The sequence below is a fragment of the Fulvia fulva genome, chromosome 2 (genome assembly GCF_020509005.1).
Source record: "Fulvia fulva chromosome 2, complete sequence".
In the NCBI taxonomy this organism is placed as follows: Eukaryota; Fungi; Ascomycota; class Dothideomycetes; order Mycosphaerellales; family Mycosphaerellaceae; genus Fulvia; species Fulvia fulva.
Window position 1 is genome coordinate 4,941,337 of NC_063013.1, and position 141,167 is coordinate 5,082,503.

The 141,167-nt window shown below is 47.4% G+C and overlaps 23 protein-coding genes across 23 annotated transcripts; 9 read left to right on the top strand and 14 right to left on the bottom strand.

The window, feature by feature from the left end:
• Window positions 1-35,113: 35,113 nt before the first annotated feature.
• CLAFUR5_03367 (Carboxypeptidase S1 B) lies at window positions 35,114-37,119 on the top strand (the record flags this gene model as incomplete). The annotated part of the gene is made up of 3 exons (XM_047902515.1): window positions 35,114-35,499; window positions 35,555-36,663; window positions 36,725-37,119. The coding sequence occupies 3 exons, from the start codon at window positions 35,114-35,116 to the stop codon at window positions 37,117-37,119; spliced, it is 1,890 nt and encodes a 629-aa protein (XP_047757457.1).
• A 276-nt stretch (window positions 37,120-37,395) lies between these two features.
• Window positions 37,396-38,668, bottom strand: CLAFUR5_03368 (Glyceraldehyde-3-phosphate dehydrogenase; the record flags this gene model as incomplete). The annotated part of the gene is made up of 5 exons (XM_047902516.1): window positions 37,396-37,601; window positions 37,657-38,341; window positions 38,428-38,491; window positions 38,547-38,596; window positions 38,657-38,668. The coding sequence occupies 5 exons, from the start codon at window positions 38,666-38,668 to the stop codon at window positions 37,396-37,398; spliced, it is 1,017 nt and encodes a 338-aa protein (XP_047758738.1).
• An 882-nt stretch (window positions 38,669-39,550) lies between these two features.
• CLAFUR5_03369 (uncharacterized protein) lies at window positions 39,551-40,887 on the bottom strand (the record flags this gene model as incomplete). Its single annotated transcript, XM_047902517.1, has 3 exons — window positions 39,551-39,820; window positions 39,869-40,566; window positions 40,617-40,887. The coding sequence occupies 3 exons, from the start codon at window positions 40,885-40,887 to the stop codon at window positions 39,551-39,553; spliced, it is 1,239 nt and encodes a 412-aa protein (XP_047758739.1).
• Window positions 40,888-41,282: 395 nt separating this feature from the next.
• Window positions 41,283-41,924, bottom strand: CLAFUR5_03370 (uncharacterized protein; the record flags this gene model as incomplete). Its single annotated transcript, XM_047902518.1, has 2 exons — window positions 41,283-41,429; window positions 41,523-41,924. 2 exons carry the CDS (start codon window positions 41,922-41,924, stop codon window positions 41,283-41,285), a joined length of 549 nt encoding a protein of 182 aa, XP_047758546.1.
• Window positions 41,925-42,355: 431 nt separating this feature from the next.
• CLAFUR5_03371 (uncharacterized protein) lies at window positions 42,356-43,993 on the bottom strand (the record flags this gene model as incomplete). The annotated part of the gene is made up of 2 exons (XM_047902519.1): window positions 42,356-43,497; window positions 43,549-43,993. The coding sequence occupies 2 exons, from the start codon at window positions 43,991-43,993 to the stop codon at window positions 42,356-42,358; spliced, it is 1,587 nt and encodes a 528-aa protein (XP_047758919.1).
• Window positions 43,994-45,084: 1,091 nt separating this feature from the next.
• On the bottom strand, window positions 45,085-47,211 carry CLAFUR5_03372 (Allophanate hydrolase; the record flags this gene model as incomplete). The annotated part of the gene is made up of 1 exon (XM_047902520.1): window positions 45,085-47,211. One exon carries the CDS (start codon window positions 47,209-47,211, stop codon window positions 45,085-45,087), a length of 2,127 nt encoding a protein of 708 aa, XP_047758920.1.
• Window positions 47,212-47,697: 486 nt separating this feature from the next.
• Window positions 47,698-48,799, bottom strand: CLAFUR5_03373 (2-oxoglutarate-Fe(II) type oxidoreductase ppzC; the record flags this gene model as incomplete). Its single annotated transcript, XM_047902521.1, has 2 exons — window positions 47,698-48,582; window positions 48,638-48,799. 2 exons carry the CDS (start codon window positions 48,797-48,799, stop codon window positions 47,698-47,700), a joined length of 1,047 nt encoding a protein of 348 aa, XP_047758547.1.
• A 506-nt stretch (window positions 48,800-49,305) lies between these two features.
• On the top strand, window positions 49,306-51,108 carry CLAFUR5_03374 (uncharacterized protein; the record flags this gene model as incomplete). Its single annotated transcript, XM_047902522.1, has 3 exons — window positions 49,306-49,532; window positions 49,587-50,537; window positions 50,592-51,108. 3 exons carry the CDS (start codon window positions 49,306-49,308, stop codon window positions 51,106-51,108), a joined length of 1,695 nt encoding a protein of 564 aa, XP_047758922.1.
• A 117-nt stretch (window positions 51,109-51,225) lies between these two features.
• On the bottom strand, window positions 51,226-53,355 carry CLAFUR5_03375 (Transcriptional activator protein DAL81; the record flags this gene model as incomplete). Its single annotated transcript, XM_047902523.1, has 2 exons — window positions 51,226-53,158; window positions 53,255-53,355. 2 exons carry the CDS (start codon window positions 53,353-53,355, stop codon window positions 51,226-51,228), a joined length of 2,034 nt encoding a protein of 677 aa, XP_047758921.1.
• Window positions 53,356-54,273: 918 nt separating this feature from the next.
• On the top strand, window positions 54,274-57,195 carry CLAFUR5_03376 (uncharacterized protein; the record flags this gene model as incomplete). The annotated part of the gene is made up of 1 exon (XM_047902524.1): window positions 54,274-57,195. One exon carries the CDS (start codon window positions 54,274-54,276, stop codon window positions 57,193-57,195), a length of 2,922 nt encoding a protein of 973 aa, XP_047758549.1.
• A 632-nt stretch (window positions 57,196-57,827) lies between these two features.
• Window positions 57,828-58,100, bottom strand: CLAFUR5_03377 (uncharacterized protein; the record flags this gene model as incomplete). Its single annotated transcript, XM_047902525.1, has 1 exon — window positions 57,828-58,100. One exon carries the CDS (start codon window positions 58,098-58,100, stop codon window positions 57,828-57,830), a length of 273 nt encoding a protein of 90 aa, XP_047758548.1.
• A 773-nt stretch (window positions 58,101-58,873) lies between these two features.
• On the top strand, window positions 58,874-61,423 carry CLAFUR5_03378 (uncharacterized protein; the record flags this gene model as incomplete). The annotated part of the gene is made up of 1 exon (XM_047902526.1): window positions 58,874-61,423. One exon carries the CDS (start codon window positions 58,874-58,876, stop codon window positions 61,421-61,423), a length of 2,550 nt encoding a protein of 849 aa, XP_047758924.1.
• A 1,695-nt stretch (window positions 61,424-63,118) lies between these two features.
• CLAFUR5_03379 (uncharacterized protein) lies at window positions 63,119-64,079 on the top strand (the record flags this gene model as incomplete). The annotated part of the gene is made up of 3 exons (XM_047902527.1): window positions 63,119-63,288; window positions 63,347-63,444; window positions 63,493-64,079. The coding sequence occupies 3 exons, from the start codon at window positions 63,119-63,121 to the stop codon at window positions 64,077-64,079; spliced, it is 855 nt and encodes a 284-aa protein (XP_047758923.1).
• A 528-nt stretch (window positions 64,080-64,607) lies between these two features.
• Window positions 64,608-65,267, bottom strand: CLAFUR5_03380 (Terpene cyclase ascF; the record flags this gene model as incomplete). Its single annotated transcript, XM_047902528.1, has 2 exons — window positions 64,608-64,644; window positions 64,699-65,267. 2 exons carry the CDS (start codon window positions 65,265-65,267, stop codon window positions 64,608-64,610), a joined length of 606 nt encoding a protein of 201 aa, XP_047758339.1.
• A 624-nt stretch (window positions 65,268-65,891) lies between these two features.
• Window positions 65,892-66,578, bottom strand: CLAFUR5_03381 (uncharacterized protein; the record flags this gene model as incomplete). The annotated part of the gene is made up of 1 exon (XM_047902529.1): window positions 65,892-66,578. The coding sequence occupies one exon, from the start codon at window positions 66,576-66,578 to the stop codon at window positions 65,892-65,894; it is 687 nt and encodes a 228-aa protein (XP_047758340.1).
• A 239-nt stretch (window positions 66,579-66,817) lies between these two features.
• Window positions 66,818-67,600, bottom strand: CLAFUR5_03382 (uncharacterized protein; the record flags this gene model as incomplete). Its single annotated transcript, XM_047902530.1, has 1 exon — window positions 66,818-67,600. One exon carries the CDS (start codon window positions 67,598-67,600, stop codon window positions 66,818-66,820), a length of 783 nt encoding a protein of 260 aa, XP_047758341.1.
• A 1,935-nt stretch (window positions 67,601-69,535) lies between these two features.
• CLAFUR5_03383 (Ribonuclease H2 subunit A) lies at window positions 69,536-70,546 on the top strand (the record flags this gene model as incomplete). Its single annotated transcript, XM_047902531.1, has 1 exon — window positions 69,536-70,546. One exon carries the CDS (start codon window positions 69,536-69,538, stop codon window positions 70,544-70,546), a length of 1,011 nt encoding a protein of 336 aa, XP_047758342.1.
• Window positions 70,547-70,701: 155 nt separating this feature from the next.
• CLAFUR5_03384 (uncharacterized protein) lies at window positions 70,702-71,299 on the bottom strand (the record flags this gene model as incomplete). The annotated part of the gene is made up of 3 exons (XM_047902532.1): window positions 70,702-70,919; window positions 70,966-71,038; window positions 71,093-71,299. 3 exons carry the CDS (start codon window positions 71,297-71,299, stop codon window positions 70,702-70,704), a joined length of 498 nt encoding a protein of 165 aa, XP_047758335.1.
• A 242-nt stretch (window positions 71,300-71,541) lies between these two features.
• CLAFUR5_03385 (uncharacterized protein) lies at window positions 71,542-73,815 on the top strand (the record flags this gene model as incomplete). The annotated part of the gene is made up of 1 exon (XM_047902533.1): window positions 71,542-73,815. The coding sequence occupies one exon, from the start codon at window positions 71,542-71,544 to the stop codon at window positions 73,813-73,815; it is 2,274 nt and encodes a 757-aa protein (XP_047758336.1).
• A 354-nt stretch (window positions 73,816-74,169) lies between these two features.
• Window positions 74,170-79,463, bottom strand: CLAFUR5_03386 (Cytokinesis protein sepA; the record flags this gene model as incomplete). The annotated part of the gene is made up of 2 exons (XM_047902534.1): window positions 74,170-74,895; window positions 74,955-79,463. 2 exons carry the CDS (start codon window positions 79,461-79,463, stop codon window positions 74,170-74,172), a joined length of 5,235 nt encoding a protein of 1,744 aa, XP_047758337.1.
• Window positions 79,464-80,299: 836 nt separating this feature from the next.
• Window positions 80,300-81,391, bottom strand: CLAFUR5_03387 (Checkpoint protein hus1; the record flags this gene model as incomplete). The annotated part of the gene is made up of 1 exon (XM_047902535.1): window positions 80,300-81,391. The coding sequence occupies one exon, from the start codon at window positions 81,389-81,391 to the stop codon at window positions 80,300-80,302; it is 1,092 nt and encodes a 363-aa protein (XP_047758338.1).
• A 477-nt stretch (window positions 81,392-81,868) lies between these two features.
• On the top strand, window positions 81,869-83,968 carry CLAFUR5_03388 (uncharacterized protein; the record flags this gene model as incomplete). Its single annotated transcript, XM_047902536.1, has 1 exon — window positions 81,869-83,968. One exon carries the CDS (start codon window positions 81,869-81,871, stop codon window positions 83,966-83,968), a length of 2,100 nt encoding a protein of 699 aa, XP_047758333.1.
• Window positions 83,969-84,499: 531 nt separating this feature from the next.
• Window positions 84,500-84,664, top strand: CLAFUR5_03389 (uncharacterized protein; the record flags this gene model as incomplete). The annotated part of the gene is made up of 1 exon (XM_047902537.1): window positions 84,500-84,664. One exon carries the CDS (start codon window positions 84,500-84,502, stop codon window positions 84,662-84,664), a length of 165 nt encoding a protein of 54 aa, XP_047758334.1.
• Between the last annotated feature and the right edge of the window lie 56,503 nt (window positions 84,665-141,167).

Here is a 141,167-nt window from a genome sequence, read left to right on the forward strand (position 1 = left end):
GGCCTAGTAGGCCTTTCCCTAGTTTAGCTTAGGGGTTCTCGCTAGTATACGTTATATCTATGTCGTAATAGAGGTCCTGACTAGTATATAGTCTAACGACGCCTCGAGTCTATATTCGATCCTATAGTAGGTTACTTTATAGTAGTAGCTATCTAAGATCTAGGAGAGGTCGATCGTACCTTAGAGTCCCCCTCTCTTCTAGGTGCCTAGGTCCTTCGGGTAAGGAAGGAATCGTATTTAGTAAGCTAGCTACGAGATAAGGTAACAAGTCTTAACTATGCTTTCCTACTTATCTAGTACTACCGTATAGCCTCGTTTCGAGAGGTTAGCCCGGAGTAAAAGCTTCCCTCTACGCCCTCCCTCCCTATTTACTCCTTAAGCTAATATCCACCTCTATAGGCCTAAGCCCTTTAGTGCTCTCTATTAACCGATATACGTATCCGTCCTCTCGGGCTATATAGATAGTATTAGCCGTCGCTACTAGTATATACTACGCCCTAGGTTTTAACGCCCTTCGCGTTACCGTAGCCTATCTCTAGAAAGCGGCCGTCTATACCTCGTAGGTTTACTCGGAGTATACACTACGCCGGGTAGCGTACTTCTTACGTTTCTACCTACTAACTAATATAAAGTTCCTTATTACCCTACCCTCGATCCTCCCTAATTATAGAACTAAAAATACTCGTATTATACATCTTTTCCCCGTCCTAATAGCCGTCTTTTTCTTACTTAGGCTATTGTCTTTTCCTCGTCGTAATCTACTATATTAGACTAGGTGCGTTATATAGCGGGATAGGTAGTGCCTTAGGCAAAACCCTCGTTCCCTTACCGGGTATTTAATAGGCCCTTATAGGCTTCGTCGCGTGTCTACCTACCTACCGTATTACCCGCTAGTAAATACTAGATTGTTTCGTCGTCCGCTTAACGCCGTCGTATAGTCCGCTTAGTTATTGTTCTATAGTCCGCTCGTCTAATATTCGTCGCTTAGCCCGCTCGGTCTACGGTCTCCGGAGGTGAAAATTCTGTACTTATACTAGAGGTGTCCTATCGAGCGTATAGGCTACGGTTCCGCGCCCTTCTTATACGTAGAAAGAAGAGGGACTCGCTCACCGATACGAGTACACGCTCGTCGGATAGTTTTTATACACGTTTTACTAGTAGTCCTCTATTCGCCGCGGCTTCGCCTACGTTATACGCCCGTCGCGCCTACGACGCTCTAGCGTAAGAATACTTAGCTCTCTCGTAGTAAGACGAGAGGTTCGTAGCCGACACTACGTATAGGTAATTCTCGTCATCGACTATTAGTAAATAATAGGTAACTAAGGTAGTATAACTACCTTAAAGAAAGGGATTATACTAGTAGAGCGGTATAGGCTTATTAATTTAGTATCGTTATACTATATTAAATTACTACGTGCGTACTACTAGAGTCCGGCTATCTCTATACGTATATACGAGATAAAGTTTTTATAAAAGCCTAGGTAGTAAGCTATATCTAGTAAAGTGAATTAACAGCCCCTAATTAATATATAAATACGTCCTAACGCTATAATTAGAAAGGTAGTTATTCTAGCCTAGATCTCTAAGGTAGTAAGTCGTTTAGTATTAAACTCTACGCCCTCCTAGTTATAATAATTAATTATATAAGTGTCTAAATAGTTGTTTTATACCTCGTAATCCCTAAAGTTAACGCTTAACTTACTAATTAAGCTAGAAAAAATAGTAAGCCTAATAAAGCCTTTATTGCTTAGTAATACCTTCCTTATATTAATAATAGCTTTATTATATACCTAGTCCTTACGATTGTTACGATTTAATACTAAAGCGCGGATAGCGGTATATATTCAAGGCTACCTCTAGCCGGCTTTAGCTAGGGGGCTATAAAAAGCTTAAACTTTATTTCTTAGTATAGAAGAAGGGAGCGGTAGTAAAGGGAGGGGTATCTAATAAGGATAATACGGATTACTACTACCGCTATAACAATAAGATAGTAACTACCTACACGAGTACTTACGTTTTATACATACTTTACGCTGTCTTTACCCTTCTCTTAGAATATCGTATTCCGCTAAACGACTATCCGCCGGTATATACCTACGTAGAGTACCTTATTATATAAGCCCGCTATTAATAGCCCTATAACCGACTATACTTATCTACCTACGATTTCAGTATTAGTTAGAGAGGGTACTAGTCTATAATACGCTAAGGAGCCGCTCGCCGTTATCGCTTAAGTAGTAGTTAATAAAGTTTTCTAGTACTTCTTCTACTACTCTACGCGCTAATCCTTTACTAGGCGCTTATCGGGGTTAATTATATCGTATAAGAATAGGTCCTTATGATAGGTATCCTTAGGCTTACCGGTAATATTTTAGTAGCCGCTTAGTCTATTATTATCCTTGTTCTTATTCTTATTAAATAGGTACGGATTACGTAGCCGTAGAAGATAGGAATTATAGATTATGTGAATGAAGAAGGACCTAATAGGATAGCGTGTATCTATATATAGTATCGCCAGTGGATGGTATAGGTGTTTCAGGAGGGACAGCTATACTCAGGACTTGAATGTAAGCCCTGATTACTAATCCCCCTAAGCACCTAATGTTGACCCTATGACCTGCATATTCTCAACACTCCTACTCAGGTCAGAAGGTCTCAAACAATTCCTTATACAAGCTAGAGCTGCCTTACAAAGTTTTGAAACTGCTGGCCAACTATGTCCTTTGTGTGGCAGTAATCTACTGCAATCTTCCTTTGCCACTAGAGATTCCTGACATAGTGGTATACCACATCAATATGCTTTGACCTGTCATGGACATAGGCATCTTTGATAAAGGTCAAAGCTGCTTGGTTGTCACCCATAAGCTTCACGGGTCTCAGCTCATCAACAGTACTTTTGCTTGCCTTGATCCTAGGTTGGAATGAACACTCTCCAACCAGGTCAGGACACCTCATCTCTCTAAGGACTGCAGCAAGAAACTGTGACTGCTTGGCTGCTGCATTCATGGCCATGAACTCAGCCTCTATTGTTGATGTAGCAACAGACTTCTGCTTCCTACTCATCCAGGACACAGGTGATCCACAAAGGAACCACATATGTCCAAGGATTGAGACTCTGTCTGCCTTGTCTATAGCATAATCAGAATCTGAGTATCCCTGGAGAATACCTCCTCCTCTTCTGTACATCAAGCCCAGGTCTGGGTATGATCTCAGATATCTGGAGAGTTTCTTCAAAGCTCTAAGATGTTGCTTTGAAGGGTCAGCAACATATGAGCTGATTCTTCTAAGGGGGAAAGCAAGGTCTGGCCTTGTCATTGTCATTGGCCACATCTAGGTACCATTGCAACTCTGGTACTCCTGTTTGTTGCACCTCTCATCCATGGTAGCTGAAGGTCTCAGATCCTTATAGCTGTCTATAGGTGAGAGTGTGGGTGTGGCCTTCTCTGGAGAGATGCCCATCTTGGCAAGGTTAGTTTGGATGTAGTGTCCTTGATCAAGCTTTATAGTACCTTGGGACCTGTTTCTTGTAATCCTCATTCCAAGGATCTTCTTAGGTTCCCTAAGATCTTTGATCTTGAACACTCTTCTAAATTCAGCCTTGAACCACTGAACATCTGACAGCTTTAGAGCTGCAATAGGGATGTCATCCACATAGGTGAGGACCATAATGTCTCTTTCTCTGTGGATGAGTAGGCATGGATCCACCTAGGACTAGGTGGATCCAATCTGTTCTAGCTTGGCAACACAGAGCTCGTTCTAATCTCTAGCTGCTTGCTTCAGTCTATCTAGGCTTCTAAGGACCTTGAAGACTATATTTGGTGGAATTTCAACACCTGGGGGTGGGATCATGTAGATGTCTTCAAGAAGGCTGCTTTCGGTGAAAGCATTGTTCACATCCACCTGGTGCATCTCAAGATCTCTCTCACATACTACAGCCATGAAGACCCTCAGGGTGCTATGCCTAACAGTAGGTGCAAAGGTCTCTTCAAAGTCAACACCATATTTCTGTGAAACCCCTCTTGCAACCAGTCTTGCCTTGAACTTTTCAATGGCTCCACTGATCATTCTTTTCACATCAAAAACCTACTTAGATGTAACCAGGTTTGCACCCCTTGGTGGTACAACTGGATCCAAGGTGTTGTTGCTTCCTAAGGCAATAAGTTCTTTCTGGATTGCCTCTTTCCACATATGTCCCCAATTAGGGTCTCCCACTGCCTCCTTATAGGACTTTAGGATTGGCACTTCCTGCTAGTAGGCTATGGCCTGCCCAACAGCAGCAAATGCATATCCCTCCACATTATTCAGGATTTCCTCAACCCAGCTTATAGTTGGATCAAGATGAAACATCTGAGCAATCAATGCCCTATAATGCTTGGCTTCATGCTTAGCAGAGCCATCATCTTCATCCCCCCTTGACCTCTTGTTGCCTATAAGCCGAGGTGGCTGTTGAGGTTGATCCTCCTGAACAAGTTCCTCTTCCTTTTCTTTTCTTGGAGTCCCCTCTACTCCAATCTTCTAGTACTCTCTAATGTCTTTTGGAGGTTGGGGAAGTTGCATAAACAGAGGCTTTGCCTAGAGCTGCTATGGCTGCATTGATGAACTGGAGACCTGAGCAGGAGGTCTTCTAACGGGGTTTCTCTTTAGGGCTCTGCTTGACTGGTTTGTGAAGGTGATGCTAAGATCTATATCACCCCCCTTCTCATTCTCAAACCAGTCAACTTGCCCGTGTGTTCTGATGGCTTTTATGTTAGGCTCCCAGAAGAGCCATTGCTTTGTGGTGTTCTCTATATAGCCAACAAAGACAACTTCTTTACCCCTATTCATGAGCTTGTCACTTCTCAAGCCTTGAGGTTAGGATCTCGGGTCTACATAGACCACTGCTTTACATCCCTAGACTCTCAAATGGTCAACTGATAGTACCTGGCCAGTGAAGGCTTCTTCTGGTGAAAGAGTAGTACTATCTATCATTGGTCCATTTGGAAGTCTGTTTCTGACCACAGTTTAAGCAATAAGGGCCTCTAGCCAGAATTCAACTGGCATATTTGAGTCCTTAAGCATAGCTCTCACTGTATTCTTAGAGGCCTAGATTGACTTTTCCACAGGTCCATTCTGAAGTGAGTTGTAGGCATCAGTTGTGTCTATCTGAATGCCAAACTCCTTCTCCCACTGTTTTAGTAAGGAAAGAATTTCCCTTGCACCATTACTACGGATTGCAGATAGAAAACACCTTGAGCTGTTCTCTACCTGAACCTTCTATTCCTTTAGAGCTGTAGGAGCATCACTCCTAGCCTTCAAAGGGATTACCCACTTCTTCCTTAAGAACTTGTCTACAATCTCAAGCCAGTACTTGAAGCCAAGTCTTGAGACTGCACCTTGAAAAGGCCCATAGATGTCAATAGAGATGAGGGCCAGCCTCTCTCCTTTCCTCTCTGTGGCAGGTCCTTTAAACTTCCTCATGTTTACAAGGGAGCAGACCTTGCAGTTCTGGTGTTCAGAAGGAATAGGAATAGGATCTTTCTTGTCAGTGACTCTATGCAGGTTTCTTAGCAGTCCCTTACTAAGGTGTGCACATCTTCTATGCTATAGCTCCTACTAGTCCTGGGACTCAGTGGCAGTTATAGCCTGTTCTAATTCACACTCAAAATGTGTACCTAACTTAGACAGATCCAAGTCATGCTCCTGTAGAGAGCACATGCTTAAGGCATAGCTTCAAGCTGCTCTAAAACACTTTGAATGAATAGAACACCCCCTCTCAGCTTTGTCTGGACAACAGGTTTTCTAGATAGGGATTGGAGGGTGAAACTGGGTGGTTGGACAGCAAACTGTTGGCTGAACTGATTCCAAGAAACAAGGCTAACTCTAAGGCTAGGAACAAACAAAACATTCTTCAAGACAATCTGCTTCCCAGAAGGACCACCCATCACTGCACTCCCCTTATGTGTGGTATGTAGGTAGCCACCCCCAACCTTGATCCACTTCCTCTTCTGAAGAGGTTTCAGGGTCCTGAAAAGTGAATCCTGGTCAGTCATATGGAATGAAGCACAAGAGTCAAGCAACCACTCTGAGGAGGGGTACTTGCTTTTGGCTTCCACAGTTGAATGGGCAACCTCATCAACTTCATCATCCTCTGATGGTGTCTCAGGGTCTGATGAGTCTTCCTGGGTTGCAGAGGCTCTTCCTTGTAAGGTCCTTCATCACCACTAGGATGTCCCTCAGGCTTGGGGATGGGGACCTCCTTCTTGGTGGTGATGATTGTCTCTTTGCAACAGAGGTGTTTCCTCTGTGGAGCTTGTCCTTCCTGACAGCATGCTTGGCTCTAGAGAGGTGTGGGCAATCCTTGATCACATGATCACCATCACAGAGATGGCAGGTGATCTTGCCCTAGAAACCTCTTCCTACAAACATTGCTGTTTCCTTGGATGCAACTTCCAGCCTGGATTTATGTGACTCAAGCAGTTGTAGACAATCTTCATATGACAGTCCTGGCTAGGCCAGGATAGTGTTCTTGGTCTCAAGATACACCTTAGGCAGGGCTTGAAGCAGATGCTTCAGCTTCCTTATAGGCTCTCTATAGTGAGCCTCTGCTGGGTCAACTTCAGCAATCCTTCTTACAAGATTGCCAAGGTGGACCTAGGCCTGTCTGATGGTCATGCCATCTATTATTCTGAAGTTGATCAATTCTTGTACAACTGTCATTGTATATACAGCATAAACCTTGCTGTACTTTGCCCTTATCTTGAGCCACATCTCTCCAGCTTGGCTCATCTCTAACACCTCATCTTGGTCATCTTGTGAAAGGCAGATGAAGATCTCATATCTTGCCTTTACATTTGCTTTCCTCCTAACTGGACTGTATCTTGACTCTTCAAGTCCAGGTAAGGGATCTGATGACTCAGATGGTGTTGAGGAGCTGGGTGTGCTTGATAATAGATGGCTTCTATCTACAACCTAAAGCACATCTTGAGCTTCAAGATGGTCTTGCATCAATGAGAACCATGTCCTCTAGTTGTCCTTAGTCAGGATAGGTGCTGCTCTCCTCCTACTAAGGGTGCTATGTCTAGTTTCCTCTATGCTTTTATATGTAGGACAGGATGGCTGCCTACAGAAGAAAGGTATTCGTTCGTACGCGATCGGATCGATAGGAGGTGAACCGAACGCGAGGTTGATGGTAGAGAGAATGGCTGTCCACTAGAAAGCGAGGAAAGTCGGTCGTAAGGATCGTGTTTCTGAGACACTGTCTGTAGCTCTCTTAGGGGAGGGTGTTCTGAGACACTACGGCTCTCTCAGACGGAACAGTTAGTTAGTGAGGACAACGCGATGTCCTGAGAGCAACTCTTCCTAGTAGGCTCGCTCACCTTTCTAAGGTATTAGCACAGGCTTCTCTTCCAACCCTCTAAGTTGGTCAAAGTCTAACAGTGCCTCACTAGGCTCTTTCACGACTAACATACACCTACAGCGAGCTGTAGCTTCCTGTGTAATGCGGAGGCGGCCTCCAGTCTGCCCTTCCTTTTGGTATTATAGAGGAATAACTACTACGACTTCAATCTATAAGACCTAAAGGCTAACCCGGGCTCATAACCTGTTAAACAGGTACGGATTACGTAGCCGTGGAAGATAGGAATTACAGATTATGTGAATGAAGAAGGACCTAATAGGATAGCGTATATCTATATACAGTATCGCTAGTTAATAGTGTAGGTGTTTTAGGAGGAACAGCTGTACTCAGGACTTGACTAGCAAGCCCTGATTACTAATACCCCTAAGCACCTAATGTTGACCCTATGACCTGTATATTCTCAACAATTCTTATCCTTATCGCCGCGGCTATTACTACGGCCCTTATTACCGCGGCTACTACTACGGTTATTATTACCTTCCTTTTAACTAGTACCCCCTGCTATAGGTACCGTTTCCTCCTCTACTAAGGGTTCTCCGTAAAAGGTTACGAAGACTAATCGACCGTGAGTTATTACTAGTACGGTATCGCGTATCTATTCGAGGTAACGCTTAGTAAGCTTTTATAGTAACATTTTATTACGCTTCTACTCGTTATATAAAGAGGCGCCGTAGGCTAGAGCCTACTTCTAAATAGATAGATAGATGATTCATTTACCCGTTATAGTGCCCTCCGGCCTATACGGGTTTATGTCTATATATATTACTATATAAGGTAGGAAACCTGTTCCTAGGTAAAACCCTCCTCTCCTTCTCTAATAGCTTCCTTGCTATGAGTTCTCAGTTTTCCTTCTATTAGGGTACACTAGTGTCATAGTGGTTAGCCCCTAACTACCTTGTCTACAACCCTAGAGTTGTCCCCCTCTTCCTGCTCTCCTTATCCTTCTTTCTCTCCTCAATCTATCTCTCTGTTTCCCTAGTAAGAGAGAACTGCTCCAAAAATCCTTAGTGGATAATCCACCTTGTAATTCTCTAGAGGTCTCCCTTATTGCTGATTATAGCTTAGAAGTTTCTGTTCCTTGCCCTTGCCCTCTATTCACCTCTCCCTGTACTCCATTCTTTGCAAACTAGAAGTCTATGTTCGACATTCTAGGACAGGTAGCCGTATAGGCAACTCTTGTCTTCGATACCTAGGACTTTTCTCTAATATAGGTATGCTCTGACTCCGATGTGTTTAGAGCGGATTTGTATTACTATACTTGCTTCTGACCTAGTCAGGTCTGAGTACAGTAGGTAGTTGTGGCTACTAAACTATTAGAGTGCCTTTAGGGTTCCTAGCCTCTGTGGGGTTCTTGTCTATTTAGTCTTCTAGAGGAGTCCTGCTATCTTTTCAGCTAGAGACTATTGCTTCTTCCCTTATCTGGCTACTGATCCTCTCCCTTAAGCCCTTCTGTCCTGTTCCTACTAGGCTAGGTGCAGCTGTTCTATTAGTTCTTTGAACTTCTGTAGGTCCTGCTGCTTCTATAGGGCTAGATTAGGTCTTGCTTGTCTGTGCCTTCTTGTGTACTAGCTCCTAATTTTGTTGACTGCCTTCTGGATTACTAGCTAGGCTAGGTATGTAGACGTCTTTCCTATATACTGGTATCTTAACCCTTGAAGGTAGAGCTTGGCTAGTAGGGAGCCAGACTCCATTTCGACCACCCTTGTTGGAGTTGACTTGTATGCTCTAAGCACCTTTTTTAGACAGGAGGCTTGGGCTCTGCTGATAGGATCTACAATTCTCTTTAGGATCTTGTCTTAGGCTGACCAGATCTAGGCTCTATATAGCATAGCTGGCTTCACAATGGCCTTGTACATAACCTTTGCTTTCGTAAATATAGCTCCCTATATAGAGGCTGTAAGCCTGTTAATTGATTGCCTGTTGTTGTCTGCTCTTGCCTATGCTTTCTTGACCTATAGTCCCTAGCTAAGCTTTGGATCCAGCTATATTCCTAGCACCCTTAATTCACTTAAGGGTTCTGTTGTGTGTCCCTGAATAGTGATTAGGGCTTGCATATTGTGTCTGTTTCTGGCTCTACTGAAGTGGATGAGTTGATACTTCTCTAGGGCAAATCTGGCTCTATGTTTCCTAGCCCATTCCTCACATTCCTTGTGTTTCTTCTACAAGATTCTGCAGTTCTCTTCTATGCTGTCTAACTAGGCTAGGATGTTTGTGTCATCCACAAACCCTAAGGCTGATGTGTTTCTAGAGTTTAGCTTTGCTAGCAGGTCTGCTATAAAGAGGAGAAACAGGATTGGAGACATTGTTGATCCCTGTAGGATTCCTGTCTCTGTAGGTATGCTGTCAGATTTGTATCTGCCCAGTCTTAGTCTTGTGGTTCTGCCTCTAAGGAAGGACTGGATGAACTGGACTGTCTAGTTAGGGATAGCCTTCTGTTTCAGGATGTGGATCAGCCTCTAGTATGAGACATTGTTAAAGGCTCCTAATATGTCCAGTAAGAGGAGTGTGGCTGCTTTGTTGTTCCTAAAGTGCTATAGGGTCTTGATCTGCTCTATGATAAGTTCCACAGCTGTTAGTGTTGATCTTTGTTTCCTGCCTCCTATCTGTTCTTCAGGAAGGATTCTATGTTCTTCAGCTAGGTTTGTCAGCCTTTCTGCTATGATCTTTTCTAGGAGTTTGCCTAGTGTGTTGAGCAGGGCAATAGGTCTATATGCCTTTAGCTTTGTGTAGTCCTCTTTCTGTGGTTTTCTCAAGACTATAGTCAGTGACTCCTTGAAGTGTTTAGGGCAGTGTCCTTGGGCTATGCACTATGAAAAGATGTTTGACAGTGCAGGGGAGATCTGGTCCTTGCATGTCTTGATGAACAAGTTTGGAATCCTATCTAGTCCTAGGGCCTTGTTTCCTGAGAGTCTCTTAATGATGCTCTTGATCTCTCCCTCTCCCACTATGCAGGATTGCTCTAGTGGTGTTGGATACACACTGCCCTCCAGATCCTGCAGGTCAGCTTCTACCTATGTGCCAAAGAAATGTTTCCCTAATGCCTATGCCTTTCCTAGGAGAGTGTGTTGGATTACTCCTTCCTGGTCTTCAATATTTAGAAACTAGGGCAGCATGTTTCTGTCCTATGTAGGTTGTCTTGCCCACTTTGCTAGTTTCCACATCTTCTCAGGATTCTGGGTAATGGATCCAACTGTTGACCTCCACTCCAGCATCTTGTCCCTCTTGATCTAGGCCTTCTTGTCTCTGGTTGCCTGGTTGTATCTGTCCCATACTTCCTGGGAGTGACTCTAGGTAAGGGCTCTCCTGGCCTGCCTGGCTGCCTTGACCTTCTCTGAGCATTCCTTTGTCCAGAATGGCTTCTAGTACAGTGACTGTTTCTTTTCTCTAGTGTGGGCTGCTGTAGTTTCCTGCATTGTTCTAACCAGTTCTGCCACTGCTTGGTCTATGTCTAAGGCTGTTTCTAGTCTCCTAGTCTCTAGTCTAGCTAGCTTCTGTTCCAGGTCTTGTCTGATCTGTTCCCAGTTAGCTGCCTTCCAGGCCAGCTGAGGTTCTAGGTCTCCTTCCTGCTGTGTCTGTGTTTCAAACTCCACCTGAATTAGGAGGTGATCTGATGAGGACTCCAAGTCCTGGTTAACCCAGCATCTAGTGACCTTCTGCTGTAGGTCATGTGATGTAAAGCACAGGTCAATGGTGCTTGAGCTTGCTCTCTGTGACCAGGTAGTTAGGCCCTTTAGGGTAACTAGGTGCATGTTGTTGCTTTAGGTAGTGGAGAGGAGTCTGTTAGCTAGGAAGTGATGGGCAGGTGCAAAGTCTGATCCCTATATAGGATGGTGCAAGTTGAAGTCTCCCAGCACGATGTGTTAGGAGTCACTCTGCAAGATGTCTGGCAGCTGTTGTAGTGTGCCTAGCTGGGTGCTGCCTCTAGAGCTGGGGGGTGGGTTGTATACACTGTGGATGTGGATGCTGCCTTAGTTGGTGTTGAGTCTGACTGAGGTGATGTCTCCCCCTTCCTGTTGGATTTGTTCCTAGCTGTCTGTTGCCATCTCTTTGCTGATGTATATGCATGTTCTAGGGGTGCCTTGTTCAGCTAGGAGTGTGTGATACCTTAGGTCGTTAGTAGTGGATGGTCTGTTAGATTTGCTGTTGATCCAAGGTTCCTAGACTACAATGACTAGGTGTTTCTTTAGGTCCAGTGCTTAGAGAAAGCTTCTCTAGACCTTGTGCTGGCTTTTGTTAACATTGTACTGGATAGTAGTAAGATTGGGTGTCTTAATCATAACTCATCTATGCTGGTCTCCTGCTGGTCTTCTCGTGCTTCCTACTGCTAGCTGCTATTTGGGATTGTGGTAAGGTTGAGCCTGCTTTGTGACGGGTCTCTTCCTGCAACCACAATTGATTTTGGTCTACCTATGGCAGGGTGGCCTTGGGCCTGTGTGGTCTCTTCTGTTCTGCCTCTTTTTAGAGGGTTGTAGACAGTCATTAGGGGTTCTTAGGTGATTGTCCCTGTCTGGAATCTGATAGGGGTGTTGATCCTGGCTTCTCTTGCCCTCCTCTTTGCCTCAATCCTAGCTATGCAGTCTTGGGACCAGGAAGGGTGTTTCTTTCTACAGCATGCACATCTGGCTTCACTCTTTAGGGCTGTGCAATTCTGTACTTTGTGGCTACCAGCACAGTGGGAACAAGTGTCCTTTTGGCTTAGGCATCTAGTAGAGATATGACCATACTGTTGGCACTTGAAACATTGCAGTAGTCTGTAGGTGCTTCTATAGATTTCTGTGTCCATTCTTTCACATTCCCAGAAGATGCCCTTGTCAAGCACGGTGTTTGCCTGTTCTATAGTGCCTATCTAGAGCACTAGAGAAGACTCTCTCTTTGTGTCCTTTGTCTTTCTATTGACCCATGCTGCTTTCGTGATCTATAGCCCTAGGTATACAGCCTGGTTCTGGTCCTGCAGCCTCTTAAGGTCTCCTTTAATGTCAAACTTTGTGGTCATCCTATAGGCAATAACCATATTTTGTTAGTGTGAGACCTTAGCCGTCTTGCCTAGTTTGACTGTCCACTCCTTCTATGTCTCTAGCATCTTCCTGTCTTGCTCCTGTACTGTGAACAGCTTAAGGACACCTCCCTTCTCTTTCCTAGCTCTAATGATGCCTTGTATCCCAATCTTCTGTATGATCTCTTTGCCTAATAGGCCCTCAATCTCTTTCTGCTCTTGCTGGTCGGAAATGTAGACCTTAATAGCTGTTTTCTAGGGGGGAGGGTTTTGGGATACAACTGCTACCCAGGTTAGTTAGCTTAGTTTCTGGCCTTCCTATGTCCTCTTCTTTACTGCTGCTGCTACTGTCCTGTTAATGATCTGTCCTGTTTGGCTCCTTAGTGCCTTTAGCCCTCTAAGGAGCTCCAAAATCATCCCCTTAAGTGCTCTTTCTAGGTGCTCGCCATCTCCTGCCATTACTATTGTTTCTGCCTTCCTATAGACCTCCTTCCACTCGTTACTCTCCTGCTCCTAGTCGTTTCCTACGATCGCTATTATCGTGTCTTCCGAGCCTTATATATAGTCTAGGCCTTTATAAAGGTCGCCCCCTAGGTTAACGTAGTCCCTACTTCTAATTAGTAAGTAGGAAGTATCTACTAAGGTCGTCGTCCTCGGCGTAGAAGTATTTAAGTATCTTAGTCTATAAAACTAACTAGTCTAAGTACTAGTTATCAATTCTACGTACGCTAGCCTTTTATAGCCTAGATAGCTTAAGTATAAGCTACCGCTTATATAGTATATTATCTAGGCTATACTAATCCTTAAGAGCCTAGTATTTCGCTCTTAGGGTATTCTAGCTATATATTAGCTCTTACCCTAGCTCGGTCGTTATTCGGATAAGGTAGGTAATAAGCTTTAATCGCGTAGTGGTAAAGATATCGTATATCCGTTACCTTTAGTCTACGTCTATCTACCGTAGCTTAATAAGGTCTCTCGCTATAGCGTCTTCCGCCGTATACGCTTATTAGATTTCCTTAAATATTAAGTAAGTAGGCTCTATTAGCTCGTTACTTAGTTAGTAAGGATCTTATTATAAGTAGGTATAAGTATGTAGTAGGGTAAGGTATAAGTCGAATAGATATTCTATCTAAGGGAGGCGCGGAGGGCGCGAGGTTTATATACAGGCGCTAAGCCGCTAGTCGGATTAGTTAGCGGGCACGAGGTCTAGGTACGTACCCGCGGATTTAAGTAAATATACGCCGGTACGGTAACACTGCCCCCCCTTATAGAGTACGCTCCGGAGTACTCTCCTCTCCTCTTATATCTATCGTATCTGTTATATCTCTTATTACCTTCGTAAACACCTTATTATCTATAAGACTATACGTATCGCTCTCTTTCTTATAAGCCCGGAGGCCTCGTTCTACTAGTATTAGAGCTATCGCTACTTATACTAGTTAGCGCGCTATACGTATACCTATAGTATTCTTATTCGGTATCTAGTCTATAGGTAGTTAAAAACTAGGTAGCCTAGTCACTCTCGGGTAGTTATAGTAAAAGTCGGCTACGGAGGCGGCGGTAGTCTTAATAACCTAGTCCGTAGCTTTATAGGATAGCTTATTATATCTAATATATTTCACTAAGTATTAATACGGACAAGGCGTAAGATAGGGCGTAAACGTATTAATACCTTAGAATCAAATAAGTTCTACGAAGAAGAGAAGATTAGAAAGTCGCGAAGCCGCGATAAAGTAAACGTCTAGGTCAAGGTCTAGGGTCCGGGCGCGCTAGTATACTAGGCTACGTGACACTAAGTATAGCCTTACGAGGTGAACCGTAACACTACCCCCCTACTCTTAAACCGCCGTACGCCCTCGTACGCGGAAACATATTGCCGTAGGGTATATCCGTAAGGAAGAACCGTACTATTAGGAAGCGCTAGCTTACGTCGGGTTAACCGTAGAGAGACTATATATCTTGCCGTAGTAAGCCTTAAGTCGAGTCTATATTATACCGTAGTATACCTTAGATAAGCTAACTATATATTAAGTCTTAGCTTACCTTAAGTTATATCTATATTACGCGGGCGTCGTAGGGTCGACTATTAGTAACGATATCTAGGTCGTCTAATATCTAACCTTTAGGCTTACGCTATCTAGGTAGTAGACCGGCCGCTAACGGGTTCTTAGTAACCGAGCGAGAAAGCTCCTCGGCTATAGCGATCTAGAACTCGGTAGGGTTGTACCGTAGCCTATATTCTACCTCTTCGCCCTTCTAGGTAAAGTTAATCGGTATCGTATAGTAGTAGCTAAGATGTTCCTCCTTTCGCGTACGTATACCCTATTATAAGGTCTTATCCTCTCTACCTATACGGAGTCGAGTTTCCTTCTTAGACTAACGTCGGTTATACTTATTATATAGTAGCTCTTAGTACTTCTAGCGCCGATGTTCTTCCTCTTACTAACGAGCCTACTTAGTGTCTCCGCGACCCTAAGTCTCGTTCTATGTCTCTTACGCTATATTACGTAGTCGTTCTATACCTATAGTATTGTCGAAATCCGGATCCTACTACGACTCGTCTTCTACCTCTTACTACGCTACGCTAAGTACGCCGTTCCGCTTTTATCGGGCTTCTCGGAGGAACGCCTTCGTAAGAGGGTTTAGGTTAAGTCTTAGGATAAAGGATGATTCGTCTAGTCTAATAGTCGTATTAGTACCGATAGCTATTCGAGTCTCGGTCGTACGCGGTCGTAGTAGCGATACGTAGTCTATAATCGTACGGCTCGGCGATCTAAGGGCGGTAGAACTTAATAATACGGACAAGGCGTAAGATAGGGCGCAAACGTATTAATACCTTAGAATCGAATAAGTTCTATAAAGAAGAGAAGATTAGAAAGTCGCGAAGCCGCGATAAAGTAAACGTCGAGGTCAAGGTCTAGGGTCCGGGCGCGCTAGCGTACTAGGTTACGTAATACTAAGTATAGCCTTACGAGGTGAACCGTAATAAGTATTCCTAATATAGCTACTTATCTCCTACCGGTATTAGTCCTCGCGGCTATCTCTTCTTATAGTCTAGAATTTACTTAACTTCCTATTAATCGGGCTCGGCGGGATCGGCTTCGTATTATTCGTCGTCGATAATTCGGATCGGTAGTAGTACGGGTTATGTCTGTCCTAAAACCGGCGGATAAACTAGTATAAGAAGTTGTAAGTAGAAGTGATTATCGATATTTAAAGTAGGTAGGAGCTCTACTTTATAAGTATTGCCCGGTAGTACCTCCGTAATTACGTACGGTCTAGACTACTTTACGTCTATCTTACGAGAAGGTCTCTCTATCGTCTAGTTCTTAGTACTTACCTATACTTCGTCGCCTTCGGCGTACCGTAGTATAGATATACGCGTCTAGTTTACGTACTTAGCTTAAACTACTTATACTAAGGCTATCTACTATCGTAAGTATTAGTATATCTCTTATATCTTAGCGGTAAACTTATCCGCGGACTCGGCGTCTAGTCGCTATTTATATAGTATTAGTAGTATATATAAGTCTAAGTCGAACTTAGAGAACCTTATATTACGCCTAGTATTAGTATAGAACGGCGAGACGCCTATTATTATAGACACTATATTGTTTGTAATAAACTTAGCTAATAGAGTCTAATCTAGCTAGTCGTCCTAGGTATAGTTAATAGATAGATAGATAGATAGATTTGTTATTCCTCTGTTCTAGGACCCTATCCGGCCTATATAGGTATATATCTATTGTTATGTATAAAGGGAAACCCGAATAGGTGAAAACCCTTCCCGCCCCCGACTACTCCTTATCTAGATTAGCTTTCCCTCTAAACGTACGTAGTCTATGTCACTACCCCGTTAGCCCCCGCTCCTAGCCGGTCTCGTCGCGCTACGTCGTGTCCTCTCTTCCTATACTACTCCTACTAGGCGGTACTGTTCTAGCTAGCCCTTCTCTAGTATCTAGTTCGTAATACGCCGTAGGTTCTTAGCGTTATTAAGAAGTGCCCTAATCGTCCGGTTCCTCGCCTTTACTATCTACTCCCCCCTTCCTAGCGACCACCTCGGACAGACGAGGAGTACGTGCCGTACGTTCTAGGAGCGATAGCCGTAGGGGTAGCTAGTATTCGTGTATCCTAGAACCTTCCTCTATAATAGGTACCCCTAGAGGCCGATGTGTTCGCTTCGTAGTTAGGTTACTATACTACTCTATACCCTCGTAAGGCGGTAGTAGATAAGCTTCGGGGGGTGCTTGACCGCGGATTTTGTAGCTGACTATTCCTTAGGTTATCCCGCTAGCTAAGGGCGTCTACTATACCCTATAACCTAGTTGTTCCACCTCTCTTTCTATAGTTGCTCTACAAACGATTTCTTACCTTCCTATTATATTACTAGCTATTCGTCTCTTACCCGGTAGTTCGGCTCGTTTCCGGGTCGAATGCCCTTATACGCTAGTACTAATTCGCGGGCCCTTACGACTATACTAGCGATGACCTTCTATACTAGGTCCTGTACCGACTTGCCTAAGTAGGAGGTCCGTAGTCCCTAGATATATAGGTCGATCGGCGGTATAGCGGTCTCGTACTTAAGTATCCTCGTTAGTATCGACTTATATACCCCGGTAACCTTCCTTAGGCATTGGTTTTAGATCTTCGCTAGCGGCGCGACGAGTCCCTTCGATAGGTAGGCCCTCTCGCCTAAGGACTATACTTGGCTACTATAGGTAAGGACTAGCCGTATAATAGCCGTATATAGAAGTCGTGACTACCGGAAGTCCGCCCCCTATATAGACGTAGTGAGCCTCTAGTATAATGCTATATTCTGTTTAGCTTTCCGTAATATTGCCTATACGTACTTCCTCTACCGTAGCGCCGGGTCTACCTATAGTCCGAGGATCCTAAGCTGATTTGCCGGGTTAGTCGTGTGCCCCTATATCTAGATAGAAGCTTGTATATTGTAGAACCGTAGCCGGCGCGTAAAGTGTATCAGATTGTACTTTTCTAGGGCAAACCGAGCCCCGTGCCTCCTAGCCTAGTCCTCGCAGATCTTGTGCTTCTCTTCTAGTAGCCTATAGTTCTCCTTAGTCGAGGAAGATCACCCTAGGATGTTTATGTCGTCTACGAAGCCGCTCGTAGCGGTGTTCTAGGACTCTAGGGCTAGGAGTAGCGTCGCTATAAAGAAGAGGAACAGAATAGGTACTAGCGTTAAGCCTTACGGGATTCTAGTATAGACTGCTTGAAATGGGCTTCTGTACTAGCCGACTAGGATCGACGTACTACGGTTTTGGAGGTAGGACCGTACGAAGTTAATAAGCCACTTAGGGAGTCCTTTCGACCTTAGGATATAGAGTAGCCGCGGGAGGTATAGTTAATAAAGATACGTAGGTATTACTCTATCACTTTGTTCGTATTCTCCGACTGTCTATCTATTTCTAGATAGAACGACGAAGATAGCTTTCGATTAATACTAAGTAGCGCGTATATCCTACGCTAGAATATAGAAACCTATTACGTACTACGATCCGAGATAATAGACTTCGGGAGTCTATGTCTACTAAATACGTACTTCAGGAATACTAGTACGTAATACTCTACTATTATCGAGGTAATAGGAATAATATGTCGCTGCTTAGTTAAGTAGTATATAACGGTTATAATGTTTCCGTACATTTATCCGTCGACTATACTTATTCCCTTCGGTAGTTTAACTACGAAGTTAATAGAGATATCCTCCTAAGCGCTAAATAGTACTAGTAGCGGTCTTAATAGCCCTAGGTACTAGATATTAGTGTTCTTATTTGTACGGTAAGCGCGGTAGGTATATATATAGCTCTTAATAAATCGTACGATACCTAGCTAGGTATAGTTACGAGCTACTAATTTATACGTCTTCTCGTCCCCTAAGTAACTAGCTACTATATAGTCGTAGAAAGCCTATACGATACGAGTACGTACCGGGATTTCACCTTTATCTAGATTGTCTTCTAACTCCGGAGGAACGAATAGGCTATAACTACTATATATATTCTTAATATATATTATACCTCCGACTAGGACTCTATAATAGTTATTAATACGGTACTTCCTTAGTAAGGTGTATAGATCATCTCGTTCTAGCTATTAAACGGCTTCCTTAGCCTCTAGTTACGTATAAAGTCCTCGAATAGCGGTTATAAGCAGGGTTATAACGTTATTATTATATACTATTAAATAGGTACGAGTTACGTAGTAGTAGAAGACGGCGGATTATACGAAAGACGAAGAAGGACCTAATAGGATAGCGTATATCTATATATAGTATCGTAAGTATTAGTATAGGTAGATGCTAGGTGTCCGGATGTTTACTAGCCTATAGGCTAGTAAACCCTAGTCACGTGACCTAGTCACATAACACACCTATACCTATATACTTGTCCTACGGCCTATATGTTCTCAATACTCTTACTTAGGCTATATAGTCTCCTATAATCCCTTTACGTAAGCTAGAGCTACCTTATAAAGTTTTAGAACTACTAGCTATTAAGGGGCTTTATTAACCTATTAGTAGCTATGTCCTTTATATAGTAGTAGTCTACTATAATCTTCTTCTACTACTAGAGATGTCTAATATAGTTATATATAACATTAATATGCTTTGACCTTTTATATATATAGGCATCTTTAACAAGTGTTAAAGCGGCTTAGTTGTTACCTATAAGCTTGACTAGCCTTAGCTCGTTAATAGTGCCCTTACTTGCCCTTATACTTAGCTAGAAAGAGCTCTTTCCTACTAGTTCTAGGCACCCCATTTCCCTAAGGACAGTAGCAAGAAATTGTGACTACTTTACGGCTACATTTATAGCTATAAACTTAGCTTCTATTATTAATGTTATAATAGACTTCTACTTCCTACTTATCTAGGACATAGGTAATCTATAAAGGAACTACACGTATCCTAGAATTAAGACTCTATCTACTTTGTCTATAGCGTAGTTAGAGTCCGAGTATCCCTAGAGATTGCCCCCTCCCTTTCTATATATAAGACCTAGGTCTAGGTACGACCGTAGGTATCGGGAGAGCTTCTTTAAAGCCTTTATTTACTACTACGAGGGATTAGTAATATATAAGCTAATTCTTCTAAGGGGGAATGCTAAGTCTGGCCTTGTTATTATCATTAGCTACATCTAGGTACTATTATGACTCTAGTAATCCTATTTGTTATACCTCTTATCTATAGGTACCGTAGGCATTAAATGCTTGTAGCTCTCTATAGGTAAGTAGGTTAGCGTAGCCTTCTCTCTAGCTATGTTCATCTTAGCTAAGTTAGCGTAGACATAGTGTCCTTAATTAAGCTTTAAAGTACCTTAGAACCTGTCTCTTATAATCCGAATTCTAAGGATCTTCGTAGGTTTACTAAGATCTTTAATCTTAAACACTTTTCTAAGCTTAGCCTTAAACTACTGAACATCTGATAGCTTCGGAGCTATAATAGGTATGTTATATATATAGGTAAGGACTATAAGGTCTCTATCCGTATAGATAAGTAGGTATAGATCTACCTAGGACTAGGTAAATCTAATCTTCTCTAGCTTCGTAATATAGAGCTTGTTCCAGTCTCTAGCTGCTTACTTAAGCCTATAAAGGCTTCGTAGGACCTTAAACACTATATTTAGAGGTGCTTCAACTCCTAGGGGTAGGATTATATATATGTCTTCAAGAAGGCTACTTTAGGTAAAAGTATTATTCATATCTACTAGGTGCATCTCGAGATCTCTCTTATACACTACTACTATAAATACTCGGAGAGTATTATGTCTAATAGTAGGTATAAAGGTCTCTTCGAAGTCAACCCTATATTTCTATAAAAACTCTCTTATAACTAGTCTTGCCTTAAACTTCTTAATAGCTCTACTAATCATTCTTTTTCTATTAAAGACCTACCTAGAAGTGATTAGATTCGTACCTATTGGCGGTATAACTACTTCCTAGGTGTTATTGCTTACTAAGGTAATAAGTTCGTTCTCGATTGCCTCTCTCTATATATATCCCTATTCGGGGTCTCCTACGGCTACCTTATAGGACTTTAGGATTAGCACTTCCTACTAATAGGCTATAGCCTACCTAATAGTAGTAAATGTATGTTCTTCTACGTCGTTTAGAATCTCCTCTACCTAGCTTGTTATAGGGTCTAGATAGAATATCTAGGCGATAAGAGCCTTATAGTATTTAGCCTTATACTCTTTAGAGTTATTATCTCCGTCCCCCCTTAACCTCTTATTGCCTATAACCTAAGGTAGCGCTAGGTGTTCGGATAGGTCGAACTGAACGGCATCTTCTTTTTCTCTTATTAGAGTACCCTAATCTCTAAACTTCTAGTATTCCCTAATGTCCTTTAGGGGAGGGGGAAGTTGTATAAATAGCGGTTACTATAGTGTTAATGACTTAGGTAGGTTCTGTATAGATCCACCGTTATCGGCCTTCGATAGTGTTAAAACCGCCTTAATATTTTCTCCTAGCCTTCGTAACGGTGTTTCTAATAATCTCCTATCGGAAAATTTCGCCCTAAAGGGCTTCCTCCTAATAGGATTACGCTATAGCGCTCGACTCGGCTAGTTAGTAAAGGTGATATCAAGATCTATATCTAAAATCCTTGTTAAGATGTAGCATCTCAAAGGGAGTTAACAATCAGGAAGTGATCTAGTAGCCTAAGGCATCTATAATGACTCAGCTTATAGGGAGATACCTTCTCTCCCCTTTAGCTTAGATAGACATCTAACACAATCAACATATTGGTTCCTGATATATTGCTATATGCTCGTGCTATTAGTTAGTTAAAGATTGATCTCTTACTCCACTCCGCTACTATCTACCCGTACCTGTTTAACAATCCTTAATAAACCTACGGTAGAAGTTAGTAAACCCTATAAATAACAAGATGTCGGTGATATTCGCGGGTATAGGCCAATTCTTAACGCATTTAATCTTAACTAGATCTATCTTAATGCCCTTATTTGTAATAATAACACCTAGATAAGTAGTCTCGTGTCTAAAGAACTCGTATCTATTAATATCTAACTAGAGCCCGGCGGTATCTAGCTTTCGTAGAACCTTTAGGATATATTAGATATACTCTTCTCTTGTCTTACTAAAGACAAGTACGTTATTAAGGTAATATAACACAAAGTCATCTAGAAACTCCCTTAGTATATCGTTTATAAATAACTAAAACGTTCCTAGTACATTATATAGTCTAAAAGGTATAACTACGTACTTAAACTGCCTATATCTAGTAGTAAAGGCCGTTTTCTACTCGTCTCCTACTATACTACGGATACAATTAAACGTAGCGATAACATCTAGCTTAGTAAACTATTACGCGCTAGTAATACGATCTAAGGTCTCTTAAAATAGTAGAATCGGGTAGCGACTCTTTGTCGTAAGCGTATTTAGAGCTCTATAGTCTACGTATACTTATAGCCCTCTACCCGGCTTTTTAACTATTAGAATAGGTACTACTACTAGTAATACGCTTCTCTAAATAAAACCTTTCTTAAGTTAGTCGTCGATCTACTTCTTAATCACCTCGTTCTCTCGTATAGAGAAGGAGTATAGTCTTCGAAATAGCGGTATCTAACTATACTTTAGCTTAGTCTTATAGTCTACGCTAGGCCGTCGCGGTAGGACCTTATCTACTTCCTTACGGCTAAATAGCCTAGCTATTTCCCTAAACTCTACTAGTAACAAAGGGATAGGATCCTAGTCTTTGTCCTTACCGTTCATAAAACGTTAATAGTCGTTAGCTAATATAGTAGAGGCGTTAAGTTCCCGCTAGGTATAGTTACCTCGGGACTCCTCCTATCTGTCTATGTTTTCTTGAGTATTAGTATCTACTAATATCGCCGCGCTACCTCCTAGTACTAGCTTCGCTCTTATACCGAAAGCCTTTATTATATACGCGGATAACGGGTCTCGCGCGACTTACTTATTAAGATTTTCTTTTAGGTTAAACATCTATATTATATATTCTTTATAGCCCTTCCTCCGGCTTATACGCCGAAGTGCTTCTATATTAATAGGCTTAATGTCGATCTCCGGCTCAGTCTCGACCTTTAGTTCTTTCTTCGTTCGACGCGCTAGGCGCTTAAGTGTTTTAACCCTATCGGCGGGTAGTAGCTAGCGGACGTAATAAGACGGTTCCGGTTTATCCTAGGTATCGACGGTATGTCGTATTACTACCTTCGTCGTATACGTCTCCTATACTACTATAGGTTCGTCTTTATCCTCTACGTAAGGTTTAACGTAATTAGATAGAGCTTGAGGTCGCGAACTCTCTAGTACTAGTATCTCGGTCTAAAGAACGCCTCTTAGTATAATACCCTTATCGTTAATAGACTATACGTATACTAGTTCAGTTCCGAGTATATAGTTCTATCGATAATATAGTAAGAGCAGAGTTATAGTTCCTAACGTATAGTAGAACGTAGGTTAATACTCGTCGTACTAGGGACGGCCGAGGACTATATCGTATTCTAGTAATACGTAGTAGCTAGACCTAGTCTCTACGTAGTTACCGATCTAAATCTATACCGTTGTTCTATAAGTAATAAGGTCACTAGTAGGTCGGCTATCTACTAATATTAGCCCTAACGGATTAGGTAGCTATATTATATTAAGGTTGTTCTTATAACGTGCTTTACTACTAAGCGGGCTATACTACCGAGCGGGCTACTTTTACTAAGAACTATACTACTTCTACTTTAATTACGACGGTATCTTAATACGACGACATCCTATAGAGTCGTTACTAGGAGGACAATTCCTCTTTAGATTCTTCGCTATCTAGCGAGTCTACTTGATAGGTACGTACGTTATGCCCCGACTCGCTATATCGCTTATAGCGTCGTAGCCTTAGTACTAGCCGAACACTATCTAGCGACTCTCTACTCACTTCCTACCTCCTAGTATCCTCTAGAGGTATTAATTGCGACGCCTTATCGAAGGTTAGAGACCCTCTAGACTGAATATACTTACGCATTCGTACTTTCCGCTATATAAGGGCCTCGTTAGACTTACGTAGCTTACTAATCTTACTTTATATAAGAGCTATCTAATACGCTATCTCTCTACTCCCTCTCTATTGCCCTATTAAACGACCTTCCTCTTTCTACTACGCCTTTCTAAACCCGTAACGACGCTCTAAGACGTAATAATACCTATTATAAACCCTGTCTCGTCGAAGTTATAGGTGTCCTAGTTAAGGATACTATACTTCTCCTTTATATTACGTATAAGTAAGAACTACTTCTCGATAACGTCGAGATCTTCTATTAGGGCTCGCTAACGATCGTATCTACGTGTTATACGAACCTTTAGCTCACAATACCGCCTAATAAACCTGTCTATCTAATTAAGACTAGCGGGCTTAAGACCCTTCTCTTATAGTAATAAATCGGCTATTACTCGTATACTAGCCTTTAATAGCGGAAAGCCTCTAAGATCTAGCTCGAGTATATACTTAAGTATCACCCTCTCTCCTAGCTCTATAAGCTTCTTCGAATTAGGCTCGTAGTTACCCCGAGGAGGTCGTCTATTCAATCGATACCCTAGTATAGTTCGAGACGCGTCGTATACCTTTATAGTAAGTCGATTCGTTATTATCGCGTCGCGTTTCGTAGCCTAGACAGCTAAGGTTAGTTTGGCCTCGTTTAAGGATAATACACGCTATAATAGTGGTTATATAGCTATATCTATAGAAGTAGTACAGTTCTTAGTAAAAGTAGCCGGCTCGGTAGTATAGCCCGCTCGGTAGTAAAGTACGTTACGTAAAGTCGATATTAAAGTACGTAGAGTTAGTACTATTATTATAAAGAGTTTTAGTAGGGATCTTTCTATTTACTATATATAGTATAACTAGATAGGAAGCTTTTACCGGATTGTGTTTATCTATAGAGTAGTTTAAGCTAGTAAGGAGTATACCGATATACTTAAAACCTTGCCTCTCTTAGGAGGCCTATGTTTATATTTATCCTTTCTCTCGTTTTCTCGTAACTCTAACTCGTACGGTCTACTACGTATTACGCTTACGAAGTAGACTAGGCGTTTCCTACGCCGCCGGTATTATTAGCGTTACTACTATTACTACCGTTACGGCGGTTATTACTTAGGTTATAGCCTAGCGTAAAGAGGCGGCGGGCGACATCTCGAAGGGGGTACTAATCGGTATCGACACGGCGGTAGCCTTCTTGTTCGCATTTTAAGCACCGATTCTAATCGATATATTCCTAGGCGCGAGTAGTATCTAAAGGTTAGATATACTAAAATGCCTAAGGTCGATTAGCCTACTTAGTCTTAGCGTTCGGGTTAGTATTATTGCCGCTACTACCCGAAGCCGTATCCTTCTTATCGTCGTTACCCTTAGTAGTCTTCTTATTACCTTAGGTCTTATTACTATTACCGGTCTTACCGTACTTAAGGTCGAGCGCCTTAAACTTGTCCTCGTAGTTATATAGCGTAGACACGACTTGCTTAAGGGTTATATTAACTATATCCTCGTTTATAATACGGTTATCGTAGCGCGAGTTTAACTTATAGAGTAGGAAGTCCTTCTCGAGTTTCTTTTCCTTTACGCCGTTATTAAGGTTAACGATGTCGGCGTTCTTACGGAAGGATAGCTAGAAGTCACTAAACTTCTCCTTATCACCCTACTACAGACTATTAAGCTTAGTTATAGTATTAGTATAGGCATTACGGGTACCGTAGCGCCGGGCTAGATCTTCTATTATCTTATCTATAGAAGCGTACTAAGTAGTCGTACCTTCCGTAGACTTAGTAAGACTAGGGATCTTTAAGTCGATATAGGTCTATACACCGTTCTTTAACTAGCTCTAGACGTTCTAAAGGGAGTCCTTTATAGTACGGTACTTCGAGGCTTAGAGCTTAGCTTCGGTAGTACGCTACTACTCTTAGAACTTAATATTGTCGCTCTTTAGATCGAACTTAGTAGGGGCCTTTAGCTTGTTAGAGGACTTGATACTAGTAGTTATATCGGCGTCGTAAGTCGTGTATACGTAGATAGAGTTACTATCTTAGTCGGTACTCGGGCGATTCTTCCTACCCTTACGACTACCGTCCTTACGGCTATTCTTACGGCCCTTATTACCGTCGTCCTCGTCTAATAAGTCCGATAAATCCGGGTCCGACTTCTTCTTATTAGGCTTGCCTCTATTTTACCGACGCTCTAGTAACTCTTTAGACTCGGTTCGCTAAGGTAGTAGGTCTTACTTTTCCTTAGACCGGCTACGGTCCTTCTCTTACTTCTTAAGCTTAGTAATACGCTTCTCGGCTACTACGAGCTTAGTCTCGGTCTCTACTAGCTTACTCTCCGCTACCTTATACTACGTACGATATACCTTCTTTATATCTTTAGCCCTCGTAAGCTCGTCTAGGTCAATAATAATAGTATTATCGCGCTAAGCGATCTCCTCCTTTAGTCGCGTAACCTCCTTATCTAGGGACTATCTAGTCGCCTATTCCGTATCGATTATATCCTCGAGTCGGTCTATCTAGTCCTTAGTATCTTACGCCTTACGGAGGTTAATACGGTTAGCTATATCGAGCGTAGTATTAAGTTTATACGTACGTCGGTAATTAGACTCGATATTATTATTACGAGGCTATAGTACGAGAGTATAGGGGTGTAGTATTAACAAAGTCGATAGCTAAAGAGAGAAGTAGGTTCTAAGGTCGAGGCCTATACTTAAGGGCCGAGGTATTACGGGTCGGCTTCGGGCCGAGCGTCACGTGATCTGAGGTCACGTGCCCCTTTACTAATCTTTTACTTACGGAGCGGCCGTAATACTGACCCCCCCCTTAAAACACCTTCGTCTCGAAGCGTATGTCCTTAAATCTTCCTTAGTATATATATAAAGGCTTCGTTATCCTCTATACTACCCGTCTTATCGAGTAGCTCTATCTAGGCCGTTTTAATTATAGCCTCTACCGTTATATCCCTCGTTATATCTATTAGCTTACCGTAAGCCTTTATATCGCTTACGCCCTCCTACTATACCGGCGGGTAGTTAACTTGGCCTATATAAGCGTATAAAGGTATAGTCGAGCTAGTACTCTCGCTTAATAACTTACTAGAAGTAGGTACCGAAACCCCTTTAATATTACCTATAGTAATATTAGAAGGCGTATAGTTACTAATAGGAAGAGCTATAGTACCGGTACCGTTAAAGGGAGGTCGTACGACTATAGTTACCTAAGGTACTAGATCTATACTATATATATCTACTTTAGGTCTTATATCGCGTAACGTTTTATTCGGGATCTAACTAGGTAGCGGATAAAAGTTGACCGGTATAGACTTTGCTAGGTTGTTATACTAGAAGTCTATAACTACCTTTAGCATATCTTTATATACTACGCCCGCGGGCTCCTAAGTAGACTTACTATCTAAATATCCCTACTACTTTACTAGTATAGTAATGCCTCTACCCTTCGGCTTTAAATCTAGAATACGCTCAATCTCCCACGTTTTTAACGTATTGCCTATATTATCTATAACCTTAATTAGCGGGGGACGTATATTATCCTCGGGATCCGCCGGTCGTAGAAGGTTCGCGTAGAACGAGTTATATACTCGTATACGGGTCTCGTCGAGTTTGACTCTATATACGTTCTATCCTAGTATAGCGGTAATAGTGACCGGTCCGTACTACTTTACGTCGAGCTTCTTAGATAGTCGCGATGACTTCTAGTTCTTAGTATTAATATAGACGCGGTCGCCTTCCTAGTATCTAGACGGTACGGTACGGCATATATTTGTATTCTTAGCTTATAGGGCTTAATTATAACGGAGGTACTTGTATAGGTGCTCGTAGAAGTCCTTTATCTACTATACGAAGCGCTCCGCTTTCTTAGTACTAATACGTTACTTAGTAGGTATAAGGCGCCTCGGTAAGTTACTATTAAAGTTACTAGTACGCGGATTACGGCTACGCTCGGCGAAGAATAGCGAAATACCTATAGCTTCGGTAATATAGTTATTCTTTACGAATTTAGTAAGTAGTAGCTAATCTACCTAATTGTTCTAAGCGTAGTTAGTAAAGGCACGGAGGTACTTCTCTATCTCCTTATTTATATTCTTAGATTAGCCGTACGTTTTAGGATAGAAGGCGGTAGATAGTTTATAATCTACGCCGACGAGCTCGTAGAGCCTACGCTAGAAAGTAGAAAGCTATTAGCTGCCCCTATTAGTTATAATCGACAGAGATAGGCCGTAGAGACGGTAGTAGTTCCGTACGAAGATATACGTAATATATTCTACAATTATCTCCTTTACTAGGATTATATAAGAGCCCTTACCCGTACGGTTAGTAATAGTCAAAACATCCGTATATATTATACCGTCGTAGCTGCCCGTACTTTCTAGTAAGCTAACTATAAAGTCTATTACGATCTTATCCTAGAGCTTAAAGGGAATTAGTAGTAGTTTTAGTAGCCTAGGGTATTACATCTACGAGAGTTTCGATAAGCGGTATTTATAGTACTTAAAGATCTTATTACGGACGTATTACGATAGACTAGGCTAGACGAAGTCTCTATTAATAAGCTCGTAGGTCTTCGCTCGTCCCGGGTAGCTAGCGGAAGGTATACTATAGTAAGCCTAGAATACCTTAAAGCGTAGATTAGGTACATCCGGAACAAAAACGTTATAGCCGCCGTATCTATTCTTAATATATATCAATCCGCCTATAGCTACGGCCTTAGTATCGTCTATACGGTGTCGCCTTAGGAGCTAATATAGTTCTCCGGTACCTAGCTATCGTAACGCTTACTATATCTCTAGTTTACCGTAGGCTATACGTACTTCTATTATTAGGTCATTGTCTTATCGCCCGGGGCGAATTTCTATAGGTAAGATATTAAGGAAGCGATATTTAGGTAGTAGCGTTTGTTCTTAGTACTATCGCCGTAGGTCGTTATTACTAGCTAGAATGTCTTACGGACGACGAGTAAGCGTATCGGGCTTAATATTGCTTTTACTAGGGATATATACGATCTTGAAGTAGAACTATAACAAGAATTTAGACTAGCGTACCTACCGGCGGTTTAGTACCTTCGTACTTATAAACTATTCTAGGTTCTTATAATTAGAGTATATAAGGATAGGCTTACTACTCTCGTCGGTAAGGTGCTCGAAGTCGGTCTTATCGCCGTCGATATCCCTAGACATAAGCTCCGGTTTCTACTCCTCGAACGCCTTAACGATAGCGAGTAACTCCTTATTATAGATGTTATAGTTATATTCCTATAGTAACATCTTCTTTAACATAAATATAACCGGGCGCTAAATACTATTATTACCCTTTTGCGATATAATAGTAGCCGTAACGAAATCCGATACGTCCGTCTTAAGTTTAGTTTCTCTACTAGCTACGAAATACGCGAGTACGATATCATCTTCTATAAAGGCTTACTTTATACGGTCGAAGGCTTACTAATAGGTGTTATCCTATAGCTAAGGTACGTCCTTCTTAGTAAGTTATGTTATAGGATACGCGATGCCTAAGTAGTTATGAATAGACCTATAATAGAAGTTATAGAATCCTAGGAATAACAAGATGTCCGTTAGGTTACGAGGGGTCTCCTATTCCTAAATCGTAGCGATCTTTTCCTTATCTATCTTGATCCTATTAGTACTAATAATAAGGCCTAGGTACTTAGTCTCCTAGATATAGAACTCGCACTTGTCGATATTAAGCTAGAAGCCGGCCTCCTAAAGCTTAGCTATTACCTTGTCTATATACTCGATGTGCTCCTCGAGAGTGTCGCTAAAGATTAGAGCGTTATTAAGGTACGCGGAGGTAAAGTTATCGAGGTACTCTCGTAGGGCATCGTTAATATATAACTAGAACGTACTAGGGGCATTATATAATCTAAATGGTATAACTAAGCATTCGAACTACCTATACCGTGTTATAAAGGCAGTCTTCTATTTATCGCCTTCTATAATACGTAGGCGATTAAATACAGCAATAACGTCGAGCTTAGTAAAGTACTTCTTCCTACTAATCCGGTTTAGGGTGTCTTAGATAAGCGGAATAGGGTACCTAGACTTGACTCTAATAGTATTTAAAGCTCGGTAGTTAATATATACTCGTAGACCGCCGCCCGGTTTACGTATAATAATAACTAGCGAAGCGGCCGGTAAATTACTACGCTAGATATTGCCTTTCTCGAGCTAGTCGTCGACCTAAGCTTTTACTACCTTAGACTCTCTATTAGATATTAGATATAGGCGTTTGAAAGGTGGTCTAGCATCCTACTTCAGCTTAGTCTCGTGATCTAAGCCTAGCCGATACGGAGGTAGCTTACTTAATTCTACTTTCAAGAAGAGGTCCTTTCTATACTAGTAGTAGGCTAGTAACTTCGCTATATCGGCTTCCTTCTCCTTCCTATATAACTTCTCTATAAAGACATCGTAATCTGCTACGCTTATAGCGTATACTTCCGCCTAGTACTCTTAGCGGTGTCGTAGTATACGGTAATAGGAATCTTCGACGTATATAGCGTAGGCGAAGGCAGCTTTACTACCTATAACTTTTCGTGCTATTATAGTATATAGGCCTAATGCTTATGTAGTTACGGGGTTAGCTACGCTCTTACTAGCGTAAGTCTCGCGCGGGTTGATCTACATCGTATAGACTTTAGCCCTCTTTATACGAGATAGCTTACGGAGTTCGTAGAGGCTAATTTGCTTAATATCGCCTTTACTTATATAGTACCTAACACGCTCTACGCTAACTCCTTCGATAGGTTAAGAGACCGGTATAGCGGAGATATCTAGTCGTTCAAGGCTATTATAGTCTAGTAGAGGGGTTGCTAGTGTTTCGGTAGGAGGTAAGACTATAGGTAGTATAATATCCTAGTAAAGGGAGTAGCTACGGCAGCTAGTATCATTAAATATAATTCTGTGTCGCTTCTAGTCCTTATAAGGGCTATGTTTTACGTACTAATCTAAGCCTAATACGATATCGTAGTAAGTGTCGGTAACTAGACACTTTACGATTTCGGTATAGCCCTATAGGTGAAGCTCGATATTTGTTACTTTTGAAATAATAGTAGGGGCTTACGAGCCGTCCCCTAGTCCGAGAGTAAAAGGTTCAATATTATATAAATAGAAGTTGTGTTTTTGCGCGTAGGAAGTGTTTACGAGTTTAGAGTTAGTACCGTTATTAGGAAAGGTATATATATAATGTCTATTTGCCCTACCCTCTACTATAAAGTAATACGAGACTTCGGGTCCTTTATCTACTTCTATAGAGGGCGTGTTCGGACGGGCTTATAAGGAAAATGCCTATACTGTTCTTATACCGTAATGTTTATATTCGTGTTCGTATTTATAAGGTAAGTAATAGTGCTTATACTAATATAATACTTTCTATATCGGACTATTATCTATTACGCTTAGATAATAGTCTAGGCGTTTTCCGCCGGTAGTACTACTACTATAGCGGTCAGACTATTATTAGCGGTCTTTCGCTTAGGGCGCTCGTAGGGGTCGAGTAGATAGCTAGCTACTCCTAAGGCGTGTCCGGTACCGCGGTACCGTAGGTAGCTACCGCTTATAATAATCTAGGTATACTAATCCTAGGTAAGTAGTACGAGGTTCTTATATTGCTTAGACCGGTCCTTCTATAGAAGTAAGGCCTAGTTAGTATACGGTAAGCGACTAAGCGGTATACTAGTATTAGTAGGAATCGCTAGCGGTATTACCTAGCCGATAGTAGGCGTAGTTATATCTAGCGTCGCGCCCGGAGGCTTACCGCTAGATAGCTTCTTATTGTCCTTATTATCGTTAACCTTTCGAGGTAGGTCAATGTCGAGCTAAGCTATCTCGCTCTCTAGGCGATAGTATTACGAAGCTAGGCCCTCGACTATCTTAAATTCCGTAAGTCCTATAAGACGGGTACGGTACTTAAAGCTAAGCTTCTTCTTTAGCTTAAGAGCTTCCTACCTACGGCTTAAAGCTAGCGGTAGGCGAGCGCGTTCCTTCTAGTACTTAGCGTAGAATAGAGAGGACTTGTCTAATTCTCCTATCTTTAGAGCGTCTATATTATTACGTACCGTGCCTTCGGGATTATAGTCGCCGAAGTTACGGTTAAGGAACTTAAGCGCTTTCTATACGGACTTGAAGGGCTTACTAACTATATACTTTCCGATAAGGATCTTCTATAGAATATAGTTTCGAAGTATCTACTATACTAATCCGGTAGTATATTCTTAAACGAAGCGGAGGGCGGATAGTACGTCCTTAAAAGTCGAGACGGCGAACTTATTACTAAGTTATATAGTCTACTCGTCGAGGCTTAGAGAGTCCTTACTATAGTTCTTACTAGAGAACTTAAGCTTCGGTATGTCGACGCGGCTACTAGTCTTAAAGTCCTTAGATATAGTAGGATTATAGCGGACCACGTCGACGCTAGTATCTACTATCTCGTAGTCCTCCTTAATAATGACTAGTTCCTTACTCTTCTTCTTATCCTTCTTCTTACCCTTACTCTTACGCGGAGGTAGATCGATGTCGGAATCGGAGTCGGAGGATAAGTCGGATAAATCTAGATTAAATAAGTCGTAGACGCGCTACTTACGGTACTTACGGGCGGTAGGCTGCTTCTTAGTCCCCTTATTAATAGGCTTATCGGTGGGCGTATTAGTAGGCTTATCGGCGGGCGTATTAGTAGGCTTATCGGCGAGCGTATTAGTAGGCTTATCGGCGGGCTTATTACCGCGGCGGCGTCGTAACTTAGAGAGGGAACGAGCACTACGTTCCTTTAGTTTCTCGGTAGTACGGCTACGCTTAGCCTCCTCGAGTTCCTACTAGAGCGTCTAAATCTTCTATTATAGCCCTACTACGTCTATAGTAGTAGGTACGGTCTTATTAGGTACGAGGCTATCGAGTTCGGCTACCTTAGCCTTAAGTATACTAACTTCCTTCTTAGTAGACTTAGTATAATTATACTATTCGTTAGCCTACATCCTATACTTAGTCACGTCCTGCTTTGCCTTACTTAAGTCCTCGTTTACTTGTTCGAGGTCTTACTTATATTCCTACTTATACTTCGTAGTATATTATAACTCGGTATATATATCCTTAAACTTCTTCTTATTTAGCTCGTTAGCCTTATATAACGCCGCCCTATCTAGGATAGCTTGGCGATGATCGGCTTCGAGCTTACGAAGTGCGTATAAGATAGCTTCTAGTTAATTCTTAACGTAATCGTAAAGCTAGGTCGAGTCGAGTATACGTAGCTACTCGAGTAGGATACGCTAGGTACTACCGCGACCCTAGGCGTCTATAAAGTCAACGGCGAAGTCTTTTCGAGTATTATCGTAGGACCTATCGTCGTTCTTATGCTTAATAATGTCGCCCCCGTATAATAACGTAGTAAGGTTAAGAGTATCGGGGATTTCGAGCTATATCTCGTTACCTTCCTCCTCTTCTAGAAGCTAGTCGAGAATCGCGCGCTCCGTATTAGCGTACTTAGTATAGGGATCTAGTAGGACGGAGTCATCGGACTAGGTGTACTAATTGGCTCGCGTAAAGAGTTCTAAGTTTCGAGTTAGTCGCGTATAGCGTACGATACGTTAAGTATTCGCGCCGCCGCTAGGGCCGCTACCCTACGGTCTCGCTATACTATAAGTATAGTACGCCCTTCTAGCGTCTTTACTAGGAGGGAGAGAGAGAGAGTACTACGCTACTTTCTACGCTAGTACGAGTCGGGGATTTCGAGGAGTCGCGTTATCGCGATTTTTTAAGCTAAGCGGCGCTAAATATAGTAGCGTCCTTATAAATAAGCTATCGAAGTGTTACGAGGATATAGTACGAGAGTATAGGGGTGTAGTATTAATAAAGTCGATAGCTAAAGAGAGAAGTAGGTTCTAAGGTCGAGGCCTATACTTAAGGGCCGAGGTGTTACGGGTCGGCTTCGGGCCGAGCGTTACGTAATCTGAGGTCACGTGCCCCTTTGCCAATTTATCACTTACGGAGCGGCCGTGACAATTATAGAGGATCTTATAGATCTACTAGAGATAGTTATTGACCGTCTTCTTAAACTTATCTATCTTTAACCCGTTTAACGAGTCGAAGGCTTTCTAGAAGTTATCGATAGTAACCCTCCTCTTCCTTAGTACCTTAGTACCCTTATCTTCTATCTTATCCTTAATAAACTCCGCCCTATATAGGTTAGCTAAGTTTAGCTCTATCTCGACCTCCTCTTCCTTAATCGCCTTAACTTAGTCGAATACCTTCTTATACTACTTACGGTACTAGTTATTCTCGTCGAGGAGCCTATTTATAATATCCTCTTTACGTCCTTAAGTCTACGTCGCCGGGTTCGCGCTATCGTTATTAGGTAGATCGGGTAGTAGGGTAAAGAAGGATAATCTATTAAGGGACGCGCGATAAACGCGTCTATTAGTATTCTCTATACTTACGCCTAGTACGCCGGTACCGGTCTATCTCGCTATTATTACTATATTAGCTATAATCTACTTTAAGGTACGACTTAGCGAGTATAAAACCTAATCTTAGTACTTCCTCGTATACTATCGCGGTTTCTCTTTAATCTCCTAAATATAGCTTGTCGTGTCTCTCTATACGTTAGTAATAATCTATTCGAAGTATTATAAGTAGGTATAAGTACGTAGTCGGGTAAGGTATAAGTCGAATAGATATTCTATCTTAGGGATACGCGGAGGGCGCGAGAGTTATATACGGGCGCCAAGCCGCTAGTCGGATTAGTTAGTAGGCGCGAGGTCTAGGTACGTACCCGCGGGTTTAAGTAAATATACGCCGGTACGGTAATAGATCTATATACTTCTAGATATTTAAAGACTCTACGTAGAGCTCTAGCTAACGGTCGAATTTATCCTATTAGTTATAGCTCTTTAGAACTACTATATCCTACAGTAGGATACTAGTTACTCCGTTTTTAGTAGTTACTATAACTATAAATAGAGAGGCTAGTAAAAGTTCTATATAGGTTTACTAGGCCTAGGGGTACTACTATACCGGTTATAGTAGTATTTTTGACGATATAAGATCTACTTTAGGGCTTCCTTCTCGTAGCAAATATTAGTAAGCGCTAGCCGGGCTTATAACTATTATGTTATTAATATAACTTATAGGAAGTTATTATACGGGCTTATAAAGAGTATTTTCAAAGTAGGTTATATTATATATATATAGAATAGACGACTATCACTCTTAGAGAGGCTGTAGGTGACTAATTAGTTACCTGATTCTTGGCGTACGTGGCCTCAAGTTTTGATGATGGGCTGTTGCCTATGTGCACGCTTAGATCGCGAAAGGTGCCCCTAGAGACTGGGCGGGCAAGGTAGTATGGACCTGCGCCTATGTGCCAACTCAAAACAAGCGTCGGGTAACATCTACTAGGGCACGATCATTTTGGATCCTCACAGAATCTCGGAAGCGTGTCGGGATATACGCCGCTTCGACAGCCAAAATATCCTTGTCGTGAGAGGATGTACCCGCGCGCTACCGAGATGCTGAGGATCCGAAATGACCGTGGTAGATGTTAGTGCGATGGCCGATGCATTGCCGGTATCTGCTACGCCGATAACAGTAGCGATGACAGCGATAGATCGCGACCCAGAGACGAGTACGGTAGGTCTTTAAAGCCCTGGGGCTGCTTCTCTTTCCCTCGTCTCAGAACAGCACAATGGCATCAATCCTAAGAGCTTCGGCTCTCTACATGTACTTAGCGCTCGCAGCGCCTACCTTCGCCCAATTCGTAAAGGCACCGACAGATTTGACGACGACCAAGGGCAATTTGGATTTACCCGTTCGATGGAAAGAGGTGCCAGAGGGCACATGCGAACTCACGCCAGGAGTCAAGAGCTATAGCGGATATGTGGACATTGAGAATAACCAGCACATCTTCTTCTGGTTCTTCGAGGCACGCGATCAGAAGCCAGAAGATGCTGAGCTCACAGTTTGGATCAATGGCGGCCCGGGTTCATCATCAATGATCGGACTCTTCGAGGAATTGGGGCCATGTCGAGTTGATATGGATGGTAATGTATACCACAATCCATATGCTTGGAAGTGAGTAGTCCACAACTTCGGTCTAAGCAGAATTGATGTACTGATGAACTTGGAGCAACGTCTCCAACATGCTCTTCATTGATCACCCAGCTCAAGTTGGCTTCTCCTACTCGACACCGATCCCATCTTACATCTCCAGCGCAGGTTCCGTCGTTCAGCTGCCGAATGCGACCTGTCCAGAGTATGCAGCGGATGTGGATTGCGCCACACGCTCCCAGCCAAAGCAAACCGATACTGCCAACTCCACCTCGAACGCTGCTCCATCGATGTGGAAGACAATTCAAGGTTTCATGGGCGCGTTCCCTCAATACTCTCGCACGGAGTTCAACTTTGCAACTGAAAGCTACGGTATGTACTCATCGACTGACGAGATCGAGCGAGCAACGGCCCATCCGCGAGAACCACACATCAGCCTAGTACCTAACTTCTTCTTCTTCAAAGGCGGTCACTATGGACCAATCTTCAACGCCTACATCGAATCTCAAAACAAGCTCATTGACGACGGCAGCCTTCCGGGCGCAAAGCACATCAACCTCCGCACAGTCCTGATCGGCAACGGCTGGTACGACCCTCTAATTCAGTACCAAGCCTACTACAACTTCACGGTCTATCCAGGCAATACATATGACTACCGACCATACAACAGCAGCGTCGAGGAGCAAATCTACAACGCTCTGTACGGCCCCGGAAACTGCTACGACCAAACCGTTGCATGCAACACCGGCGGTCTCAATGAAATCTGCATGGCAGCGGACAGCTTCTGTGCCAACGAGATCGAAGTTCCACTGGGTAACGAGGGCCGCGACGAGTACGACATCAGAGAGCTCACTCCCGATCCCTTTCCGTACTCCTTCTACTCGAAATACCTCAACAGCCCGAAACTGCAACAGGCCATCGGCGCATACGTCAACTTCACCAGCAGCAACGGCGCAGTCGGCGATGCCTTCAGCTCAACAGGCGATGACGACCGCGAAGACGGCACAATCGAAGCTACCCGCAGCCTCGTGGAACAGGGTATCTACGTAGTCCAATTCGCCGGAGACGCAGACTACAATTGCAACTGGCTAGGCGGCGAAGTCATCGCTCACGAAGTTGACGCTCCCGGTTTCGGTACGGCGGGATACACCAATATTACCACTTCCGACAACATCGTGCATGGTCAAGGCAAGTCTTCTCTTTCCCTCCGCTTCGTCTCCAATCTCCTTTACTAACACGACAACCACAGTCAAACAATCCTCCAACTTCGCCTTCGCACGAATCTACGAGTCCGGCCACGAAGTACCCTTCTACCAACCCCTAATCGCCCTCGAAATGTTCAATCGCTCCATACACGGTCTAGACATCGCAACTGGAGAAAAGGAGATCACGTTAGGATGTGGGTATAAGAGCGTGGGAACGGCGAAGAGCGAGTATAGAGAGGGCAACGGGACTGTGCAGTTCAAAGTGTTGCCAGCGAATGCCACGTACAACACCACGTTGAATGGGCCGAACCCTATCAATGGAACAAGCAGCGCGGGTGGAGATGCGGCGTCGAAGAAGCGCGGGATGATGACAAGGGCGAAGCAAAGCTTGAAGAGTAAGAGGACTTTTAAGCCGAGTTTTGGGAGGAAGATGAAGTAGATCTGTCGCCGGAAAGAGTGGAGCGAGCATATCCGACTAGACTTGAAAGAGCCACTCGTGGAAGAGCGGGATGGTGAACCAGGAGCTGCATATCCAGACATGCACATAATCATGAGTATCAGCTATCTACTTAGTAGCTCGCACATTCTGGATGATGTGATTATATCTCAATCCATGCTCCGATAGGACCCGAATCTCGACCCGGTCGGCAATGCTCATCTGTGTGGATGTTTACTTTTTTGTCGTTATCATCAGGACAGAAGAAATTGTAGTCGTCTAAGCTGAGCCAGCATCGACCTTGGCGATGTAGGCCAGGAGGTCGAGGACACGGCGGGAGTAGCCCCACTCGTTGTCGTACCAGGAAACGAGCTTGACGAAGTTCTTGTTGAGCGAGATACCGGCCTTGACGTCGACGATGGAGCTGTGCTGGTTGCCGTTCATGTCGGAGGAGACGATCTCATCGTCGGTGACGTCGAGAATGCCTGTAAATAGATTAGCCTACTGTCTTGCGCCTCATTCTGTGTGACTCTTTCTTACCCTTGAGCTCGCCCTGGGAGGCCTCCTTGAGGGCGGCAATGATCTCGTCGTAGCTGGCACCCTTCTCGATGCGGCAAGTCAAGTCAACAACAGAGACGTTGGCAGTTGGCACACGCATGGACATGCCGGTAAGCTTGCCGTTGAGGTCTGGAATGACCTTGCCGACGGCCTTGGCAGCACCAGTCGAAGATGGGATAATGTTCTGGGCCGCGGTACGGCCACCACGCCAGTCCTTGCCGGATGGCCCATCGACGGTCTTCTGGGTGGCGGTGTAAGAGTGGATGGTGGTCATGAGACCCTCAACAAGAGTGAACTTGTCGTGGATGACCTTGGCGAGAGGAGCCAAGCAGTTGGTTGTGCAGGAGGCGTTCGAGATGACTGGGATATCGGACTTGTACTCCTTGTTGTTGACGCCCATGACGAACATTGGTGCATCGGCGGAAGGCGCGGAGATGACGACCTTCTTTGCGCCGCCCTTCAAGTGTGCCTGGGCCTTCTCGGTGGTGGTGAAGACACCGGTCGACTCGACAACGTAGTCTGCGCCAGTCTCGCCCCATGGAATGCTGGCTGGGTCACGCTCAGTGTAGAAGCGAACCTTCTTGCCGTTGACAGTCAAGTCCTTGCCGTCGACCTCGATCGTGCCCTTGAAGAGACCGTGGGTGGTGTCATACTTGAGCATGTATGCCTGGGGAGTGGTCAGCATGGTGCCTGAAGCTCCAGGAAGCTGGCAATGCGGCATATGATGCAAATGAGCTGGCGTTTGCGACTTACGGCGTAGTGTGGCTCAATGAAAGGGTCGTTGACGGCCACAACGTGGACATCGTCGTGCTCGACGCTGTTTGTAGTCAGTCTCTTGCTCTTTCTGGCTGTCAGTCTAGGCGTCGACTCACGCGTTACGGAAGACAATGCGACCAATGCGGCCGAAACCGTTGATGCCGACCTATCGATGTGCATGAGTATGTTTCCAGCTCTTTCAGGCAATCTTTGCTCTGTGACCGACCTTGGTGACCATTTTGGATTGTAGACTGTGTTGTGAAGCTGGTGAGCAGTCAGTCAGTGCCGGTCGAGGTATATGTAGAGGTAGAGGCCGTACGGGTGGGTTCTGTTCGGTGGTGAGTGTGATGTTTTGGGTTTGTTTGGGAAAGAAAAGAAGAGCAAGCGAAGAGCGAGGGGTGGTGGCGGGGTATAGTATCTACCTTTAGTTTCTGATGTCAGTGCTGTCAACGCGATGATAGCTGTTTCTTTGAGCAATTGGTACTACAGTCACAGTCACAGTCACGCAGAAGCGCGTGCCCAGAACCATTATATACCGCCGGCCCATATGGTCTTTGCCGGCCATCGACAGCCGTGGCCATCTCACATGTTTGACATCCCACCGACCCCTCCGAGGGCTCCAGCGCCAGACTCCGATTCTGCCCGCATCGTTACCTAGACGCAGCACTCTGTCCCGAACCCATCCGTTATGTATATCATTCTAGCCGCGGATCTGCTCTTGGCTCTATCCTGACCTCACTTCCTCAAAGATGTGCTGTTTGAGTGCTTCAGCGCATCTTTTACTTCATCGCCGTCGTTGTGCTCAACGAGCTCGCTCAGATCGGTCCTTTTGCGGTGGACCTGCGTGGCTCCCGAGACCGGTGAGATTAGTCTACAAAGACCGCTGTCAGAAACTCGGCCAAGCCTCAACGAAAATGCGTTCGATCGATGACTGCCATACATAACGTACACCGTGTCGCATAGTGCGATAAGCAATGCCTAGAAGAGACCTTGATGAAGGTGATGTCGCACTGCAAACAGCCGTTCGCTCCCAGCCACTGTTGGATCCAATTCTGCCCCTTAAAGTTCCCCAGAATGGCATAGCCATGTTCCGTGTAGTCATACTTGCACTTTCTGAACACTACTCATCATTCTCATACTTCAGCAAACCACGTGGGAAATCGCTTTCCGGTCTAGCAGCGGGTACGCCACCGCCATCATTGTTGCTATTGCCATTCTCGACTTTTGGGAAAGCGAAGAATGCCTTGTTGACTGGCTCGGCGGCATAGTTCTGGAAGGGGGTGGTGAATCGATTCTGGGCCGTCATGGGAGCCATCGGTCCAGTGAAGGCTGGTTGGAAGGCTCGGTCGGTCGTGGTCGAGACGTTGCCAGAACTCCACGCCCACGGCGGCTGTAAGATGGTCAGTCCACTGAAGCACAACATCTAGTAGTGTCGCACCTGTCTTGGCGCTGTCCACGAGCGTCTGCCATACAGGCCTTCGTTCTTTGGACGCGGCTTGGGAGCTGGAGGCATTGGACGCGGTCCAGGCGCCTGTCCACCCGGTGGCGCAAGATGGGATGTCTTGAGCTGCCACACTGGCCGATCATTCTTATGCCACTGGTCAGGGTGCATGAAATGGCACAGTGGATCAGAGCAGCCCATGTCACGAGCACAGGCAACGTAAACACAGTTTACGCCACCCCGGGACTTGCAGTTATTACACCGGGCTGTGTGATCGCAGGTCTCGGCCAGACCTGCGCTAAAACACTCTCTGCATACCGGCCGTCGTCCAGGTGGAGCTGCACCGAAGCCATTGTGCTGGCGCTTTGGTTCGGATACATTTGCATCCTCGAATGGATAGGACCGCTTCGTGCCTGGCGCCGGGATGCTTCGCTGGCCAAAGTCGAGTTGCAGACCAGACTGCGGACCCGGATATCCTGGAGCCGAACGAGCGCCAGCAGGTGGCTCAAAGCTGGTATGCTGAAACTGCGTTGATGGCAGTGCACCTGTTGCTTGTGAGTGTGCGTTATTGTATAGGTGTGCGTGGAGCATACTTGATGGCATTGCAGCCGAAGGTTCGTCTCGCAGAACGAGAGCCGTGGACTTGGCATCATCACTGCCCGAGCCATCGCGGGAGCCTGGCGCTATGCTGGTCCCTGGTTGGTGTCAGCTCTCCTTCTGGGAAGCCATGTGGTTGAGTTGGTACCATCTGTAAGCATGCCAAGAGATGGCACGCTGTTGCTGCGGCTGGACGACCGCTCGTCCTTCACGCCCACAGAGGAAGAGCTATCGTTGGACGCAGTGGTGGCGCACGACAAGGTCATTGCGATGTCCTTGAGCTCACTGGCAACAGGCTCAGATGTTTGGCTTGCGGCAATCAGGAGTCTAACAACAAGCATCTGCATGCTGTCGCCGCCTCCACCGTGCTGTTCAGCGCCGTGTGGCTCTGGCTGCGATTGTTCTTGCTCTTGTGCCATGGTGTTGACGTCGAAGCAAGGAGTGAAGTACTTGAGAAGCCTGAGGCATGGGCAGTGAAGATGTGGGAACGAAAGTTGGAGGATGAACGTCGCGTCTGAGTTGTTGTTTACGTGAAGTGCAGACTGACAGAGTACTTGCCGTTCGAAACGGCGCTAGCAACTGCGCAGTCAATGGTCCCGAGACAAGCAGGAACGCGCCCGCACTAACCTGCCATTTATTAAAAAGGATATTTGTCGAAACAGAAGCCTCCATCAAGGCCACCTGGGCACTGTCTTGCCTCCCCGCCCACGAAAAGGAGAGCCTCGAAATTGGACTGCATGTCGAGCCAACACAGCCAGGATGAAGCACAAGTATTCACAGCTCGATCCCTTGATCATCGACCATCCTCGACGACTCAAACATCCAACACAGGCCCTTCGTCCCCATCAACCGGATCCCTTTCAAACCACGGCAACCCTTTGATCTTCTCAACTTTCGACTCCTCCCCTTTCTTTCCATAGCACATATCCCAATTGCATCCCCTCGGATAGCTCTCGTCCATCTGTGGAAAACCCCTCGGTCAGTTACCAAACCCTCTCCAAGCATAACTTGACCACCTTTGCCCCTTCATCTCAGACCCCCATCGACAACTCACCTCAAACCCCCCACCCCCCTCCGTAAGATCCTCAAGCAACCTATGCCCCACCCCCGCCGGCACAACAATAACATCGCCCCTTTCTACCACCGTCTTAACCCTCCCCTCATTCTCCTCGTGCCCGAAGCAAAGCTTTGCTTTGCCCCTGCTCACAGCCAGAAGTTCGCGCGAAGTGCTGTGGAAACGCGTGGTGCTGTACATCGTATAGCGCCATTGTGGGGTGACAACACCGACCGTTGATAGGTGAGATTCGGTTTGGGAAGCGGATGTTGAGGTGAGAAAGGCGGATTTGTAGATCAGCAAGGGTTTGCGAGCCAAAGAGGTGTTGGGGGTTAGGTCGTGAGCTGGGATTTGGTGCCGGAGGACTTTGAGGTCTTTGAGAGGGGTGAGCTTCGCGGCCATTTTTGTGGTGGTTAGTAGTTCTCGTTATGTTCTTCTGTCGTTGAAGATCCAGTCCAATGCTTCATGATCTACAGCTTACGTCATCGTCGCCACCCAAAATGCAGTTACGGGAGATGCGCACGTGCGCGAAGGTCAGGATAGAAGCCGTGATATGGTTGCACTGGAGTCTATTGCTCAATCAACATACGTGACATATTCATAACGTTCATACCAGAAGTGTCGGTGACCCCTTTCCAGTAATGCTACACGCAACAGGGTATACCATTCATCCTCTCATGCCTCTCAAGCTTCTGGTACTCGCTTCATTTCATCCCATCCACTCCCCCAGATGCCATGCCGTGATTTGTGCAAAACGCCTGCCGTCTTTGCGCCTGCGTAGGTACGCTGAAATCCTTCAGTAAAAGAGAGATCCAAAACATAATAAACAAGGATCATGATTCGCTGCGTGGCCGTGTTCGGGTAGAGCTCCGTCCTCGTCCGGCTTCGACATCGCTCATTGCGGCTTCGTAGGTAGGTATAGGTGGACTGTTACTGCGTAGTAGGCGTTGCTGTTCTTCGTCGGGCTCGAAAGCACCGCTTGCTCGTGGGGTGGTATCTGAGTCGGTGGCATCATCTTCCTCCGGGCTTTCGTATTCAGGTGGTGGGAACTCTGCTGGCTCGAGTGGAAGTCCTGGATCGATCAACTGCTGGCTGCTTGATGCCTCGCTTCTGCCTTCTCCTGGGTCGTCCTCTTCCTGCACATCCATAATGTTGAATTGTGCAAGTGAGATATCTGTTGGCGATCGCTCCGGTCCAGGGCTTCTTGTTGGTCGGCCTTGAAGTCGTATTTGAGCACTACTTGTACGACCATGACCCGGCACCCAACCTTGCCCCTCGCGAATCCCTTCCCGGCCACCTTCAAGCAAAATGCTCCCAGCTTCGCTGCCATATGGTGGAGGTGGCGCCAGGCTGCCCGTCATCGGCGCCAGACCCCATTTCTTAACGTTGGCCTCAATGAACACGAAGCCCATCTGCCCAAAATTGACGTGCACTGTTGCGGGACCATTCGCGCCAACCGTGGGAAAGAAATTGTGTAGCTTCATGCCGTGACATACATCTTCCAATTTCTTACCATTCCTTGTGAAGAAGATTGTCCCGGTACGAGGCCTGTATCCAACTCCTACTACATCTCCTTGCACAAAAGGTGGCCCGTATCCTGTTGAGCTAAATGGTTGGTTGAAGCGTCGATGGCCGTTTGATTGATACGAGATCGAGTATTTGTGTAGTCCAGGTAATCGGAAGAGTGGATATGGCTTAGTTGTGACGCCCACGCTCACCAGAGTCGTCTCTGGCTTATCGTAGAGCTTGGCTTCCCAATAATACACCTCATTCTGCTTAGGCATTGGTAGGTTGCTCTGCACACTGCATTCGGAGTCGAAGAACTCGATCTCCGTCCTTGCCTCGACGAAGCAGTTGGCGATTTCCAATTCCGGTTCAAATTCCCACGCTGAGACTCCCTTCTCTTGTATTGCCAGAAACTGTGATAAGGATATATCGGATTGGACGGACTCGGGAGGGTTCGCTTGCACGAATGCTAGGGAATGTCAGCACAGCGGTACTACACCATGTGTGTGTATGGTCTCACCCTTCGCTCTGAAGTAGTCCGTCCGCTCATTGTCACTCATCTCAGCCAATGCATCCTCCTCCTCCCTCAGGAACGACTGCTCATCGTCAAACTCTCCCGGTCGACTTATCCGATCCAAGAAGATACGCCCTCGACTCGTATAGCGAAAGAAGTACACGACAAGTATGACGATGCCCACCAGCGCCGCCGAGCCAAAGGCAGACAACATTCCTATGAGAATACCCTTGCCCGTTGAGTTGAGACCAAAGGCCGAAATCGTCGTCGGCTGCTGCCATGGAGCTCTGTCACCATACCTGAGCCAGTTGTTGCCATGTCCAGCTTGCTGTGCCTGCTCGAAGCCATGGCCGGCTATTTCGGGTGCCTGCGTGGAGTGCGAGGTGTAGGCTGTCGCAAGCGTCGAGGGCAGCTTGTACCCATCGCCATCTCTCGGCGCAGACTGCGCCATCGGCGGGAATGCGTCTCCAGGACGAGGTGATTATCGCACACAGTCGCGCGATGCGATGTGGTTGTGCAGTCGTCTCCGCGCCAGGACAAAGTATGCCGTCCGGGGATGTGCTCGATCTGAGCGGGCGAAGGCGAATGCCTGATGGCTTCCGGATCGTGGTACGTAGGTGCGCTGTGTGAGGTATTCGGCAGTCAAGCAGACGGTGTTGTTTAGTGCAGTCGTGAACACGGCAGAGCATGTGGCCGAGAGATGGCTGTGGTTGCGTCGCGGCAGTAGTCTAGAATGACGAAGGTCCGCACGCGGCACATCTGATTCGCTGCAGGACCGAGGGTGGCACAGCTGGAGACTGCGCTGATCTGATCCGCCTGTTTCACTCTAAATCCAGCCGCTGAAACTGTTGAGAACATACAGGCCGCAGGACAAGCATATGGGTGTGGGTGTGTCATGTGACTAGATCACGTGACTAGGGTTTGCCAGCCCATAGGCTAGCAAACATCCGGACACCTAGCATCTACCTACACCAACACCGGCGATACTGTATGTAGATACACGCTATCCCATTGGGTCCTTCTTCGTCTTTCGTGTGATCCGCCGTCTTCCACTGCTGCGCAACTCGTACCTGTTTAACAGAAACAATGGGAAGACAGCGACTCTCAAGCTTCGACCACCGTACAAGTTACAACATGTTCGACCGTCTGTCTATCGTCCCGTACCACTGACCGCCCCCTGGTTCCAGCGCGGCTACTCACAGATGTATCATGTCGCCCTCAGCCATGGGCCATGGCACAGCGCTGTGCAGCCTGTGCTGGCCATCCTGGTCTTGTGCATGAACGACCCTCACTCGTGGGCAGGAACAACACTCGCACCACATCGACAGAAATAATGCCATGAGACACGGCAGCGAGGCAAAGAGTGCATTGGCCTGTTGTCGTCGCAACCACCTGTACGACCAGATTTCTACATGGCCACTCACCACTTAAGCATCCAGTCACTTCACTACTATCCAGGTTCGCAACACGCAGCGACACAACGCCGCGCTAACCCCCAGTTCCTTCATCAATCATGCGACCACAGCAAGGCGTGCATGAACCTTAGATTGTCCGCTCGAACTCCCTGGCAATGTCAAACACCTTCCCATCAGTTCCGCTGGCACCAAGCAATGTCACACCAAAAGGCAACTTCTCGCCAGCCCATGTCTGGTACGTCGATGCCGGAAGCGCAATGGCACACAAATCGAGCACGTTACCGAAGTGCGTGAAGTATCCCAGCTTGCTATTTAACGCAATCGGATCAGCCTCCATCGCAGCAACGGTCGGGTGGCAAGTCGTTGTTGGGACCAACAGCACATCGATATCTTCGAAGATCTGCGCCGCTTGTCTTGTGTATTCTGCCTGGAGGTGTAGATCTCGGAACACTTCCCACGGCTTGACGTCTTTCGACATGGCGCTTTCCAGCAATGACTTCGTCGCCGGATGAAATGAAGCGGAGTGCTTCGCGATGAAGTCCGGACCTATACAGGCGATCCGTTCCTGCAGAAGAGCACCATCGTAGAGCAAGTCGCCGCCTGCCTCGAACGGCTTCCACTTTATCTCTTGAGGTATACCGCCAGCCGACTTGATCCGCTCCACAGCTTGCGCGAACTCAGTCTGATATTCAGTGCTGCAGTGCTCCAGTGCGGCTTGAGGCGGCACTCCGAACGTGAAGCCACCAGCTCGCACACCTCGAAAGTCAGCATGCCACAACGCTAGAGACTGTTGAGTCTTCGCGTATGGGTCTGCATCATCTGGTCCCTGGTCCATCACGAGCCAGACTTTTTTTGCTTCTTCCACAGTAGGTGCCAGCACAGTCACAGTATCGAGGCTCTTACAGGCAGGCACGAGGCCTTGAGCGCTGAATGTACCTTTAGTAGGCTTGTACCCTGTGATGCCATTAAAAGCAGCAGGTACTCTTCCAGATCCAGCAGTGTCTGTGCCGAGTGCAAACGTGACCAGACCTGTACCTACGGCCACAGCAGAACCTGAGGAAGAGCCGCCAGAGATGCGGTCGTGCGCATAGGCGCTTCTTGGTGTCCCATACGGAGATCGAGCACCCGAAAGTCCTGTTGCCAGCTGATCGAGGTTTGTCTTGCCGACGAAGATGGCGCCGGCCGCTGTCAATACGTTCACGACCTTGGCATTTTCTATTGGCATGTAGGCAGAGGCTTCACAAGCTGCTTTCGTCTGCACTCCTGCAACGTCGATGTTGTCTTTCACGGCAAATGGCACACCGTATAACTCCGGCAGTGCTCTACCAGCAAAACGATCCTCTATCGCACGCGCCTCAGCAATCAGTTCCTGCGGTGACCGAAGGTAAGTCCACACAGCTGGGTCCTTCTTCTGGTATGCATCGACCCGCATAAGCACCTCTTTCACGACCTCTGTAGGCTTGACCTGACCAGTGCTATACTGCCTCCTCAGCCCCCTAATCGAAATATCTCCCGCAAAGCCAGGTGGCGTAGTAGGCGGAGTCTGTACCTGCGGCGGCACTTGATTGACCAACTCTGTCGACGTCCCAATAAACCCAAACAGACCATCATACGAGCACAGCATATCCAGTGTGCTGGTATAGAAAGGTTCCCAGAATCCATCGGTACAATCCGCCAGAACACAACACTCAAACCCGCGATCTGCCGCTTCTCGCGCTGTAGTGTTGACACAGCACTCTGTCGTCACGCCAGCGAAGAGGAGATGCGTAATGCCTCGTGCAAGAAGCGCTCTGTGCAGCATCGTGTCCCAGAAGGAGCCCTTGCCTGGTTTATCGATGACTACCTCTCCAGGAATTGGCTTGAGCTCGTCAATGATATCGTGACCGTACTCTCCACGAACTAACAGTCTCCCCATTGGTCCTTCATCCCCAATGCCCATGGTATGGTGGCCACTTGGTGCTGAAATCTGGCGGAGCCGCTTTGAAGGTGGCAGATCTGACAGATCAGGCTTGTGTCCTTCGCGTGTATGGACGACATATAGACCCAATGCGCGAGCTGCTTCAAGCGCACGTTGAGTACGTGGGACAATGTCTCTGACCTTTTGAAACAGGTCGTTGTTGCCGCATTGGATTTGGCCGAAGCCGTTGTAGTCTAGGAAGTCGCGTTGCATGTCGATGATGATTAAAGCGGTCGATTCTGGTCGAAACTTGTATGCATAAGGCCGTGCTGACGGGAGCTCCATTGTTTGTGCCATTGTTGCTAATGATCTCCCTTACACGTGTCGAGGGTGAAGAACGAAAGAATGTTTACAATTGAAAATCACGCGATGGACGGAGAGCTCTTTCACGCGTAGCTATGGCGGCCGCGGTGGTCTGAATTTCCGGCAAGTGGCCTTGACACGTGAAGAGATGGGGATATGCATGTTCGGCGGCGATGGGTGTTGATAGGAAGGAAGAGGTGTGATTGTCGGCAGCTTGTGGGCTTGCCGGCGGGCCAGCTCCAAAACCCAAGCTCGGGCCTACGGCGCAAGGCCTGGCCGGTAGCAGCTATTTATCATACTCATGCTGTTTGTTTCTCGGTATGTGGTATGATAAGGCATGTGGCCTTCACACGTTGAGTTGCTGACTGTGACGGTGCAGTCACCGCCTCAGAGGTCTTGCTACCATGGCTTGGCGACTACTGGAAGGAACGATAGACATGCAGCAGGACCACATTGTCCACGACGGCTAGCAATGTCGACCTAAGCCACCACACCACCCTTCACAAACCCCTTCGTCTTCGCCTCCTCTCCACTCAATCTACTTCTCGCCAATCTAGACCAAACATAATCCCCCGCCACAATTGGCTCATACTCCGCCTTCGTCCCCTCTGGCACACAAGTCGGCAACGGGTCCAACACAGTATCATAACTCGGCCCAAAGAAGAACGGGATACTATACCTCTCCTGCCCCGTAGCATTGTGCACCCGATGCACCGTCGATATGAACACATCGTTCGACCAGCGCGCTAACATATCTCCAATATTCACGACGAACGTCCCAGCCACGGGAGGAGCCTGAATCCATTGACCGTCCACGTTGAGGATCTGGAGTGCTGGTTGGGTTCCTTGTAGGAGAATTGTGAAAGCTTCGATGTCGGTGTGGGCGCCTATGCCTAGAGCGTCGGGGTTGGTGGGGTCTTGGGCAGGGTACTTGAGCAGGCGGAGCATTGCGCCAGGTTGGCGGATGGCGGGGTCGAAGTAGTCGGGAGGGAGATGTAAGACTGTGGCGAATAGTCGTACCATGCGTCGGGCGAGGGTGAGGACTTCGCCGTAATATGCTGCCACACTGGGTTTGAAGGTTGACATTTGAGGCCAAGCATTGGGGCCTTGCATTGGACTTCCTTTCGCTTCAACACTGACGCCATCGAAGTGAGGGTCCAGATCAGGCTCATGGCCACAATTGAAAGCCTCGTTCAGATCAGCTTGCTTCGTCTCATCGGTCCGTACTTCGGCCATGGGTTCGTAGCCATGCAATACCGAGTTCTTCTTGTAGTTGATCTCGTTCTTCACCTCCAGCCGTTGGTCAAAGAACGTCTTTGCAGTCTGAAAGATCTCGTCTATTGTTGCTTGTGGAACGCCATGGTCCTAGGCCAGATCATGTCAGAGCCAATGCGAAGGGGCGATGATCTGTGAGACTGACTTTGACATAGAAGAATCCGACTCTGGTGCACGCATCTCTCAACTGAACAATAATCTGCTCCTCCGGATCTGCTAGAGAAATGGTCAGTATCTCACTGAACTCAGCCTTTCTCGCGATATTGCCAGCCAGCTGCCTCTGCCTCCCAGAGAACGAAGTGAACATATTGCGTGACAAACCATGAGTTTGCACACCGCAGCTCGTGTGCAATACTCAGTCGACTTTCGCCCAGTGTATAGTCTCGACCTTCAGCACCTGCAGTAGTACAGCTCAAGTACTATATTACCATCAAAGTAGCGAGCGTCCCGTGTAATAGACTTTCCCATAGCGAGCTGCATCGAGCTTCAGCGGAACAAAGCCAAGCTAAGCTGCGACCTGGCCGCCGGCTCCTGATAATAGCCGCGGCGGTCCTTGCGTACAGGGTTGCTCTCCGGCATGGATATGCTGCGCTATCGATACATACACTTTTGAGCGAACTCTGATAAGGCTTCTCAGCTCCGCAAAGATCCTGCATGGCGTTCTGTGGGGGTGAGTCTCGTGGGTGTGGGTCCTCGATAACGCACGCGACGGCCATATGATTGCCTTGGCTGGGAGGTGCATAAGTAGAGATGTCGGGTCGGTAGATGTCTGAGTTGTAGTGGTTTCTGGCGACCACAGCATTTGAAGGCAACATGGCGGCGATCATCCGTCACCGCTTCGAAGCGGCCAAGGTCAACTTGAAGGCAAAGACCAACAAATCCGGATGGATACTCAAGCAGGAGCCGACGTCGTTTGGCGATAAAGACACATGGAGCAATATCGATATGGACGTGACGCCAGTAGAGCGCCGAACATGGACCAGCTTGACGATATTCGGCTTCTGGATGTCGGATGCCATGAATGCACAAGGCTGGATGGCGTGAGTATGCCATTCTCTTGAACGCAAGGCTTGACTGACGTTCTGTTTGTCCAGACCAGCTGCTATCATAGCAGTGGGCTTGACCTGGCGCGAAGCCGTCTACAGCATCATCCTCGGTCTTTGCATGCCCGCAATTGTCCTGGTGCTAAACGGTGCAATCGGGGCTCACCTGCACATCCCGTTCCCAGTAGCGGCCAGATCGAGCTTCGGCTTCACCTTCGCTCGCTTTGCGGTCGTCACAAGAATGATCACTGCGCTCTTCTGGCATGCCATCCAGACATACACAGGTTCCACGGCAATTACCCAAATGATCCGTGCAATGTGGCCAAGCTACCTGGACATACCGAATCACCTACCAGAGTCCGCTGGGATTACATCGCAACAGTTGCTGTCCCACTTCATCTTCTGGACTATTCAATTCCCGATACTGTTGACACCACCACATAAGCTGAAGTCGTTCTTCGTGTTCAAGGTTGTGGTCACGGTGACAGCCTGTGTTGGCACGGTCATAGCGATGACTTCGAAAGCGGGTGGGACCGGCGACATCTGGAAGCAAGAGTACAGAGTCCACGGTGCTGAAAGATCCTGGTTGATACTGGCCAGTATGATGAGTGTTGCTGGTGGATGGGCAACTATGGCTACCAATGTTCCCGACTTCACGCGCTATCTCCGCAATCCTCGTGGTGTGTACTGGCAAGGACTGTTTCTTCCCTTGATCGGTCTGGTGCTTGGACTGTTTGGGATCATCTCCTGCTCGGCGGCCAAAGTCGTCTATGGCGAGTACATCTGGGATCCTTTGGCGCTGGCCGCGAAGTGGGACGGACCTTCTGGACGATGCGGCGCTTTCTTCGTTGGACTTTGCTGGGTGGTTGCTCAAATTGGAACCAATCTGTCTGCTAATGTCATCTCGTTCGCAAATGATATGGTATCTTTGTTCCCAAGGTACGTTAACATTAGACGAGGTGCAATCTTTGCTACGATTGTTGCAGGGTGGATCATGGTTCCGTAAGTGTCGCCATGATTGTCATAGATTCGGTCAGAGCTGACTGATATTCGCAGGTGGAAGATCGTTCATTCGGCTGCTTCACTGATGACCTTCATGTCAGGCCTTGCGATCTTCCTGGCACCAATCAGCGCGATCCTGGCCTGCGATTACTGGCTGGTCAAGAAGAGACACCTGGACGTACCGAGCCTCTATCGCCGCTACGCACGCTATCGTTACTGGTATGGCCTCAACTGGCGAGCAGCCGCTGCCTTCATCATTAGTGTCACTCCGAACGTCCCTGGACTTGCTCGCGCTGTCAACTCCAGCATTTCGTTACCATCGGGCATCGTGCATGTCTACGACATGAACTACCTGTACGGCTTGATTTCTGCTGCAGTGATTTACGCCACACTGTCGTACTTCTTTCCAGCTGTTGAAACACTACTCGACGAGAGCATACTTGATGATGACCATTTCGTCGAAGGAATAGTAGAGTACAGTCCATCTGGGGAGCAGAAGACGGCTCGAAGCAACCAGACAGAGATTTCTATTGGTAGTAAAAAGAATCTGCAGGACTTTCACGATGTTTGAGGTGGTCAAGCATGCAGAATATATTTGATTCGCTCACAATTATCGTATGATCTGTATCGTCCAAGATTTGTATTAACATTATGTTTGAGGCAATGTCGCAGTGTCGTGCTTTCACCGTCAGCTCATGCCGGGTAGCCAAGACCCGTCCAGGTCATTTGGTAAGTGCACGAACATGGCGTTTGGGTCGGGGAAGCCGGTATGATCGAGGCTGTAGTCACCGTGAAGAGGTCCATATGGAATGCTGCCGTTGGTTGTGGGATGCGGGAACCACTGTTGGGCCGGCGAAGCTTCCGTGCCTTGGACTGCAAACCCCATCGAGACTGGGCTCGTTGTGACTGAACTGTGATCAACATGCTGTGAGGTGATTCGTACTGGTTGACTGATGAAGGCAAGTGCCTGCTTCATGAAACTTGCGCCAGCCTCACTGTTGACCTTCAGCGTCCACTTGAATTCTTTCAGCTTCGTAGAATACTGGGCGCGTTCCTCCTCGGTCTGAGCCGTGTCTTGCAGCGCCTGCCCGAATGCATATATCAGGGCGCAGCATTTGGCTGAGGGGAAATACCAGAATGAGAGCAAATGCTGTGCTTGCAGGCGCTGCACAAAGTCTGTGGCGTTGCTCAAACGTTCTTTAGCAGCAACCCTCACCACCTGCACCATTGTCGGATCCAGGTACTCCGTGGTGGCAAGCGCTCGTATGAGCACACGATGTATGCATACTTCAATGGTCAAATATGCCAGTCGTAGATAACCGACGCTCGAAAGTTTCATCGAGGCCGCTGAGTCCATCTTCAACGACTCTGGTAAAGTCAAAGACCAGTCTTTCAGTCTGATCTGTAAGGGCTTTATCTGCTCCAGGGAAGCCGCAAGACGATTTATACTGCTGTCGATGGCACGACATCCACGAGCCGAGAAAAGTGTCGAGAGTATGTCGGCCAAAATAGCGCTCAGATCGGCCATGTGCGTGTAAACAAGTCTACCTCTGCCAACTTCGCTGCTCCCTTCGGTGTCGTCCTCGGTGGTCTCAGGAAAGTCCTCCTCAGATAGAGGCTCTACATCCCACTCTTCGTGGCTGATGAGAGATGGGCGGCTCTCGAGCAACGCCGAGAACTTGTCCTGCATGTAGAGTCCCCATCCTATCCGTCGCCGAACACCAACTTCCCAGTCAGGGATATCCCACTGAGAGGAGTCAAGATGTATGCCAAGGCCGTGGGCAATGTTGACCAGCTGCACCGTAAGACGATCACGCTGCTCGTTGGGAACCGGACCCATGAAAGCTTTCTGATATTGCGATAAGAGAAGCCCAGCCTGTATCGTCGATAGCTTCGGGCGACGCATCGTGTTTTGCAGAGCATTGAATGCAAGAACCTGCAAGCGATCCGTGTCAATCCGGCGCACCGCTGCTAGAGCCTCGGAATAGGCCCAATACGATGATGCCAGAAGATAGACAGCGGCGAGTAGCGGTGGTGCGAACTCGCAAAACGACCGGCCATACTTTTCTATGAACACTTCCTTGTGCAAGATAGGGAACGAGGGGTGCACAATGCGGAAGTACAGCTGCACTAGCTCTGGACCATGACCTGCAGCAGTCTTTTCGATTTCGTCAATATCTGAGCGCTCTTGATCATAACCAGGCGTGCGTATGTCTGGGATGATCCGAAAAGCAGCAGAAGGGTGTACGAAGCGAATATGCTCGGCTTCTGGTTGAGAGTGGTCATCGCTTTCACCATCGTAACGCTCCAAGCGCTGTCCACCGTATACATCCGGGATGGCGTTAGGACCAACGTATTCTGAATGGTGGGAGTTCTGCAGACCCAAGGTACGCTTGAGTAACGAAGGTCCAGGCAAAGTGTCGTACTCTTCGACTCCTGTACCCGGCCGGATATGGATCGTTCTACTGCGCTTAGAAGGTGGTTGCGACTCTGCCGTGCTACCGGCGCTACCTTGAGCTGCTGACCGCTTCCTTGGCTGTGGCGCTTCTTCGTACTTGCAGGCTTGATTGTGGAATTTGCAGAGGACGCACATGGAGTATCCATGCTCGGTAACGCACTTACTGCCATTGGGTGTTAGAGCCAAATTGCAATAGTTCGATCATGTCCATCTGCAACGTAGGCACGGGCGGCACATAGGGCGAACGCATCAGACGCACCTTTTGCGTCTTCGACAAGCATCACACGGACGACTGCGCTTGGTGCCGGCTTGGTCCTGCGTCGGCCGCGCTGCTGGCAGGCCGGGCTTGAATGCAGACATGGTGTCGCTCGCTCACGGCGTAAGATGGTCACGCTCGATCTGCCATCGACGCGTGTCAATGTGTGGGATTATTGGCGTCCCCTCAGGTGGCGTGATATGTACGCGGGCTGATGGTGTCGATGGCTCGATAGCGGATGGCGCTGACACCTGAGATGCACAAGTCCAGATGGTGGCTGGGCCGATTCTTCCTCGAATGGGTTGTGCTGGCGCGAGTGATTGAAGATAGCACTCAAGTATGATATGATGGCCTTGGAAATGTGTCAAACGATGTTGTTGATAGAGTGTTTCGTGGAGTCTGGATTTGGTTGGCGAGGATGAAGGGCTGATCTTCCTCTCTCTCCGCTGCCGGCTGGCGGCTGGCGGCTGGCCCCACTCGAGACACCGTTCGCACTGCAGTAGTTCACCTGCTCGCAATGCAGGTCGCGCTTCCGTGCCACCGCACCGGTACTCTACCCAGCATGGCCATCTTCTTGCCGCACACTGCACACTCACACTCACACTGCACACTGACACTGCTCTCGTAACAGGCGAGCCACGGCGAGCGCTAGTGCCACTCGCCATTCCTCCTGCCGCCCACCCCCGGCCTGGACACTGGTCATCGCAGTGTCAGTCGTCGACCATCGACCGCTCTAGCACCATGATTGCCTGACGCTCAGCCTCACTTTTCATTCACTCCTCGAATCAATCACCTGCTGCTCTTATTAGAGCCGTGCACTGTTTCTGGTCCTACCCCATGAACACCAGACGCCTTGCTCTCAACTCCACTCTCTGTCCCCGTTACCTCACCATCATCACCACCCGAGCATCTGATCTGCATGTGAGACAGCTCAAACCACTCTTCACCAGCCTGCATATACCCGCCCACGCACCCTTCCGGACCACTCTTTCTTTTATACGCTCACAGGCAGCGCTGCATCTATGAGCAAACAGCAAGCCACTGACACGTCACCGCCACCCAACACACATTCCGACTCCACCATCCTCACGCCTGCCCCAACACCTGCCGACACCCCTCAGCGGACTACGCCCGTGCTGATCACGTCCTATCGCACCGAGTACCACAGCAAAATGGACGAGCAGTCGCAGGACCACGCTGAGACAGCGGCCCCGCCACACCCCGAGCAGACGACCACCGCAACCGTGCAGATTGAGGAGCCCGCTAAGCTCATCCGGAAGAAGACCAAGTGCCACAAGACGAAGCACAAGAAGAAGTCGAAGGCGGTCAAGAAGTCGCACAATCGCAAGACTCCACGTGATGACTCGGATTCAGACTCGGATGATGCCACTTCGTCAGACTCAGACTCGGACTCGGGTGACAGCAGTTCTGGGGAAGAGCTGCGGAAGAAGAAGGCAAAGGCGAAGCAGTTGAAGAAAGCCAAGGAGAAGAAGAGGGCTAGGAAGAGCAAGAAGCACGAATCGGACAGTGAGAGCGACGAATCAGCTAGCGACGATGGCGACGACTCCTCTGATGAGGATGCTGCTCGGAGAAGGAAGAAGAGCAAGAAGGCCAAGAAGGCGCTCGAGTCAGACACAGAAGATGCCGTGACCGATGCAGACGACGAAAAGGATGTGACGGTGCTCGAGGCACAAGTGCGGGAGCTTATGAGCAAGATCGCGGAGCTTCGTACGGCACCTAAGACGTCCAAGGCGAAGCGCAGACGATCCAGTACGAAGTCGACAAAACCGAGCAGATCAAAGTCGAAGTCTAAGAAAGTCGACCCCCTAGAGTTCAAGCGCGTCGACCAGCTGTGGGACTCTACCATTCACAACTACAAGCTGAAGGAAAGTGCCGAAGAGGACGAGGGCGAGTTCGCGGAGTTCGCATTCCTTGTGCGGAGGCGATTTGACTGGGAAAACAAGTACCAAAGCACTGTGATTGACGTCAAGTCGAAGCAGCTACGAGCTGTTCTTGCGGTGGTGATGAAAGAATGCAAGAGTGTCAGCCTGGAAGCCGAAGAACCCACCATCGACCCAAATCTTCTATTCCTGTATCTGGAGGATCTGAGGACTTACTACATGAAGACAATCAAGTCGAAGATCAAGGCCGAGAAGAAGAAGAAGAAGAAGGCGGTCAAGAAACTCGAGCAGCAGAGGTCGTTGTGCAAGCTTTTAGTGAACTACATCGACGAAGACTACGCGGAGACCAAGAAGACCCTCTATCCTCTTCTTGAAGCAGGGAACATCACTTTCGACCTTCTGTGGGCGCTCTTCACACCAAATGACATCGCAATCACTTCCTGTTACGGCTCTTGGGACGAACCTCGATGCTTCAAGGTCGACTATGCTATGAAGTATCAGACCATGACCCGCGGCGAGTGGTACTGCATTGAAGGCAAGTACATGGAGTACGATGGCAAGGGTTTCGGCTTTGGCGAGTTCGAGGTCGACGTAGAGGCCTTCAAGGGCCCGCGCAAGATCACTAGCCTTGCCTCCTTCCCGCTGAAATACCACAAGGACCCTGAAGGTGTCAAGAAGCAGATCGTGGAGCGCGGTCAACGCTTTGTCGAGATGGAGGGTATGGAGTACATGTTCCACAAGGGTCTTGCATTTATGAAGAAGAAGAAGCAGGTGCTGAAGATCAACATCAATGGTCGCATCATGATCGACCCCGCCACCTTCAGAAGAGTCAATCCGAACTACCCTATCTCGCTCATCAAGCCAAAGGAGGCTGATGATCTGTTCAGCGAGAGCGAAGGTGACGATGACTGCACATGCTGCGGCGATGATTCTGACGACGAAGACGCGCTGGGTGGCAACGAAGAGAAGTTGGACAACGAGGATGCCAGCGAATCGAAAACGCCCAGGTACAAGTACAAGTGGGTCGAGGATGACCATGGCGACCCTCATTTCGTTGCTGTGGAGGTGGACGAGAATGGCGAGCCTGTCCGAAGTGAGTCACTCGACAAGCTCGAGAACTCCGACGGGCAGAAGCGGTCATACACGTCAGAACAGCTCCTCCTCACATCGCCCGTCGTGCTAGGCTTCGCATTCTCAGAGAAGCTGTGGCTGGAGTTCTCACTCTCCGGTGTCCACGAGATCACCTGGAACGACGATGCCTTCGATTCCTTGGTCCTGGAAGGCGACAAGAAGAGCACAGTCCGCGCTCTCGTGGAGAGCCACAAGTTTCACGCCGCACACACCATCGACGACGTTGTCCAAGGCAAAGGCAGAGGCCTCGTCTTCGTCCTTCACGGCCCACCCGGGACCGGCAAGACTCTCACCGCAGAAGGTATATCAGAACTTCTGCGTTGTCCACTCTACATTGTCTCCGCCGGTGAGCTCGGTACGGACCCAGCCCGCCTCGAACAAGAATTGCAGAAGATTCTCGACATTGCTCACTCCTGGGGTGCACTACTCCTTCTCGACGAAGCAGATGTCTTCCTCGAGAAGCGAGAGGTGCACGACATCCATCGCAACGCCCTCGTCTCCATCTTCCTCCGCTTACTTGAGTACTTTCAAGGCATCCTCTTCCTCACCACCAACCGCGTCGAGACCTTTGACGATGCCTTCCAATCCCGTATCCACGTCGCCTTGCGCTACGAAGAGCTCACCCCCAAGGCGAAGAAGGAAGTTTGGAAGAACTTCATCAACAAGGTCAGACGGCAGGAGGGTGCACAAGTCGCGGACTTCTCTGAGGAGGAGTTCACGGCCTTGTCGAGACATCGCATCAATGGACGGCAGATCAAGAATATGGTTCGGACTGCGCAGGCGTTGGCTCTCAATGAGGGTGTCAAGTTGACGATGGGACATATTCGCCGCGTTCTGGATGTGGCGGAGACGTTTGATCGGGATTTGAAGGGTGGGACAGGGTACATTGATGCTATGAGGAGTTATACTTAGGGGGTACTGGGTTCATGAGTGCGACAGAAAGATGATACTAAGTGTGAATATCAGGGTGCTGGTGCTGGGGTCTTGAGGCATGGTGTTGGGGTGGCTGGGTTTGGTTACTTCTCCGCTCTCTATCTTTCGGACAGGGTACGACAGGACACAGACAGTGAGTGGATCTGGAGAAGTGAGAGTAATAACGGCTGGTAACGGCTTGCACATAGTATAAGGCATCATGAAGAGATTGCCGACAGTGGTTCTGTTTCCCTCTGTACTGACTCCGTTTCACATAGTCTCTGTCGTCGCAAAACATCTGTCATCGTAACGTCTTCCGGCCCTCCTGCATGACTCTGCGCCGGCACACCTAACCATCCACGTTAGCGGAAATCCTCCCCATCGCCTCACTCCATCCTGATCAACTTAATATTCACCCCATGCGGCACTCCCGGTGGGTAGGATCCGAATTATTACTAGCCGCATATCCAATCCCAATCCCCACCGCCAACATCATGCCCAACGCCAACACCATCATGATCCAGAACGCCCTACTCCGCTGCCACGCACTCAATTGCCTGGGCGCATTCCGCTCAGCGCTCCTTGGTGAGATCCTCGGCGGCTTCAGACTTGGATGCAGAGATGCGCGGGAGCTACCGCTTTTGTTGGGGAGGTAGACGGAGCCTGGGCGGGAGAAATTCAGGACTTCGGGAGCCGTCGCTGTCGCGGCGGGTGGAGCGGGGAGTGGTGAGGTTTCCGTTGTTGTGGACGTTTAGAGATACGGCGGAGAGGGTGGAGATGCTGCGGGATTGAGGTCGGGTGTCTTTTTCCTTTTCCGTTTCGGAGTGGATGGATGTGTTGTCTTCTTTCTCCATGTCCATGTCCATGTCCGCGTCCGGGTTATCGTCGGTGGTGGTCGTCACCATGTGGCTACGAAAGGAGTGTGAGGGCTGGGGGAAGGGGAGAGCCATCTGCTGGATGGGCCGAACGGTTTCAGAGGTCCTGCATGGGACGATGCCATGCTTTAACACTGCTTGCGGTGCCAGATTGATGCAAGCATGGACCGACTGTTTTGGTGAGTGTGGTGAAGTATAGGGAAAGTGACGATCGCCATGGTGCAGGCGATATGGTCGTGAAGCTTTCGGCTATGACCTTGTGTCTACTTCACCTGCGCGTGTGCCTGTATGGAGACTGTCTTTGGGTGGAAGAGCTCTCAGACACTGGGGACAGGGGTGGCTTCGGATCTCTGACCGGCAGGTTCGGCCTAGCCCGGATCTTGTGAAGTGCTAGCACTCTTCGGTACATGTACCTTAGTTCTCCCTTGAGTTGAGACTTCCTCCTTCTCTCTACTTTTAGATCAACCTTGCACTCGTCCAAATTGACACGCTCGTGGCGGTAGCCATCCAAGCAGCCATGGCGATTTCAAGATCGAGACAGGTTCGGTGAACAATGCCTTCCTTCTCGCAACACATTGTGCAACCATGTCAATGAGACTTCAGCGCCAAACGATGCAGATCCCGCCTCGAGGCTCGGTTCAGCTCCACCAGCTCAAGCCACCAAAGATGTGAACACGCGACTTGGCATCCAAGCCCGGGATGCCTAACCTCAAAGGAGAAGCGGGCACGTATTTGTCGTTCTGTCTTCCACTTCAATCGTCTTTCGTTATGGACTTGTCCATCTATGTGCGGCGGCGTGACTAATGGCAAGCTTTCAATCTTACAAACTGCTGGAGAATGGAGAACCGGCGCCGGAGGACGAGCATGACCTCCCGCTTGAAGAGGTCGCGCTCGGTAAAGGCAAACGGAGTTTCTTGGACTCGACACAAACCGTAAGAGGCTTGCTCGAGTGTGGCAGCCAAAGAGTTGAAGAGCTTAGGGCGCGTCTGCCCGCGCGACTCAGGCCATTCTGCAATCTCTGGACCTCTGCGATCGTCCTCGGAATCATGCTACTAGTTGTTCTATTCCTTCTGGTGGTTAATGGCTTTGGTGGCTCTTATGCACAGGAAGACGTCCTACCGTACATCGACCCGCTCATTGGCACGGGGCCTGGTGGCCATGTATTCGCTGGACCAACCCTGCCCTTCGGCATGGCGAAACCAGTTGCAGATGTGGCAGGAGAGCATATGGGCGGGTTTGCCTCTGATACAACTCCCATCATGGGCTTCAGTCATTTGCATGATTCAGGAACTGGAGGATCGCCATCGATGGGAAACTTCCCGCTCTTCCTTCACCCAAGTTGTCCGAATGTGACCGCATGCAAGTTCAGCAAAGGGACTCGTGATACGCATTATCTACCCGAGTCGGTTGCTGCGAGGGTTGGATACTTCTCGATCGATCTTGTGTCTGGTTTCCGTGCAGAGATTGCCGCTTCTGAACGGGCAGCTTTGTACAAATTCTCTTTCACCAATGCAACAGACCTTAACCCCCTCATCCTATCTGATGGCTCAGACTTGCCCGGATCAAATGGACCTCGAAGCTTGTGGGTCAATCCGGAGACTGGCCGAATCACTGCATCAGGACGATTCAATCCATCGTTTGGGCAGGGAACGTATATGACCTACATGTGTACCGACTTCAAGGGCGCCAAGGTTCAAGATATCGGAAGCTTCAACTACTCTACTGTGTTGCCTGGAGTCGCTGCAGCAGTCTCCGCGAACCAGTTCTACGCAGCTCGCTTGGGAGTGTTTACGCGATTCAAGGATGTCAAGCCGGAAGACCAGATCTATGCTCGAGTGGGACTCTCTTGGCTGAGTGTAGAGCGCGCATGTGAGAATGCTGAGCGCGAGATCAAGGATTGGAACTTCGACCGTTTGGTCAAGGAGTCAGAAAACGCATGGCGCAAGAAGCTTGCGCCGATCTCGTTGGACTCGACTGGTGTTGACAAGAGTCATCTGCGAAACTTCTGGAGTGGTGTCTATCGAGCCTTCATCAACCCGCAGGACTATACTGGGGAGAATCAGCTGTGGAATTCGACCGAGCCGTACTACGACAGCTGGTACTGCATTTGGGACACCTTTAGGGGTGTGCATCCGTTCTATATGCTGGTCGACACAAGATCGCAATCGCGCATGGTGCGTTCCTTGATCGATGTCTACAAACACCTCGGCTGGCTGCCTGATTGCCGAATGTCATTCTGTAAGGGCTTGACTCAGGGAGGATCGAATGCAGATGTCATCATTGTGGACTCGTACGTAAAGAAGCTGAAAGGTGTAAATTGGGATGATGCATACGCTGCAATTGTCAAGGACGCTGAAGAACAGCCAAAGAACTGGGACATTGAAGGACGAGGCGGCCTCGATAGCTGGAAGAAGCTCGGCTACATTCCTTACAAGGACTCCTCATCAGGTGGTCTTCGAACTCGGTCAGTATCGCGGACGTACGAGTATGCTTACAACGACTTCTGCATCGCCGAAATGGCGAACGCTACCAACCGACAGGACGACTACCAGAAGTACACTAACCGCGCAGACAACTGGAAGAACCTCATAGACTGGGACCTCGAATCGATGGGCTTCAAAGGCTTTCCCCAACCACGTCTAGCGAACAGCACCTTCGTCTTTCAGAACGCCACCCTCTGCTCCCACCTCAACAACTTCGACGGCTGCTACCTCAACCCCTCCGGGCACGAAACCTACGAAGGTAGCCCATGGCTTTACCTCTTTTACGTCCCTCACGACATGGCCGGCCTCGTCGAATCCCTCGGCGGCCGCGAAGCATATCTAGAACGACTGCACAAATTGCACAATAGCGGCGTCCTGTACATGGGTGATGAACAAGCCTTCTTAACCGCTTTCTTATACCACTACGGTGGCCGCCCTGGTCTCTCTGCGAAAGAGACTCACCGCTACATCCCCAGCATGTTCAACGATACTATCGAAGGCATTCCCGGCAACGACGACAGCGGCGCAATGGGGACATTTGTCTTCTTCAGCATGCTCGGGATCTTCCCCAACGCAGGACAATCAGTCTACTTCATTATTCCTCCTTTCTTCCCGAGTGTGAGTATTAAGAACCCGCAGACGGGAAAGACAGCGACTATACGGAATGTCAATTTCGACCCGACATATAAGAAGATGTATGTACAGAGTGCGAGGTTGAATGGGAGGGGATATAGGAAGAATTGGATTGATCATAGTTTCTTTTTGGATGGTGGGACGTTGGAATTGGTCCTCGGGGAGAGCGAGAGCGAGTGGGGAACGAGGGAAGAAGACTTGCCGCCTAGTATATCGACAGGATTGTTCTTAGGGTGATGACAGGACTGTGTAGTGTATTGTATGTTGTGCCCCTTTCAGAGGTGAACAGTCCGACGCGTAGTCTCCAAACGGCAGGTTGAAGCGAGGGTCATTTCTGCGTCATGAGCGGTGCGCACCTACTTCGAACACTGCCCAATACATGTTTCGGATGGCTTCTCGCCTGACAGCCTCTCAGCGACTGGTACGCGTGCAAAGACGTTCAGCCCACACGGTCTGGCACGATGCCTCGGCACCATGGTTGCGACCGACGTGAACTGGCGGCTACAGAGAGTAGTATCTATGCCGACTCCTCAGACACTATGTGGTCGCGAGCACTACGCTTTCCTGGTGACCTCGCCCTTGGGATCTCCATGTCAGACGGACGGCTACTCAGAAGCGATGTGGTCCAATCGGCGATGGACAGTGCTACTGTGATATCTCGGGGTCTTCGCGCTCATGCATCAGAAGCTCTCGACGTCTACAGCTGGCCCGTCGGCTGGCTCCAAGAAGCCTCTCCAGAACAAGAGCGAGCACGACAGTACTGTACTGTACAGCGGAACATCGACCACGGTCATGTCGGATCCTCGGGTACATCCTCTCCCGACCAGGATATAATGTGAATATACGCCGTCGGAGCGGCGTATATTCGTTCCGACACGCTTGCGTGATGGTGAGGATCCGACAGGAGCGTGGTCGATGTTAGCCCTTGGGTTTGACAACCACAACAGCCATCATTCTTGCCGCCGGTCCAAAACAGGCCCGGATGCCGGATGCCGGCGTGCTTCGATATCCCAGGTAGATCCTGGAAGTCGGACCAGCGCAGGATGTGGTCCAGAGTGCTCGGCCGGAGATGCTTCGACCACAATGAATACAAGTCGAGGCAAATCACCATGAGCGAGAAGCGTCTTTTAGACACCAGGACCATATTCACCACCGATCGCGGCACACAATCGGCCGCACGACGATGATCGTTTGCAATGCCTAGCTTGGCGTGCGCTTGCCTTTCTCCTCAACGACCAGGCGACGTAACGTGCAAGGTGCCCGGTAAAGTCAGCACACGACATGATCCGAATGCGAGGAAACAGCTTACTGTCCAAGTTGTCGGGCCTAGAAGCAATACTTGGCTGTCAGACATTTGAGGAGCATGACTGTCCGGTTTGACTGCGCTCCGACGTGTGCCTGTGCCTCCGGAGCGCGCGACCGGTCTCAACATACGCAACAAACACCGCGCAACACCTCCATGCGGTATGAAGCATGGCTCTCGAGATGTAATACAGTACTCGCGCTTGGTGCATTGTATCTGTCTGAGCCTCGCTGACGACTTGCCCTTCAGATAACATCATATCTGTGGCTCCGAGCCATCATCCCAGCAGGCTTCGTAACAATCAGGGACATGCCAGCCTCCCCACGTGAACCAGCGCCAAACTTTCTTTTCACAGCGGCCTCCATCTAATCGGAAGAATGCGGTCGATGAAACAGCATGCTCAGAGTTCCTGCAACGTTCTGGGTCACAACTCTACAAATCGGTCACACCACCCCTACTACGCACGAGAGCCAGCAGGCAGGAGGAGCCGGTAGTTGTCTCCCCTCATTCCTTCTCCCGCACACCATCATCCTCCGCTGCCACTGTCGGATATACTACTCAACTCGGTCTGATACACTGTCATAACGCCCGCGCAGACACTAGTGACACTACTATCCTGCTGTGTTATCATGGTCTTGCTACCAAGCTCACCAAGATTGACGCTACTGCTGCTGGCAACTGCGCTAAGACTGGTCGCTGCTCAGCAATGTTATTATCCGGATGGAACGGCTGCGATTGATGTGCCTTGCAACAGCTCTGCGCCTGCTTCAGCATGTTGCACCAGCTACGGGTTCTGCTTGTACGAAATCTTCTTGGGGGGACTCGCACCGAGAGCCAGCGTACTGACACTTGCACAGATCGAATGGCCTTTGCTTGGACAACGGCATCTTGTCGCGAGGTAGCTGCACCGATAAGAACTGGGACGACCCAGCATGTGCGCAGTACTGCAAGAATGGTCAGTAGGCTGTCTCTTTGCGATCGCGTCTTGAGCTGACTGGAGCAGACAACCCGAGTGGTGGCCAGTACCTGATGGCATGCTCCAACGAAAAATTCACCTGCGGCTTCTTTCCAGAAAATTGCGGTGTCAATTCGTCACTATTCGCCATTAGTAACGCGGGAAGCCTCATATTACGGTCCAGCCAGCTGACTTCGGCAATGGAAGCTGGCGGCATAGATCGTGACTTGTTGCAGCAAGCCAACGCGACCAATCCCACGGCCAACGCCACCCCCGCTGCACTACCTGTAGCCGACGGAGGCTACACGGTCGGTGCCATGGCAGGAGTTGGGGTCGGTGTCGGAGTTCCTCTCCTGATCGCTGTCGTGTTTCTCGCTTACATGGTGATGCGGGAGAGGCGGAAATACCGTGCAGTGAGCGACACTCTCAACACCATGCAAGCACAGATGAACCAACCCACCAGTAGCTGGTCAGCCTACACGGGTACCGCAGCTGCTCCTAAGCGAGTGAGTAGACCTGGAGCTGCAGAGCTACCCTCGAATGTCTTACAAGAGTTGGAGTCGCCGGTCGCGACTAGGGATAACATGGATGTCAAGCCATACGAGAACGACATGGCGAAGACTGGAGCCTTATAGTGCAGCCGCACGTGACGATCAGGCGTCAGCCGCAAAAATTTCAGGACCACGCCTTTCGACTTACAGTTCTCCATCGAGTCATTCCGAACCGCCCATCCTCTATCAATGTCCTGGCGACGCTCTTGCATGGTGAGGAGTTCGGTCAAAAGTGCTATGATTTTGTCAGTGGATCACACAGCCAGACAGGCTTTTGCATGGAATGGAGAGAGGACTCAGGCCACACTGAATGACCCAACTTGATCTGTAAAGACCCGGATGGCGTCGAATACACGACTGTGAAACCGGGATTGTGAGATCATTAGCAGCCAACTGGCTTGGCAACGAGCTACGACCGCTTGTCACCTATGACCTTATTGTCCTTCCTGCTTGTCTTCCTGCCGTCTTCCAAGATGATTCTCGTGTTGCTGAACGTGCCATAGCACAAAGGCATACACGACGTCACCCACAAAGCCGCCAACCCAGAGGAACAGGGCAAAGGGACTGACGAAGTAGCCATGAGCCTCCGGCCAACAGAACCAAGCCCAAGCATTACAATTCAGAGATTGATCCAAACATTCTGCAGGCCCTGCACAATGTCACTCAGTCTGATGTCAGCAAACGAGTGATCGCACTTACTTACCAGAAAGTCCAGTTCACACCCCCGGAGTGCTGCCTCACGACCAACTGACACAAACTCGCCGCACTCAGATAAACCTGCGCCACAGCCGCCGTCCAAACCCCCAACTCATTAGTACCAGGCCCAATCCTCCCCCTGTACGGCTTCCCTTCCTTCCTTCCCACCTCGTTCTCAGTCCACCACTTCGCAAACGTCCACTGCCCCAACGTCGCCACTCCAATCATAACGATCAATACCACACCCACATTCCTCGCAATCCAAGGACTCTGCTTCCATTCATACTTTCCAAACTTCACAACTCCATAAATCATCCCCAAATCGAAGACAAGCCAGAGGGTGAAGACGGATTGCTCTAGAGGCGATTCTGCTACGTAAACGGCGTAGACAAGTTCCCAGGCGAAGTTCTGGGCCAGGGCGAAGAGAGGCATGCCGTAGGATTTTGATTTCAGGGATTCGCGGACGTAGAGGGCGTAGCAGAGGGTCCAGAGCAGGCCGCCGAATTGGAGGAGGACGTAGCATGTTGGCTTGACGTGGGAAGGGACGTGGAGTGGGAGGATGTCGTTGGAGCCCATGGTGAGGGTAGTTCCTGTGGATGGAGGCAGCGGGAAGTGTGGACGACTACGTATATAGTGATGGGCTGTAGCGATTCGCGTGTTTTGATTCGAAGCCTGGGATTTAAAGTGGTACGAGGGAAAGTGAAGTGGGACTAGTGCAGCGGAAAGTGTCTTACTCAGCTGTGAAAGCCTCAGGCAGCAATGGCGACGATGATCTTTAGCCGCTGTTGATGCAATGTCATGGCGCGCTTCGAGATCTCGAAGAAGCAAACTTGCTATCCCAAGATTGGCGTGATCGTAGTGACTCTCAGAGTGTCGATGCGTTAGCTTTGCTGACCTCGCTCGATAGTCGAGGCTTGCAACAGGAGATCCTCCACTCACAGCCTAGACACAATGTTGCTGCAACAGCGACGACACCTGGTCGTCATATCATCTGCGTTATAATCTGCCACACTCGACGATCTGTTCGCCATCTCTCCCCGATCCAAGTGCGCCGTTACAGCAGGTAGTCTCTAGGTCCGCCAGCACGTTACCCTCGTAAATCTTTCTTGAAAACACGATGAGTGCTCGATGACCTTGGTAAGCATACTGATGGGTTCCTTTGCCATTCAATGGACTTTAGCTCAGTGCGGTGTCACAGTGCTACAGCTCCTTCAGCGCCTCCACGAAGTTTTCAAGCATATCTCTCTCCTTCAAGTCGCGGGCCGGCGAGCGAGCTTCCCACCAATGGTGAGCCATTTCACTCCTGTAGCGATCCAGCTGCTCCTTCGTCTTATGGAGCCCGTCAGTGCCAAGCTGAATGACTGGAAGCGGTTTGTCGTAGTTCTCGCGCCAGTGTTCTGCTCGCCACGACCAAAATACGAATGTGACATTTGCGATTGGCATGTTCCGCATGATGAAGACTGCGACGGACTCGAGTCCTGATTTACTATATCTCATGTCCAGAATAGATCCGTACATGACCTTTACGTCGCGAACCGCTGCGAGGTCCCGTGAGCTGATCTGTAGGCATGGCCTGGACAGCTTATCGTGGAAGACGCTGGTGTTGAATGTTGTGCCACGATGATAGCGGAGTGAGAGGAAGTTGATGGTGTAGTAGATCCCGCGTGCCTCGTTATAGATGGAATCGCAGGAGAGTAGTACACCGAGCGCTGCTGGTCGATGATACTGGTATGTTTCTGCTCGAATGAGCTTGGTATCTGCATCACGAGATGAGATCAACTCGATGGTGTCGAGTGCGAAAGGTATGCCATCCGGCTCATGGAGCGCATACTCGTATATTCTGTTGCGCAGTTCGCCAGCAAGGCGACCGAGTGGTGATGTGTCCATATGAAGCGCACAGTGATCGTGCGATGAATGTGATGTGGTGGTAAATGTTGTCATACACCAGTAGTTGAAATTGGTGTATCGAGCAACAGATTCTGTGTTTACGTAAAGTTGAAGTACTCGAGGCGCTCATGGCCGCACAGAAGTTTAGCGAGTGCACGGAGGTCAGCTCCACAAGATCAGCCGACGAGGCTGAAACGCGGGCATGTGGCAGCCAAGGCTCGCGACAAGTAACTCCCAATTCACAGCCCAGGCATATAGCCCTCTAAACGCGTGAGGAATCTATTAAGCTCGTCATAAGCTCTGTCAATGCATCCACAGTCCAGGCCCCACGCACGGTCTTCGATGCAATGCTCGGGAAATAGCCTGAAGTGCCCACGATAGACTTGGTGGCCGAGCTTTCGGACTTCTGTCCTTGCTTCTTCCAGATTTCTCAGATCAACTTCGATGCTTATCTTTCTCCTGTTGCCACCCGGTCGCCCGGAATAGAAGGCTGTGTCAAGAACTAAGCTCATCGATGCTTCAGGGTGGAAGTTGGCCTTGAAGCATCTTAAAAACCGAACGATGTCCAGGACATTCAAGAATCCAACGGCACTCTTGATCTCCAGATCAATCTGCGCGATATGGAGACGAAGGCGTCGAATCTCCCACGCGCTTTTGACACCGAAGATATCTGCCAGTCGACCCATAGGGCGAGCAGGAGCTAGTTGAAAGCCTGTCCTTCCCGAATGATAACCGATTGTATCGTCAACGGCGCGGTAGAACTCGATCGTGTCGTTGACAGACCGATAGATGCCCCTTGTCTCCTTCCGAAGAGCCCTACAAGTCCAAGACAAACCCAGAAAAGCCGGCTTTCTGACACCAAATTCAAGCTTCGAGCTTGCAAGCTCGCGTTTGCCGTACGGTGTATACTTGACCTGCTGGGGTCCCACAAAGACTGGAATCCCCTTGGGCTCGTATAGGACATACTTATAGATCATGTTTCGCAGCTCTCCGGACAGCCGGCTGAGGGGTGATTTCTCCATTGCGGCCTTCGATATAGCACGTCCAATTCTGTGTTTATTCTGAGTGCCAGACGCCAAAGTCTGCTCATGTGCCTCGGAAGTCGATCGTCCAGAAATACATGTGGAGCGGCAGGCGCTCTCACACTCTGTGTGACAGTCCATGGTATCGACACTCAATTGGTGGAGAGTTATAGACTATGCCTAGCTGTTGCTTGAAGTGTTGGTATACAGCTGCAACTTCTCATGTTATTTGTGAGAAAGAGCGTCGACCTTGAAGATCTTGCTGACAGTACGCTGAAAATTTTGCTGATCCTCAGACTCGGTAGTCATGGTGCTGACCCACGCTTGTAATACCATGGTCCTGATGTTTTGATATCATTGTCCAGCCTACCAAGACATGGCTGCACTCCTCCGCGATCTCTCAGCTCCCTCATACGTTATACGCGAGGTACGTAAATCGGTGGATGCTTTGCCAGCTCGTCCTCCAGAGCCCATATCAGACTCCTCAGATGCCAACGCGACTCAGCGATAGCCCTCATGTCCGGACAATGCCGTCGGCTCTTGCACGTTTTGTCGATCAATGCATGGAGCTGGCACCACGCAAGGTTGAGGCCGTCCAAGTCAATGTGCAAGCATATCCGCGAGCCTTCGTCCCAATAAAAGCCTCCAGATTCACTTTGTACAGCCACGATCATGGTAACTTATTCGCTGAGACAATACCTCAGTGAACGATACTGTATGACGATTTCCTTGGCTCGTAGACGGTGTCCATGCCCGCCAATTGGTTGCTGTACGGTACAACGGAAGTGCCGGACCCTGCGAGCATTCTCGGGCCCGATGATCGCAGCCCAGTGATGAATTTGCCGTTCAAGCTCGAGTCCACTGAATGTAGAATCGGCTGAGAAGTCGACGACATGATTGACACGGAAATATAAGCCGATAGTCTCGTGACGCATTGCTTTGCAGGTTCGTGGCAGACCGAGATGGCGTGGCTTTCTGTCCTGCCATCCGAGCTTGGAACGGTTCCTTTGCGCACTTATGCCATCTGGCCAGACCTCAGTGGTAGAATAGTGTATAGCCACAACTGGGATGCCCTCAGGTTTGTATAGTACATAATCGTAGATCTTGTTGCGTAGTTCTCCGGGCAGGCGGCTTAGTGGTGAGTGCTCCATAGCGGCATCGATGGTGGACAAGATGGATGGAGACTCTGCTGCTCTGTTGAATGTCGAGATGGAGTTTCCTTTGTGGTATGACACGGCGTTGAAGGCTGATGAGTACCCGGGTAAGAGTGTGGCGTAGGTCCAATATAGCCACGGGTGGTTTGTATGGTCATCGATACGGATTTGCACCGAGAGAGTCTCGGATCCTTGGGGCATACTATGATCCAGGACATGGTACAGCCTTGCTGACGAGCAGAGTCGATTGGGACCTGTGCTGACCTTAGCATGAAATTTTACGGCTTTGATGTTTCTGCCATGTAGTCGTGAAGCGCCATCATCGTGTTTGACCTAACTTTACTATGACGCTCAGCTCTTGATGTTCATTGAGATATGCACGACAAGCCCGACATCTTGCGAGATCAGACTGTTGGAACGATCAACAGAGCATTGGCAAACCTTGACAAGACCTGTGTCGGGAACCGAGACACGTCATTCTCAGCTCAGCATGTCAGCTCACAGCCCTCTTGATGCATATGCGTCGACTCCGGATGACAGGTGGCACGCCGATGGTGGTGTGGCAAGAGGACATGTGGATGTGAAAGGAAGGTTGTGTTGCGTGCAAGGAAAGTGGAAGTCACTCTCGGATCGGATGCGAGCTCCGTGTCGCGGGCGGTGGCCCAGACACGCATCGCGTCTTCAATGTTCCTTTTGTTCGATTCTATATGATACATGTAACACACGAGCATTAAACGAACATCAACAGAAAGTGCAGCAGATCACAACACCCTCAGCCATCATGGACGAACCAATGGAAGACAGCCAACAGGAACCACCGGACATCGCCCTCGAAACACCACCCGAAGATGTCTTTATCCCACCTTCCATCAACAAGCCACAAGTCCTCGGCGGCGACAGCTACACACATCACTCTCCGATTCCCCCAACAATAAAAGAAGACATGACAACCGAATGTGTTTTAGGTGTAGACGAAGCAGGGAGAGGCCCAGTCCTCGGTCCAATGGTTTACGCCCTCTACTACCTGCCCCTCGCGATGCACCGCACCCTCCTCGCCGACACCCACAAATTCGATGACTCCAAGGTCCTCACGCCAGCAGTTCGCTCCAATTTGATGGAGAAGATTTCCACGCCTGGGACAGACCTTCATACTCACGGCGGGTGGGCCACACGGATCATGTCAGCGCGGGACATTTCCTCTGCCATGATGCGGCCTCACGGGGTCTATAATCTCAACGAACAAGCAATGGACGCCACCATCAACCTCATCCAGGAAGTCCTCGATTCGGGAGTGAACATAAGGGAAGTCTACATCGACACCATTGGACGTCCGGAAACGTACCAAAAGAAACTCGAGAGAATCTTTCCCGCGCTGTCCATAACAGTCGCGAAGAAAGCGGATAGTCTGTACCCCTGCGTTTCGGCCGCTTCAGTCTGCGCGAAAGTCACTCGCGACGCTGCACTTGACGTTCTCTACACATCTTACGCCACCGAGGATGATTCTGGGGAAGTGGCGTGGGGATCCGGATATCCTAGTGACGCACGGTGCTCGAATTGGTTGAAGGGAAATATGGATCCAGTGTTTGGATGGGGGAACGAGTGCAGATTCAGCTGGGGCACTGCGAAGGAGATGTTAGAGGCGAAGGGAGCGCCTTGTAGGGTCGATTGGCCAGAGCCGGATGATGGTGGTGATAATATGAAGATGACAGGGTTCATGTTGGGGACTGGCGATGAAAAGGTAGATGAGTTGGCGACGTGGTTCGGGAGGAGAGTTACTGAGCAAGGCTTTTGAGGGGGAGGTCCTTTACTCTTGCGGCATTGCATTCGGCTCGCACCACCATCGACGGCGATACATGCCCTTACGACAGCATGATCACAGGTGACACGACAACGGGCGAGCATCGAGCATCGAGCATCGAGACCGTCTGAATCGGCACTTCTCTGTCGCTATCCTACCATGCCGTTCACGAACGCAGTCGCCACCCAAGTGTACTCCAGGAACTCAAGAATGTGCAAGAGGAGCTCGGTCTGTTGGAGAGCCACGTTGTATTCACCCATTTTGGGGAGAGGGATGCGAGTGGCATTTTTTGCATCGCGAGGCGTCCAGTAGTTCTTGATGTGGCCACGAGCGAAGAGGACACCGACGAGGAGTGCTGGCGAGAGACCTATGGATATTAGTGACGAGTATGCGCAGGCAACAAGGCGACATACCGATGCGTGCCCAATTAGGCAGGACAGTTGGGAAGAATGCCAGGGTGGAAGAGGCGAGGACTGATGCTATGATCTGATAGAACACGTCAGCTGAAATGTCTCCAGTTAACTTATTGACTAGTCTCACGGCCAAAGCACCAGACGTCTGCGTCGTCCTCGTCTTGTGCAATTCATGCGCAGCTGTATTGGACCATTCTGCCAACTTCTTGGACGTCTCTTCGTATTGCTGGAGCTTGGTGACGGCAACGTATGAGACGCTGGCACCGTAGAGACTGAGGAGAAGTTGTGTGACGTGCAGGCCGCGCACGAAGAGGTCTTTGGATGTGACGTCCATCTTGCTTGTCGTCGATGAGGTTGAGGCAGTACACCAACAGAGATAACAAAGCTATGTGACATCGTGGCTGCCTGAATCAGTAAGGCAACAATGACGTAGGCGCGTAAACGAGATCGCGTATCACAAGGTATCACAAGGGCCATCTCCAGCTGGCAACATTCCCGACCTCTTGTACCCCTCCATGGGTTATGGCTTGATTCCTCCCTACAATCCACCATCACTTGGTGAACAAATACCTCAACATGGAAGAACAACACCAGACCACAAAGCTCCTCGACCTCCCGATCGACATCCTCCTCCTCATATTCCCATACCTCGACGCACCATCCTTCCTCAGCTTGACGGCCACCTGCAGAGCACTACACAGCACCGAGATATTGCATGACAGTGCCTTCTGGTCCCACCTCGTCCGCCGCGACTTCCGTGTTCCAAATCAGCCCGTAGTCCAGAATGATGGGCACCGCTGGCAGAAGCTGTACAAAAGGCTTCGAACACAAGCCAAGATCTTCACATGGGGCAACAACGAGAAAGGATGCCTGGGTCATTCCTACGAAACACCCATGATTACATCTCCCGGTCCCGGCGCCCGAAGAGGACGTAGACGCCATGTGAACTGGCCGGTGGAAATGCAGGGCATTACGAAAGCAATGGGTGTGATCTCGGATGTGCAGTGTGGAGGCTGGAGTACGACTATGTTGACAAGCAAGGGAGCGCTCTACATGGTGGGAGTCATGGACGGCTTGTTTTTCGATCGAAGGCAGCCGCCGTATGTACAGCGGGTTCAGGCGCATCCTGTTGCGCTAAAGTTTCCGGACGGGTACCCGAAGGCTGGGGAGCGGTATGAGCCCGCTACTGCACTTCGCCAGTTCTCTAGTGGGAGAGCTCATGTGCTTGCCCTGAGTGACAGTGGGAGGATTTGGACCTGGCATAACGCAGATCTACCGGGCACACATGTGAAGTTCGTGCACCACGAAACGAAAGAAGATGGGCGGGAGCGTGGCAGAGGAGCGATCAAAAATGTGGTGGCTGGATGGAACAAGTCTGCGGCATACATCGAGGGAAGTGGAATCGTGATCTGGGAGCCGCTCCAGATGTCGCAAGCAGAATGCGATGAAACCGACACGGCTTTAGTCCTGGAGACTGCCGTGGTGCCTGGAACGAAGTTCATCACTTCAAAGCATGCCAAAGCCGACGATACAGACGCGGCCATCGGCGAAGTACAGAGCTTCATTGTGTTGGAGGCCGCTATCGTATTCAATACTTCGCTCGGCAAGGTGTTTGCAGCACAGATCATCTGGGACGACGAACAGCAGACGGTGAAAGATCCTATCGAGCTTCAAATGTCTGGCAAGTCCGACGACCCTGAGTTTGTGACAGATGTTCAAGGCTCATTCCAGAACTTCGCCATCTTTACTAAGGCGGGCGCCGTACTAACCAGCAACCTGGACACGCTTATGCCAATGCTTCAGCGCACCAATGCCTGGATGCAATCGAGTCCAGCTGGGCTCTTCAGGAAGATTCCTGCGTTACAAAACAAGCAAGTCATATCTCTTGCATTTGGCGACTACCACATCCACGCCCTCCATGCGCCAGGCCACATTACCAGCTACGGGTACGAGCCGCAAGGGTGCGGTGCTCTTGGTCTTGGTGGGAGTGGCACACCCGAAAACCGTCTTCGCGGGATCCGCAACCAGGATATCGGCGGCGATGGACATTTGGTACCACATGCCTACACAGAAGGACGTCAAGTTTGGTTTGAGGAAGAGAAGAGACAATGGGTGCGATTCTTAACTTCAGGTGGTGTCGATCAAGCAGAAGCTGCGGAGCGCATCAGGCTCGCAATTGGCAGTCCTGACGTTGCAGCTCAAGGCGAAGTCAGCGAGTGGATTGAGCAGCAAGGACGTGATTGGGAGAGTAAGTTCAACGTCGCCGGTGACAGCGACGGTGGGCTGGGTGCTTACTTTGCCCTAAGCGTGACTGCTGCAGGATGGCATTCTGGTGCACTAGTCTTGGTCAACGAGACAACTGCTCAGAACCTAAGCCGTGCTGTTGAAGTACCTGACGCCCCGCCTGCCACCAACGACATCGATAGCCTGCCGTCTCATGAAGAAGGACCAAGTAGTTCACTGCCGCCGCGTTCAGCACCTACGCCAATCACGTCACAGGACACGTCTTACCTTGGGCAAGCTCTTGACTGGGGTCGATATTTGCTAGGACTACCACCGTACAACGTCAGTGCGGCAAGCCATGGTCCAGACCAGGTACGCGCGGACATCAGGCTACGATCACAGAATGTCACTCGCGACGCACACCACAATCTGGAGCCGATCAATTATGGCGCAAGCCCCCGTAATGGGTACAAATACGTCTGGGCAGATGATCACTTTCCTCGACTGAGGCTCAGTAATGGTACTGAGATGCCGGGTGAGGTGGGTTTTGATGAGTGGAGGTATGGGCGGCCGGAGTGGAAGCTCGACTGGCAAAATGATGTTGAACAGGCCTCGGGTGACGACTGATGAGTGATGCCTGCACGATGAATGATGAGTATTTCCAGGACGCATTCCCTTGGGGAAACCACCTTACATAGAGTAGGCGAATGAATGCACAGCATGAAAACATGAGCCATGAGAGCAGGCCAAATTACAATCAGGGTCCCGTCCACAAGAGACAGGTCCCACAGCATTCATTCACTCAAGCGCTGAAACTAGTAGTACTCTGCACACAGGGGTCTCAGAACGCCGTCGCTCCAACGCTCAAATCCCCCAGCGAAAAAGAGGCAACCCACAGCCAGCCCATCCAGGCAGCCCATTATGGTATGTACAATTCATCGCTTCGTTGCGCCTCTGTACTCCGCGAACACACTACCCAATTTATACATCCTTTGGAAAGCCCTCCGATGCCGTAGGACTGGGCGGCACGACGATAGTAGTAGGCGTCGGAAGCGCTGGCTCCGCGCCTGCTTCCTCGTCGATGGTACCATCCACGGAAATGGTTGGTCCCTTGGCCTCTTCGGCGATGCTTTGTCCAGTGGTATCGGTGCTGGTACCCTGCGCGCGTCGTCTGGCTCGGCGCTGGGCTCTCTCGTCATTCGCGCTTTCGCGCCGTCTCCGGACTCTGAGTGAATCTCCATTCGATGGGACTTCGCTCAAGCCACCATCACCTTCATTGCTCATATCGCTTCCACGCAGACCCTGTAGCAAGCTGGCAGCGCGATCTGCGACATCTTCGCCTTCAGAAGCAGGCTCGGCGCTGCTGGTGCCTTCTCCGGATTCGTTGGTAGCTGTGGGACTGAGCAGGCCCGTCTCTCCTTCGAGGTTCTCGCCGGTCTCGGGGATTTCTTGACCGGATGCCACACGGATTTGGTGCCGGTCCTTGAGGCGAGCTCGGCGACGACGATCGCGAGTGTCTCTTGTTTGTGGTGCTGCAGCACGCAGTTTCTCCATGAGCGCGTCCATGGCTCCTGTGTTTGGACTGGAAGGAGCATCACTGACATTGACAGCAGCTGATGCCTTTTGGCCTTGCATTTGCTTTCGGCGCATGTTCTCTTCATTACGGCGCCAAGCTTCCTCAAGTAGAAGGTTCTTCTCGTGCGATTTCTGCGGACCAAATTAGCAAAACAACTCACCTCCAAGACCTGGTCTGACCAGTGACTCACCCTATATTCTTGCAAGAAGTTTGCAAGTTTCGAGAAGAACTCTCGTCTTGCGTTGTCATCCTTGTTGTCGTCGCCGAAGAATGTAAGGATATCGTCGTAAACCCTGCCCATCTCGTCGAGATAGAGCTGCATCTGCTCGGCCTTTCGTCGTGCCTCTTTCATACTGCGCTGTACCACTTGGCTGACACGATCTTCAGGATGGAATTTCTTCGGATCGCTAAGACTTCCTCTGTCAAGACTGGCTTGCACGTTGTTGACGTTGTCAATATACTTCTTTGCGTCGCCCTGCAGCTGCTCAATGTTGATCTTCTGCGTTGTCATGACGCCCGCGATATCATCGGCGAAGCCTTCGTACTGTGGGTATTGCTTGCGGACCACACGCTCGACATAATCCATCAATGTCTGTTCGTTGTTCGTGTCCTTGACCATTCCGAGACGGGCCAGCGAAGAGAGCTTGAAGCCGACGGCTTGCTTGTTGGAGTCGTTCATGTAGTTGCCAATGTCCAAGATGAGACCGAACACTGGCATGAGCTTCACCGAGTCACGAAGCGCCTCTGAAACATTGACTACTTGGCTGAGCTTCTTGGAGATCTCGTCGTAGTCAGTCTCGTAGTTTCTGGTCAAAGCGAGCGCACGCATTCTAGCTTTCCAGTAATGGTGCAGCTCGTACGCAGTGTAGAGGTAAAGTTGATCTTCGCGTGTCAGCTCAGCCGGATCCTGCTCACGTGTGGTCTTGAGAGCATCCGGGCCTGTCCAGTCCTTGCTGTAGGGTGCCAAAAGCTTAGCAACATTGTCAGGGATAGTGCACAGCTGTTCGTGTTGCAAGAAGTCGAGAACAGTGCTGTTATCCAGTATCTCCTTGTCGCAGTGTATGACCATTCTTGTAATCTCGTCAGCATCCAGAGTCGAGAACTTGGCCAGACTGATCTGCATGGTGTGCATAAGATCTCGGCTGATGACTTGCTTCTTATCGCTCTTAGCCTTTCCGCTGCCCTTGCCGAGTATCTTGATCTCTTTCGCGCCGAACAACTTCTCAATCTCGTCGAGAATACCCTTCTTAGAGAGCTCTTGGTACTTCTCCTCTTTGCTCTCAGTCGTTGGTGTATGCGACGCCCATGCAGTGATTTCGGGCGAATCGACCTTCTCCCAATGCAGTGCCTTGAGCTTCTTCTTGGGACGTGGTGCGACTGGTCCAATTGAGCCAGGTGCTCCTGTGTAGATTGGCTTGGGTAAGAAGCCTCCAGACTTGGCACCTGGCAGCGGCGGTGCGCCAGGTATTGGCGGAGGTGGGGGCCCACCATTTGTAAATCCAGGCGCACCGAATCCAGGAGGCGGAGGAGGTGGGGGAGGAGCTGCTCCACCAAAACCTGGCATTCCAGGCGGAGGTGGTGGCGGGGGAGGTGCATTGTTGGAGAAGCCAGGCATAGGCGGTGGAGGAGGTGCGCTGCTGTTGAAGCCTGGCATTGGTGGCGGGGGCGGTGGAGGTCCGCCATCAAATCCTGAAGGCATAGGTGGAGCTGGAGGTGCAGCAGCACCTTCAAACTTGTCCCCAGGCTGATCCATGCTCTCGCTAGTAGGTGTCTTCGGGCTCTCGCTCTCCAAGCTGGGATGGCTAGGACCAGTAGTGATTCCGTCGCCCTCATCGTCGCTGGCGTCAAGTCTTTGGGTCTTGCTGGTGAGCTCAGAAAGCATGCCCTGCTGAGCTTGAGCGACAGAGCTGGGGACCTTAGGGCGCTTCATCTCGACCAGTCGTGGCTTCTCGAAGACAATATCGTCATCAGCAAGATCGTTCTCGTCTTCTTCGCTGACTGCAGCTTCGTGGTTGAGCGTCTTGACGATGGGCTTGCGTTGGATAGCGCTTCTTGCCCTGGGAGCGGTAGTACCCATGAATTGCATCTGCGCATCCATGTTGTCTGCGTCCATGCCAGCGCCCTCCATCTTCTCGCGAAGCTCTCTAAGCTTGTCGCTAGGGTTGAACTGCTGCCAGACCTTGCCCTCCAATTTGGCTTGTGTCTTTGCCCGCTCTAGCTGCATCTCAAGTCGATCCATGAGTCTCTCGCGGTCGAGAATCCCTTGCATTGCGGCTGGGTCTACTTTCTCACCATTCTTGCCACTCTGCTTCTTGTGCGAGTCTGCAATGTCTTGAGCATCACGGAGCATGAGGCACAGTTCTCGGGTCTCAAGCTCATTTCGCTGCAGCTCTTGGGCACGCACTCTCTGCAGATCCGCAAGTTCTGCCTTGAAGGCCTCTGTCTGTCGTGCTTGGAGATCGATGACTGCTGCTTGCTCCTCGAGTTGCTTCTGAAGCTTAGCGACCAATCCCTCTGCGCCCATCTCAACTTGAGATGCCATCTCATCGCGCTCCGCAATGGCCGCATCGGCAATGAGCTTCGCCTCATGGGCTGCTTCTCGTGCGTGTCGAGCTTCCGAATCTGTATACAGCTTGTCCATCAAGCTCTGCACTGAGAAGTTCAAAGACTGCTTGAGGTCCATGTCGGGCAGTCTTCGATCCATGGCCACATACGAAAGCATGCTCTCAACGAGCTGGAAGAGCTTGAGGCGATCTTCGCCCTCATTATCGCGAATCAGCAGGAGATGCTGTAACGCAGAGATGAAGTAGTCTGTCTCCTTGCTGCCCGCCAGTCGTTGCTGAATTGCTTCGACGATGTGTACGGGATCGTTCAGGTCCTTGCCCTCGCCTTCCATGCTTTCGTGCATGGAGCTCCCCTCACGCTCCTGCAAATCTTCATAGTCGATAGCTTCATTCGTCCGATATCGTTCAATCTGTTTGTCAATGACGTCGTACTGGAAGTCCTCCATCTTCTTCAGGATGCGCTTCAGGCCGCAAGCCACGAACTGCGCTCGTAGATGGCATCGTAGGTGCAAGTCTCGCTCTGGCGCGTCGACGACAGAGTTGACCAGGAAGAGCGAGGTCACGGCGTACTCCATGAGCAGGTTCTCCATACCAATGCCACCACTTCGTACTTCGTCGGATGCTCCCACCAGCGAGCCCATCTTGCCTCGCCCATCGATGGTGACTTCCACGATGCGCATCCAGGCGTCGAATCGGCCATTCTCTCCTTGCTGTGCTTTGAGGTGATCTAGGGCTTGCAGTACCTTGAGATGGCCTTGCCCATCTGCCCAGTGGCACAAGAATGTCAGCAGCTCGGAAACGAGCTTCCTCGTATTCAGTCGAGGCGATGTGAGGGAGGCACCTAACGCCATCACGATTGTGTCGTGCTGGAGGGCGTTGTCGGCGCCATACTTGTTGTTCATCAAAGCCTTCAGACATTTGACAATGTCGTATTCGCGGTCCAGGTCTCTCTCGGTAGTTGAACCCGTTGCTGGCGCAGGACCAGAGCCTTGCCTTTTGTTCAGCTTTCCAAGCGTGTTTGTCAGAGCAATCTGACCCTGTGCTTCCACGAACTCCTTTACCCAGGCAATGGGTTGTGTGCGCAAGCTGACAGACAGGCTTTGCAGCTGTTTCGGCGAAATTGTGTTCTCCAGAATCCTCTTGACATACCACTGCGGACTGCCCTCTTCGTCGACCCTGCTGTAGTCTGCCCAGCCGCTGCTCGTGTTACCGTGGCCACCGTGCTGGCTGATGATCGTGTTTCGAGCCATGCTCCTCTTCTTCTGCTCCCCTTGCCATTCCGCCAGTCTATCCTGGTGAACCAAGGTCCACTTCTTGCTGATGGGATATGCCTCCATTTGTCTTCTTGCTTGCTCTGGCAGACTCTTCCAACCACGCTTTAGCATCAACTCCAAGAACTCTTTCTCGATAACTTTGTCATCCTTGGGTCTGTGCAAGATGAAACCGTCGGGTGTGAACGAAGCCTGGCTTGAGAAAGCAGAAGGGTTGTGGGCGTTGAGATAATGCTGATGTCGGTCTCGTTCCTGTGTGATAGCTTGCCCTAGCTGTGGTAAGTGACCAAAGTCACCTGTTGCGAAAGATGCTTGACTAGCATTTCCTTGCATGTACTGCTGCCGGCCATGCGACGAATTCGATCGTATACTGCCGTGGTCGCTAGAGTTCCGCGACTGTGCGTACCCGCCGTTGAGCGTGAAGGCGTCGGACTCGAACGATCGACCAGTGCCTGCACGTGCGACAGCACTGTGTTTGGGCGGAACAGGTGGTCCACATTTTGCGTCGAAAACGGGGTACTGGTGGAAGTCACCGCCGCCTTTGTTCAGGTGGTGTGGCAGTGGATCCCGCCGCGAGACTGGCCTGTCCGCATGATCCACCAGCATCGGCGGCCGGTTGCTGGACGTCGAGTCGTAGGGTATCGACGTGATGACCCCCGCCTGCATAGCGAGCCCACTGTGGTCCGCCGTCTGCTGCAGCCTCAGGTACTCGTCCTGCTCCGCCGTCGATATCGAGCTTCGGTGCGAGTGCCGCGATGCATTGTCCGGCAGCGCGGGTGCATCAGTGTTTCCTTTGTTCTTGTTGCGCGAGAAGAAGCTCTTCCCGCCGCTGGACTGGCGCGCTGCCTTGTCGCTGGAGAACATGTCGCCGTCCTCGTGATCCCGTGTGTGCCTCCTCCACTGCCGCCACCCAGCGCTCCACGGCGCGCACTCAGCTGAGTGTGGCCAGCCAGTGCCCTCTCCTCTCCTCCGTGCCTACTGCAATATTGCCCGTGCCGCTCTGCTCTGCTGCTGCCCGCAGTGTGCTATACCGTCCACCATTGACCACGTGCTCTCCTCCCACTGCTTGCCGCTCCGCTCTCGCGCCGCCGCCTGTTCTGTGGTTACGACGGTTATACTCCCACAACGTACCTTCGGTCTGCGCGTCTCGGCTGCCCGCACAGGGTCTGGTGGTGGTCTATTACTGCGGCGATGTCCTGCATATACAGGGCATGTACAGCGGGTGGTGATCAGATGCGCGTGCGTCGGCGTGGTGTCGCTCCCCAGGTTTCCAGGTTCAGAGTGGATCGAAAGCTATGAACCAGCGCAGAGACGTGATGCCCACACGAAGCCCCCTTCTCGCGCTCGGCACACTTCCGAGAACGGCAAGACCGCGATTCCACTGCAACTTTAACTTCGGCGGCAACAACTCTCACTACATGTATACAAATCAACACGATACTGGCTGCCTTGTTCAGGGGGGAAAGAAGAAGCAAGTGAGAAGTACATGTAATTTGTGAATCTTGTCATGACGAGCATGATCTATTTCCTGGCTACATGCGACATCACAGGCGAACGCTTTTGCTTGCCACCACACCTTTACATCGGCACTGAAGCCAGCCAATCCCCGCGTGCCATACTCTCTGACATGTGTCGATCGACAGTACAGTAGCGCAAACATGTGCTCATCTTCAGCTAGCAATACTCCCCGCAATGCCTCATCATGTCGCATAAGAGGATGTGTAGTATGCCAATACGGACCCTTCTGCATCGCCTCCAGTCTCTGGATCTGTCAGAAACACGTACAGGACCAATGCGTGTTCGTGGCAGAAACATGCGATGACCCTGCCGCCCAGTCGACCAACGCTGAGCACTCTACCCCAGTCGCGACCTTCGATTCTCACTGTGGCCCAGCCTTCATCGCTCTGGCCAGATGCGTCGCCCAAGTTCTTCATCCTTGTGCTAGGGTGATTCGCAAGTCCTTCTTCGCCGTCGGCCACCTGACTTGGATCAAGCTCCGGGTTCTCGAGACCGGTCCATAGACTGCTGATTCGCATGGCATCAGTGTTGAGGGCTAGCTTCAAGCAGCCGTGCGCATTGGCACTCAACTCGAGCTTGGGTCCCGAGGCGGCACTGTTGAAGCCTGTTCGGGTCGTGGCCTTGCCCGGCATGGCGAGCTTGGTGAAGCGGTCACTGATACCTTTGAGCTGCATCAAATTGGGTAGCGTGAGATGTACTTCTGGGTCACGACATCGCGGTTCGTGCAGACCTTCGACCGAAGCTGGAGCCAGGACGCGCACGGGCACGTCTTGTGTAATAGTGACTTCTCGTTCTGTAAAGCGTCCGAAGAACTCCTCACTCTGCTGTGGAAAGGACTCGGTCGCACCAAAGCCTGTGCCATCCAACTCCCCATTCCCCGGGTATCCATTCGAGCCAGTAGGAGCACTGCCAGTCGTCGCTTGGGTGGTGATGGTCAGTGAAAGCAGCGGTATGTTGTCCTTTTTGGTGAGACGAATGCTCGCAGAAGTAGCCTGGCCATGCTGGGCGCTCTTCAGTGCTCGCTGCAGCGGCGCAAGCGGCACCTCCAAGTTGATCGTGTTGTTCTCCGCGGCTGACTGAATTGTGTACTCGTCCTTTTCAAAGATGGTATCGATAGAGAGCACCGACCATACTTGGCTGCCCTGCTCCGGGATGACGGTGAACCGTGCGAACTCTTCATCGAGACGAACCCAAGCGATGTGTCCGAGAGTGGCAAGTGATGCTGTGAACTTGGTGAAAGTAGAAATGTTTCGTATACTCGCCTTGAACCGCATGATGAGTGCTGTGAGTCCCAGCTATCGGGAATCTGTGGGAGGTATGCGGTGCACAGGCGAACTCATGCTGTGACCGATATCCACGCGCGAGGTCGTGGACGCGTCGTGCCGATTGTACAGCGGCTCATCGACTGCATATATGATAGCTCAGGTATATGAGTGTGAGACGGCCCTGCAGACTCCAAGCAGAGCTGTCTGAGTACATACGTGATTCTGTATCTGTATCTGTACATGTGCGTGCAGTGGGAAAGTGAATGAAATGATGGCGGCCAGCAGGCAGAAATTCAACGCACGCGCCTTCATGCACGATCCAGCTTAGCGCCGATCTTCCGATGCAGGGATGTGTGCCTGCGGCCTGCCGTGTCATAAGCCTAGTCTAACCCGAACCAAACAATCGCGACAGCTTGAACTTCGAGTTCGCGGCCTGCTCCCTCCCACAAACACCGACTTCCCCTTTGGTGACAGTCCACCAGCATCATGGCGGGCACGAAGCGACGTTCGATCCGCCAAATGGCAAGTCGCAAGCGGTCCATCTACGTCGATCCCGAGACCGAGGACGAGTTCGAGGCCGACACCGAAGAGGACTACGAGCCAGAAGAGCCAACAGCCCCACCGCCAAAGAAGCGCAAGACTGTCTCCCGCAAGCCGAAGCCACAGACTCGAAGTCGTGTCAAGAGCAAGCCAGCGACGAGGTCAATGAAATCTATCTTCAAGATTGGCAAAGCTCGAAAGCCGAACAGCAAGACAGTACCGGAGAAGAAAAAAGAGTTTGCAGGACCGAGCGACAACAAGATACCCGACTGGACTTCACTACCAGTGGACATTCTTCGAGATATCTTCATCTTTGCATCACAACCCATCCACGAACAGACCATTGAGGCGACTGCAAACGTCTCGTGGTTATTCAAGACTGCCAGAGGACTGAAGAACCGTGCGATGGTTGGGCCTGCGCTCGAGGCGTACTACCGATCACCATCGCTGCTCAGTAACCTACAGCCATGGCACTTCTTAGATCTGCTTCGGATGCCCAAGGACAAGCGGTACATGGACTACAACGTCAAGACTCATAGTCTGAGCATAGACGTAAGGCGACTAGCATACTGCGCGCACAACAGACCCTCCTTCGACCTGGGTCCATTGGTGGCAGAGCTACCAAGATTGGAGCACATGGAGATCCTTCATCCACAGCACGAGCCTCCATTTCGGCCGATGAAGATCGCGCGGTGGACATTTGCACCGCTGGATTTGTTCAAGATCATGGAAGACAAGAACATTCGTTTGAAGAGCTGGCGCTGGTCGCGAGACATGATACCCAAAAATGCCTTCCTCGATCTGTACAACATGATGACTGTAGCGCATCAAGGCAAGACATTCAACCGGCTGGAGAAGTTGGTCGTATGCGGGTTCAACTATGAAGATAGCTCTGAGCCATCCGAGCCTGAAAACAGCGGCGATGGGGCCGACGCACCTCTGCCTCCTGGGCTTGCAACTTCCATCAATCAGCTACCAGCGCTGAAAGACCTGACGTTCATCACATGCGACGTTGTCATGAATAAGTTTCTGCAACGTCTACCAATGAACCTCGAACGTCTTGAGCTGAGCAATTGCCTCGAGATCACCAGCGATATGCTGCGCGGCTACTTCAGCACATCAAGCGCGCACCTCAAGGAGCTTGTGCTCAACAATAACGCAGCATTGAACTTGAGTTTTCTAACTGGCTTGAAGGAGTCATGCCCACGATTGGAAGTGCTGAAGATGGACTTCCACTACTACAGCGAGAAGATCATCGTCAATGATGCGGAAGCACTGTACGATGAGCTACTTTCCGAGGACGAAATTCCTACGTGGCCATCTACACTGAGGCATCTGGAGCTTGAGCATGCGCAAAAGTGGACGCCGGAAGCCGCGCAGAACCTCTTTCGCTCGCTGATAGAAGCAGCTCCGGATCTACCTGACCTGCGCTATCTCATTCTTCATGCGCACATCAACATTCCTTGGCGAGACAGAGTGGGCTTCCGAGATCAATGGATCGAGCGACTACGCAGAGTGTACCTGCGCGAGACCAAGGAAGCATCCAAAGAGCTAGGATCTCTACGACAGTTCCGTCTGTGGAAGCAGTCGCAGAAACAGAAGATCAGCGGACGTGATGAGCCGGGCAATGATGATTCGGACGTCGAGATTCCTGCTAGCTTTAGGAAAGTGTCCCACGTGCAGATCTCACCACATAAGCCAAGCGGAGATACAGATGCGTACTCCGACTCTGACATTCCGACCACCACAGGTCGGCAGCCACGCCGCAGCAAGCGCGTTGCCGACAGTCAAGTTTCGCAAGCCGAAAAATCGACGTCACCAGAAGCTGAAAGTGAGTCTGAGGATGAGAGCTCGGCGGAGGACTGGCGAAAGCAGCCAGAGAAGTTCACACAGGGTCTCTGCGAAGTGGTTGATATCCGCATCGACAACCAACGCCCACGCGAGAACCAGTGGACTGAAGGCGACTTCCTTGATAGCGAGATCAGTGGTGACGAAGACTGGATGGAGGGCGCAAGCGACGAGGAACAGGAGGTGTACGCTTGGTGATATGCCGAATGACGGTTCTTTGGCGTTGCGCAACATGAACGCTGTTGCCCTGAGTTCCTGAACATGGGACCGGCCGGTATGATGAAGCGAAACGAGTACGAAAGCATGCGATGGCTATGAACGACTGTACGATAGGGCGGAGCTTGATAGCAGACGGCTTGAGCCGCAGAAACACAGCAGCGAGAGTAGTGTCTTGTATGAGCGATGCATTGTGATGATCGCCCTGCTTGTCCAATTGGTGGTGTGACTTGTTTCGTAAGCAGTGAAGTTTCACACTAGAACTAGGGTCTCGCTCAATTGCTCCTTCTGGCGACACGTCCACTGACAACGAAGGACTGGATACCCCATCGAGCGACCATGACAGTTGCCGCACGGCGACCATGCTGCTGGAAGTCGTCTCGTCATCTCCCGAGTCGAGTAGTCTAGCCAACTTGGCGTCGACGGCAGCGTCTTCAGTATGTCGATGTCGCCAGTCCTTCAGCAGTTCTGTGTTACGCGCACAACACGGCATGCGGGACAAGCATCAGGATCATGGCTTTCGCGACCGAGTATCGTCGACGCATGGACATGGGCCTCGTTTCCCAGTTCCCAGCGCTGCACAAGGGCAGCAAGCGAGACGCATTGTCAGCAAGACGGCGGAACCACAGTCTCACAGACCTGCAAGCCACCGCCACCGCCACCACCACCTTCACATAAGGTAATCACGACTCAGGCTAACGGCATCCAGAATTTAAGCCTACTTTCGCCTATTACTAATCGTAGATTATCTTAGATTCAGACTCTCTTTATAAATCTAGACGACCTAACTTTATTAGCGTAACGCTAAAGTCCGTCCGGTTACTTTAAGTAACTACTAACGAGTACTAACTAATTAGAGGCTTAGGAGAGTCGTTGAGGGTCTAATTCGCGAAGCGAGTCTAAGGTTAACTAGGCCCTATTTAGCGGAGCTTAATTAAGACTATATATAGTATTAATAACTTACTATTACGGTTTACTACTACCGTAACGTCGCGCCGCGGCTCTTCCCCGCGGGGTACCCGTATCCCGGCGTGCTAGCGCCTTAGCGCTTCCTTATATATCTCGCGCGCTTCGTACTTCTCTTTCGTAGCCTTACCGAATAACGCTTATTTTACGGTAACCCTATACTATTGTCTTATAGATTACTACCCGTAATAGTTTGTTCAGTCTTATAAGCGGCCTATCTAGTTAGGCTAGTAGTTACAATCAAATTGCACTAGTAAAGTACGCGTTAAGGTAGGTCAAGTTCACTATAGTTACTAACCGTCAAGTCGCGCGTATAGGTGTATTAATAATAACTATAGTCGCGTAAATAAGCGTATTAGTTAAGTTAATAGATCACCTCTCTCCTTCGCGTAAAACGCGCGCCTCCCGACTCTTATAGGGCCCTTATATACCTACTAAGAGAGCAGTCTTATCTACTACGTAATAGTATAATATAGCTATATCCGGTAGTACTACTAACGGGGTACTCCTACCTAAGTACCCTCCTTATCTAGATCTTAGTAAGTATAAGCGTTAGTCGCTCGTACGCGCTAAGCTTTTCCTAACCGTATCTACTAAAACGTAGACACTCGATAACCTAAGTATCGATACCGCCCTAGGTACCTTCCCTTCCGACGACGACTCGAACGTATTCGCCGCCGAATAATAAGAGATTAAGAAGGACCTACTACCTAAAGAATAGTAGTTTGCCTTAACCTCCGACCCTATTAACTTCGTATAATTCCTCGACGAAGAATATATCTTAGAAGAAGGAGGAATTAAGGTGTATAAGATTATAGAGTCAAGAGATAATATATCTATATAAGATAGTAAAACTAATAATATACGCTAACCTAAGGAGTAGGTAATTGCCTTAGAGTATACTACTATTAAGAGCCTAGCCGAGTTCGCGACTTGTACTATAGCACACCCGGAGATTATATTTCACCTCGTTCGCTAGATATAGTTAGACTTCATGACACTTTTTAACTAGGTCGAGTCCCTAAAGAAGGCTAATAAGGTTATATAGCGTAAGTACGCCGATATAAAGAAGGAACGTAATATCGTATCCGAGAGTCTTAGTCAACTTAAAAAGGATAAGGATGTTAAGGGCCTCTTTATATTCTACTTTAATAAATACTAGAAGTATAAGAGTTAGATATAAGACCTTAAGGAAGCTAATTAGCGCCTCCGATAGGATAACGATACGCTCTTTAGACAGGTCGAGGAGTCGTAGGTAGGTATATCACCTAAGGACATTAAAGCCCTATCTAAGCGCAATTAGGCTCTAAATAAGGAGGTAGTAGAGCTAAAGGCTTAGCTAGTAGCTAAGAATACGAACGGTACTAGCGATACTAGCGGTACTAACGGTAATAATAATAATGACCGTAGTCGTTAGGTCCGCGTCTACTCCCCTCGTCGTAACGGTGTTTTACGATTACCTACGCCTCCTACTTAGTAGGACCGTATAGGTAGAGGCACCCGACGAGGAGGTAGTAGAGGTAGTAGCGATGACGACGGAGACAACTCTAACAACGATAAGGGTAGAGACAATAGTCGACTACGCCGTTACCTACGCCGTAACTCCTTACGACGAGAACGCTAGGGTATACCTAGTAGTACTTCTAGGGTAACTAGTAATACCGCCGTTAGCTAGTTTACTACTATCGAACCCTCCGTTAATGTTATATATACTAATAAGTCAGTTAAGGATCTAGAAAGTAAGTTCGATAATAAGAATATAAACTTTAACCGTTAGCTCGATTAGCTAGAGATTAAGCTGTCCGTAATATAGTTCTAGACTATCGAGGACGGACTACGCTATATCCTTAACTATCTCGACGGGTACCCGTACTAGCTATATAACCCGCGAGTACCCTCTAAGCGTACTAAGCGTAATTACGTTAACCCCTTTAAGTCTATCGATAGGATAATCTAATTCCTTATCGATCGGTATAGTAAGAAGAACGTCGTAGGCAAGGCCTTCTAGAAGCTCTAGGTCTTATAGTAGGGTAAGAACGAGTCATTTTCTATCTTTATCGCTAAGTACGACGAATAGCGTAACTTATACGACCTATTAGCTAAGACTAATCACCGCCTACTCGAGGGTAAGCTTAACTATAAATATATAGAGGTACTACCTATAGAGACTAAGGACCGCGAAGACTTAGTCGACCTATACTGTAAGCTCGAAGCTAAGTTTAAGCGCCTAAAGTCAAAGACCCTAGCTATACTACGACTACCTCGTAGTACTAGCGGTAGTAACGGTACTATACCTACCGCGCCCGGCGTAGCCTAAGGTTTAGGCCTTAAGCTATACGCTTAGATACCGCGCGAATTTAAGGAACTTAAGAAGCTCGAGCCTAAGGAGAAGGCTAGTATTATCGTAGTAGGCGGTTATTTCCGCTACCGCCGTATAGACTATAACTTATACTCGCTAGACTACCCTATTAAGTAGTATAAGCGCCCTTCGCCGCGCGCGAATACTAGCTCTATTATATAGACACTAGCTAACCCTTAGTAATAGGGAAATAGCTAGACTAACGCTTAAGTACGATAACCGTTAGTCCTACTTACGAATATAATACTAAGAAGAAAATATAGTAAGATACGGTAATATAAGGACTAGAGTACGCTTTATATATATTAGTAAGCTCTCTAATACCGCCTATTATACGAGGGGCACTAAGGCCGTGTTACGGCTACGTAAGCGGCCCGCTTAGACCCGCGCTACCGGCTTACCTAAATAGGCAAAAGACGAGGTCGTGAAGCTCGTAAGCTTTATACTAGCGGGGCCTTATCTAGGCTTACTTTGGATAGTAGACTACCCTAAGTACTGCCGTGATAGGCCGAGAGTGTCCCCTTACCTTATAATACCTAGTAGTATAGATAGTAATTGAGCTCTTACCTTCCTTAATTATAGTGCCACCTCTTAGTACATAAATTCTATATACGCTCGTATATATAATCTTCCTCGACTCTAGGAAGAACCTCTTTAATTAGGACTAGCTAATAGCGGCTCCGCTAACGAGCTTATTACCGAGTCTACGTACTTTCCTTTTAATATCGGCGGCTACGTCGAAATCCTTAGCTACTATTTAGTAGAATCACTAGAGTATAATATCGTACTCGGCTCTAGTTAGTTCGTAGACTACGAACTAGAGATATAATAGGAGAAGGGTATTATAATAATAAATCATTTGAAATGCCGTACCTATAAGGCAAACTAGAGGTCTAATAAGTACCTTATAGTATAGTCTATTAACTATCTAGCTACGCTAGTACTATTAGGCAATTATCGACCGCTAATAGTAGAAGATAACCCCGATAAAGTCACCGCTCCTACGCTATCGTTACCTAAGTATATACCCTAACTATAGTTCTATACGACGTTCGAGGACGAAGAGGATAACTTCCGTATATATACTCGATAACCGTTACCGGTAGACGGCGTTAAGACGTTAAAGCGACCGTGCCGATATACGAAACAAAAGTAACGAGTTGTTAAACTAGAACTAGAGATCGATATCGTAAACATCTCCGCGGCCTACGTAGTAAAACTAGCTCGTAAGAAAGGAGCGGAAGTCTATATAATATAGATTATACTACCTAGTTAGAAGCACTACGCTAATCTATTACGAGCCTACGTAATAGTAGCGACTAGGTAAGACTTCGATCCTACTAGGCTCTACGCTATAAACCTTCAAAAGGTATAGTTAGCAAACCCCTTAATAGTATATACAATAATAGTAAATAGCGACTTCGATAGATTTATAAAAGGTAAAGATAAGGACTAAGATACTAAGGTCTACTTACCCTAGGAACTATACGATTTCGAGGACTATTTTAACCGTTAGGATATATCGAAGATCCTACCTTACCGCCCTAGTAAAGACTATAAAATACACCTTAAAGACGAAACTAAGTCACCTCCTTTTAAGCGGCTATACGTAATGTCGTCTCGCGAGAATAAGGTAATTAAGAAGTAGGTCGATACTTAGCTAGAATCTAGAGTAATATAACGAAGTACGAGCCCGGCTTCTATACTAGTACTAATTATATATAAACTAGGCGGCGGTCTACGGGTCTATATCGACTATAGAGCTCTTAACGCCCTTACGGTCAAAAGTAGATACCTAATACCGCTATTCTAAGAAACGCTAAACCGCCTAAATAGGAAGAAGTACTTTACTAAACTCGATATTATCTCTACCTTTAACCGTATTCGTATTATGGAGGGCTATAAATAGAAAACTACGTTTAGTACTTACTATAGTCAATTCGAGTATATAGTAATGCCTTTCGGCCTATATAATGCTCTAGAAACATTCTAATTATATATTAAAGATATACTTAGGGAGTATCTCGATAACTTCTATTTAGTATACCTAGATAATATCCTAATCTTTAGCGATACATTTAAGGAATATATATAACACGTACGTAAAGTACTATAACGTATACGTAAAGCCGGCCTATAATTAGATATCGACAAATACGAGTTCTACTAAATAGAGACGAAGTACCTTAGTATTATTATAGGAGTCTATTATAAATATAGGTTAGTAGGCATGTCGTACGGTACTAAGACTAACTTAGTACACACTAAGCTAGTCGAGACAATAGTACGGTAATACTACCGAGACACCGTACGAATAGTAGGAGCGACTTAGAGGACCTAAAGTTGCTTAGCTAGTTAGTACGAGACTATTAGAGGAACTGCCGTCGTAGGATAAGATATAGGTAAAACTAATAAGGCGTAGTAAAACAGAACTAGGACTAGAGCAATATCCCTCTATATAGGTATAAGAGACGTAGTCTCTATACTAATAGTAGAGTAACCTTTTATACTAAACACTATTCTACTATATACCTTTGTATACTATATTAGTCCTTCCTCCTTCCCTATTACGTGTCCTAACTTCCGTATATAGATAGATAGATTTGTCATTCCCCTGTTCTAGGACCCTATCCGGCCTATATAGGTATATATCTATTGTTATATATAAAGGGAAACCCGAATAGGTGAAAACCCTTCCCGCCCCCGACTACTCCTTATCTAGTTTAGCTTTCCCTCTGAACGTACGTAGTCTATATCACTACCCCGTTAGCCCCCGCTCCTAGCCGGTCTCGTCGCGCTACGTCGTGTCCTCTCTTCCTATACTACTCCTACTAGGCGGTACTGTTCTAGCTAGCCCTTCTCTAGTATCTAGTTCGTAATGCGCCGTAGGTCCTTAGCGTTACTAAGAAGTACCCTAATCGTCCGGTTCCTCGCCTTTACTATCTACTCCCCCCTTCCTAGCGACTACCTCGGACAGACAAGGAGTACGTGCCGTACGTTCTAGGAGCGATAGCCGTAGGAGTAGCTAGTATTTGTGTATCCTAGAACCTTCCTCTATAATAGGTACCCCTAGAGGCCGATGTGTTCGCTTCGTAGTTAGGTTACTATACTACTCTATATACTCGTAAGGCGGTAGTAGATAAGCTTCGGGAGGTGCTTGACCGCGGATTTTGTAGCTAACTATTCCTTAGGTTGTCCCGCTAGCTAAGGGCGTCCACTATGCCCTACAACCTAGTTGTTCTACCTCTCTTTCTATAGTTGCTCTATAAACGATTTCTTACCTTCCTATTATATTGCTAGCTATTCGTCCCTTGCCCGGTAGTTCGGCTCGTTTCCGGGTTAAATACCCCTATACGCTAGTACTAATTCGCGGGCCCTTACGACTACACTAGCAATGACCTTCTATACTAGGTACTATGCCGACTTGCCTAAGTAGGAGGTCCGTAGTCCCTAGATATATAGGTCGATCGGCGGTATAGCGGTCTCGTACTTAAGTATCCTCGTTAGTATCGACTTATATACCCCGGTAACCTTCCTTAGGCATTAGTTTTGGATCTTTACTAGCGGCGCGACGAGTCCCTTCGATAGGTAGGCCCTCTCGCCTAAGGACTATACTTAGCTACTATAGGTAAGGACTGGCCGTATAATAGCCGTATATAGAAGTCGTAACTACCGGAAGTCCGCCCCCTATATAGACGTAGTAAGCCTCTAGTATAATGCTATATTCTATTTAGCTTTCCGTAATATTGCCTATACGTGCTTCCTCTACCGTAGCGCCGGGTCCACCTATAGTCCGAGGATCCTAAGCTGATTTGCCGGGTTAGTCGTATGCCCCTATATCTAGCTAGAAGCTTATATATTGTGGAACCGTGGCCGGCGCGTAAAGTATATCAGATTGTACTTTTCTAGGGCAAACCGAGCCCCGTACCTCCTAGCCTAGTCCTCGTAGATCTTGTGCTTCTCTTCTAGTAGCCTATAGTTCTCCTTAGTCGAGGAAGACTACGCTAGGATGTTTGTGTCGTCTACGAAGCCGCTCCTAGCGGTGTTCTAGGATTCTAGGGCTAGGAGCAGCGTCGCTATAAAGAAGAGGAACAGAATAGGTACTAGCGTTAAGCCTTACGGGATTCTAGTATAGACTACTTGAAATAGGCTTCTATACTAGCCGACTAGGATCGACGTACTACGGTTTTGGAGGTAGGACCGTACGAAGTTGACAAGCCACTTAGGGAGTCCCTTCGACCTTAGGATATAGAGTAGCCGCGGGTATAATACGTAGTCAAAGGCTCCCGATATATATAGGCTAAGTAAGGAAGCCACCTTGTCCCTATTCTTATACTAGATAGCCTTTACCTAAGAGGTGATAAGTTCTATCGCGGATAGCGTCGATCGCTATAGGCGCGTACCTATCTAGGTGTCCGGGAGTAGGGAGTGTTCCTCTACCGCCTTAGAGAGTCTCGTTATAACCAGCTTCTTAAGCGCCTTCCTAAGAGTATTAAGGAGCGCAATTAGGCGGTACGACTTTACCTACGTATAGTCTTCCTTCTACGGCTTACGTAGGACCACTATCGTCGATTGTTTAAAAGCTATCGGGTAGTACCCGGTCTGTAGGTAGGCGTTGAAGATCGCTATAACTACTAGGGCTAGTTAATCTCTACACTTCTTTAGTAGCTCGTTTAGGATCCTATCCGGCCCCGGGGCTTTCTTCGCCGGCAACTTCCTTAGTATAGCGGCAACTTCTCCCTCGGACACCTCCTATTAGACCGCGATGCTAGGGGCTAGGGGAGTAGAGCTGTTTATATCGCTTAGATCAGCCTCGACTAGGGGCGGGAAGAACTTGCTAGCTAGTAGACGCGCCTTGGCCTCGGGGTCGCTAACCGGGCTACTAGGCGATTGTAGCGCTAGGATAGAGAAGGAGGGGCCCTATATAGGGTCCTGTCGGGCCCATTTCGCTAGCTTCTATATCCTCTCTAGCTTACCGGCGATTTCTTCTACTATAGCCCTCTAGCCGACTGCTTTCTCCCTTTATATTATAGCTTTCTTCTATTGGTATACCTCCCTATATACGTTCTAGGCCTCCTCGCTATAGCTACTCGTCTATACCCGGCGAGCTCTCCTTGCTTCTCTTACTACCGTAGTGCACTCCGGCGTCTAGTATAGTTTAGACTATGTCGTTAGTTAGGTAAGCGGAACGTAAAGTAAGGTCGCTTTTCTTATTTCGTCTATCAACCCCTAGACTGCTTCGTCTATCTCGTCTTTACTATTATATTACTACTACGCGATCTAGACTAGCCTCTTAGAGTTATCGAGGTACGCCTAGATGTTAGCCTAGTAGGCCTTTCCCTAGTTTAGCTTAGGGGTTCTCGCTAGTATACGTTATATCTATATCGTAATAGAGGTCCTGACTAGTATATAGTCTAACGACGCCTCGAGTTTATATTCGATCCTATAGTAGGTTACCGTATAGTAGTGGCTATATAAGATCTAGGAGAGGTCGATCGTGCCTTAGAGTCCCCCTCTCTTCTAGGTGCCTAGGTCCTTCGGGGTATTAAGGGCAATTACGTTACTCGCTATTAAGTCGAGTACTTCGTCGGCTATAGGGTGCGGCTATATAAGGCTTTCCTAGGAAGGGTGGTATATATTAAAGTCTCCTACTACGATATAGCACCCTTGTCTCTTAAGCGCACTGTCTAGGTGTCTATAGACCCCTAGGTCGCGGCTAGACCTCGAGGCTAGCGGTTGTATATATAGGTTATGTATCTAGGTGCTACCTACGTAGAGGGAGGTAATATCGCCCCCGCCTTCTTCGTCTACGTAGTACACTACCTCCTAGTCGGATTCTAGTATATCCTTACTAATATAGAAGTACGTACGGGGTCTACCGTCGCCTCGTAGGTATGTCGTATAGCCTAGTAACTTATAGGTCGTTAGTCTCTTATAGTACGGGTTAATCTATAGCTCCTAGATTATAAGGACGTAGTAGACGCGCGGGTCCGCCTCGTATAGGAAATGGTTCTAGACTATATCCTTGCTATAGTTAACGTTATACTAGATAATGCTAAGCGTGTCGAGGCTAGTCATCGGTATCGACAATCATTTCCTCTATATCGTCCTATATCCTACTACCCTATACGTCCTAGTCTACGCCTATCGGCTATATACTAAAGGGGAGCCGGGCCTAGTTAGATTCCCTCGCCGTAGCTAGCAGAGTACGTAGCCTCCCGTACGCCCTAGGTTGCGTATCCTTTATATCGTTCTCGGCCCTAGGGCGCTTATACCCGACCGCCGCTAGTTAGTTCCGGTATAGGCTAGCCTTACGGTCGCCGTAGAATCTTAGGGCGACGGTTCTGTTTGTGATTGCCTTGTTTTTCGCTAGTTTCCGCTATAGGCATTCCGTACTATACGATAGGTAGTACCCCGGACAGTTCGCGTACCGTCTCGTAGTCGATATATAGTCCCTAGATATATAGTCTCCTATATAGTTCGAGCAGGCCTACTTATTTATGTACGTATAGGTTTGGTGTCTATACTATTGGCATTTGAAGTATTAGAGGACACGAAAGGATAAGGAGTGCTTTTCTACTGTCTTAAGGCTATATTACTAGACTAGGCCTTGTTCTATCGCTAGATCCGCCGCTTTCGCGTCTTATAGCTATACTATTAGCGCCGAGGCCTTCTTGCCTTCTAGCCATTTCCTATAGAGCCAAGTCGCCTTCTAGATTAGAGAGTTAAGAGTGACCGGGTTATCCTCTTAGAGAGCGCGTAGGTAACCCTAGTTAGTTAGGTCAAACTCCTTAGGCATGTCGTAGACTAGGATCGTGAATTGTTTCGTTAAGACCTTCGCTAATACCGTAACCTTAGATGCCTACTATAGCTATACCTCTAGGTGCCTCCTAGTAGTAGTAGAGCTAGTATAGATCTATAGAGTGCCGTTAGACTATTAGTTCACTACGACTACCCCTAGTTAGTTAATTCGTTAGGCGAGCTCCTTGTTCGATAGCTTCGTAACTTCGGCCTAGTCTTCCTTTACTACAATACGGATCGTAACTATATCGTGCGTTAGGCGGGGGCCTAGTATCGATACCGCGACCGATGCCTAGCTATAGGGGTGTTGATTCCGGGTGGCCTTACTAATCGCCTAGGACGTCGTCCTTATTTCTTATTGCCCTCGGTAATACGATAGTATAAGCGCCGTACGTAGCTAAGTGATTATTACCTATAGAGACCGGTAAGGGAGCTAATCGTTAGTTTCTATACTTTTTGCGTCCTCTATAAGTTGCTACTAGTTGTCTTAGGGGGGCTTCGCCTATAGGGCCGTAGGCGCCGTTAGTACCGTAGCCTAGGCTACTATTGCCTAGGAGTTGCCTAATGTAGCTAGGCACCTCCGCGGCGTTTAGAGCTAAAGAAACAGGGTAAAGAGAGCTTTAAGCTGTCTAGATTGAATAAGGTAGAACTCCCTTAGTCCTAGGGGCAGTGGCCTGCTTTATATATCGTTAGAATGGCCTTAATAAGAGCTTTCGAATGTGTCTTGTTTTGGCGTAGAGATCGATAAGCGTTTTTACGGTCCCCTTTCTATATATAAGACCTTTCCGTATATATATATACTATACCTATCTAATAGAGTCGACGGTATCCGTATAGACCTAGAAAAGGTCGACGTAGTCAAGAACTAGCTTACTCTAATATGCCTAAAGGATATATAAGCATTCCTTAGGTTCGGAAACTTCTATCGAAGGTTTATATAGAACTTCTCTAAAATCTATATACCCCTTACAAATTTAATAAAGACTAGTAAGAATAGTAAGCCGATACTATTCGTTTAGATAATAGAATACGAAGCAGCCTTCTAAGGATTAAAAGATGCATTCTTAACGGACACGGTACTCGTATACTTCGTACTAGGGTTAGAAACTATAGTCGAAACAGATGCCTTAGATTTCGTTACTACGGTAGTAATTTTATAGAAACACGGAGACGTCTAGAGACCGGTAGTATATATATCTAAGAAGATGTCACTATAGGAGTATAACTACGAGATTTACGATAAGGAACTATTAGCTATCGTCCTCGCCTTCGAAGAATAGAGACCTAAGCTCACCGTCAACTTAGACGATAATATAGATACTAATCTCGAGAATATAAAGGATATAGATAATAATCTCGTTATTATCTACTCCGATTATAAGAACCTAGAATACTTTATAAGCACGAAACAACTTAATAGACGGTAGGCACGCTAGGTATAGGTCCTAGTACAGTTCGTATTTAAAATCACCTATTGTCTAGGTATATAGGGTATAAAGCCTAATAGTCTTACTAGACGATCGTAAGATCTACCGTCGGATCTAAGCGATCTACGTCTATAGTATTAGAGCTAGGTCATCCTACCGCCCGCTCGCCTCTATATTAAGCTTAATTCAACCGAGCTACGGGAGGGGGAGGTAGCGTAGTAGGTAGTATAGTAGGATTTACTTATATAAGTCAAGGCTCTATATAACGAAGAGACCGTTTAGGCTACTATATAATAGCTATCCTAAAATACTAAGTACCCCTATTACGTAAATATAAGATCGACGATCGTACGTCTAAAGTAGAAGATAGTATAATCTATATAAAGAACGCTATTACGGGTAGCCCGCGACCCCTTACTATAGCTACGTCGGCCCGGCTAAACCGCGGACCTTCTGTATCGGGTTAGCGCGGCTTAGCTTTACTTTATAACTTCGCCGCGCCTCGCGCTCCTCTTTCGTAGCTTTGTAGAATAACAACTATCTCGTTCGGACCCTATAGTACGCGCGCCCTTATAGTTTGTTCTACTACCCTACCTAGATCGCGGATCTAGGTAAGGGACGCGTAATAATAGGAATAGATAGAACCGTAGAACTCGAGAACGCGTAGAGTCCTATTAGAGTATAGAATATAGTAAGGCGTATAGCGCGTAGATACCTAGAGAACGTAACGCGGCGACATTATTAGTAGGTAGTCGCGCGCTCGTAGATAGTCAGGATATAGGCACCGTTACGCCTCCCCTAAACCTAGATAATATAACTTTATAAATAACGAACGGCGGTATACTACCGCTACCTAAGCCTAAGGGCAAAAGTAAGTAGCGTATATCTCTTTTCCCCGACCTCTCCTCTTTTCCTTAGAGTTAGATATAGGACGATAACCGGCGGGTTATAGTAGATACCGGTGTCGCGCTATAACAAGAGATTGATAAAGCTTACTAGAAGGCCTTCGAGCGAGAAGAAGGTAGTAAGATTGACTTTATAGAACTGTTCGAGTTTAAGCTCGAAGAGAACCTAGGCGGCGACCTAGACGAGGTGTATCTATTACTTAACGAGGTAGAATATATTCTCGTATCCGAATACTAGAATGTCACCCTAGATAACCTCACGACCCTTATATCCTAATACCCGAAGACCACCTACGACTTCGTGCTATAAGTAGTTAATACGGCGATTACTAAGGGTAGACAACTCGATATAATAGAGCGAGCTAACGACCTCTAGAACACCTAGTACACTACGCTATATACCGAATACGACCGTATCTATAAGATGCTACGAAGTGAAGAGATTATTATATAGAAAATAGTAGCAGATCTTAAGAGTAAGAAGGATTACGACCTAGCTAAGTTATAAGAGCTAGAGAAGAAATATAAGGAAGCTAATAACCTATATAGGCAGTTTAGCGAGATCTACGAGAAGGAGAAGAAGAAGGCATAAGATGCTAAGGCGAAGAACTAGGCCCTATAACAAGAAGTCGATAACCTAAAGGCTCGGCTTAAGGTAGGAGACACTATATAGAACGGAGGTAGGGGCCGCTTAGGCTACCGACCCTCTCGTTCCCGCCTATACGAGACCTTACTCGAGTAGCTAATATGTAAGTATCGCGGAGCTACTAGTAGAGGTAGCGGTAGCGGTAGTAGTAATAACGATAGAGACGACGATAACTATAGTAATAATAGCCGAGGACGTAATAACGACCGTCCGCGACTAGGACCTAATAATAGTCGTAACTCGAGAATACGTAATACCCGTACCTAGACACTACTAGTTGACCTTCTAGAACGTCTCTTTACTATTGACCGTACCCTTACTCGCGGTATAGAGATCGGTAAGGGTGTGCCTAACCCTAAGTACTTTAAGAACGATAACGACCCTAATTTCGATAGCTAGTATAGTAGTGTTCTTCTAAAGCTAACTATAGTAACCTTCCGTACTAAGGTAGATAGTCTACGCTTCGTATATAGGTAGACGTAAGGTAATCCTTAGCGAAGTATTAAGCCGAGGATCCCTTTGCCTAGACAGTAGTCCTTTAACGAGTTTAAAACTAGAGAAGAGTTATTAGATTAGATAATACGCTAATATAGTATACGTAATAAAGGAACTAAGGCTATAGTTAATATTACTACCTATAAGTAAGAATAAGGCGAAACCTTTAAAGCCTTCTATACCCGCTACTCGAAGTTGCGCGCCTAGATATTATAGACCGATAAGACCGAGCTTATACTATTCCGTAACCGACTAAACCGTAAGTACTTTATTAAGACCTTCGGCGACCGCGAAGTCGACCGCTACCTAGATAGTATATAAGACGTTATCGAGGAGTATATCGTACTAGACGAGAGCTTCTACGAGACAGATCGACTATACCCGTAGAAGGAGCGCCCCCGTAGTAATAGTAACTCGAACGGTAATAGCGGCTAGAATAACTAGAATAACGGTAACGTAGTTACTAGTACCGCTACCGGTATAGTAGGTGCCTTAGTATAGCGCCTACTATAGTACGCTAGTACTAAGAAGAAGGAGGATCTACCGATATATCTATAGAACCTACCTACGCTTAACCGTAAGTAGCGCGAAGACCTTAAGAAGTAGGGTAAGTACTACCGCTACCGTATAGGTTCTTACGTATCGACTAACCCTAAATAACTAATATATAGGTACGATAGCGACTACCGCCTACTACGTCTACGTAATACTACGCCGAATCCGAACGTAAACCTAAGTTCCCTAGCCGCCGATCCGTAGTAGGGAAATAGTACGACCGCTACCTAAGCGTAGTAGATAGCGGTCACCCGAACTTCCTAGGATAGAAAGAGTATAAGATTAAGAGATATAGAATATAAGAGACGGTAATAGACTATAGTAAGGAGCTTAAGATATCGGTATACGTACTAGATAAGTAATAGCTAGCTATACACCCTTATATAGTATTACCCGTAATAATATAATATAGAAAGGCTCGAGGCCTTATAGATTCTACTTCTACCTCTCTCTTTCTTAACTAGAAATTTATACGTAAATATATAATACCCCTAATCCCTTTAACGTAGAGCCGACGACTAATACTAGGAGATAGAACGGCTACTACGCGGCAGATTATATACGTGGCCCTTATAGACGTAGTTATTAGCGATTATTACGAGCAAATGTTATACTACGTTACCGACCTTAAATACGACATCGTCTTTAGCCTACCGTAGCTTATAGCGTACAACCTAAACATCTTCTAGGAGATAGGCGAGGTGGCATTTAGATCGGATTACTGCTTTAGTCACTATCTATAGAATAAGATATCGATAATAGTATAATCCCTAAACTACCGCGAGAAGAAGAAGTAGGTACTAGTACGGTACGGACTAGAGCCCTTTACTAGAGAAGTAGCGAGCTTTATAGTAGGAGGGGCAGAGCTAAACGTCTTATTATATAACCTAGAAGACATAGACGATAAAGAAGTAGACTACTAGGGCGTTTCTTAACGCGCGTAGAGGATGTACGCGTACCGGCCTAGGGCTAAGTACTTCTATATTATACCTACTAGGCGTAAGAGCGACGGCGGAGAGCTTAAGCTAAGTATAATAGCTACTAATAATCTAGACCAATTCTTAAACAAGTAGTTCAATCACAACCCGAAGGAGAAGTTACCGCCGATATACTACGATATTACGGACGCTTTCTTAGCTAAGGATTATAAAGGACTCCTACCTTACCGACTAGGCGTAGATCATGAGATTTATATTAAGCCTAATAGTCTATAAGAGCCACTATACCGCAAGCCCTACGACCTAGCTAAGAAAGAGAACGAGGTAGTTAAGAAATAGCTAGACGAGTAAACATCTAAAGGGAAGGTACGGAAAGTAGGGCAAAAGACAAGCTAGTCTCCTATACTAGTGCTAGTAGTACATAAGCCTAGAGGTGGGCTACGTGTTTATATAGACTATAGAGGATTAAATACGATCACTATTAAGAACCGGTATCCGATTCCCTTAATATAAGAGACGCTTAACCGTATATACGGTAAGAAGTACTTTATAAAGCTAGACATTATAGTAGCCTTTAACAAGTTACGGATAGCTGAAGGGTACGAGTAGTTAACGGCGTTTACGACACGATATAGTATCTACGAGTGTCTAGTGTTACTACTCGGCTTATATAACGGACTAGTATTGTTCTAATTATATATTAATAAGGTCTTATAAGAACACCTAGACGACTTTATATCGGCCTACCTAGATAACGTACTTATCTTTAGTAACACCTTAGAGGAGCACATTAAATACGTGCGGAAGGTTCCTACTAAGCTACGCGATATAGGACTTATAGTAGACATTGTTAAATAGGTACGAGTTACGTAGTAGTAGAAGACGGCGGATGATACGAAAGACAAAGAAGGACCTAATAGGATAGCGTATATCTATATATAGTATCGCCGGTGTTAGTATAGGTAGATACTAGGTGTCCGGATGTTTACTAGCCTATAGGCTAGTAAACCCTAGTCACGTGATCTAGTTATATAACACACCTACACCTATATACTTGTCCTACGGCCTGTATGTTCTTAACACTCCTACTTAGGCTATATAGTCTTCTACAATCCCTTTACGTAAGCTAGAGCTGCCTTATAAAGTTCTAGACCTACTAGCTATTAAGGGGCTTTATTAACCTATTAGTAGCTATGTCCTTTATATAGTAGTAGTCTACTACAATCTTCTTCTACTACTAGAGATGTCTAATATAGTTATATATAACATTAATATACTTTGACCTTTTATATATATAGGGATCTTTAATAAGTGTTAAAGCGGCTTAGTTGTTACCTATAAGCTTAACTAGCCTTAGCTCGTTAATAGTGCCCTTGCTTGCCCTTATACTCGGCTAGAAAGAGCTCTTTCCTACTAGTTCTAGGCACCCCATTTCCCTAAGGACAGTAGCAAGAAATTGTGACTACTTTACGGCTACGTTTATAGCTATAAACTTAGCTTCTATTGTTAATGTTATAATAGACTTCTACTTTCTACTTATCTAGGACATAGGTGATCTATAAAGGAACTACACGTATCCTAGAATTGAGACTCTATCTACTTTGTCTATAGCGTAGTTAGAGTCCGAGTAACCCTAGAGATTGCCCCCTCCCTTTCTATATATAAGACCTAGGTCTAGGTACGACCGTAGGTATCGGGAGAGCTTCTTTAAAGCCTTTATATACTACTACGAGGGATTAGTAACATATAAGCTAATTCTTCTAAGGGGGAATGCTAAGTCTAGCCTTGTTATTGTCATTAGCTATATCTAGGTACCATTATAGCTCTAGTATTCCTGTTTAGTACACCTCTTATCTATAGGTGCCGTAGGCACTAAGTACTCGTAGCTCTCTATAGGTAAGTAGGTTGGCGTAGCCTTCTCTCTAGCTATATTCATCTTGGCTAAGTTAGCGTAGACATAGTGTCCTTAATTAAGCTTTAAAGTACCTAAGGACCTATGTCTTATAATCCTCATTCTAAGGATCTTCGTAGGTTTACTAAGATCTTTAATCTTAAACACTTTTCTAAGCTCAGCCTTAAACTACTAAACATCTAATAGCTTCGGAGCTATAATAGGTATATTATCTATATAGGTAAGGACTATAAGGTCTCTATCCGTATAGATAAGTAGGTATAGATCTACCTAGGACTAGGTAAATCTAATCTTCTCTAGCTTCGTAACACAGAGCTTGTTCTAGTCTTTAGCTACTTACTTAAGCCTATAAAGGCTTCGTAGGACCTTAAACACTATATTTAGAGGTGCTTCAACCCCTAGGGGTAGGATTATATAGATGTCTTTAAGAAGCCTACTTTAGGTAAAAGCATTATTCACATCTACTAGGTATATGTCGAGATCTCTCTTATACACTACTGCTATAAATACTCGGAGAGTATTATGTCTAACAGTAGGTATAAAGGTCTCTTCGAAGTTAACCCTATATTTCTATAAAAACCCTCTTGTAACTAGTCTTGCCTTAAACTTCTTAATAGCTCTACTAATCATTCTTGTTATATTAAAGACCTACCTAGAAGTAATTAGATTCGTACCCTTTGGCGGTACAACTGCTTCCTAGGTGTTGTTGCTTACTAAGGCAATAAGTTCGTTCTCGATTGCCTCTCTCTATATATGTCCCTATTCGGGGTCTCCTACGGCTACCTTATAGGACTTTAGGATTAGCACTTCCTACTAATAGGCTATGGCCTACCTAATAGTAGCAAATGTATATTCTTCTACGTCGTTTAGAATCTCCTCTACCTAGCTTATTATAGGGTCTAGATAGAACATCTAGGCGATAAGAGCCTTATAGTATTTAGCCTTATACTCTTTAGAGTTATTATCTACGTCCCCCCTTAACCTCTTATTACCTATAACCTAAGGTGGCGCTAGGTGTTCGGATAGGTCGAACTGAACGACATCTTCTTTTTCTTTTATTAGAGTACCCTAATCTCTAAACTTCTAGTATTCCCTAATGTCCTTTAGGGGAGGGGGAAGTTATATAGACAGCGGTTGCTATAGTATTAATGACTCGGGTAGGTTCTATATAGATCCACCGTTATCGGCCTTCGATAGTATTAAAACCGCCTCAATATTTTCTCCTAGCCTTCGTAACGGTGTTTCTAATAATCCCCTATCGGAAAATTTCGCCCTAAAGGGCTTCCTCCTAATAGGATTGCGCTATAGCGCTCGACTCGGCTAGTTAGTAAAGGTGATACCAAGATCTATATCTCCCCCCTTCTTATTCTTAAACTAGTCGACGTGACTATACGCTTTTATAGCTTTTATATCGGGATCCTAGAACAGCTATTGTTTTATAGTGTTTTCTAAGTAGCCTATAAACACGGCTTCTTTTCCTCGGTTTATTAACTTGTCTCTCCTTAAGCCTTAAGGTTAGGCTCTTAGGTCTATATAGACTATAGCTTTATATCCCTAGACGCGGAAATAGTCGACTAACGGTACTTAGCTAGTAAAGGCTTCTTCTAGTAAAAGAGCAATACTATTAATGATCGGACTATTAGGCAGTCTGTTTCTAATTATAGTCTATACTTACAAAGCTTCTAGCTAGAACTTAACTAGTATACTAGAGTCTTTAAGTATAGCCCGGACTATGTTCTTAGAGGCTTGAATTGACCTCTCTATAGGTCTATTCTAAAGAGAGTTATAGGCATTAGTTGTGTCTATCTGAGTGCCAAACTCCTTCTCCTACTCTTTTAGTAAGGCGAGAATTTCCTTAGTACTATTACTACGGATCGTAGATAGAAAGTACCTTAACTGCCGTTCTGCCTAGACCTTCTAATCCCGTAGGGCTGTAGGAGCGTCGCTCCTAGCCTTCAAAGGGACTACCCACTTCTTCCTAGAGAAGTTGTCTACAATCTTAAGCTAATATTTATATCCTAGCCTAGAGACTACGCCCTGAAAAGGCCTATAGATGTCAATAGAGATGAGGGCCAGCCTCTCCCCTTTCCTCTCTATAGCAGGTCCTATAAACTTCCTTATGTTTATAAGGGAGCAGACCTTGTAATTCTGGTGTTTAGAAGGAATAGGAATAGGATCTTTCTTATTAGTAACTCTATATAGGTTTCTTAGTAGTCCCTTGCTAAGGTGTGTACAACTTCTATACTATAGCTCCTACTAATCTTCGGACTTAGTGTTAGCTATAGCGGTACTGTCACGTTCTTAAGAGAGTATACTAGTATACTATAGCTTAAGAATTTCTGAGATCGAGTAGATAAACGGTACTCCTCCTCGAAGTTTGGTCTAGATAACGGGTTTACTAGACAAGGATTTTAGGGTAAAACTAGGTAGTTAGATAGCAAACTATTAGCTAAACTAATTCTACGAAACAAGACTAACTCTAAGGCTAGGACTAAATAGGACATTTTCTAAGACAATTTGCTTTCTAGAAGGACTACCTATTACTGCACTTCCTATATATATAGCTTATAGATAGCTACCCCTAACCTTGATCTACTTTCTCTTTTAAAGAGGCTTTAGTGTCCTAAATAGTGAATGTTAGTCAGTCATATATAATGATGCACAAGAGTTAAGCAACTACTCGGACGAGGGGTACTTACCTTTAGCTTCTATAGTAGAATAGGCAACCTTATTAATATCATCATCTTCTAATAGTATCTTAGGGTCTAATACGTCTTCCTAGGTCGTATAGGCCCTTATAGGCTTACTAGAGGAGGCCTTTGGCTTACGGCTCTCCTTTATCTACTTTATAAGGTCCGTTATTACCTTAAGGACATTACAAAGGTTTGGTAATAATGACCTCCTACGAGGTGGTGACGGTTATCTCTTAGTAGGGTAGGTAACCCTAGCTAGTTTGTCCTTGTTCCTAATAGCCTACTAAGCTATAGAAAGGTATAGGCACTTGCTTATAAAATGGTCACTACCGTAGAGATAGTACGTAAGCTTGCCCTAGGAACCCTTCTTAGTAAATATAGCTGTCCCTTAATAAATTATTAATTCTTACTTCTCCCTAAGAATTGTAAGAATGTCTTGTAGTAAGAGATTCACCTAGGTATCAATTGTATCGCGAATTGAGCCAAATGAGTCTAGTAGAGCTACTAAGAGTTACTAGATCTTTCTGTCCTTAGTCTTAATGTCTTAGAACTAAGGCAAGATTGAAACAGCCCTCCTTACAATTGAGCTAAGCTCCTACTAGGCGTTATCTATTGACTAGTCCTCTGTTATCACAAAATTAGTGTATTACTAAAGTAAACTTCTTCTAGTAGCGAGAAGTCTTCTCTTATAATTAGCTTTAGCCCATTCCTATAACTCCTTCGTATACCGGATCTCTTATATCATCTCTTAGTTATCTGTCGACAGATAGATATACATCTTATACAGGGCCGTTACATTGTGCCGTCTATACGATGCCTTCCTTATCGCTTGATTTAAAGGAAGGGATAACTCCGATAATATAGAGGGTGTCGCTATAGATAGGGTTATAGCGGGAATGTCCGTAATAATGTCTTCGAGGACCTAGTCAACCTGCTTTAATACTAGGTGTATTCTTATTAGCTTGAACTATATTTCGTAGTTCTCTCTTATTAGAACAGGTGCTGCTCTCTTTCTTATAAACCTAGTCTCGTTCTCTATTTTCTTTTATAAGTTAAGGGACAGGTTGGCTACCCTTAGGTAAAAGGATATATTCGGTCGTACGCGATCGGATCGAAATGGGATAAAACGAACGCGAGGTTAATAGCGGAGAGGATGGCTATCCGCCGGGAAGGGGAGGAAAGTCGAAGGATCGTATTAGTACTAAGACACTATAGCGTAACTCTCTTAGTAGAGGGGGTTTCTAAGACACTACGTGTCAGGGCGAGAGCCTGGCCTGTGAGATGCAAGGGTGAAAGCGAGAATGCAGGTGCGAAGTGCAGATGCAAAAGGGTATGGTATGATTGCTACACAAAACAAAAGACGAAGAAAGCAAGAGAGGCCTGGGGAAGGCCAGATATTTATACGCGACCCTCGCGAGTGCGTGTCCCCGCATCAACAGGGCTAACCCGTGCGAAGCCGCGCTCAGCAGCTTTGTTCAAAACCTTATTCCAACCTGCCCTACGTTCCGAGTCTTCCACGTGCTTCTTCCAGGGTCCAGCGCAGTCGCGGGTGCTCGCGGGAGTGCCGTGAGTCACACAGTCACGAGCCGAAGTGAATCTGTCAAGGTTTGGTAGAGGGGTGAATTTGGAGGGCTGGGTCCCGTAGCGAATGTTGCGGGGCATGTGATTCTTGGCGCTCACACACCAAGCTGGACTGTCACTTCTTGACGACTTCTGAGCACTCTGAGGCTCTTCTGTCCCCACCTTCTGTACACTCTGTGGGGAGACCATGACAGTAGCCCCCCCGAACAAAGCTGAGTTCCTACGAAGCCGTAGTAGTTCCACATATCGAGGATGTTCAGCTTCAGTACCAGGCCTAGGCCTGATGTCATGGTCGATACACCATTGGTAAGCCCCGTCGAAAAGCTCAGATTCGAAGAGCCTGCCGATGTTGACTTCTGGGCCGTCTGCGCGGGCGTGGTATTCTTCGATTGCTTGACGATTGAAGATGATATGTTGGATAGGTTCCCATGAGGTATCCCACTCAGGGCAACCTTGCCATTCGACTTCATACTTGATCGGCGGTAGTCCTTCAACGTCGTTGGGCTCTACGCGGATTCCCCGGATCTTGCGGACGGCATAGTCGTCAGAAGGTAGGTTAACAGGCTCGTCGACTTCTACTTCATCGGGAGGACCTGGCATGTCTTGGTTTTGGTTCGGGAATGGGTCCTCAGCCGATGGCCGAAGGCGTACGGGATGGAAGACGTCGTGGATCTTTATGTTCGCAGGAAGAGCTAGACGGTAGGCGTGTGAACTGATACGCTCGGTGATCTCAAAAGGACCTAGGTTCTTCCAGTTCAGCTTCTTGGAGGGGCGGTCTGTCTTGATGTTCTTGGAGTTGAGGTAGACCATATCGCCTACTTGGTAGTCGGGAGCTGGCTGGCGACGACGATTGGCTTGATCCTCGTAGATTGCTTGTGCGTACACCATCTCGTCGTGAACTTCTTCATAGATCTGTGAGAGCATAGTAGCGAACTCGTCTGCTGCTTGCTCGTTTGCGTCTTCGGTAGGCGGGAGAGGTTCTTCTGGTTCCATGCCTGTACGAGGGTGGTAACCTCTCGTAGTATAGAAGGGAGAGTAGCCAGTAGTCTCCGAGTCCCAGTTACGAGTAGCGAACTCCACCGCAGGGATATGCCGAGGCCAATCCTTCTGGTGGTAGTCGACGAAGCAACGAAGGACCTGCTCGAGGATAGCGTTCGTAATTTCGGTCTGGCCGTCGGTCTGTGGCTGAAAACTGGTCGAGAGGTTATGCTTGATGCCCAGGATAGCACACAGACGCTTCCAGAAGTGCGAGATGAACTGGGTGCCTCTGTCAGAGGTGATGCTATCCGGGAGGCCTTGAAAGCGCCAGACGAATTCGTAGAACAAGCGAGCAGTCTCCTTTGCGGTCATGCTCCAGCACGGGATCATGTACCGGTCCTTGGAGTGACGGTCCACGATCACTAGAAGGGCCTTTGCTTTCACGCCGCTGAAGGTCTTGCCGTGAGGAAGATCGGTGATAAAGTCCATAGTGATGTGCTTCCACGGACGATCAGGAGCCGGGAGAGGGTGCAAGAGACCGTGGGGACGGTGGCGGTTAGCTTTGGCTCTTCGGCAAGCAGCGCAGTTCAGCACGTAGCGGCGGACGTCCTTCCAGGAATGCGGCCACCAGTAATACCTAGCGAGGAGCTTGTGGGTCTTGGCTACGCCTGGGTGACCCCCAGAGGCGGAGTCGTGGATGATTTGAAGAATCTCAGCTCGGATATTAGAGCCTTCGGGCTGCGGTACGTAAAGCTTCTTACGGAAGTAGACGACACCTTCCTGGAGCTCGCACTCGGACAGCGAGAAGCCCGGGAATGTCCTCGCGCCAGATTCAAGGGCCTGAACTAACTCTTGGGCGTCTATGTCGGCATCGTACGCTGTTCGTACTCGTGCCATGATGCCTTCGGGCTGCTCCTCATTATCAAACCCCTCAAAGTCTGATTCGGATGAGCCGTCGGTCGTTACTGAGCCCTCTTCATCGTCGTTCAAGTCCTCAGCGTCCGAGGCGTATTCTTCAGGCTCGGATTCATCGTCACTCTCGTCAAGGTAGGCAGGAGCGAGCACGAGAGTAGCAAAGGAAGCGGCGAGCGTAGGCTGGCCATTCGATAGGTACTCTCGAAGCTCGGAAGAGAGGTTGTGCTCTTTGATGACTTGTTGCCCTGCGATTTGCCGGCCCCCTCTTCGATCAACTGGAGAGTCACCAGGGCGGCGGGTAAGGGCGTCGGCCATCGAGTTGGCCTTGCCGGGCGTGTACGAGATCACGAAGTTGAACCGGGAGAGGAACTCGCTCCAGCGGGCCTGGCGACGGCGAAGCTTCTCTTCGGGAGTGAGCTTACCGTTGACGAGGCCCTGGACTCGAGGGACGGCGGCACCAGCGCTGAGATCCATAGCGTCACCTACAGAGACGGGAGGGAGAGCCGTAGGAGCGGCGGCGCCTAGTGGAGCAGCGAAGTGGCTTCCGGGACCACGAGGCTGACGACCTTGAGAACGGGAAGCGAGGAGAGAGGCGGTGTGTTTCATGTTGGAGTCGAGGCGCTGGCAGGTCTCGACGAGCTCACGGAAGCTCATAGCACCGACGTCCTTGTCCTCGAGGGCTCGAAGAAGCTCTGCTGACAAACCACGGCGGAGAGTGCTCTTCTTGGTCTCTTCGTTGTAGCCGGTGAACCCGATGTCGCGGTTGAAGGCCGCGAGGTACTCGGCGAAGCTCTTGTTCTTCTGGAGGAGGTTGTGGATGGCGTTCTGGGCGGTGGCTCTACGGTCTGGATCACCAAAGGCAGCACGGAGGTCCTGCATCAAGGTGAGGACGTCCGGGCAGCCGATAGTCTGCGTGGCGTTGTCGATGTAGTGTTGTACCTGAGCCGCGGCGTCTCCCCGAAGGAGGGAGAAGACGTACGTGACTTTGTCCTTCTCTTGCGGAAAGTGGTCGGCATTAGCCAACAGCTTGATGGTGAGCTGTGTCTCAAATGCCTCAAACTTGCTCTTGTTGCCGTCGAACTCGTCTGGGTCGTTGACCTTCTTGGAGAAGTGCTGGCGGCGGTTGTCGTCGGCGTGCGGGGCGAGGTTCTGGAAGGTGTTCACAATACCTTGAAGGTATGTTGCTTGGTTGTTTGCTTGCTCGACCTGCTGGGCGGTCTCGCGGAAAGAGGAGACGGTGCGGTTGATGAGAGCGTAGGCGGTGTCGGGGTTGGCGTTTGCCCAGGCACCGAAGGCAGCGGCGTTCGAGAAGGGGATGTCAGTCCACTCACTGAAGTGGAATGGAGTGTCTTGGTTGTCGAGGTTGACACCTCTATCGGTGGCGTGGTCACCCATGAGGATGACTCGAGTGGTTGACGGTTTGTTGGTCTTTTGTGATGTCAGGGCGAGAGCCTGGCCTGTGAGATGCAAGGGTGAAAGCGAGAATGCAGGTGCGAAGTGCAGATGCAAAAGGGTATGGTATGATTGCTACACAAAACAAAAGACGAAGAAAGCAAGAGAGGCCTGGGGAAGGCCAGATATTTATACGCGACCCTCGCGAGTGCGTGTCCCCGCATCAACAGGGCTAACCCGTGCGAAGCCGCGCTCAGCAGCTTTGTTCAAAACCTTATTCCAACCTGCCCTACGTTCCGAGTCTTCCACGTGCTTCTTCCAGGGTCCAGCGCAGTCGCGGGTGCTCGCGGGAGTGCCGTGAGTCACACAGTCACGAGCCGAAGTGAATCTGTCAAGGTTTGGTAGAGGGGTGAATTTGGAGGGCTGGGTCCCGTAGCGAATGTTGCGGGGCATGTGATTCTTGGCGCTCACACACCAAGCTGGACTGTCACTTCTTGACGACTTCTGAGCACTCTGAGGCTCTTCTGTCCCCACCTTCTGTACACTCTGTGGGGAGACCATGACACTACGACTCTCTTAGAATAAACAGTTAGTCGATACGAACGCGATGTCCGGAGAGCGACTCTTCTTAGTAAGCTCGCCTACTTGTCTAAGGTATTAGTATAGGCTCCCTAACTCGGAGTCTAATAGTGCCTTACTAGGCTCTTTTACGTCTTATATATACCTATAGCACGGCTATAGCTTCCTATATAAGGCGGGTACGGCCTCTAGTCTACCTTCCTTTTGTTCTAAAGAGGAATAACTCTAATACGACTTTGTTAAGGGTGAAACACCGAGTTACTAACTCGGGCTTATAACCTATTAAATAGGTACGAGTTACGTAGTAGTAGAAGACGGCGGATTATACGAAAGACAAAGAAGGACCTAATAAGATAGCGTGTATCTATATATAGTATCGCTAGTATTAGTATAGGTAGATACTAGGTGTCCGGATGTTTACTAGCCTATAGGCTAGCAAACCCTAGTTACGTAAGCTAGTCATATGACATACCCACACCTATATAATTGTCCTACGGCCTATATGTTCTTAACAATATCGTAAATAAGTTCCTTAGTCGTAGGCTCTAGCTTATTAGGGTTAAGAGTCCCTATTTCCTAAATAAGGTAACCTTTGTCTAGGTTTTCTTTATAGGCTTCGCTAATCGTTATACTAGACACCTAGATATTAGGTTCTAGAGTCTATAAATAAGGGATAGCGTACTATATACGAACCTTCGTACCGCCGATAGTCGTAGGGCAAGGATCGTAATAATCCGTATAGTACTTTTTAGTAAATATAAATATATTAGCTCTCTAGTCTAGTATAGGGTAGTGCTTCTAGAACTAGGGTATACTAAACACGAAGTCGTAGTCGAGGTTAGTAACGAAGTAACTGACTTCCTCGATATAACCGTTTAGGTCGACCTTAGTCTTAACACATTCCGTAGCTTAACTAGATACTTTAGGGTTAGCTCCTAGGCCTATCTTCTAAGCCTAAGGCAGTCGTATTTATAATAGATATTTCTTCGTAAACTTCGTATTATAAAATAGCGACTCGGTACCGGGATCTATTAGAATACGTACTAGCTTACTACCCGCTACGCCTACTACTATAATATACGAGCTTCTTAGCGGAAGGTCTATCGTCTTTATAGTATATAGCGTAACCTCCGGACTAAAGATTACGGGGATGTTACTAATTACTATTTCCTACTATATAGGGTTCCTCTTTCCTCTATAACGGTAATATAATAAGGGCGTAACCTTAGGAGGTTCTAGTAGTACCGTCTTCGGAGGATTAGTACTAGGCGCGAGTATAGGCTACTAGTCGGTACGTATACGACTAGAGCCTAGGCTTCCTCCGACTCGGTAGCCTTAAGCTCTACTAGTACGTCGCCGACCTAGATCGATACGTTCTTCGTAGCGTTATTAGCGTCGCTACTAGTCTTCTTATACTTCTTAAAGGGACACTTAGGCGACTAGGCACCCTTATAGTCTATAGCCTTATATACGTAGTAGAACATATCCTCCTTAGGCTTAGCTACTTCTTCCTTAGTAAGATTACGGAAGGTATAACTATCGTACTTAGCGGCTTCAAGATTATATTCCTTACGAATCTTCTCGTTATAGTAGATATACTTAGGCTTACTTCGTTACTACCGCGACGGCTACTACTATTACGGCCGCTACCGCCTCCGCCGGAACCCTTAATATCGTCTAATTTCAGTTCGACATCGCGAAGGTATCGCTAAAGGGCTAGGAGATCACTAAAGTCGTCGCGATATACTAGTGCCTACTTTAACTTATCGTTTAGCTTGTCCTAGATATCGTCGATAAGTTCCTTATCTATCTTCTCTAGGTAGTACCCGTACTCTAGGAACTTAGTACAAAATACGTCAAATGTATAATTACCTTAGGAAGATATATTCGAAAGCTCTTATTAAGGCTATTCTAACGATATATAAAGCAGGCTACTGCCCCTAGGACTAAGGGAGTTCTACCTTATTTAATCTAGATAGCTTAAAGCTCTCTTCACCCTATTTCTTCAGCTCTAAACGCCGCGGAGGTGCCTAGCTACATTAGGCAACTCCTAGGCAATAGTAGCCTAGGCTACGGTACTAACGGCGCCTACGGCCCTATAGGCGAAGCCCCCCTAAGACAACTAGTAGCAACTTATAGAGGACGTAAAAAGTATAGAAACTAACGATTAGCTCCCTTACCGGTCTCTATAGGTAATGATCACTTAGCTACGTACGGCGCTTATACTGTCGTATTACCGAGGGCAATAAGAAATAAGGACGACGTCCTAGGCGATTAGTAAGGCCACCCGGAATCAACACCCCTATAGCTAGGCATCGGTCGCGGTATCGATACTAGGCCCCCGCCTAACGTACGATATAGTTACGATCCGTATTGTAGTAAAGGAAGACTAGGCCGAAGTGACGAAGCTATCGAATAAGGAGCTCGCCTAACGAATCAACTAACTAGGGGTGGTCGTAGTGAACTAATAGTCTAACGGCACTCTATAGATCTATACTAGCTCTACTACTACTAGGAGGCACCTAGAGGTATAGCTATAGTAGGCATCTAAGGTTGCGGTATTAGCGAAGGTCTTAACGAAACAATTCACGATCCTAGTCTACGACATACCTAAGGAGTTTGACCTAACTAACTAGGGTTACCTACGCGCTCTCTAAGAGGATAACCCGGTCACTCTTAACTCTCTAATCTAGAAGGCGACTTGGCTCTATAGGAAATGGCTAGAAGGCAAGAAGGCCTCGGCGCTAATAGTATAGCTATAAGACGCGAAAGCGGCGGATCTAGCGATAGAACAAGGCCTAGTCTAGTAATATAGCCTTAAGACAGTAGAAAAGTACTCCTTATCCTTTCGTGTCCTCTAATACTTCAAATGCCAATAGTATAGACACCAAACCTATACGTACATAAATAAGTAGGCCTGCTCGAACTATATAGGAGACTATATATCTAGGGACTATATATCGACTACGAGACGGTACGCGAACTGTCCGGGGTACTACCTATCGTATAGTACGGAATGCCTATAGCGGAAACTAGCGAAAAACAAGGCAATCACAAACAGAACCGTCGCCCTAAGATTCTACGGCGACCGTAAGGCTAGCCTATACCGGAACTAACTAGCGGCGGTCGGGTATAAGCGCCCTAGGGCCGAGAACGATATAAAGGATACGTAACCTAGGGCGTACGGGAGGCCACGTACTCTACTAGCTACGGCGAGGGAATCTAACTAGGCCCGGCTCCCCTTTAGTATATAGCCGATAGGCGTAGACTAGGACGTATAGGGTAGTAGGATATAGGACGATATAGAGGAAATGATTGTCGATGCCGATAACTAGCCTCGACACGCTTAGTATTATCTAGTATAACGTTAACTATAGTAAGGATATAGTCTAGAACCATTTCCTATACGAGGCGGACCCGCGCGTCTACTACGTCCTTATAATCTAGGAGCTATAGATTAACCCGCACTATAAGAGACTAACGACCTACAAGTTACTAGGCTATACGACATACCTACGAGGCGACGGTAGACCCCGTACGTGCTTCTATGTCAGTAAGGACATACTAGAATCCGACTAGGAGGTAGTGTACTACGTAGACGAAGAAGGCGGGGGCGATATTACCTCCCTCTACGTAGGTAGCACCTAGATACACAACCTATATATACAACCGCTAGCCTCGAGGTCTAGCCGCGACCTAGAGGTCTATAGACACCTAGACAGTGCGCTTAAGAGACAAGGGTGCTATATCGTAGTAGGAGACTTTAATATATACCACCCTTCCTAGGAAAGCCTTATATAGCCGCACCCTATAGCCGACGAAGTACTCGACTTGATAGCGAGCAACGTAATTGCCCTCAATACCCCGAAGGACCTAGGTACCTAGAAGAGAGGGGGACTCTAAGGCACGATCGACCTCTTCTAGATCTTAGATAGCTACTACTATACGGTAACCTACTATAGGATCGAACATGAACTCGAGGCGTCGTTAGACTATATACTAGTTAGGACCTCTATTACGACATAGATATAACGTATACTAGCGAGAACCCCTAAGCTAAACTAGGGAAAGGCCTACTAGGCCAATATCTAGGCGTACCTCGATAACTCTAAGAGGCTAGTCTAGATCGCGTAGTAGTAATATAACAGTAAAGACGAGATAGACGAAGCAGTCTAGGGGTTAATAGACGAAATAAGAAAAGCGACCTTACTTCACGTTCCGCTTACCTAACTAACGATATAGTCTAAACTATACTAGACGCCGGAGTACACTACGGTAGTAAGAGAAGTAAGGAGAGCCCGCCGGGTATAGACGAGCAGCTATAGCGAGGAGGCCTAGAACGTATATAGGGAGGTATACTAATAGAAGAAAGCTATAATACGGAGGGAGAAAGTAGTCGGCTAGAGAGCTATAGTAGAAGAAATCGCCGGCAAGCTAGAGAGGATGTAGAAGCTAGTAAAATGGGCCCGATAGGACCCTATATAGGGCCCCTCCTTCTCTATCCTAGCGCTACAATCGCCTAGTAGCCCGGTTAGCGACCCCGAGGCTAAGGCGCGTCTACTAGCTAGCAAGTTCTTCCCGCCCCTAGTCGAGGCTGATCTAAGCGACATAAACAGCTCTACTCCCCTAGCCCCTAGCATCGCGGTCTAATAGGAGGTGTCCGAGGGAGAAGTTGCCGCTATACTAAGGAAGTTGCCGGCGAAGAAAGCCCCGGGGCCGGATAGGATCCTAAACGAGCTACTAAAGAAGTGTAGAGATCAACTAGCCCTAGTAGCTATAGCGATCTTTAACGCCTACCTATAGACCGGGTACTACCCGATAGCTTTTAAACAATCGACGACAGTGGTCCTACGTAAGCCGTAGAAGGAAGACTATACGTAGGTAAAGTCGTACCGCCTAATTGCGCTCCTTAATACTCTTAGGAAGGCGCTTAAGAAGCTAGTTATAACGAGACTCTCCGAGGCGGTAGAGGAACACTCCCTACTCCCGGACACCTAGATAGGTACGCGCCTATAGCGATCGACGCTATCCGCGATAGAACTTATTACCTCTTAGGTAAAGGCTATCTAGTATAAGAATAGGGACAAGGTGGCTTCCTTACTTAGCCTAGACATATCGGGAGCCTTCGACTACGTGTTATACCCGCGGCTACTCTATATCCTAAGGTCGAAAGGACTCCCTAAGTAGCTTGTTAACTTCGTACGGTCCTACCTCCAAAACCGTAGTACGTTAATCCTAGTCGGCTAGTATAGAAGCCCATTTTAAGTAGTCTATACTAGAATCCCGTAAGGCTTAACGCTAGTACCTATTCTATTCCTCTTCTTTATAGCGACGCTACTCCTAGCCCTAGAATCCTAGAACACCGCTACGAGCGGCTTCGTAGACGACATAAACATCCTAGCGTAGTCTTCCTCGACTAAGGAGAACTATAGGCTACTAGAAGAGAAGCACAAGATCTACGAGGACTAGGCTAGGAGGTACGGGGCTCGGTTTGCCCTAGAAAAGTACAATCTAATACACTTTACGCGCCGGCTACGGTTCTATAATATATAAGCTTCTATCTAGATATAGGGGTACACGACTAACCCGGCAAATCAGCTTAGGATTCTCGGACTATAGGTAGACCCGGCGCTACGGTAGAGGAAGTACGTATAGGCAATATTACGGAAAGCTAAATAGAATATAGCATTATACTAGAGGCTCACTACGTCTATATAGGGGGCGGACTTCCGGTAGTTACGACTTCTATATACGGCTATTATACGGCTAGTCCTTACCTATAGTAGCTAAGTATAGTCCTTAGGCGAGAGGGCCTACCTATCGAAGGGACTCGTCGCGCCGCTAGCGAAGATCCAAAACCAATGCCTAAGGAAGGTCACCGGGGTATATAAGTCGATACTAACGAGGATGCTTAAGTACGAGACCGCTATACCGCCGATCGACCTATATATCTAGGGACTACGGACCTCCTACTTAGGCAAGTCGGCATAGTACCTAGTATAGAAGGTCATCGCTAGTATAGTCGTAAGGGCCCGCGAATTAGTACTAGCGTATAGGGGTATTCGACCCGGAAACGAGCCGAACTACCGGGTAAGGGACGAATAGCTAGTAATATAATAGGAAGGTAAGAAATCGTTTATAGAGTAACTATAGAAAGAGAGGTAGAACAACTAGGTTGTAGGGTATAGTAGACGCCCTTAGCTAGCGGGATAACCTAAGGAATAGTCAGCTATAAAATCCGCGGTCAAGCACCCCCCGAAGCTTATCTACTACCGCCTTACGAGGGTATAGAGTAGTATAGTAACCCAACTACGAAGCGAACACATCGGCCTCTAGGGGTACCTATTATAGAGGAAGGTTCTAGGATACACGAATACTAGCTGCTCCTACGGCTATCGCTCCTAGAACGTACGGTACGTACTCCTCGTCTGTCCGAGGTAGTCGCTAGGAAGGGGGGAGTAGATAGTAAAGGCGAGGAACCGGACGATTAGGGCACTTCTTAACAACGCTAAGGACCTACGGCGCATTACAAACTAGATACTAGAGAAGGGCTAGCTAGAATAGTACCGCCTAGTAGGAGTAGTGTAGGAAGAGAGGACACGACGTAGCGCGACGAGACCGGCTAGGAGCGGGGGCTAACGGGGTAGTAATATAGACTACGTACGTTCAGAGGGAAAGCTAAACTAGATAAGGAGTAGTCGGGGGCGGGAAGGGTTTTTACCTATTCGGGTTTCCCTTTATATATAACAATAGATATATACCTATATAGGCCGGATAGGGTCCTAGAATAGGGGAATGACAAATCTATCTATCTATCTATAATTACCTTAGGTGTAGTTATTATAAGCCTTCTTATGCTTCTTAAGCTTATAGTGCTCGCCGTAAGAGTCGTTTAGTACTATTATTAACTTACGCTAACCGGTCACCTTCTTCTTATATAGATAGATATTTCATTAAGCTGTTATAGTGCCCTTTGGCCTATATAGCTATACTATCTTGTTTTCGTATATATAGAGGGGAAACCGTATTAGTAAAAACCCCTCCTCCTTCCCGCCTATCTTTTCCTCCTAGTTGTTGTCTTAGTTTTCCCTTATTAGGGGTACGCTAGTGTTATAGGCCTGCCCTAATAACTACCCTATCTGCCACCCCCTAGCTTCCGCCTCTTGTCTATCTACTCCTCCGTCTCGCTAGCGAGGCTAAACTACTAGAGGTATCCCTGCTATAGTATCTACCGAGAGATTCGGCGAATATTACCTTTGTCCCTAATGATTAACTTATAGTCTCTCCTTCCCGCTTAGTACCTCCAATTTCCCCTACCTCTCGCCTACTACGGGCATCGTAGTAGCATATGTTCTAGGTTTTGCGATAGGTAGCTATACTAGTAGGCTAGGCTATAGATGTCTAGTACGCGTCTTCTAAATAGGTAGGCCCTTAACCTAATATATTCGGACCTGATTTGGATCGCTATGCTTGCCTCGGCCCTTGTTAGGTCCCTATATAGCTAGTAATTGTGTCTCTAGAAGGCTCGGAGCGCTATCGGGCCTATTGTCTTAGGGGGCTTCCTTTTCTAGTCCTACTCCTATAGGTAGCTCGCTATCTATTCCGCTAGGCTTTAGGTAGCTCGCTATCTATTCCGCTAGGCTTTAGGTCTTAGCCTTACTCCCGCCGGCCTAGCGAGTCCTACGCTCCTCCTCTTTTCGTACTAGCTATTCGGTGCTTGTCTATATAGCCGTAAAGGTAGTAGGTCATCCTCTTTTTAGCTTGTCCTATATCCGGCCCCTCTCCGGTAGTAGCTTTCTATCTTATTCTTTACCTCCTAGATCGTAGTTTATACTAGGTAACCTGTCGTCCTTACCGCGTATTAAATTCTTATTCCCCGGATATACTGGCCGATTAGTAGTGTTCCTGTCTCCATTTCTACCGTGCTTATTAACGTTGTCTTATATACGCCTAGTACCCTACGTAGGTTGCCTACCTATGTCCTATTTAGGGGTTACTCTATCCGTTTCGGGATCGGCTTGCCTACGCCTCCTGTTTCCTAAATCTTTGCCCCGTATAGTATAGCTAGTCTAACGATCGCCTTATATATTACTCTTGCCTTGTCGAATGTTGCTCCCTATATAGATGCCGTAAGTCTCTTTATCGAGGCTTCGTTAACTTGTGCTCGACTCTAGGCTTTCTTAACCTATACATTCTAGCTTAGCTTCGGGTCGAGCTAGATCCCTAGTACTCGTAGCTCCGCTAATAGCTTTGTCTCGTAGCCTTAGATTCTTACCGCCGCCTTTATATTATAGTATGTTCTCGCTTTACTAAAGTGTATAAGTTAGTACTTTTTAGGGGCGAACTAGGCACTATACTTCTTTGCCTACTCCTCGCATTTCTTGTGCCTATCTTCGAGGAGGCGACAGTTCTCTTCTATCGAGTCTAACTAGGCTAGGATGTTTATGTCGTCTATAAACCCGGATACTAAGGTTTACGGAGAGGTGAGTAGGGGGATTAGATCAGACATAAATATTAGAAACAGGATAGGGGAGAGAGTAGATCCCTAAGGTATTCCAGTCTCTACCTTTACCGGGTCGGACGTATACCTTCCTAGGACTAGGTATGTCGTCCGTTCCTAGAGAAAGGAGTAGACGAACGTCGTTACCTACCGGGGGATGCCTTTCTACTATAGGATATGTATTAGCCTTTAGTACAAGACGTTATCGAAGGCTCCTACGATGTCGAGGGATAGTAAGGACGCCGCTCGGTTCCTACCGTAGTGCTAGAGGGTCTGAATTTGCTCCGTAATTAGCTCTATTACTATTAGTGTCGATCGCTAGCTTCTTCCCCCTATCTATATTACTAGGAGTACGTAGTTATCCTCGGCTAGCTACGTAAGTCTCTAGGCTACTATCTTTTCTAGGACCTTCCCTATCGTGTTTAGAAGTGCGATTGGTCTATACGACTTAGGCTAAGTATAGTCCTCCTTCTATAGCTTACGTAGTACTACTGTTATAGACTCTCTATACGGCTTCGGGTAATACCCTAGCCGTAGGTACGCGGTAAATAGGTTTACTAGGCTCGGCGCGATCTCTTCTCTATACTCTTTTAGTAGTATATTTAGTATCCTGTCTAGGCCTAGGGCTTTCCGTCCTTTTAGCTTACTTATAACTCCTATTACTATGTTAGAGCTAACCGCCCAATCTATATCTAGGGGTTCCGGGTATATACTCGGGTCGATATCCGTAAGGTCTACCTCTACTTACGTCGAAAAGAAATAGTCGGCTAATGCTTTTGCCTTGCCCCGGGGCGTAGCCTAGGCAATCCCTTCGCGGTCTACGATTAGGGGGAAGTAAGGGGTTTGCTACTCTTTAGGTAGTCGTGCCTATTTAGTAAGTCTCTACATCTATTCCGGGTTTTCTATAACGAGCCCGATCGTCGCTCTCTAGTCCTATAGCTTGTCGCGTCTTATCTATGCCTTCTTCTCTTATATCGCGCGACAGTATTGCTCCTACGTCTCTTAGGTATACTCCTTCGTCTACTGTCGCCTTGCCCTTCTAGCCTCCCTTACCTTCGTAGAGTATTTAGGGGTCTAGAAGGCCTTCTACTACGTTAAGGGCCGGAGTAACGGCGTATATTGTTCCGCTACTTACTATATAACCGAGGTAATCTGTTCCGCTACTTGATCTAGCTAAGCTATCGTCTCGAGTTCTCTATACTATAGTAGGTTCGCTATTAGGAAGCCTCTTATATTGTCCTAGCGTGCCTTCTTCTAGTTACGGCGTAGTTCGCTTACTAGCTCCTCTATCGCCTTCACCCCTAGCGTCGTTTAGATAGGGATATAGTCTAAGGAGGCTTCTAGCGCGTAGTTCGGTCGGTATTAGACTAGTCTCTCTTCAAGTTCTCGTAATAGAAAGTATAGGTCGATCGTGCTTACACTTATACGGGCCTTCTACGTCTCTATTCCCTTTAGTATTACTAAGGCCATTCCGTAGCGTGCGGTTATATCTAGTAGCTTTTCCCCTAGAAACGCGTACGGGGGAGTGAATTCGAGTCCCTACCGTAGGTAGTAGAGGTTAAAGTCGCCGAGGAGTACTTACTTTATGTCTTAGCTTAGGGTCCGCTCTAGGTAGGCGAGGGTTCCTAGTTCCCTACTCGTCCGACCCCGCGGTAGCGGGTTATAAACGTTATAGATCTAGATAGGGCCTTGTGTCGTGTCGATCTAGATTAATGTTATATCTCCTAGGTTACCCTACTACGGTAGTATAACCTTCTACGACTTAAGGTCTATAGTCTTACTTACGTATATATATGTCCTCGGGATAACGCCTCGTTAGCCCGCGATTACGGTGTAGTATCTCCGGTTATTATAAGTGGCTAGGAGTCCTTCGTAGGGGTTGATCTATAGTTCCTATACCGCGATAACGTAGTGCCGTAGCGGGTCTAGCTCCTATAGAAAGTGGCGCTAGACCTTGTCTCTACTTTTGTTTACGTTATACTATACGATAGTAATGTCGTCGTATAGTATTATTCGTTATCCGTAAGGTCTATTTCCGTACTAACCTACTATGTCTCCTAAGCCTATATCTCGCTATCCGGCTAGCCCTAGGGCCGCTAGGGCGCCCTAAAGATTCGTATTTGGCCTAGTTCGTTAGCGGCCCGGTTAAGGTGTTAAGGCCTACCGGGAGGTAGATACGTTTACGGTTAGGTTCCCTTATTCGTCTCTTCTACCCTCTTCCTTTTGCTCGGTTCGAAGCCCTTGTATACGGTAGGTCCCTCCTACTACCGTTAGGGGTACCTAGCTAGTATAGAAATCCTTGCTTGTCTCGCTCGTTCTTGTACTACTATTCTAGTTAGGTATTAGCTTGAATACGCTAGGTACCTTCTACCGTAGTATATATACCTACTCTCCTTTTTTAGGCATTCCCTTCCCTAGTATATACCTACGTAGTAAGGACACCTTAGGGTCTTCTCCCCGTATTTTAGGGCTATATGACCGTACTGTTAGTATTATAAGCATTGTAGTAGCCTATAGCTACTCTAATAGATCTCCGTGTCTATTCTCTCGTAGTTCTAGAATAGCCTATTATCTAGTATCTAGTTAGCTTGTTCCGCTGTCTCTACCTAGATAATAAGCGATAAGTATGTCTTTTCTCGGTCTACTGTCTTATATAGCTATACCGCCTTCGTTAGTCGTACTCCTAGGGAGGTGTTCTAGTTCTATACTTAGAGGTAGGGAAGGTCTTCGACCTTAAATGTCCTAGGGACCCCGTAGGCGATGACGGTATACTGTTAGTAGGAGACTCGTACCGACTTCGCGACTTTAGTAGTCCACTCCTTATAGGTCTCTAGTTTTCGTCTATTAGACTCTTATACGGTAAAGAATCTCACTACGCCTATTACCTCTACCCTCGCTCTAACTACCTCCTTTTAGCCGATTCTGTCGACAATCTCCTTGCTTATTAGGGCTACGATTTCTTGTTTTTCCGCCGGATTACTAATGTATAGGCGTACCGCCTTACTTGCCTTCGGAGGGGGTTAATTCTTACCTACTACTACTATTGCCTATATAGTTAGTCTCTAGGCTACCTTCTATATTACTTATTAGATTGTTTTCGGGATTTAGTATAATAGCGCTTTTAGCGCTCCTAGTAGCTATACTATAGTATTCTTATATATCCGGGCTAGGTGTTCGCTATCCCCTAGTAAGTCTTCCGCCTCCGTATATAGGCAAGGAAGGAATCGTATTTAGTAAGCTAGCTACGAGATAAGGTAACAAGTCTTAACCGCGCTTTCCTACTTATCTAGTACTACCGTATAGCCTCGTTTCGAGAGGTTAGCCCGGAGCAAAAGCTTCCCTCTACGCCCTCCCTCCCTATTTGCTCCTTAAGCCAATATCCACCTCTATAGGCCTAAGCCCTTTAGTGCTCTCTATTGACCGACATACGTATCCGTCCTCTCGGGCTATATAGACAGTGTTAGCCGTCGCTACTAGTGTATACTACGCCCTAGGTTTTGACGCCCTTCGCGTTACCGTAGCCTATCTCTAGAAAGCGGCCGTCTATACCTCGTAGGTTTGCTCGGGGCACACACTACGCCGGGTAGCGTACTCCTTACGTTTCTACCTACTAACTAATATGAAGTTCCTTATTACCCTACCCTCGATCCTCCCCGATTATAGAACTAATCTACTTATATTATACGTCTTTTCCCCGTCCTAATAGCCGTCTTTTCCTTGCTTAGGCTATCGTTCTTTCCTCGTCGCAATCTACTATATCAGACTAGGTGCGTTGTGTAGCGGGATAGGCAGTGCCTTAGGCAAAACCCTCGTTCCTATACCGGGTGTTTAATAGGCCCTTATAGGCTTCGTCGCGTGTCTACCTACCTACCGTATTACCCGCTAGTAAACACTAGATTGTTTCGTAGTCCGCTCGACGCCGTTATATAGTCCGCTTAGTTGTTGTTCTGTAGTCCGCTCGTCTAATATTCGTCGCTTAGCCCGCTCGGTCTACGGTCTCCGGAGGTGAAAATTCTGTACTTATACTAGAGGTGTCCTATCGAGCGTATAGGCTACGGTTCCGCGCCCTTCTTATACGTAGAAAGAAGAGGGACTCGCTCCCGACATAGGTATACGCTCGTCGGATAGTTTTTATACCCGTTTTGCTAGTAGTCCTCTATTCGCCGCGGCTTCGCCTATATTACGCGCCCGTCGCGCCTACGACGCTCTAGCGTAAGAATACTTAGCTCTCTCGTAGCTAGACGAGAGGTTCGTAGCCGACACTACGTATAGGTGATTCTCGTCGTCGACCCTTCTTCTTATATAGCTATAGGCGGGCGTTAGTATTACCGACGACGAAGTTATTAAATACTACTAAGTATACTATAGATAATCGGCTATATAACTCTTCTATAGTTATGTAGTCCTCTACTTTCTCCTTCTACTCTACAAATCCTAGTTTATCCTTATAATTAGGTATATTAGCTAAGAATATAGGAATCTTCCTCGAGTTAATCGGGTTACGGGTACCGCTATTACTACGCTAGATAGCGGCGTTAACTAAGACTACCGTAGTGTTATTATTGTCGCTAGCTACGGTAGAGGCAGCCTTCTTAGTCTTCGTTATACCTATCTTAATACTAGAGTCCTCGCCGTCGAGTAGCTTCTCGAGGGCGGACTTCTACCTCGTAGGAGGTAGAGGAGGTATCGGTTCCTTAGGCTTTAGCTAAGCGATATAGTTATCGCGCTCCTTTAGCTAGGCTTATAGATCCGTAATAAACGCGGTAGCACGCTTACCTAAGCTCTACTTAGTAGCCAACTTAGTCTAGGTCGCTTCGAGTTCGCTAGCTAGATCTATATTACGACTACGTAAGTTCTTAATCTTAGCAAACGCCTTCTTACCTAACTTCTTTAGGTAAGCGATCTTAGCTACTAAGTCCTTATCGTCCCTAAGCTCGTCGAGTATTACTTAGAGCGATACTAACTTACCCTTCTACCGATTAGCCTTAGCCTATAGCCGACTCTTCTAAGTAGTTAATACCTCGCTAATAACGCTACGAAGAACGTATCGATCTAGGTCGGCGACGTACTAGTAGAGCTTAAGGCTACCGAGTCGGAGGAAGCCTAGGCTCTAGTCGTGTACGTACCGACTAGTAGCCTATACTCGCGCCTAGTACTAATCCTCCGAAGACGGTACTACTAGAACCTCCTAAGGTTACGCCCTTATTATATTACCGTTATAGAGGAAAGAGGAACCCTATATAGTAGGAAATAGTAATTAGTAACATCCCCGTAATCTTTAGTCCGGAGGTTACGCTATATACTATAAAGACGATAGACCTTCCGCTAAGAAGCTCGTATATTATAGTAGTAGGCGTAGCGGGTAGTAAGCTAGTACGTATTCTAATAGATCCCGGTACCGAGTCGCTATTTTATAATACGAAGTTTACGAAGAAATATCTATTATAAATACGACTGCCTTAGGCTTAGAAGATAGGCCTAGGAGCTAACCCTAAAGTATCTAGTTAAGCTACGGAATGTGTTAAGACTAAGGTCGACCTAAACGGTTATATCGAGGAAGTCAGTTACTTCGTTACTAACCTCGACTACGACTTCGTGTTTAGTATACCCTAGTTCTAGAAGCACTACCCTATACTAGACTAGAGAGCTAATATATTTATATTTACTAAAAAGTACTATACGGATTATTACGATCCTTGCCCTACGACTATCGGCGGTACGAAGGTTCGTATATAGTACGCTATCCCTTATTTATAGACTCTAGAACCTAATATCTAGGTGTCTAGTATAACGATTAGCGAAGCCTACGAAGAAAACCTAGACGAAGGTTACCTTATTTAGGAAATAGGGACTCTTAACCCTAATAAGCTAGAGCCTACGACTAAGGAACTTATTTACGATATTGTTAAGAACATATAGGCCGTAGGACAATTATATAGGTGTAGGTATGTCATATGACTAGCTTACGTGACTAGGGTTTACTAGCCTATAGGCTAGTAAACATCCGGACACCTAGTATCTACCTATACTAATACTAGCGATACTATATGTAGATACACGCTATCTGTCATGGTCTCCCCACAGAGTGTTCAGAAGGTGGGGACAGAAGAGCCTCAGAGTGCTCAGAAGTCGTCAAGAAGTGACAGTCCAGCTTGGTGTGTGAGCGCCAAGAATCATATGCCCCGCAACATTCACTACGGGACCCAGCCCTCCAAATTCACCCCTCTACCAAACCTTGACAGATTCACTTCGGCTCGTGACTGTGTGACTCACGGCACTCCCGCGAGCACCCGCGACTGCGCTGGACCCTGGAAGAAGCACGTGGAAGACTCGGAACGTAGGGCAGGTTGGAATAAGGTTTTGAGCAAAGCTGCTGAGCGCGGCTTCGCACGGGTTAGCCCTGTTGATGCGGGGACACGCACTCGCGAGGGTCGCGTATAAATATCTGGCCTTCCCCAGGCCTCTCTTGCTTTCTTCGTCTTTTGTTTTGTGTAGCAATCATACCATACCCTTTTGCATCTGCACTTCGCACCTGCATTCTCGCTTTCACCCTTGCATCTCACAGGCCAGGCTCTCGCCCTGACATCACAAAAGACCAACAAACCGTCAACCACTCGAGTCATCCTCATGGGTGACCACGCCACCGATAGAGGTGTCAACCTCGACAACCAAGACACTCCATTCCACTTCAGTGAGTGGACTGACATCCCCTTCTCGAACGCCGCTGCCTTCGGTGCCTGGGCAAACGCCAACCCCGACACCGCCTACGCTCTCATCAACCGCACCGTCTCCTCTTTCCGCGAGACCGCCCAGCAGGTCGAGCAAGCAAACAACCAAGCAACATACCTTCAAGGTATTGTGAACACCTTCCAGAACCTCGCCCCGCACGCCGACGACAACCGCCGCCAGCACTTCTCCAAGAAGGTCAACGACCCAGACGAGTTCGACGGCAACAAGAGCAAGTTTGAGGCATTTGAGACACAGCTCACCATCAAGCTGTTGGCTAATGCCGACCACTTTCCGCAAGAGAAGGACAAAGTCACGTACGTCTTCTCCCTCCTTCGGGGAGACGCCGCGGCTCAGGTACAACACTACATCGACAACGCCACGCAGACTATCGGCTGCCCGGACGTCCTCACCTTGATGCGGGACCTCCGTGCTGCCTTTGGTGATCCAGACCGTAGAGCCACCGCCCAGAACGCCATCCACAACCTCCTCCAGAAGAACAAGAGCTTCGCCGAGTACCTCGCGGCCTTCAACCGCGACATCGGGTTCACCGGCTACAACGAAGAGACCAAGAAGAGCACTCTCCGCCGTGGTTTGTCAGCAGAGCTTCTTCGAGCCCTCGAGGACAAGGACGTCGGTGCTATGAGCTTCCGTGAGCTCGTCGAGACCTGCCAGCGCCTCGACTCCAACATGAAACACACCGCCTCTCTCCTCGCTTCCCGTTCTCAAGGTCGTCAGCCTCGTGGTCCCGGAAGCCACTTCGCTGCTCCACTAGGCGCCGCCGCTCCTACGGCTCTCCCTCCCGTCTCTGTAGGTGACGCTATGGATCTCAGCGCTGGTGCCGCCGTCCCTCGAGTCCAGGGCCTCGTCAACGGTAAGCTCACTCCCGAAGAGAAGCTTCGCCGTCGCCAGGCCGGACTCTGCACCTACTGCGGCGGTCCAGGCCACATCGCAGCCAACTGTCCGCAGCTCGCTGCCCGTAACGCCCGCAACCCGGTCCGCGGCGCTGTCGGCGCTATCGAGCCTGCTCCTGCTGCTCCCGCTGAGCAGGAAAAAGCCTAGGTCTTCCTCATCGACGCGATGAAGACCAAGAACAACGTTTACCGAAAGTGAAGAGAGGAAAGAAGTTGAGGATCAATACAGCACAGCTAGACCTGTACGACGAGACGGGCAAGGACCACGCTTGCAAACCGTTCGTCACGAATGTAAATATCGGCTCAAAGAAACTCTCTTCTTCCAATCTCACTCTCATGGACACTGGCGCACTAGGCGAGTCTTTTATGGACTATAAACTCGCGACCTCTCTCAACCTCGAACCCCAGGAACTGAAGTACCCTCGCACCCTTGAACTCTTTGACGGCACGGAGACTACCACTGGTAAGATTACTCATGTTGTACACACGTCAATCACCCTCGGAGGCAGGCGTATGTCGATCACCAGCTTCCTTACGTCCCTACCGCATCAGAAGTTTATCCTCGGCCTCCCCTGGTTCAGACGACACCGACCTATCATCGACTGGACTTCCCTTACTGTCAGCTTCCCTCCAGAAGTTCCTCCGGCACCTCCGCCTTCTCCGCCGCCTCAGCGCGGTCCTGAGTATACCAAGATCTTCCAGGTGAACGCCGCTGCCTTCACCACTGCTGCTAAGCAGCCCAAAGCTCAAGTCTTCGCCGCCTCTCTCCGCGATATCGACATCGCCCTCGAGAAGCTCGACAAGAAGCGTACACCTACCGACCCTGCTACGAAGGTCCCTCCTTGGGCACACCACATCCTCCACGTATTCGATGCTAAAGCCGCAGACGAGCTGCCTCCTCATCGCCCTCACGACCACAAGATTGAGCTAGAAGAAGGTGCAGAGACACCGTTCGGACCGTTATATTCCATGTCCCGAGAAGAGCTTATCGTCCTCAAGAGATACCTCGAAGAGAACCTAAAGAAGGGGTTCATTCGAGCGAGCCGTTCCAGCGCTGGCAGTCCCGTCATGTTCGTCAAGAAGCCCGGCGGTGGTCTACGCTTCTGCGTAGACTACCGAGGCTTGAACGCTGTTACAAAGAAGAACCGCTACCCAATACCGTTGATTCAGGAGACGCTCGAGCGCCTCTCTAAGGCCAAGTACTTCACCAAGCTCGATGTCATCGCTGCGTTCAACAAGTTACGAATGGCAGAAGGACACGAGTATCTCACAGCCTTCCGTACTCGCTACGGGCTGTTCGAGTCGCTCGTTATGCCCTTCGGCGTTTGTAACGGGCCTAGTACCTTCCAGAACTTCATTAACGACATCCTTCAGGAGTTCCTCGATCAGTTCTGCACTGCCTACATCGACGACATCCTAGTCTACAGCGAGACCAAGGAGGAGCACCGCGAGCACGTCTGTAAGGTCCTTCAGAAGCTCGCAGACGCCGGCTTGCAGCTCGACATCGACAAGTGCGAGTTTGAGAAGACCGAAGTCAAGTTCCTTGGTTTGATCATTACCGCAGACGGCATCAAGATGGACCAAGAGAAGATCGACGCTATCGTCGAATGGGATGCTCCTACGAACGTCAAAGAGGTCCAGGGTTTCCTAGGCTTTGCCAACTTCTACCGCCGCTTCATCCACGCATTTTCGGGCGTGGTACGCCCTTTGACGAAGCTCACGCGCAAGGGTGAGAAGTTCGCCTGGACCGACGAATGCCAGGAGGCTTTTGACTTGCTCAAAGCGAAGTTTGTTGAGAACCCGCTTCTACGGCACTTCGATTTCGAACTGGAGACCCGTGTAGAGACCGACGCATCCGACGGCGTGGTGGGCGGTGTCCTGCTACAACGCCGCTCGCCTGAATCCCCCTGGTTACCTGTCGCCTTCCTCTCCAAGAAGATGACCGCCACGGAGTGTAACTACGAGATCTACGACAAGGAGCTTCTCGCCATCGTCAAAGCTTTCGAAGAGTGGCGCCCCGAGCTCGAAGGCTCTGCTATGCCCGTTCAAGTAAGCTCCGACCATAAGAACCTCGTCTACTTTATGAAGAGCAAGCTGCTCAATCGTCGCCAGGCCCGCTGGAGCGAGTTCCTCTCCCGGTTCAACTTCGTGATCTCGTACACGCCCGGCAAGGCCAACTCGATGGCCGACGCCCTTACCCGCCGCCCTGGTGACTCTCCAGTTGATCGAAGAGGGGGCCGGCAAATCGCAGGGCAACAAGTCATCAAAGAGCACAACCTCTCTTCCGAGCTTCGAGAGTACCTATCGAATGGCCAGCCTACGCTCGCCGCTTCCTTTGCTACTCTCGTGCTCGCTCCTGCCTACCTTGACGAGAGTGACGATGAATCCGAGCCTGAAGAATACGCCTCGGACGCTGAGGACTTGAACGACGATGAAGAGGGCTCAGTAACGACCGACGGCTCATCCGAATCAGACTTTGAGGGGTTTGATAATGAGGAGCAGCCCGAAGGCATCATGGCACGAGTACGAACAGCGTACGATGCCGACATAGACGCCCAAGAGTTAGTTCAGGCCCTTGAATCTGGCGCGAGGACATTCCCGGGCTTCTCGCTGTCCGAGTGCGAGCTCCGGGAAGGTGTCGTCTACTTCCGTAAGAAGCTTTACGTACCGCAGCCCGAAGGCTCTAATATCCGAGCTGAGATTCTTCAAATCATCCACGACTCCGCCTCTGGGGGTCACCCAGGCGTAGCCAAGACCCACAAGCTCCTCGCTAGGTATTACTGGTGGCCGCATTCCTGGAAGGACGTCCGCCGCTACGTGCTGAACTGCGCTGCTTGCCGAAGAGCCAAAGCTAACCGCCACCGTCCCCACGGTCTCTTGCACCCTCTCCCGGCTCCTGATCGTCCGTGGAAGCACATCACTATGGACTTTATCACCGATCTTCCTCACGGCAAGACCTTCAGCGGCGTGAAAGCAAAGGCCCTTCTAGTGATCGTGGACCGTCACTCCAAGGACCGGTACATGATCCCGTGCTGGAGCATGACCGCAAAGGAGACTGCTCGCTTGTTCTACGAATTCGTCTGGCGCTTTCAAGGCCTCCCGGATAGCATCACCTCTGACAGAGGCACCCAGTTCATCTCGCACTTCTGGAAGCGTCTGTGTGCTATCCTGGGCATCAAGCATAACCTCTCGACCAGTTTTCAGCCACAGACCGACGGCCAGACCGAAATTACGAACGCTATCCTCGAGCAGGTCCTTCGTTGCTTCGTCGACTACCACCAGAAGGATTGGCCTCAGCATATCCCTGCGGTGGAGTTCGCTACTCGTAACTGGGACTCGGAGACTACTGGCTACTCTCCCTTCTATACTACGAGAGGTTACCACCCTCGTACAGGCATGGAACCAGAAGAACCTCTCCCGCCTACCGAAGACGCAAACGAGCAAGCAGCAGACGAGTTCGCTACTATGCTCTCACAGATCTATGAAGAAGTTCACGACGAGATGGTGTACGCACAAGCAATCTACGAGGATCAAGCCAATCGTCGTCGCCAGCCAGCTCCCGACTACCAAGTAGGCGATATGGTCTACCTCAACTCCAAGAACATCAAGACAGACCGCCCCTCCAAGAAGCTGAACTGGAAGAACCTAGGTCCTTTTGAGATCACCGAGCGTATCAGTTCACACGCCTACCGTCTAGCTCTTCCTGCGAACATAAAGATCCACGACGTCTTCCATCCCGTACGCCTTCGGCCGTCGGCTGAGGACCCATTCCCGAACCAAAACCAAGACATGCCAGGTCCTCCCGATGAAGTAGAAGTCGACGAGCCTGTTAACCTACCTTCTGACGACTATGCCGTCCGCAAGATCCGGGGAATCCGCGTAGAGCCCAACGACGTTGAAGGACTACCGCCGATCAAGTATGAAGTCGAATGGCAAGGTTGCCCTGAGTGGGATACCTCATGGGAACCTATCCAACATATCATCTTCAATCGTCAAGCAATCGAAGAATACCACGCCCGCGCAGACGGCCCAGAAGTCAACATCGGCAGGCTCTTCGAATCTGAGCTTTTCGACGGGGCTTACCAATGGTGTATCGACCATGACATCAGGCCTAGGCCTGGTACTGAAGCTGAACATCCTCGATATGTGGAACTACTACGGCTTCGTAGGAACTCAGCTTTGTTCGGGGGGGCTACTGTCATGGTCTCCCCACAGAGTGTACAGAAGGTGGGGACAGAAGAGCCTCAGAGTGCTCAGAAGTCGTCAAGAAGTGACAGTCCAGCTTGGTGTGTGAGCGCCAAGAATCACATGCCCCGCAACATTCGCTACGGGACCCAGCCCTCCAAATTCACCCCTCTACCAAACCTTGACAGATTCACTTCGGCTCGTGACTGTGTGACTCACGGCACTCCCGCGAGCACCCGCGACTGCGCTGGACCCTGGAAGAAGCACGTGGAAGACTCGGAACGTAGGGCAGGTTGGAATAAGGTTTTGAACAAAGCTGCTGAGCGCGGCTTCGCACGGGTTAGCCCTGTTGATGCGGGGACACGCACTCGCGAGGGTCGCGTATAAATATCTGGCCTTCCCCAGGCCTCTCTTGCTTTCTTCGTCTTTTGTTTTGTGTAGCAATCATACCATACCCTTTTGCATCTGCACTTCGCACCTGCATTCTCGCTTTCACCCTTGCATCTCACAGGCCAGGCTCTCGCCCTGACACGTAGTGTCTTAGAAACCCCCTCTACTAAGAGAGTTACGCTATAGTGTCTTAGTACTAATACGATCCTTCGACTTTCCTCCCCTTCCCGGCGGATAGCCATCCTCTCCGCTATTAACCTCGCGTTCGTTTTATCCCATTTCGATCCGATCGCGTACGACCGAATATATCCTTTTACCTAAGGGTAGCCAACCTGTCCCTTAACTTATAAAAGAAAATAGAGAACGAGACTAGGTTTATAAGAAAGAGAGCAGCACCTGTTCTAATAAGAGAGAACTACGAAATATAGTTCAAGCTAATAAGAATACACCTAGTATTAAAGCAGGTTGACTAGGTCCTCGAAGACATTATTACGGACATTCCCGCTATTACCCTATCTATAGCGACACCCTCTATATTATCGGAGTTATCCCTTCCTTTAGATCAAGCGATAAGGAAGGCATCGTATAGACGGCACAATGTAACGGCCCTGTATAAGATGTATATCTATCTGTCGACAGATGACTAAGAGATGATATAAGAGATCCGGTATACGAAGGAGTTATAGGAATAGGCTAAAGCTAAATATAAGAGAAGACTTCTCGCTACTAGAAGAAGTTTGCTTTAGTAATACACCAATTTCGTGATAACAGAGGACTAGTTAATAGATAACGCCTAGTAGGAGCTTAGCTCAATTATAAGGAGGGCTGTTTCAATCTCGCCTTAGTTCTAAGACATTAAGACTAAGGACAGAAAGATCTAGTAACTCTTAGTAGCTCTACTAGACTCATTTGGCTCAATTCGCGATACAATTGATGCCTAGGTGAATCTCTTACTATAAGACATTCTTACAATTCTTAGGGAGAAGTAAGAATCAATAATTTATTAAGGGACAGCTATATTTGCTAAGAAGGGTTCCTAGGGCAAGCTTACGTACTATCTCTACGGTAGTGACCATTTTATAAGCAAGTGCCTATACCTTTCTATAGCTTAGTAGGCTATTAGGAACAAGGACAAACTAGCTAGGGTTACCTACCCTACTAAGAGATAACCGTCACCACCTCGTAGGAGGTCATTATTACCAAACCTTTGTAATGTCCTTAAGGTAATAACGGACCTTATAAAGTAGATAAAGGAGAGCCGTAAGCCAAAGGCCTCCTCTAGTAAGCCTATAAGGGCCTATACGACCTAGGAAGACGTATTAGACCCTAAGATACTATTAGAAGATGATGATATTAATAAGGTTGCCTATTCTACTATAGAAGCTAAAGGTAAGTACCCCTCGTCCGAGTAGTTGCTTAACTCTTGTGCATCATTATATATGACTGACTAACATTCACTATTTAGGACACTAAAGCCTCTTTAAAAGAGAAAGTAGATCAAGGTTAGGGGTAGCTATCTATAAGCTATATATATAGGAAGTGCAGTAATAGGTAGTCCTTCTAGAAAGCAAATTGTCTTAGAAAATGTCCTATTTAGTCCTAGCCTTAGAGTTAGTCTTGTTTCGCAGAATTAGTTTAGCTAATAGTTTGCTATCTAACTACCTAGTTTTACCCTAAAATCCTTGTCTAGTAAACCCGTTATCTAGACCAAACTTCGAGGAGGAGTACCGTTTATCTACTCGATCTCAGAAATTCTTAAGCTATAGTATACTAGTATACTCTCTTAAGAACGTGACAGTACCGCTATAGCTAACACTAAGTCCGAAGATTAGTAGGAGCTATAGTATAGAAGTTGTACACACCTTAGCAAGGGACTACTAAGAAACCTATATAGAGTTACTAATAAGAAAGATCCTATTCCTATTCCTTCTAAACACCAGAATTACAAGGTCTGCTCCCTTATAAACATAAGGAAGTTTATAGGACCTGCTATAGAGAGGAAAGGGGAGAGGCTGGCCCTCATCTCTATTGACATCTATAGGCCTTTTCAGGGCGTAGTCTCTAGGCTAGGATATAAATATTAGCTTAAGATTGTAGACAACTTCTCTAGGAAGAAGTGGGTAGTCCCTTTGAAGGCTAGGAGCGACGCTCCTACAGCCCTACGGGATTAGAAGGTCTAGGCAGAACGGCAGTTAAGGTACTTTCTATCTACGATCCGTAGTAATAGTACTAAGGAAATTCTCGCCTTACTAAAAGAGTAGGAGAAGGAGTTTGGCACTCAGATAGACACAACTAATGCCTATAACTCTCTTTAGAATAGACCTATAGAGAGGTCAATTCAAGCCTCTAAGAACATAGTCCGGGCTATACTTAAAGACTCTAGTATACTAGTTAAGTTCTAGCTAGAAGCTTTGTAAGTATAGACTATAATTAGAAACAGACTGCCTAATAGTCCGATCATTAATAGTATTGCTCTTTTACTAGAAGAAGCCTTTACTAGCTAAGTACCGTTAGTCGACTATTTCCGCGTCTAGGGATATAAAGCTATAGTCTATATAGACCTAAGAGCCTAACCTTAAGGCTTAAGGAGAGACAAGTTAATAAACCGAGGAAAAGAAGCCGTGTTTATAGGCTACTTAGAAAACACTATAAAACAATAGCTGTTCTAGGATCCCGATATAAAAGCTATAAAAGCGTATAGTCACGTCGACTAGTTTAAGAATAAGAAGGGGGGAGATATAGATCTTGGTATCACCTTTACTAACTAGCCGAGTCGAGCGCTATAGCGCAATCCTATTAGGAGGAAGCCCTTTAGGGCGAAATTTTCCGATAGGGGATTATTAGAAACACCGTTACGAAGGCTAGGAGAAAATATTGAGGCGGTTTTAATACTATCGAAGGCCGATAACGGTGGATCTATATAGAACCTACCCGAGTCATTAATACTATAGCAACCGCTGTCTATATAACTTCCCCCTCCCCTAAAGGACATTAGGGAATACTAGAAGTTTAGAGATTAGGGTACTCTAATAAAAGAAAAAGAAGATGTCGTTCAGTTCGACCTATCCGAACACCTAGCGCCACCTTAGGTTATAGGTAATAAGAGGTTAAGGGGGGACGTAGATAATAACTCTAAAGAGTATAAGGCTAAATACTATAAGGCTCTTATCGCCTAGATGTTCTATCTAGACCCTATAATAAGCTAGGTAGAGGAGATTCTAAACGACGTAGAAGAATATACATTTGCTACTATTAGGTAGGCCATAGCCTATTAGTAGGAAGTGCCAATCCTAGAGTCCTATAAGGTAGCCGTAGGAGACCCCGAATAGGGACATATATAGAGAGAGGCAATCGAGAACGAACTTATTGCCTTAGTAAGCAACAACACCTAGGAAGCAGTTATACCGCCAAAGGGTACGAATCTAATTACTTCTAGGTAGGTCTTTAATATAACAAGAATGATTAGTAGAGCTATTAAGAAGTTTAAGGCAAGACTAGTTATAAGAGGGTTTTTATAGAAATATAGGGTTGACTTCGAAGAGACCTTTGTACCTACTGTTAGACATAATACTCTCCGAGTATTTATAGCAGTAGTGTATAAGAGAGATCTCGACATATACCTAGTAGATGTGAATAATGCTTTTACCTAAAGTAGGCTTCTTAAAGACATCTATATAATCCTACCCCTAGGGGTTGAAGCACCTCTAAATATAGTGTTTAAGGTCCTACGAAGCCTTTATAGGCTTAAGTAAGTAGCTAAAGACTAGAACAAGCTCTGTGTTACGAAGCTAGAGAAGATTAGATTTACCTAGTCCTAGGTAGATCTATACCTACTTATCTATACGGATAGAGACCTTATAGTCCTTACCTATATAGATGACATACCTATTATAGCTCCGAAGCTATTAGATGTTCAGTACTTTAAGGCTAAGCTTAGAAAAGTGTTTAAGATTAAAGATCTTAGTGAACCTACGAAGATCCTTAGAATAAGGATTATAGGAGATAGGTCCTTAGGTACTTTAAAGCTTAATCAAGGACACTATGTCTACGCTAACTTAGCCAAGATGAATATAGCTAGAGAGAAGGCTACGCCAACCTACTTACCTATAGAGAGCTACGAGTACTTAGTGCCTACGGCACCTATAGATAAGAGGTGTACTAAACAGGATTACTAGAGCTATAATAGTACCTAGATATAGCTAATGACAATAACAAGGCTAGACTTAGCATTCCCCCTTAGAAGAATTAGCTTATATGTTACTAATCCCTCGTAGTAGTATATAAAGGCTTTAAAGAAGCTCTCCCGATACCTACGGTCGTACCTAGACCTAGGTCTTATATATAGAAAGGGAGGGGGCAATCTCTAGGGTTACTCGGACTCTAACTACGCTATAGACAAAGTAGATAGAGTCTCAATTCTAGGATACGTGTAGTTCCTTTATAGATCACCTATGTCCTAGATAAGTAGGAAGTAGAAGTCTATTATAACATTAACAATAGAAGCTAAGTTTATAGCTATAAACGTAGCCGTAAAGTAGTCACAATTTCTTGCTACTGTCCTTAGGGAAATGGGGTGCCTAGAACTAGTAGGAAAGAGCTCTTTCTAGCCGAGTATAAGGGCAAGCAAGGGCACTATTAACGAGCTAAGGCTAGTCAAGCTTATAGGTAACAACTAAGCCGCTTTAACACTTATTAAAGATCCCTATATATATAAAAGGTCAAAGTATATTAATGTTGTATATAACTATATTAGACATCTCTAGTAGTAGAAGAAGATTATAGTAGACTACTACTATATAAAGGACATAGCTACTAATAGGTTAATAAAGCCCCTTAATAGCTAGTAGGTCTAAAACTTTATAAGGCAGCTCTAGCTTACGTAAAGGGATTGTAGAAGACTATATAGCCTAAGTAGGAGTGTTAAGAACATACAGGCCGTAGGACAAGTATATAGGTGTAGGTGTGTTATATAACTAGATCACGTGACTAGGGTTTACTAGCCTATAGGCTAGTAAACATCCGGACACCTAGTATCTACCTATACTAACACCGGCGATACTATATATAGATATACGCTATCCTATTAGGTCCTTCTTCCTCTTTCGTATAATCCGCCGTCTTCTACTACTACGTAACTCGTACCTATTTAACAATGTCTACTATAAGTCCTATATCGCGTAGCTTAGTAGGAACCTTCCGTACGTATTTAATGTGCTCCTCTAAGGTGTTACTAAAGATAAGTACGTTATCTAGGTAGGCCGATATAAAGTCGTCTAGGTGTTCTTATAAGACCTTATTAATATATAATTAGAACGATACTAGTCCGTTATATAAGCCGAGTAGTAACACTAGACACTCGTAGATACTATATCGTGTCGTAAACGCCGTTAACTACTCGTACCCTTCAGCTATCCGTAACTTGTTAAAGGCTACTATAATGTCTAGCTTTATAAAGTACTTCTTACCGTATATACGGTTAAGCGTCTCTTATATTAAGGGAATCGGATACCGGTTCTTAATAGTGATCGTATTTAATCCTCTATAGTCTATATAAACACGTAGCCCACCTCTAGGCTTATGTACTACTAGCACTAGTATAGGAGACTAGCTTGTCTTTTGCCCTACTTTCCGTACCTTCCCTTTAGATGTTTACTCGTCTAGCTATTTCTTAACTACCTCGTTCTCTTTCTTAGCTAGGTCGTAGGGCTTGCGGTATAGTGGCTCTTATAGACTATTAGGCTTAATATAAATCTCATGATCTACGCCTAGTCGGTAAGGTAGGAGTCCTTTATAATCCTTAGCTAAGAAAGCGTCCGTAATATCGTAGTATATCGGCGGTAACTTCTCCTTCGGGTTGTGATTGAACTACTTGTTTAAGAATTGGTCTAGATTATTAGTAGCTATTGTACTTAGCTTAAGCTCTCCGCCGTCGCTCTTACGCCTAGTAGGCATAATATAGAAGTACTTAGCCCTAGGCCGGTACGCGTACATCCTCTACGCGCGTTAAGAAACGCCCTAGTAGTCCACTTCTTTATCGTCTATGTCTTCTAGGTTATATAATAAGACGTTTAGCTCTGCCCCTCCTACTATAAAGCTCGCTACTTCTCTAGTAAAGGGCTCTAGTCCGTACCGTACTAGTACCTACTTCTTCTTCTCGCGGTAGTTTAGGGATTATACTATTATCGATATCTTATTCTATAGATAGTGACTAAAGCAGTAATCCGATCTAAATGCCACCTCGCCTATCTCCTAGAAGATGTTTAGGTTGTACGCTATAAGCTACGGTAGGCTAAAGACGATGTCGTATTTAAGGTCGGTAACGTAGTATAACATTTGCTCGTAATAATCGCTAATAACTACGTCTATAAGGGCCACGTATATAATCTGCCGCGTAGTAGCCGTTCTATCTCCTAGTATTAGTCGTCGGCTCTACGTTAAAGGGATTAGGGGTATTATATATTTACGTATAAATTTCTAGTTAAGAAAGAGAGAGGTAGAAGTAGAATCTATAAGGCCTCGAGCCTTTCTATATTATATTATTACGGGTAATACTATATAAGGGTGTATAGCTAGCTATTACTTATCTAGTACGTATACCGATATCTTAAGCTCCTTACTATAGTCTATTACCGTCTCTTATATTCTATATCTCTTAATCTTATACTCTTTCTATCCTAGGAAGTTCGGGTGACCGCTATCTACTACGCTTAGGTAGCGGTCGTACTATTTCCCTACTACGGATCGGCGGCTAGGGAACCTAGGTTTACGTTCGGATTCGGCGTAGTATTACGTAGACGTAGTAGGCGGTAGTCGCTATCGTACCTATATATTAGTTATTTAGGGTTAGTCGATACGTAAGAACCTATACGGTAGCGGTAGTACTTACCCTACTTCTTAAGGTCTTCGCGCTACTTACGGTTAAGCGTAGGTAGGTTCTATAGATATATCGGTAGATCCTCCTTCTTCTTAGTACTAGCGTACTATAGTAGGCGCTATACTAAGGCACCTACTATACCGGTAGCGGTACTAGTAACTACGTTACCGTTATTCTAGTTATTCTAGCCGCTATTACCGTTCGAGTTACTATTACTACGGGGGCGCTCCTTCTACGGGTATAGTCGATCTGTCTCGTAGAAGCTCTCGTCTAGTACGATATACTCCTCGATAACGTCTTATATACTATCTAGGTAGCGGTCGACTTCGCGGTCGCCGAAGGTCTTAATAAAGTACTTACGGTTTAGTCGGTTACGGAATAGTATAAGCTCGGTCTTATCGGTCTATAATATCTAGGCGCGCAACTTCGAGTAGCGGGTATAGAAGGCTATAAAGGTTTCGCCTTATTCTTCCTTATAGGTAGTAATATTAACTATAGCCTTAGTTCCTTTATTACGTATACTATATTAGCGTATTATCTAATCTAATAACTCTTCTCTAGTCTTAAACTCGTTAAAGGACTACTGTCTAGGCAAAGGGATCCTCGGCTTAATACTTCGCTAAGGATCACCTTACGTCTACCTATATACGAAGCGTAGACTATCTGCCTTAGTACGGAAGGTTACTATAGTTAGCTTTAGGAGAACACTACTATACTAGCTATCGAAATTAGGGTCATTATCGTTCTTAAAGTGCTTAGGGTTAGGCACACCCTTACCGATCTCTATACCGCGAGTAAGGGTACGGTTAATAGTAAAGAGACGTTCTAGAAGGTCAACTAGTAGTGTCTAGGTACGGGTATTACGTATTCTCGAGTTACGACTATTATTAGGTCCTAGTCGCGGACGGTCGTTATTACGTCCTCGGCTATTATTACTATAGTTATCGTCGTCTCTATCGTTATTACTACTACCGCTACCGCTACCTCTACTAGTAGCTCCGCGATACTTACATATTAGCTACTCGAGTAAGGTCTCGTATAGGCGGGAACGAGAGGGTTAGTAGCCTAAGCGGCCCCTACCTCCGTTCTATATAGTGTCTCCTACCTTAAGCCGAGCCTTTAGGTTATCGACTTCTTATTATAGGGCCTAGTTCTTCGCCTTAGCATCTTATGCCTTCTTCTTCTCCTTCTCGTGGATCTCGCTAAACTGCCTATATAGGTTATTAGCTTCCTTATATTTCTTCTCTAGCTCTTATAACTTAGCTAGGTCGTAATCCTTCTTACTCTTAAGATCTGCTACTATTTTCTATATAATAATCTCTTCACTTCGTAGCATCTTATAGATACGGTCGTATTCGGTATATAGCGTAGTGTACTAGGTGTTCTAGAGGTCGTTAGCTCGCTCTATTATATCGAGTTGTCTACCCTTAGTAATCGCCGTATTAACTACTTATAGCACGAAGTCGTAGGTGGTCTTCGGGTGTTAGGATATAAGGGTCGTGAGGTTATCTAGGGTGACATTCTAGTATTCGGATACGAGAATATATTCTACCTCGTTAAGTAATAGATACACCTCGTCTAGGTCGCCGCCTAGGTTCTCTTCGAGCTTAAACTCGAACAGTTCTATAAAGTCAATCTTACTACCTTCTTCTCGCTCGAAGGCCTTCTAGTAAGCTTTATCAATCTCTTGTTATAGCGCGACACCGGTATCTACTATAACCCGCCGGTTATCGTCCTATATCTAACTCTAAGGAAAAGAGGAGAGGTCGGGGAAAAGAGATATACGCTACTTACTTTTGCCCTTAGGCTTAGGTAGCGGTAGTATACCGCCGTTCGTTATTTATAAAGTTATATTATCTAGGTTTAGGGGAGGCGTAACGGTGCCTATATCCTGACTATCTACGAGCGCGCGACTACCTACTAATAATGTCGCCGCGTTACGTTCTCTAGGTATCTACGCGCTATACGCCTTACTATATTCTATACTCTAATAGGACTCTACGCGTTCTCGAGTTCTACGGTTCTATCTATTCCTATTATTACGCGTCCCTTACCTAGATCCGCGATCTAGGTAGGGTAGTAGAACAAACTATAAGGGCGCGCGTACTATAGGGTCCGAACGAGATAGTTGTTATTCTACAAAGCTACGAAAGAGGAGCGCGAGGCGCGGCGAAGTTATAAAGTAAAGCTAAGCCGCGCTAACCCGATACAGAAGGTCCGCGGTTTAGCCGGGCCGACGTAGCTATAGTAAGGGGTCGCGGGCTACCCGTAATAGCGTTCTTTATATAGATTATACTATCTTCTACTTTAGACGTACGATCGTCGATCTTATATTTACGTAATAGGGGTACTTAGTATTTTAGGATAGCTATTATATAGTAGCCTAAACGGTCTCTTCGTTATATAGAGCCTTGACTTATATAAGTAAATCCTACTATACTACCTACTACGCTACCTCCCCCTCCCGTAGCTCGGTTGAATTAAGCTTAATATAGAGGCGAGCGGGCGGTAGGATGACCTAGCTCTAATACTATAGACGTAGATCGCTTAGATCCGACGGTAGATCTTACGATCGTCTAGTAAGACTATTAGGCTTTATACCCTATATACCTAGACAATAGGTGATTTTAAATACGAACTGTACTAGGACCTATACCTAGCGTGCCTACCGTCTATTAAGTTGTTTCGTGCTTATAAAGTATTCTAGGTTCTTATAATCGGAGTAGATAATAACGAGATTATTATCTATATCCTTTATATTCTCGAGATTAGTATCTATATTATCGTCTAAGTTGACGGTGAGCTTAGGTCTCTATTCTTCGAAGGCGAGGACGATAGCTAATAGTTCCTTATCGTAAATCTCGTAGTTATACTCCTATAGTGACATCTTCTTAGATATATATACTACCGGTCTCTAGACGTCTCCGTGTTTCTATAAAATTACTACCGTAGTAACGAAATCTAAGGCATCTGTTTCGACTATAGTTTCTAACCCTAGTACGAAGTATACGAGTACCGTGTCCGTTAAGAATGCATCTTTTAATCCTTAGAAGGCTGCTTCGTATTCTATTATCTAAACGAATAGTATCGGCTTACTATTCTTACTAGTCTTTATTAAATTTGTAAGGGGTATATAGATTTTAGAGAAGTTCTATATAAACCTTCGATAGAAGTTTCCGAACCTAAGGAATGCTTATATATCCTTTAGGCATATTAGAGTAAGCTAGTTCTTGACTACGTCGACCTTTTCTAGGTCTATACGGATACCGTCGACTCTATTAGATAGGTATAGTATATATATATACGGAAAGGTCTTATATATAGAAAGGGGACCGTAAAAACGCTTATCGATCTCTACGCCAAAACAAGACACATTCGAAAGCTCTTATTAAGGCCATTCTAACGATATATAAAGCAGGCCACTGCCCCTAGGACTAAGGGAGTTCTACCTTATTCAATCTAGACAGCTTAAAGCTCTCTTTACCCTGTTTCTTTAGCTCTAAACGCCGCGGAGGTGCCTAGCTACATTAGGCAACTCCTAGGTAATAGTAGCCTAGGCTACGGTACTAACGGCGCCTACGGCCCTATAGGCGAAGCCCCCCTAAGACAACTAGTAGCAACTTATAGAGGACGCAAAAAGTATAGAAACTAACGATTAGCTCCCTTACCGGTCTCTATAGGTAATAATCACTTAGCTACGTACGGCGCTTATACTATCGTATTACCGAGGGCAATAAGAAATAAGGACGACGTCCTAGGCGATTAGTAAGGCCACCCGGAATCAACACCCCTATAGCTAGGCATTGGTCGCGGTATCGATACTAGGCCCCCGCCTAACGCACGATATAGTTACGATCCGTATTGTAGTAAAGGAAGACTAGGCCGATGTAAGGGCGCGCGTACCATAGGGTCCGAATGAGATAGTTGTTGTTCTACGAAGCTACGAAAGAGGAGCGCGAGGCGCGGCGAAGTTATAAAGTAAAGCCAAGCCGCGCTAACCCGATGCAGAAGGTCCGCGGTTCAGCCGGGCCGACGCAGCTACAGTGAGGGGTCGCGGGCTGCCCGTGACAGTACCCCCCCTCCCAAAACACGCCTCAGTCCTCTGAGCGTTATTCACCTTGTGAGGCCACTTGCCTGTCGAGCTCCATAATCGCGCGAACGCCGAATCATCCTCTAGTGCCCTGTCGTCATCCGATAACATCGCATTCGCTCTATCAAGACTATCCTCGACCGGCTTCCTTCGAGAAACATGTTGCCTAGTTAGCTGGCTTGCCCCAGATCTAAGTCTGTCTTCGGCTCGCACTCGCGTATGATCCTTATGACCAAAGTTGGGTATCATTGCAGGCTCTGTAGGCTCCACTCGAGTATCGAATATGTGCGGAGCAGATTCTATTAGAGGCAAGGCTCGAGGCGACTCATTCGTGACGGTGTCTTTCGGAATGACCCTGAT